General features: G+C 41.7%; 9 protein-coding genes and 2 long non-coding RNA genes across 20 annotated transcripts; 4 read left to right on the top strand and 7 right to left on the bottom strand.

Annotated features, from left to right (window-relative positions):
- The first annotated feature begins 781 nt into the window (after positions 1–781).
- LOC115248044 (uncharacterized) lies at positions 782–1,413 on the top strand. Its single transcript, XR_003887077.1, has 3 exons — positions 782–1,020; positions 1,111–1,248; positions 1,322–1,413. It is a non-coding gene; the product is annotated as an uncharacterized lncRNA (long non-coding RNA).
- Positions 1,414–8,155: 6,742 nt separating this feature from the next.
- On the top strand, positions 8,156–10,642 carry LOC115248001 (uncharacterized). Of its 2 annotated transcripts, none has more exons than XM_029831260.1 (4): positions 8,156–8,527; positions 8,654–8,732; positions 8,832–9,076; positions 9,552–10,642. In XM_029831260.1, exons 1-4 carry the CDS (start codon positions 8,519–8,521, stop codon positions 9,990–9,992), a joined length of 774 nt encoding a protein of 257 aa, XP_029687120.1. In that variant the 5' UTR covers positions 8,156–8,518; the 3' UTR covers positions 9,993–10,642. The 2 variants fall into 2 exon arrangements, with proteins under 2 accessions (XP_029687120.1, XP_029687119.1); XM_029831259.1 differs by having other exon boundaries at positions 8,156–8,554.
- An 18,815-nt stretch (positions 10,643–29,457) lies between these two features.
- Positions 29,458–33,764, bottom strand: LOC115248066 (uncharacterized). The gene is made up of 2 exons (XM_029831725.1): positions 32,444–33,764; positions 29,458–29,629 (listed from the first exon to the last, which is right to left on the bottom strand). Exons 1-2 carry the CDS (start codon positions 33,735–33,737, stop codon positions 29,589–29,591), a joined length of 1,335 nt encoding a protein of 444 aa, XP_029687585.1. The 5' UTR covers positions 33,738–33,764; the 3' UTR covers positions 29,458–29,588.
- A 6,902-nt stretch (positions 33,765–40,666) lies between these two features.
- On the top strand, positions 40,667–65,592 carry agla (amylo-alpha-1, 6-glucosidase, 4-alpha-glucanotransferase a). 2 transcript variants are annotated; one of them, XM_003975529.3, is made up of 35 exons: positions 40,667–40,811; positions 42,089–42,216; positions 42,976–43,186; positions 43,284–43,453; positions 43,534–43,737; positions 44,543–44,724; positions 44,890–45,001; positions 45,464–45,590; positions 45,902–46,004; positions 47,006–47,103; positions 47,469–47,608; positions 47,693–47,880; positions 48,707–48,830; positions 49,170–49,333; positions 49,597–49,698; positions 50,299–50,454; positions 50,746–50,896; positions 51,016–51,140; positions 51,237–51,349; positions 51,483–51,617; positions 52,285–52,415; positions 52,753–52,889; positions 53,233–53,366; positions 53,453–53,628; positions 53,780–53,882; positions 53,960–54,083; positions 54,496–54,597; positions 54,684–54,795; positions 54,963–55,098; positions 57,360–57,472; positions 59,467–59,678; positions 59,816–59,913; positions 59,986–60,073; positions 63,848–63,981; positions 64,115–65,592. In XM_003975529.3, the coding sequence occupies exons 2-35, from the start codon at positions 42,129–42,131 to the stop codon at positions 64,230–64,232; spliced, it is 4,611 nt and encodes a 1,536-aa protein (XP_003975578.1). In that variant the 5' UTR covers positions 40,667–40,811; positions 42,089–42,128; the 3' UTR covers positions 64,233–65,592. The 2 variants fall into 2 exon arrangements, with proteins under 2 accessions (XP_003975578.1, XP_011614665.1); XM_011616363.2 differs by lacking the exon at positions 48,707–48,830 and adding an exon at positions 48,400–48,523.
- Positions 51,236–64,199, bottom strand: LOC115247893 (uncharacterized). Its single transcript, XR_003886955.1, has 3 exons — positions 64,087–64,199; positions 60,483–60,570; positions 51,236–51,369 (listed from the first exon to the last, which is right to left on the bottom strand). It is a non-coding gene; the product is annotated as an uncharacterized lncRNA (long non-coding RNA).
- A 141-nt stretch (positions 65,593–65,733) lies between the features above and the next one.
- Positions 65,734–70,521, bottom strand: LOC115247892 (putative ferric-chelate reductase 1). The gene is made up of 7 exons (XM_029830814.1): positions 70,343–70,521; positions 69,569–69,773; positions 69,422–69,499; positions 69,186–69,262; positions 68,926–69,023; positions 68,703–68,793; positions 65,734–66,164 (listed from the first exon to the last, which is right to left on the bottom strand). The coding sequence occupies exons 2-7, from the start codon at positions 69,771–69,773 to the stop codon at positions 66,105–66,107; spliced, it is 609 nt and encodes a 202-aa protein (XP_029686674.1). The 5' UTR covers positions 70,343–70,521; the 3' UTR covers positions 65,734–66,104.
- Positions 70,522–74,281: 3,760 nt separating this feature from the next.
- LOC101071394 (ADAMTS-like protein 2) lies at positions 74,282–89,249 on the bottom strand. Of its 3 annotated transcripts, none has more exons than XM_029831524.1 (20): positions 89,092–89,249; positions 87,726–87,815; positions 86,913–87,016; positions 84,838–84,913; positions 84,666–84,768; positions 84,431–84,576; positions 84,177–84,300; positions 82,573–82,653; positions 82,113–82,288; positions 81,625–81,988; positions 81,417–81,485; positions 80,660–80,987; positions 80,339–80,439; positions 79,958–80,084; positions 79,526–79,739; positions 78,202–78,357; positions 77,946–78,116; positions 76,742–76,918; positions 76,158–76,311; positions 74,282–76,022 (listed from the first exon to the last, which is right to left on the bottom strand). In XM_029831524.1, exons 1-20 carry the CDS (start codon positions 89,182–89,184, stop codon positions 75,874–75,876), a joined length of 3,003 nt encoding a protein of 1,000 aa, XP_029687384.1. In that variant the 5' UTR covers positions 89,185–89,249; the 3' UTR covers positions 74,282–75,873. The 3 variants fall into 3 exon arrangements, with proteins under 3 accessions (XP_029687384.1, XP_029687385.1, XP_029687386.1); XM_029831525.1 differs by having other exon boundaries at positions 74,282–76,019; XM_029831526.1 differs by lacking the exon at positions 87,726–87,815.
- Positions 89,250–90,001: 752 nt separating this feature from the next.
- rnf2 (ring finger protein 2) lies at positions 90,002–96,325 on the top strand. Its single transcript, XM_003975494.3, has 9 exons — positions 90,002–90,139; positions 91,890–91,986; positions 92,075–92,235; positions 92,588–92,670; positions 92,749–92,881; positions 92,957–93,056; positions 93,496–93,668; positions 93,799–93,988; positions 94,065–96,325. Exons 2-9 carry the CDS (start codon positions 91,900–91,902, stop codon positions 94,164–94,166), a joined length of 1,029 nt encoding a protein of 342 aa, XP_003975543.1. The 5' UTR covers positions 90,002–90,139; positions 91,890–91,899; the 3' UTR covers positions 94,167–96,325.
- LOC101062581 (actin-related protein 2/3 complex subunit 5-like) lies at positions 93,148–99,624 on the bottom strand. Of its 2 annotated transcripts, none has more exons than XM_011616361.2 (5): positions 99,354–99,623; positions 98,444–98,516; positions 97,577–97,753; positions 97,218–97,310; positions 93,148–93,583 (listed from the first exon to the last, which is right to left on the bottom strand). In XM_011616361.2, the coding sequence occupies exons 1-4, from the start codon at positions 99,491–99,493 to the stop codon at positions 97,248–97,250; spliced, it is 453 nt and encodes a 150-aa protein (XP_011614663.1). In that variant the 5' UTR covers positions 99,494–99,623; the 3' UTR covers positions 93,148–93,583; positions 97,218–97,247. The 2 variants fall into 2 exon arrangements, with proteins under 2 accessions (XP_011614663.1, XP_011614664.1); XM_011616362.2 differs by lacking the exon at positions 93,148–93,583 and adding an exon at positions 96,591–97,094 and having other exon boundaries at positions 99,354–99,624.
- Positions 99,625–100,019: 395 nt separating this feature from the next.
- Positions 100,020–104,037, bottom strand: LOC101071165 (uncharacterized). Its single transcript, XM_011616354.2, has 7 exons — positions 103,838–104,037; positions 102,189–102,333; positions 102,019–102,114; positions 101,477–101,621; positions 101,214–101,359; positions 100,990–101,129; positions 100,020–100,911 (listed from the first exon to the last, which is right to left on the bottom strand). The coding sequence occupies exons 1-7, from the start codon at positions 103,935–103,937 to the stop codon at positions 100,763–100,765; spliced, it is 921 nt and encodes a 306-aa protein (XP_011614656.1). The 5' UTR covers positions 103,938–104,037; the 3' UTR covers positions 100,020–100,762.
- Positions 104,038–104,154: 117 nt separating this feature from the next.
- On the bottom strand, positions 104,155–111,196 carry c22h5orf22 (chromosome 22 C5orf22 homolog). Of its 5 annotated transcripts, none has more exons than XM_011616358.2 (11): positions 110,970–111,196; positions 110,035–110,211; positions 109,494–109,567; positions 108,535–108,684; positions 107,774–107,907; positions 107,275–107,450; positions 106,844–106,906; positions 106,413–106,534; positions 106,177–106,243; positions 105,370–105,509; positions 104,155–104,734 (listed from the first exon to the last, which is right to left on the bottom strand). In XM_011616358.2, exons 1-11 carry the CDS (start codon positions 111,036–111,038, stop codon positions 104,533–104,535), a joined length of 1,374 nt encoding a protein of 457 aa, XP_011614660.1. In that variant the 5' UTR covers positions 111,039–111,196; the 3' UTR covers positions 104,155–104,532. The 5 variants fall into 5 exon arrangements, with proteins under 5 accessions (XP_011614660.1, XP_011614657.1, XP_011614659.1 ...); XM_011616355.2 differs by having other exon boundaries at positions 104,157–104,734; positions 107,275–107,558; XM_011616357.2 differs by lacking the exon at positions 109,494–109,567 and having other exon boundaries at positions 104,159–104,734; positions 107,275–107,558; positions 110,066–110,211.
- Positions 111,197–123,960: the final 12,764 nt, after the last annotated feature.

The raw sequence follows: 123,960 nt of genomic DNA, 5'->3' as shown, positions 1-123,960 counted from the left end.
TCTCCTTTGATGTGCAAGATGCCCCTCCTGTGCTCCAAATAAAGTTGATTGACCTGCAGTGCAACTCTGAACTCAAAGTCAAGTTCAGGGAGGTAAGTGGAACGCAGACAAGCTTGGGCAATTTTTGAGAGAATTGACCCTCAGCTTCCCTGAGCTGTCCCGAATGTTCAAGCGAACCATGTGCCTTTTTGGGTGCACATACTTGTGTAAAAAGCTCTTCTCCACCTTGAACTTCAATAAGTCCAAATACAGGTCCAGACTTACTGATGAGCATCTTCAAACCCTACTGAGGGTTTCAACTGCTTCCTCCCTCAAGCCAAATGTGGCTCAGCTATGCGAGAGGAAACGCTGCCAGGTCTCTAGCAGCAAGAAGTAGGCAAGAGTAGCCATGTTCAGAACCGTTCATGTTCAATGTTCCATCCATGTTCAGAAAGTTAAAGGTTAAAGAACTGTTAATACAGACATTTGAAACTAAATAATAATAATTAGATTTCTCTAGTCAGCAACTATGTGTGGTTTCTTTAGTCTTCTATATCTGCTGTATTATTATTATTATTATTATTATTATTATTATTATTATTATGTTATTTCATGTATGGCTGAGTGTTTCTATGCATTAGTATATTTCATATTTATGCCTAAACTGCTCAAGACGTTTTTTTCTTGCAATGTTTGTGGCTTCCTAAAATCTATCATTTTTATCATTGTGCAGGTTCACGCATGTACAAAAAAGATGCAGAAAACAAGTTTAATGAGCTAAGGACACAATTCCCCAAAGACACTCACGTGATGCAGGAGCAGCTGGGAAGATACAAAAAGCAGCTGTGAGCGGCTGAGAAGATGATCAAAGACAAGAACCTGACGATTCTGAAGGAACATATTAAAGTGAAAAAGCATGAGCAGACCATCACACACATGAAACAGCTGCTGGCTAAGAAAGACCTCGACACCCGAGATGATCTGCTAAAAGAAATAGAAAAGGAGAAGAAAGTGGCCCAGGAGGTGGAGGACAGGGCTGCGGTATGGTTATTTGTAAAGTCATGCTCATGCTAATTTACTGAATTTTTAAATCTTCCATTACCTGAAAAGCTTATTTTCTGTGTTTAATAGAGGGTAGAACGAAAAGCTGAACTGGCCAATAATTTACATTGTAAATTACTGCTTGCAGAGAAGAGGAAATCAGCAGCTGCAGCTGAGGAAATTTCCTTTCTCATGCAAAAGCTGCATGATCTCAACTACAGTCTCGCAGTCAGTCCGCACAAACAATGGCAACATATTGTGATGCTTTTGTTCAAACACTGATTTGAGAAATTTTCTTCAGGTTGAGGTAAAATCACAAAGAAGCACAATTGTTACTGCTGATTTTGTGAAGAAGGAAATAACAAGAAAGATAAAGGAGGAATACACAAAGGAAAAAGGTGTGTTTTTTAAAAGTCACTTCATGTCTTCAATACTCACCGGCTCAAAATACCAAATTGGAGATTAATCTGTACATTTCTGTTTATCAGACTTCAGTGGGGAGGCCACAAAGAGAGAGGAGAACAAAAAATTGACCCTCATTTCCAAACTTCGGCCCACTAACAAAGCTGGCACTAAGACAAGTGAAAAGACAGAAGAGATGCCAAAAATGACCTCGGGTCATCCCAAATCTCTTCCTGCTGTCAAAACTGACACTGAAATCAAAGGAAAAACAGAAAAGGCTGAAGAAAGGACCATGGATTCTTCCAAACTTCTGTCACCTCTTAAGAGAAAGAAAGTGTGGAGGACCATAATTACCTTCTAGACAAACCAGTGGGTCCAAGAAAAGGACCAGCTGGTGATACAGTGAATCCGCTTGATGACGTACCAATAACAGGTCTAAGATCAGACACAAAAAACTAGATCAGCTTCACTGTTACACTACAGAGCCCTTCAACCTGAAGCGCCTCCTCCAGACTTTCTGACCAATGTAGACGTACACTTACAGCAAAATAATTAGCATGTTCCAGGTTAGAGCCCACCTTGTGTAAATGGTTGCATAAATGGTTCTAAAAATTATAATTATACATACTATTAAGGATTCTTGAGTGATTTTTGTGAGAAAACTACACATTGGAAAACAGTTGAACCGGGAATGAGTTTGGTAAACTTGAAACTGGCTGGCTAGAGACCTCTGCTGGAGGAGAGCTGCTTCTAACCCTCGAAAAAATTACATTGGGAAAAAAGAAAACATTATTTTATCGTTCACAAGTGGCATCATTTTGTCAGTCTTAAAAAAAATGGAGAGGAAAAATTAGACATTGAAGGGGTCGCTATGCAGCAAGGAAGTCCAGATGATTGATAAACATTTAAGCCATAAGTGGCAGGTTCAGGATTCAGAATAGGACTCAGACCCACAGACTGATGGTAGATGCCAATTTTATTGAACAGAACCTTGACAAAGTCTCTTGACAAAGCAAGAACAGGTAGCACAACTTTACAACAAAAATCACTCCTGATGGATGGAAAAGAACATGCCTTAAAAGTTGCTGCTGGAGTTCGCTGATGCCGTAATTGTCTGGTTGGCAAGTACAGTAAGGGAGTCTGGCTCTGGTGGCAAATCAAACAGGACCAGAATGTCATGGATGGGGGCCACCACATGAGCCACTTGAGCAACACATCTAAGGCTGTGATGTTCCACCCACTCTCCACAATACAGCGATGGAGGTTCCTCCTGATGGGAGATATGGACTTAGTGAGTTCATTCTGACCAGAGTTCACTGTCAAGCCAGAACATGGAACAGGACTCAGGTGCAGAGATAGATTTATGGCACATCCAAAATATTCCCGAGTGGGGGAACAATGTCAATACGAATATTGACCCAAATTAAATGCACTCCTTCAAATGGAGGCTCTAGAATACAGAGAACTGTCACAAAATAAATAATCTCCAAAAGTTGGACCTTGTTGCACAAGCTTTCCCATGAAATACAACCCTAATGGGTCCTGTGTAGAGGAACTCCTCTGTTCACTCCAAGGTCTTATCATGTAAACATCATGACTGAGGTCTAAATTCTTAACCTCTTTCTATCTTAGAAATAGAAATAGACATAACATTTAGCTTGACACAAACGTTCCCCATTCAATGACTTGCTCTGAAAGGACACCACACAAGCAAAGACTATGCAATACTTGGCTATACTTTTTGATGAAGAGGGTACCACAAATTTTCAGTCTTTTAAACCTTTTTACAGTCTCAATTTCAAGCTGATCTTTCTTTGCTGTTGCCATTGAGTGCAGCTGCCTCTATTTCAGGGTTACTGTTCGTACAAGGAGGCATGTTCTGCTGGGTTTCACCTGACAAATCGATGAGCTGAATGATCTTTAGGAACCTGTTGATCTGATTGGTCTCAAGAAATGGCCATTAGGTTTAGCAACATCAGGCACACTATCATCTGGACTGGCATCTTCTTGGTATTGATGCCTTGTTGCAAATATCCATTCCTCAGAATCTGTCAAGGTTCTAAGTCATCCAGGTCATGGTAATTCTGGTGCACCCAACAACCAGGTGACTTAAGCTCCAAAAGTGTTAATAGCTCCTGAAGAGTATAATTATCTGGAACCTCCATTCACTTAGAACTGATGAAGCCTCTTGGATGAGAAGGGAAACGTCTTCAAGAAAATCAAACAGTCCAGTTGCTACAATTCAACTACCAGAATACCTTCCTCAGCTTCTTCAGGGCAATTACTTGACAGAGCAATGACAGTGATATACGAATGTCACTGCTTCACCATCAGATCTTCCAGGATTAAAGGAGCAAAACCAGCAAATGGAGGTTCCTGGTTGATCCCATCTTCCTGTACATTTGCAGATACCTACATGAACATACAGCATAACTGTGTAATCAAAGCTTAGATGTTATTCAAATAGTGCTTTGAAACCATATAAAATAATAAACATAAAAGGCACTCAAAAAGTTAAATTATTAACTTAGTAAAGATAATAGTTTACAAAGTAGTGTACTTCTGGGTGTGTTTCACGGGTACTGGTACAGCATATTAAACTCGAGCTTTCTCTCCCTTACAGGCTGTATTGAGTTAGGGGCTCTGCCTCACAGACCACTTATACCAAAGTGCCTGAAGCCTTGTGCTGGTCTCACAACAGCAGAGAGGATGAACCAGAAAGCTAAAGGTAATTTTAACTATCAAAACAAAAAACAGATTTTTCCATTTCATTTGCTGGTAGGTACAAAACATTTTGAACCTTTTTGAACAAAGAATCATCAATTGTAAACAGTCTTTTTTTTAATCATCACTAATATAATTTTGAATTTGTCAGTCTTTATCCTCAACAGTCATATTTACCAAGACTAATGTAAATGTCCACTTGCGACACTGTTATTTTTATATTTTTAGTATGGTAAACTCAAATCTTCTCTATCCTGTAGACTGTGTTGGGCTTGTGCCTCTCAATCACCTGCCATATCCACCAGAGCACCAGAAGTCTCTTACTGCTGTCACAACAGCCAAAAGGAGCATAATTCCTAAGAATGAAAATCCAATAATAAAGGCGCTGCTTGCAAGTCAACAAGTGCAAATTAAGCGTTTGAGGAATGTGATCATTGAGCTTCAAAATGAGATTGAGAATGTCAAGATAGAGAATCGAACACTGAAACAGGTGAGTCCATCCATCATTGCTTTTGTCTTTAAGATGTAAGTTTCTTCCTCTACATCTGTTTTTCATGTTCTTTCATCAGTATGTCCAGTGGCAGCTGGTCAATAGAGGGTGGCAGCTTGGGCCCTCCTAGTGTTTTAGATTTAAAACAAATTCAACAATTAACAGTAATGGGGTTATTTTAAGTAAGCATGTGCATAACATCCCAATATGTAAAATAAATAAGAATGCAAAATAAGTTTTGAGAAGAAAGTAGTCACTGTTGATTCGATCGACAAGGAAATTTGTCCAGTCAGCAGCCCGTCAATAGGCGCTTTTCCACTACACAGCATTGATGATACGATTCGGTTCAACACAGTACGGTGTGGTATGGCTAGTTTTCCATTACACCACCTCTACGATGTGGGTGGGGTTTTTAAATGAGGCGGTCCAAAATCTCCATTGACTGGTTTGTACTGTTGGCTTTTTTTTGTCAGCCTGAAGACAGAAATCATGATGCAATAATTGATTACAATCAGAGGTAAAATTCAGAGGCTTTACAAGGAGGAAAATTCAAAATGTAGGAAGACCAAAACCCCCTCACATGCAGCTTAAGTAGGAAACTGTGAAATGCAACATGATCTTTTTAAACAATGCTAACGTTACGTTAGTTTATTGAATGTTGTCGATTGGCTGAAGTTATGTTTTCCTAGGTAATGAAGAACTTGCAAAATAGAAACCAGCCAGCTCCTTCGTCAGAATACTTTCTAAATACACTTGTTTGTTCAAAGTGAGCTCAGTACCAATGAACTGTAAAAAATGCGAAAAGTCACGACACACTCTGACCCTCTATCTAGTTTTAAACAACTCCGTTTGATTATACCACTTCCAATCCGTTGTATAAAAAACTTCTAACCCACATAGAATACTTTTCACCAGCCACCACTGAGTATATTGGAGAATATTATATGCGTAAGTGGTTTGATTGTATTTCTTTTGTTTTTGAAACCTTCATCAGTTCCTAAAATCCATATTTGCCATTATGCTGTCACACTCTGCTCCATCCCATGGACTCAGTACTTTTCCACTGCCCTGCTCACACCACACCCTCTGATCACCACACCCACTCTCAATCACTGATCACACACCTGCTCTCACTCATCAATCAGCTCACCTACCAGTAAATATTCTCCAGCCTCACACTCACTCGGTGCCAGATTGTTCTCTATAATGCAAGACTTTCCAGCGTTTACCTGCCTGTCTTCCCGGTATCGACCCTGCCTGTGTACGACCTGCCTGTTCTGCCTGACCCCCGGTAAATTACCTCTGTCTTTTGTTTTGACCACGAGCTCAGCCAGTCTCCCTCTGGACTGTTTGCCTGATTTTACCTGCCTCCCGGTTACTGAACTTTTGCCTGTCTCGACCAAGTCCACTGCCCGCCCTCGAACTGTTTTGTGTGCCAGATTGCAGTTAATAAACCTATTAACTGATCATCTGTTCATTGCCTGCTTTGTAATGCACTTGGGTCCATACCATACCCGTCACATATGCAGGTTCAAGCACGTTTGCAGAACAAAGTAGTTTCAGAAAACAGGGCTGCCACCTTATCGTGGTGGAGGGGTTTGCGTGTCCCAATGATCCTAGGAGCTCCGTTGTCTGGGGCTATATGCCCCTGGTAGGGCCACCCATGGCAAACAGGTCCTAGGTGAGGGACCAGACAAAGCGTAGCCCAGGACCCCCTAATGATGCTGAACAACATTGGTGCCAAGTTTCCCTTGCGGGTGACGTAGAAGCCAATTTAAAGCTCCTGGCAAGAAGTAAACGTAAATTTGGTAAAGTTATTATTCATGACGGAGCAAACGCCACCCGGTTTCGTCAGTCGGAGGTCACCAAAATTAACATAAAGTCGGTGTGCCACTACGCAAAAACGATGTCAGACTCTGTAGCATTCTCTGGTCCCCTCCCCAATCTGGCCACTGATGAAATGTTTAGCCGCATGTCGTCTCTTCGTTGCTGGTTGTCACGATGGTGCCCCAAAAACCAGGTGACCTTTGTAGACAATTGGAGCACTTTTTGGGGAAAACCTGCTCTGATTAGGAGAGACGGTGTCCATCCCACACGGGATGGTGCCTCTCTCATTTCTATTAATTTGGCTAATTTTATTAGACTCAAAGTGACCTGACAATCCAGGGTCCAGACCAGGATGCAGAGTTGTAGTCTTACACACCTCTCTGCTGCTTCCATAGAACCCTCATCCACCAACAATAATATATTTAACACTATAGAGGTAGAGATGGGCTCTCGTATCTCCGGGGCTGAAGTTGCCGAGGTAGTTAAAAAACTCCTCGGTGGCAAGGCCCCGGGGGTGGATGAGATCCGCCCAGAGTCCCTAAAGGCTCTGGATGTTGTAGGGCTGTCGTGGTTGACTCGACTCTGCAACATCGCGTGGACATCGGGGGCAGTGCCGCTGGATTGGCAGACCGGGGTGGTAGTCCCTCTTTTTAAGAAGGGGGACCGGAGGGTGTGTTCCAACTATAGGGGGATCACACTCCTCAGCCTCCCTGGTAAGGTCTATTCAGGGGTACTGGAGAGGAGGGTCCGCCGGATAGTCGAACCTCGGATTCAGGAGGAGCAATGTGGTTTTCGTCCTGGGCGTGGAACAGTGGACCAGCTCTACACCCTCCGCTGGGTCTTTGAGGGTGCATGGGAGTTTGCCCAACCAGTCCACATGTGTTTTGTGGACTTGGAGAAGGCATTCGACCGTGTCCCTCGGGGGGTCTTGTGGGGGGTCCTCCGAGAGTATGGGGTGTCGGGCCCGCTGATACGGGCTGTCCGCTCCCTGTACGACCGGTGCCAGAGTTTGGTCCGAATTGCTGGCAGTAAGTCGAACTCGTTTCCGGTGAGGGTTGGCCTCCGCCAGGGCTGCCCTTTGTCACCGATTCTGTTCATAATTTTTATGGACAGAATTTCTAGGTGCAGTCATGGTGTTGAGGGGATCCGGTTTGGTGACCTCAGGATCGCGTCTCTGCTTTTTGCGGATGATGTGGTCCTGTTGGCTTCATCGGCCCGTGACCTCCAACTATCACTGGATCGGTTCGCCGCCGCATGTGAAGCGGCTGGGATGAGAATCAGCACCTCCAAATCCGAGGCCATGGTTCTCGACCGGCAAAAGGTGGAGTGCCTTCTCCGGGTAAAGGAGGAGATCCTGCCCCAAGTGGACGAGTTTAAGTACCTCGGGGTCTTGTTCACGAGTGAGGGAAGAATGGAGCGGGAGATCGACAGGCGGATCGGTGCGGCGTCCACAGTAATGCGGACTCTGCACCGGTCCGTTGTGGTGAAGAGATGAGCTGAGCCGAAAGGCGAAGCTCTCGATTTACCGGTCGATCTTCGTTCCTACCCTCACCTATGGTCATGAGCTTTGGGTAATGACCGAAAGAACAAGATCACGGGTACAAGCGGCTGAAATGAGCTTCCTCCGTAGGGTGGCTGGGCTCTCCCTTAGAGATAGGGTGAGAAGCTCTGCCATCCGGGAGGAGAGTCGCTGCTCCTCCGCGTTGAGAGGAGCCAGATGGGGTGGCTTGGGCATCTAGTCAGGATGCCCCCTGGACGCCTCCCTGGTGAGGTGTAAACAGCATGCAACAGCTGCTGGCCAAGAAAGACCTGGAGACCAGAGATAAGCTGCAAGGAGAATTAGAAAAAGAGAGAAATTGGCCCAGGAGGGGAAGGAGAGGGCTGGGGTATGCTCACTTGGTAATTATTTGCAAGTTTTCAGAAACTGAACATATTATTTTATGTGTTTAATAGACGATAGAACGAAAAGCTGAATTGGCCAACAATTTACATCGAAAATTACTACTTGCGGAGAAGAAAAAATCAGCAGCTGCAGTTGAGGAAATTTCCGTCCTCATGGAAAAGGTGCAGGATCTCACCCACATGCTCAATGTCAGTCTGCACAAAAATCTGCTTCTGGTGTAGCATAGTGTGTCTTTGTTTAAATAGTGATGTGTGGATTTTTCTATCTAATCTTTGACCGCAATCTAGGTCAGAAACACAAAGACCCCTGCTGATTCTGCAATGAAAGAAGTAAGAAAAATAAAGCAGGATAACACAAAGGAGAAAGGTACATTGTTCTTTTCTTTTAAGACAACTTCATACATGTACCATGTGGTTTGAAAAACCAAAACGGAGATTAATTTTTTGTATAATTTGTGTTGGACAGACTTCGGCAGGGAGGTCGAAAAAGCAAAGACCGACAAGGGGACTCAAAGTTGTTTGAAACCTGTGGCCACTTTCAAAACTGACACTGACACCTATAAAAAGACAGATGAGGGCAAAATTATTACCCTGAGTTCTTCCAAACCTTGGTCCACCATCAAAACTGGCACTAAGACCCAAGAAAAGCCAAAATACACCAGAAAAAGGACCCTTCCTGATGCCAAATCTGGTGAATCTCCATCAACACAGGTAAAAAATCACTTCACTTCCCTCATGTTGATATATTTCAGCTTTGGTAAATAAGATGTATTAGCTCAGACTGTTGGGAACTGGGCTGAGAACGGAGGCTTCTCGCTTTGAGTCCCAGTGTAGACAAAACATGGATGGTGTTCTGTAGTAGTAGTAGGTGCTAGAACACCTCCACAGCACTGGCAAGGTACTCTTGAGCAAGGTACCCACAAATGCTCAGAAAGCTGCCCTGCGGTGAATTGCCGACTCATCCAGGGAAGGGGGGACCTGACTTCACTTATGGTGTACCCCGAAAGGGATAAAGTGGTAAAGGAAGATGAGATTAGATCTTTGCACTAAAGGTGCTAAAACAGTGATTTTGCAGTCCAGGGCGACTCTGAAAGTAGTCTGAATAAGTAAATGTGTAACAAGTGAGTTGTATTTAGACCTGGATGTACAGATGGTAATTAATGTTCTTGATTTTTTTTTTATGCAGAACCAAAGAAAGACAGAGAACAAACAGCTAAACAGTAATGAAAAGCAGAAGCATGAGGTTGAAAAAGAGATGTGTGTAAAAGAGGATAAAAAGGGAAACCCTCCAGAAGCAGTGAAGTCAAAGTGCCTCACTGAAGATCAGCTGTTGGCAGAGATGAATGCAAATACCAATGAGAAGCAGATGGTCCAGAGTTCTGTGACTGGTGACTCAATACCTGCAGCAGGGGTTAAGGCACCCCAAAATCAAAGCTCTACTTCTTCAAAAGGTTACCTAAAGATGGAGGTGGAAACAAAGACAGTTAGAATGACGGAACATGAGAAGTCATACTCCTTCCTAGAAAAATTATTTGGCCCAAGACGAGTATCAGCTGGCGATAATAGAAACATACTTGATGATTTTGACACACCTTTAACAAGTTTAAGATCACGCAGAAACAGCTAGATCAGTTTCAGTATCACAAATCGCCGTCCTGTCAACCTGGAGAACCCCCTCCTCCAGCCCCAATGGCTAACATATTTTTAGACTTTTACATTTTCAACAAAATAATTGAGGGGATAAAAATAAGGGTGTAAATTACCATAAAACACCGTAAGAAAATAATTCAGGAAAAATTATCAGAAAATTCTGAAGACTAAGAAAATTTTATGTCCACGTCTAAAAAACAAAAGACAATGCTGAACCAAAAGCGATGTAGACAGGGAGTCCAGTGGAACCAGGGCCAGCTCTCAGCATATCCTGCCATCTTCTAGAGGGGGGTTCCGCCTCAAGCCATATCAAAACATCCATAAATAAATTCAAATTTAAAAGACAAGGGAGAGGTTTCTAGACAGGGGTCACTTGAGAATGCCTTTGCAGCTGGGAATTCCAGAGGTGTTCAGTTTTGAGTCTGGTTTTATGAATTTTATTTAAATATTTTACTCATTAGTCAATGTTATTTTAGTGTTATTTCTTTGTACCTGTGTTTAATAAAGATTTAAGTCATTCGAGCTATCAAGGAGCTGTTATTCATGGGATGGGGTGAAAACGATGATCTTGCCAAGGATACGATAAGCGTAAAGCTACGGATCACTGATTCAAAGCCTTCGATACAGATGGAACGGTGGACCACAGGCCGACACTTGAGCCTACTAAGCACCCCAAAAAGTGGAGAGAGATCATGGTGAGCAGCATCTATTCTATATATCGCCTAAAAACATGTAAGCTAAGGAAAGCCTATGGTATACTGTAATCACATTAAAAAAAAAATCACTATAACTTATCGGGCAATAAACGCTAGTATTGATCATTCAACACGTATTACTGCTTACCAATAACAGAAACTAGTTACATACTTGTTAATGTTCATCCGCACTACCTGCTGTGTCTGTGCTGCTCTTCGTCTGTCTACAAATATCACATTGCTTCTCATATCTTGAATGGTAGTAAACAAGACTCATGGTGCACTATTGATATTTACGTTGAGCTAAGCCATTGAGAGCAGCTGCCTACTGTGGCCACGTCATGGTATATTCAAGTTTCTTTATATTTTGAGTGTGTTGACACTCTGCTCTCAGAATGCTGGTTTATTTGTAGATTTAAAAATTCAGTAAATTAGCATGAGCATGACATTACAAATAACTATACCGCAGCCCTGTCCTCCACCTCCTGGGCCGCTTTCTTCTCCTTTTCTATTTCTTTTAGCAGATCATCTCGGGTGTCGAGGTCTTTCTTAGCCAGCAGCTGTTTCATGTGTGTGATGGTCTGCTCATGCTTTTTCACTTTAATTTGTTCCTTCAGAATCGGCAGGTTCTTGTCTTTGATCATCTTCTCAGCCACTTGCAGCTGCTTTTTGTATCTTCCCAGCTGCTCCTGCATCACGTGAGTGTCTTTGGTGAATTGTGTCCTTAGCTCATTAAACTTTTTTTCTGCATCTTTTTTGTACATTATTCAAATGCTTTATATGCAGTTCTTGATTGGCGTTGAGCCTAATTATTATTGGATGTCCATTTTTAGTTGTATTTTTCAACACGGTTTTGACAGCAGTGTAAGGATTCTGGAACTTTGGTGGATGTGGTTTGCGAGGCACAGCCCTGAATCCAAAACAGCCTGCAAGGTGGAGATTATTCCATAATGTTGGAATAATACCACAGTAATAACACAGTGAAATACTAACCATGGAATTGTGCTTACCTGTCTTATTAGAGGAAGGAGAAATCTTTATTTGCTGTGTTTCTCTTTTCGGAGAAAGTGATGGACTCCTGCATTTGGGCGACTGAGAACACACAGCTATTAACGCGCTCTCTATCTGATCTTTGAGCGCAATCTAGATCAGAACATTGTAATAAGCTATTTATACTGTGAAGTGAGTGATGACTGGTTGAAGATAATGCAAAGGAAGAGGATTCAATTCAATTCAATCTTTATTTATATGGCACTTTTCATACACTGGGAAGCACAAAGTGCCTCACAAAGGATAAAAAACAACAAAGAGAAACAAGAGAATCAAGAAAAAGCCACCGAGACCTGAGGCAAAGGAGACGCCACCTTTGGAGGCCCACAAGGCCGAGGGAGGTCACGGTCCGTGACCACAGGTGGTACCGCCACAAAGACCACCCTGACCCGGACAGACCGGAGGCTCCACACCAAGGCACAGAGCCCCTTAACCACCCAGGCCAGAGTCGACAACGGGACAGCACCCCCAGCGGTAGACCGGAAACATCTCCCAGCCTGGCAGGCCCCCATGAGGAAACACCATGAGGAAACACTGGAGCTAAAAACTGAAGGACTAAAACAGTACCGTAAATGGGATAAAAGGTGTAAAAGCTAAAAACTGAGAAACTAAGAACTGAAGGAGTAAAACAGTAAAAGTATCAAGTAAAATAAGACATAAAAAAGCATGAGAACATAAAAGAAATTAAAAATAATCAAAAGATCAATTAAAGGCCTGATTAAAAAGGTGTGTCTTGAGCCTCTTTTTAAAAATCTCAATAGTCTCTGCGACCCTGAGGTTCTCCGGCAGGCTGTTCCACAATCGGGGACTATAATAACTGAAGGCCGCTTCCCCGTGCGTTTTAGAGCTTACTTGTGGAATGGTTAAAAGGCCGGTGCCGGAGGACCTCAGAGTCCGCGAGGGTTGATAGAATAAAAGCAGGTCGGATAAATAAGTCGGGCCAAGACCATTAAGACATTTAAAAACTAATAAAAGAACCTTGAAATCGATCCTGAAACACACGGGTAGCCAATGCAGCGATTCTAAAACCGGTGTGATGTGCTCCCACCCTCTGAGGATGATGATGTTGATGCAGATTGTTTTGTGTTCTCTGAATGCAGTTTCTTAATTTTGGTATCAATATTATATGTTGTGTTTGTAAATATGGAAAATCTTGTGATATACCGTAACACTACAAATATATATAAAAAACCCAACTTGGCCATAAGTGAATGAATTATTAAATCATTTACAATATATCAAGCAAGTCTTTACTTCAAAGAGTCAAATGAAATAAGGGCCAAAATGTTTGATCACTTGAAAAAATAAAATTAAGTCCAAAACTATTATTTGAAACACAAACTTTAGGTTTTGATGTTGGAATACGAACAGGCGTTACAATTGTTTGGTTGTCATTTTCAAAATCTGTGTGTTTGCCTTGACTTTAATGTGCCGCTGGCTTATGCTTCCTGAAAGCAATGAAAGGGAACTCATGATGGATTTTGAACCTGAAAATCAAAAACTTGGTTGTATTTTGACATCAAAACTTAGTTCCATTTTCAAATTGTTAGGTTCAAACAACCTGAAACACGAGAAACACAAATGAGGCAAAGACAACAGTTTGAATTTTACTTGCAGGAAGGAGAACGGAGAGATGTGCTCAGTTACAGATCTACAACACATTCTGACGCACACCTCCCGCCATCCTTCTTTTATTGGAATTAGGAGGTCCCTAGTTACAGAAGTCCTTCACTGATTTGATTAGCTTATCTCGCAAACAGCACATTCTTCTATATCAGACAGATTAAGAGAACATCTCCTGGGTTCGGCCCCGCAGCTCTGTCTCCAGTCAATGCCACTTCTCAAACAGCCGCCGCATTTCTGTCGCCCTCAACCAGAGAAGTTCGAGGTGACATACCAAGCATCATGAACCTTAAGCATTAGCAAATAATAAGAAGCATTAAGTAATGAGAGACAATATAACAAGAATAAGGAATATAACAAGGTGAAAGCAAATAAGAGATAACTTTAATATAATGGATCTAACACAAATGTTCCTTTTTCTAAATGATCAAACCTTTTGGTCCTGTTTTAGCTTTATACTCTACAGGCAAAGCAGAAAAGCAAGGATAGTATGAAATAAATAATTATGCACACATGATTAAATATAGTGTACCCATATATGTGTGGATTTCTATTCCAAATGGTGTTGTTGAGTAGTTAGAAATGATGATTTCAGAATATGGTTTCAGTATTTTGAGAATGTGCACAACTTTATCAGTTGTTCTTTTTAAAGGCTAAAGTTGGATTAGCCACTAAAGAATGAGAATAAAAATAATATTATTGGCTAAAAATTACAGGGAAACACTGCATCTCTAAAGTCTTATGAGTCCTTGTTTATTAAAAGTATCACCAGTAATTTGACGGACTAGAGTGAATAAATGAATGTAATTCTCACACGAATATCTGCACCTTGGGTGATGTGTGTGTGTGTGATTTGCTTAATTATTCACAGTATTTTGGTCATGACCTAATTAATGGAGCCTCCAGCAGTCCTGCTTTTATCTCGTGACAAAAAGAAAAGCATTTTGTAACTGCAATAAATCACAGACTGCAGCCGCTCGCTGATGCGCCAACACAACGGCGTTGTCTCTCCGGTCACCGTGTTGGCAATGGAGGGCAGTAAAAACATGCTAGGTGTATGTTATAACATACATACATATTTAAAGTTGCTTCATGGTAAAAGAGATTAACAGTGAGTTGATTCATGTTGAGTGAAATGTATTTTATTTTGAGGCAAATTCCTGGACACCTAAAGTCACCTTAAGAGCAGCGTAAATCTAAACTTTATAAATGTATCTAGTTCACTTATGCTGGGCTTAGAGGACTCGTCGGATCAAAAGTCAGTCCTTGAGTCAGTCAACAGATCTCGTGGGGCAGTTTGGGCCTAAAATGCCAAGGCGGAGTTTTGGCCACAGTCCTCGTTCGCCGGTGGGAGTTACCTTCAGGTATAATCTACCACAAGAGACAGATTTTAGATCTCAGGAAGATCTTGTGCATCCCTCTGAAATAAATTTTCTTAAAAAACAGATTTTTAGCACCTTATAACTGTGAACGGGCCAAAGAGGAAATCTTCCTCAACCTCCAGAGAAAATGTTCCAATTTTGTTGTGTAGTGCTGGCAAAGATTTTAAGAGTGAAGTTTGGAGGTCGTTGAAGAGGACCTGGGTAAAAAGGCAGTTAGTCCCAGTGATACACATGTGGAGGCGTGGATGTCTGGCAGAGGTGGCTGTAGTGGCTGTTTAATGACTGCTCAAGGAATGGAGAGGTGTGCTTGATAGTTCTGAACAGAAGAGATGTGCAGAGTTGTGACAACCAGACATGTTTATGAGCCATAAAATAAGGTTATAGGAAAGAGGAGTGGAAGGTAGACAGAGGTGCGACCGCTGATGACAGAGGTGCTGAGGAAAACAGAAGAAACAGTGCTGAGTTCAAGGGGGTGAAAATGTTAAGGGTCTCTTTTGGACAGAGCCCAATGGAATGGATCAGGAGTGAGTCCGTCAGTGACAGTACACGGTAGTTCCCGATAGGACACTGAAAGTGGAATTACCAGGCAAGATACCCGGAAGACCAAGGAGGGGATTTATGGATGTAGTTGAAAGAGGACGTGATGTGAAGAGGACTGGTCCAAGAGAAGAGGCTGCAGAGTCTCAGGGAGATGGGACAATCGAAGCACTGAGAAGTATCAAAAAGTTGAGGAAATTGTGTTGCAACCCTACTATAACGTAGGGGTAAGTTAGTACGACAGGGGTAAGTTATTACGACAGTGAAAACCAAATCAAATACTGGATTCTCTCACCAAAGTCGACTCAATAACTTCAACACTCAAAGCTAACTCCTCTTGGACATCCTTCCCCACAGATGATGACATACAGCCATGGTATAACATGCATACAAATATATCTGTTACACATAGCCTCTTGTGTTAGGGATGTTCAGCTGGAGTCCATCCCAGCTGCCGTCATGGTGACAGGCATGGATGAATCTGACAGGCATGGATGAATCGCTCACTTGTTTCAAAGTAACATTTTCAGGACAAGCATTGGCTGTCCATGCACCTTGTGTGTCTGTGTGTGTCTAATTTGGTCGTTTTCTTTTGTTTTGTTTCTTTTATTGATTTTCTCTATATTTGGTCATTTAATTTTATTTCCTGAATATTGGTTTTTAAATCAAATATTCCTCTGTGAAGGAGGTTATGTGAAACATGTACCGTATTTTCTGGACTATAGGTCGCTCTGGAGTTTAAGTCGCACTAGCCAAAAAAATGCATAATAAAGAAGAAAAATAGATATATAAGTTGCACCGGACTATAAGTTGCATTTTGGGGGAAAATTTATTTGATAAAATCCGAGACCAAGAACATACATTTCATCTTGAAAGGCAATTTAAAATAATAATGGATGAGCAATAGCGTTACGGTATGCTAATGTAACAAAATCAGCTACATGACCCACAACGAACTGAGTACGTGTCTGCTTTGTTAACGTAACATATTAACAGTTAGTCTGATAACTATAGCACAAAGAATATCCGAGCAAGTTTACCAAACAATCAAGTCGAACTCCATAGAAGAAGCACCGCTTCTTCTTCTCTGTCCCTCAAAGAACTTGTTCCTCAGGTACACAAGCCTAGATCGCCCTCTTGTGGAAATAACGAACATGTGAAATTCTGTAATAATGTATTTATTTAACATATAAGTTGCTCCGGAGTACAAGTCGCACCCCCTGACAAAGTATGAAAAAAGGACGACTTATAGTCTGGAAAATACGGTAATCATTCTGATGACGAGGTTGTCTGTTGACTGTCGTCAGGATCATCAAGCAGGTTTTGTGTATCACCAGCTGGTCCTTGTCTTTGGCCCAGTAATTTGTCTTGGAAGGAATTATCATCCGGGCTTTCTATCATCTTCACTGTTTCGGTTTCCACCTCCTTGTACAGGGATCTTTGTGAAGTACAACTTTTGAAAGAAACCATAGTGATTCCCTCGGTAGAGCATTGACTTGTTGATGTAGGCATTGAGACACCAGCCGCAGCGCTCTGATCCATCTGCTCCTCTCTGGTGATTGCGGTCATCTCTGCCAACATCTGATCCTCACTGAGGCTCTTTGGCTTCTCCACTTCTGGGGAGTTTCGCTTTGTGTCCTGTTTTATGCGCCTCTTCTCTTTTTTGTCCTCATGCTCCTGCTGTTCACCATTGTTCAGCTGTCTGTTTTCTAGCTTTGTTGGTTTCTGCGTATAAAATCAAGAACATGAATTACCTTCTATACATCCAGGTCTAAATACGTTTTCAGCCTACTTTCGCAGGGGCCCTGGACCTCAAAAGCAGTTTTAGCAGCTTTAGTGAAAAGATGTCCTGAGAAATACTGACCAATATTTTGATGTGGAAATTTGGAAGTGAGTTGAAGTAAGTTTACCTGTGATGGTGGAGATTCATCAGGAGTCTTTTCAGTGGGCTCAGAGTCAGTTTTGTCAACAGTTTTGGACCCAACCAGGACAATTGCTTCAGTCTCATCTGGCTTTTCACTGGTTTTCATGTAAGTTTTAGCAGCATGCAGATGATTTGAAGAGCTTTTTTTGGTCTCCTCTTCCTTTACACTGGCTTTAGTGTAGGTTTTAACAGAGTGCATATGCTTAGACCAACCCTGTGTGGTTTTTTCAGTCTCCTGCCTCTTCATGGTCTCTCTCCTGGAGTCTGTCATACACAAATTATACCAGAGATTAATTCCAATTTAGTATTTCAAACCAGAGTCTTAAAGACATACGGATATCCCGAAAGGATAAATTAAAAAGCCCATACCTTTCTCCTTTATGTTGTTCTCCTTTATTTTCTTCGTTATTTCATTCATTACAAAGTGAGCTCCCGTGTTTGGGTTTTTTTGTGCTTTGCCCTCAATCTGAAGAAAAGTCGACAATTTGATGGTCAAACAGAGCCTCACACCGTTCTACAAGCCAAAAACATTTCGTGCAGACTGACCATCAGCTTGTTGTTGAGATCCTGCACCTTTTCCATGAGAAGGGAAATTTCCTCAGTCGCGGCTGCTGTTTTCTTCTTCTCTGCACGTAGTAGCTTTTGATGCAAACTGTTGGTCAAGTCAGCTTTGCGTTCTACCTGCTACAAATCACAGATATGTTCTAGTTCTGGAACATTTAAAAATGAATCCGTAAATAATTGGCATGAACATGGCATCGCAGATGAACACACCGCAGCTCTCTCCACCGCCTCCTGGGCCACTTTTTTCTGTTTGTCTAGTTCTCGTAGCATCTTATCTCTGGTCTCCATCTCTTTCTTAGCCAGCAGCTGTTTCATGTGTGTGATGGTCTGCTCATGCTTTTTCACTTTAATTTGTTCCTTCAGAAGCGTCAGGTTGTTGTCCTTTATTGTCTTCTCAGCTGCTCGCAGCTGCCTTTTGTATTTTCCGAGCTGCTCCTGCCACACGCAAGTGTCTTTGGTGTATTGTGCCTTTAGCTCCTCAAACTTGTTTTCTGTAATTTTTCTCTGCTGCAGACACCCTTGTGCCTGCACAATGATAAAAACCAGATTTTAGGACACCACAAAAAGAAAAAAAACAATAATATGACTACATTTATACAATCTAACAGGTTGCACATATGTATATCAAATATTCCGATAAAAGTGCATAAAAATTTATTTTAAATACAAAAGCAATAAAGGGTGGGCCCACCTGTTTTAGTGTTCGGTTCTCGAGCTTGACATTCTCAAGCTTAGTTTGAAGATCATCGATCACAGTCTTTAAACGCTTCATCTGCAGTTCTTGAGTTGCAAGAAGCTTCTTTGTCATTGTATATTCATTTTTAAGAGTTGCATTCTCAGTGTTGGTCTTGACAGCAGTAGGCCTCTGGCAGTTTGGTGGCTGTGGAACGTAAGGCACAGTCCCAAGCCTAAACCTGCCTGCAAAGTAGAGCACAGTTGAATTTGATTATTTAGCTATTGTGCTCATCCATGTTCTTAAGCTTTAAGCAAAATAAGTCAAAAGTGCAGCTTTTTTTTTTTTTGTTTCCCATTAACTTCAGTGAAATTGTCTTTACCTTTCTGGATGTTCTCCTTGGCTGTTTTGTCAACAGTATGGGAATTCAGGCCCTTTGGTGGATGTGGAACATGAAGTACAGCCCCAAACCCAACAAAGGCTGTAAGGGAGAGAAGATTAAAAGTCAATGTACAATAATACCAGTAATACCAGTGAAAAGGACTTTTTGTTTACCGTTCTTATTGTTGATAGAAGAAATCTTTAATTCATGTGCTTCTATTTTAGGAGGTGATGGGCTCCTACATGTGGGTGATATAGAACCCTCTGAGACGGATTCCCGACTCTTTGAATGTTCTCTATCAGATGTTTGACTGCGATCTAAATCAGGACTTGACCGTTTCATACTGTGACGTGACAGACGACCAGTGGAAGATGTGGCAGAGGAAGATGAGGAGGAAGGTGATACAGGTAGTTTTGGGCTTTCCAATTGCATATGCTTCGTTTTGATGTCTACAAATTATATATATACTGTATATATATGTATATCCCCTTGTATATAAATATGTTATTTCTGAAACTTGGACAACCTTGCACTATTATACATTTTTTCATTTTGGCTTTTTTGTTTATACTTTGATATAGTTGGATTCACCCTCATCAAAGCATTACATGTATATAACATGTAATGCTTTGATGACACATAGGTGCATGGGCACCTACTCCTTCCTGTACTTTCTGATTAAGCATTCCTGCCAGGGATGACTCCTCAGCGCAGACACCCACCCACACTCTGACTTTGTTATAGATCACACTTGAATGTGATCCATTTTGTGAGGTGCATTGGGGAAAATGTCATTGTGGTTATGTTTAAGCTCAATAAGTAATTTGGTTGACATCCTGGTTATTAATTTTGATGTAGGGTTATATGGGGGTGGGAATGTTGAGATTAGACCATTCTAACCGCCACGCCAGAAAATCCTCTTTTCCACTTCCCCATCTTGGAAGGTATGAAATAACTGAGTCTTTGATCACTATCAAAGACTCAGTTATTTTAACCATGCTTCTTAGAAAGACAGTCCATGGCAGTTCGCTTCTAGACAGAGATCTCAGGTGTTCCTTGGATCTGCTGGAGCCACTCTAAACTTGGGGGCCACAGCCCCAAGTGCTCCAACATGCACAGGGACCACTGATGTCTTCACTTCCCACATCCTCGCCAACTCTCTCAGACCCTGGTATTTCTCCAAATTTTCATTTTCCTTTCTCCCAATCTGGGGTTCTTGGAAACTGCCACCACAATTTCCAGCTAGTTTACCATCAGCTGTGTGTCAGTCTGTATCTGAAAGTCTCACAGAAACTTAGCACAGAGGTTTTCCACCACCTCCGAAAGGTTGTTTTGACCTCGGTATTTCCTTGTCTGCTTTACCTACTAATGTCTTACACCCCACTGCTATGGGTTGAATTGTGTCAGGGGCTCCTTTGCATAACCAACCTTGCATCATATCTGGTGTGGTAGATCCCAGGTTCTTGTCCTCGGAGCCTGCTCTTGTACTGCAATGAGTAGTTCCTCTTTGCTGTCCTTCTGTCTAGCATTTTCCAGCCACTGGTAGGATTTCATGTTATCAGCCACTTCCTCAATTTGGTGGTGGTCTATGCCATGCAGGGGCTTGTCCTTCCCTGTTCTTTCCCATTCGGGTTCTGCTGCCTGAGGTATTCAGGTAGCACCTTCTATTCCGGGGCCAGCTTTCTGATTTGCACACTGATCTCATTCAGTTCATTCTGGATAGGGGCTCTAGTGCTCACTGATCCTCAGTCTCCCACTTTATGCTTCATGTACAGTGTCAGGGTGCTGGACGTGTGAGGAGCATTCTATACCAGTGTATATCTGATGACTGGTAGGCCGTCGGTGTTCAATGCCACAAATTTGTTCCTTCCATTCAGCTGACTCCTCAGGATTAGCCTTTTTTTGTATTCTTTGGAGGTATTTGGCTGTGGCTGACTTCCTAGTAGCCTCTTTAAGCACCTTGTTATTAGTTTAGTTAAACAATTAATAGTTTTAATACTTTTAAAAGATTACTGTTTTTAATAAAATTTCAATTATAATTTTCACTAATGCAATTTATCTTTTCCCTTTAAATGATCAAAAACTCAGTGAATTCAGTTGTAGCAGCATGAAATGAGAGTATAAGCAACATCCAAATGGAATTTGTGGCTAAGTTGGTAACAGACGATGTTTGACTACCGTAATTTATCTAATTTATTGCGCCAGAGATTAGGCTACCAAGCGAAGGAGTAATTCTGGAACATTTTTTTGAAATCCGAGCCAATTGTTTGAAATGTTTTGCAAAAACTCTTATATATTCCACCACTAACTCCTTTAGTTGCTCGAATCAGGTTTCTGTATTATTTCATTTTGATAAAACATTACAGTTTGCAAAGAAAAAAAGGTGATTGTAATTAATGTGTGATGAAAATAATTAGCTGTAATTAGGGGCTTTAAATAAAATAACAGCATTAATTAAATATTGCGTTAACACGATAAACAAGTGCCAACGGTGAAAAGCTCACTTCATGGATCTTGAAGTTGGGTTTCATGGCTACTTTGAATCTGCTGTGCCTCAACATCTTAATCATATCCACACATATATATAATCATATACGCACTGATGATTCTGTCTAACCAACTTGAAAACAGATGATCATGTCTGTATTTCCTGGTTTCAACCAGGTTTGTCCAGTTGTTACATTTAAAAGCAAAAAAAATCAATCAATCAATCAATCAATCTTTATTTATATAGCGTCTGTTACAATCAAAATTGTTTGTAGGCGTCTTGCAGAATCTAGGGCCTGACCGACAAACAAGCAACAGAGCAGGAAAAACTCCCCTTTAACAAGAAGAAACCTTGAGCAGGACCAGGCTGATGTAGGAGGACCCTCCTCCAGATGGCCGGCTGGGTAGAGAGGAGAAGAGGGGAGGACAGGTACAGGATAGAATAGGTAGAGATCATTGTGATACATTAATAATATAAGCTGCTGGTATAAGAGTTGAGTGGGTCAGCAGGGTTGGAGGTCAGTGGGTCAGCATACAGCTTTAAAGGAGGCGATACCTGTAGATGAATACAGGGGGGGGGGCAGAGAAACTACAGAATAAATAACAATTTCACTGATCTACTCTGAGGAGAGGAGAGGAGAGGACAGTGACAGGAGGAGAGGAGAGGAGAGGAGAGGAGAGGAGAGGAGAGGAGAGGAGAGGAGAGGAGAGGAGAGGAGACCATGATCCAGTGACCCTGGTGATCAGGTGATCATGTTTCTGGACCCCAGCAGCCTCGGCCTATAGCAGCATAACTAAAATGTTAACCTGATAATTAGATGACCCTCTAGGTATGATAATTTGTCTATGATAGTAACTGGAACTACAGAATTAGTGATAATAAGCTTTTTCAAAGAGGTAGGTTTTAAGCCTAATCTTAAAAGTAGAGATAGAGTCAGCCTCCTGTACCTGGACAGGGAGCTGGTTCCACAGCAGGGGCGGCTGGTAGCAAAATGCTCGGCCCCCCATTCTACCCCTAGAGACACTGGGGACCACAAGTAAACCAGCGTTCTGAGAGCAGAGTGTCAACACACTCAAAATATAAAGAAACTTGAATATACCATGACATGGCCACAGTAGGCAGCTGCTCTCAATGACTTAGCTCAATGTAAATATGAATAGTGCACTATGAGTCTTGTTTACTACCATTCAAGATATAAGAAGCAATGTGATATTTGTAGACAGATGGAGAGCAGCACAGACACAGCAGGTAGTGCGGATGAACATTAACAAGTATGTAACTAGTTTCTGTTATTGGTAAGCAGTAATACGTGTTGAATGATCAATACTAGCGTTTATTGCCCGATAAGTTATCGCAATTTTTTTATGATTACAGTATGCCATAGGCTTTCTTTAGCTTATGTGTATGTAGGGGATATATAGAATAGATGCTGCTCTCCAGTGACAACACTGTTCAGTTTCTCTTCTCTGGCCATTCATTCTCACCATGAGCTCTCTCCACTCTTTGGGGTGCTTAGTAGGCTCAAATGTGGGCCTTTGGTCCACCTTTCCATCTGTATCGAAGGCTTCGAATCAGTGATCCGTAGCTTTACCCTTATCATAGCCTTGGCAAGATCAGCGTTTTCACCTCATCCCATGAATAACAGCTCCTTGATAGCTCAAACAACTTAAATCTTTATTAAACACATGTACAAAGAAATAACACTAAAATAACATTGACTAAGATGAGTAAAATATTTAAATAAAATTCATAAAACCAGACTCAGAACTGAACACCTCTGGAATTCCCAGCTGCAAAGGCATTCTCAAGTGACTCCTGTCTAGAAACCTCTCCCTTGTCTTTTAAATTTGAATTTATTTATGGATGTTTTGATATGGCTTGAGGCGGAACCCCCCTCTAGAAGATGGCAGAATATGCTGAGAGCTGGCCGTGGTTCCACTGGACTCCCTCTGCCTACATCGCTTTTGGTTCAGCATTGTCTTTTGTTTTTAGACGTGGACATAACATTTTCTTAGTCTTCAGAACTTTTTCAATATCAATATATCAATATCAATCTTTATTTATATGGCACTTTTCATACGCTAGGTAGCACAAAGTGCCTCACAAAGGATAAAAACAGCAAAGAGAACAAGAGAATCAAGAAAAGGACACACACACACACATGCATACAACACACTTACACACACATCCACACACACAAACAAGCTTAGACAAGTTGAGACATGGCTGGGCACCGAGACCTGAGGCGAAGGAGACGCCACCTTTGGAGGCCCACCAGGCTGAGGGAGGTCACGGTCCGTGACCACAGGCGGTACCGCCACAAAGACCAGCCCGACCGGAGGCTCCACACCAAAGCACAGAGCCCCCTAACCCCCCAGGCCAGAGCTGTCCAAGGGACAGCACCCCCAGTGGTAGACCGGAAACATCTCCCAGCCTGGCAGGCCCCCATGAGGAAACACCATGAGGAGACACTGGAGCTAAAAACTGAAGGCATGAAACAGTAAATGGGATAAAAGGTTTTGATAATTTTTCCTGAATTATTTTCTTACGGTGTTTTATGGTAATTTACACCCTTATTTTATCCCCTTAATTATTTTGTTGAAAATGTAAAAGTCTAAAAATATGTTGGCCATTGGGGCTGGAGGAGGGGGGTGCTTCAGGTTGACAGTACGGCGATTTGTGATACTGAAACTGATCTAGCTCTTTCTGCGTGATCTTAGACTTGTTGATGGTATGTCAAAATCATCAAGTATGTTTCTATTATCGCCAGCTGATCCTCGTCTTGGGCCAAATAATTTTTCTAGGAGGGAGTACGAGTTCTCCTCACGTTCCGTCATTCTAACTGTCTTTGTTTCCACCTCCTTCTTTAGGTAACCTTTTGAAAAAGTAGAGCTTTGATTTTGGGGTGCCTTAACCCCTGCTGCAGGTATTGAGTTACCAGTCACAGAACTCTGGACCATCTGCTTCTCATTGGTATTTGCATTCATCTCTGCCAACAGCTGATCTTCAGTGAGGCACTTTGACTTCACTGCTTCTGGAGGGTTTCCCTTTTTGTCCTCTTTTACACACATCTCTTTTTCAACCTCATGTTTCTGCTTTTCATTCCTGTTTAGCTGTTTGTTCTCTGTCTTTCTTTGGTTCTGCATAAAAAATCAAGAACATTAATTAGCATCTGTACATCCAGGTCTAAATACAACTCACTTGTTACACATTTACTTATTCAGACTACTTTCAGAGTCGCCCTGGACTGCAAAATCACTGTTTTAGCACCTGTAGTGCAAAGATCTCATCTCATCTTCCTTTACCACTTTATCCCTTTCGGTGTACACCATAGGTGAAGTCAGGTCCCCCCTTCCCTGAATGAGTCGGCAATTCACCGCAGGGCAGCTTTCTGAGCAATTGTGGGTACCTTGCTCAAGAGTACCTTGCCAGTGCTGTGGAGGTGTTCTAGCACCTACTACTACTACCAGAACACCATCCATGTTTTGTCTACACTGGGACTCAAAGTGAGAAGCCTCCGTTCTCAGCCCAGTTCCCAACAGTCTGAGCTAATACATCTTATTTACCAAAGCTGAAATATATCAACATGAGGGAAGTGAAGTGATTTTTACCTGTGTTGATGGAGATTCACCAGATTTGGCATCAGGAAGGGTCCTTTTTCTGGTGTCTTTTGGCTTTTCTTGGGTCTTAGTGCCAATTTTGATGGTGGACCAAGGTTTGGAAGAACTCAGGGTAATAATTTTGCCCTCATCTGTCTTTTTATAGGTGTCAGTGTCAGTTTTGAAAGTGGCCAGAGGTTTCAAACAACTTTGAGTCCCCTTGTCGGTCTCTGCTTTTTCGACCTCCCTGCCGAAGTCTGTCCAACACAAATTATACAAGAAATTAATCTCCGTTTTGGTTTTTCAAACCACATGATACATGTATGAAGTTGTCTTAAAAGAAAAGAACATTGTACCTTTCTCCTTTGTGTTATCCTGCTTTATTTTTCTTACTTCTTTCATCGCAGAATCAGCAGGGGTCTTTGTGTTTCTGACCTAGATTGCAGTCAAAGATTAGATAGATAGAAAAATCCACACATCACTATTTAAACAAAGAGACACACTATGCTACACCAGAAGCAGATTTTTGTGCAGACTGACATTGAGCATGTGGGTGAGATCCTGCACCTTTTCCATGAGGACGGAACTTTCCTCAACTGCAGCTGCTGATTTTTTCTTCTCTGCAAGTAGTAATTTTCGATGTAAATTGTTGGCCAATTCAGCTTTTCGTTCTATCGTCTATTAAATACATAAAATAATATGTTCAGTTTCTGAAAACTTGCAAATAATTACCAAATGAGCATACCCCAGCCCTCTCCTTCGCCTCCTGGGCCACTTTTCTCTCTTTTTCTAATTCTCCTTGCAGCTTATCTCTGGTCTCCAGGTCTTTCTTGGCCAGCAGCTGTTGCATGTGTGTGATGGTCTGCTCATTCTTTTTATCTTTCATCTGTGCTTTCAGAATCATCTGGTTGTTGTCTTTTATTGTCTGCTCAGCTGCTCGCAGCTGCTTTTTGTATCTTCTGACCTGCTCCTGCATCACGTGAGTGTCTTTGGCGTATTGTGCCCTTAGCTCCTCAAACTTGTTTTCTGTAACTACTTTGTTCTGCAAACTTGCTTGAACCTGCATAATGGCAAATATGGATTTTAGGAACTCATGAAGGTTTCAAAAACAAAAGAAATACAATCAAACCGCTTACGCATATAATATTCTCCAATATACTCAGTGGTGGCTGGTGAAAAGTATTCTATGTGGGGCTGTGTCCCATGATGCTACCGGTGAGCCATGAGAGTAAAAGTCAGCTACGATGTTAATTTCACAAAATAATTACTGACTACAAATAAGGTTATACCATGGTTAAACAATGAGGTACAGTTTTTGAACTGTGTGGCGGACGGAGGAAGATAGAGCTACATGGCGAGACCTGAAATGAGGTTTAGCTGGAAGTCACCGATGGAAGCTCAGAGGAAACAAACAGGATACCGATAAAAGCTAAAAACACCAAAGACGATTACCAGACAATCAAGGAACAAAGTGGGATAAAAAGGGAGGATTAGAAGTTTTTTATACAACGGATTGGAAGTGGTATAATCAAACGGAGTTGTTTAAAACTAGATAGAGGGTCAGAGTGTTTCGTGACTTTTCTATTTTGCAAGTTCTTCGTTACCTAGGAAAACATAACTTCAGCCAATCGACAACATTCAATAAACTAACGTAACGTTAGCATTGTTTAAAAAGATCATGTTGCATTTCACAGTTTCCTACTTAAGCTGCATGTGAGGGGGTTTTGGTCTTCCTACATTTTGAATTTTCCTCCTTGTAAAGCCTCTGAATTTTACCTCTGATTGTAATCAATTATTGCATCATGATTTCTGTCTTCGGGCTGACAAAAAAAAGCCAACAGTACAAACCAGTCAATGGAGATTTTGGACCGCCTCATTTAAAAACCCCACCCACATCGTAGAGGTGGTGTAATGGAAAACTAGCCATACCACACCGTACTGTGTTGAACTGAATCGTATCGTCAATGCTGTGTAGTGGAAAAGCGCCTATTGACGGGCTGCTGACTGGACAAATTTCCTTGTCGATCGAATCAACAGTGACTACTTTCTTCTCAAAAATTATTTTGCATTCTTATTTATTTTACATATTGGGATGTTATGCACATGCTTACTTAAAATAACCCCATTACTGTTAATTGTTGAATTTGTTTTAAATCTAAAACACTAGGAGGGCCCAACCTGCCACCCTCTATTGACCAGCTGCCACTGGACATACTGATGAAAGAACATGAAAAACAGATGTAGAGGAAGAAATTTACATCTTAAAGACAAAAGCAATGATGGATGGACTCACCTGTTTCAGTGTTCGATTCTCTATCTTGACATTCTCAATCTCATTTTGAAGCTCAATGATCACATTCCTCAAATGCTTAATTTGCACTTGTTGACTTGCAAGCAGCGCCTTTATTATTGGATTTTCATTCTTAGGAATTATGCTCCTTTTGGCTGTTGTGACAGCAGTAAGAGGCTTCTGGTGCTCTGGTGGATATGGCAGGTGATTGAGTGAGTGACCTCACTTTTTCTTGAGTTAAGGAGGAGGAAATTTGAAGACATCCAGGACTTTATGTCTTTAAGACAGGTCTGAAGCTTCACTAACTTCTCCGTGTCATCTGGTTTCATGGATAAATAAAGCTGGGTGTCATCAGCATAACAATGAAAATTTATCCCATGCTGCCGAATAATGTTCCCTAAGGGAAGCATGTACAAAGTGAAAAGGATTGTTCCAAGTACAGAACCTTGAGGAACTCCATGGCTAACCCTACTGTATGAGGAGGGAACACCATGGACATGAGCAAACTGGTATCTATCGGATAAATACGATCTAAACCAGTCTAGTGCTGTCCCTTTAATCCCAATCACATGTTCCAGTCTATGTAACAGGATGCTGTGATCAACTGTATCAAAAGCAACACTGAGGTCCAGCAGAACCAGCATAGAGACCAGTCCATGATTTGAAGCTATGAGAAGATCATTACTAACTTTAAGAAGTGCTGTTTCTGTACTGTGATTAGCTCTAAAGCCTGACTGAAACATCTCAAACAGGCTGTTTCTTTGCAGGTGCTCCAGTAACTGAGTCACCACCACCTTCTCAAGAATTTTAGAGATAAAAGGAAGGTTGGATATCGGCCTGTAATTTGCTATGACATCAGGATCCAGTGATGGTTTTTTAAGCAACGGCTTAATCACTGCCACCTTGTAGGACCGGGGTACATAACCTGTCACTAAAGAACAATTGATCTGGTCCAGGATAGAGCTGCCTATCAATGGTAAAACATCCTTCAATAACTTGAGATGGGATCTAAGAGACGTGGTGGACTTGGATTTCTGAATTAGCGATGACGCCTCAGAAAAATATATCAAATCAAATCAATCTTTATTTATATAGCGTCTTATACAATCAAAATTGTTTCAAGGCGCTTTCCAGAATCCCAGGGCCTAACCCCAGACAAGCAACAGTGGCAAGGAAAAACTTCCCTTTAACAGGAAGAAACCTTGAGCAGGACCAGGCTCATGTAGGGGGACCCTCCTGCTGATGGCCGGCTGGGTAAAGAGAGAGGAGAGGAGAGGAGAGGAGAGGAGAGGAGAGGAGAGGAGAGGAGAGGAGAGGAGAGGGGAGAAGGAGAGAGGTGCTCGGTTTAAGTGCTCGTTGAAGAACCTGTATGGTCCCACAGTCAGCACATCTGGTGATGGTCCAGTTGTTGGGATGGCCTGGTTAGCTTTTTCTCTGATAGCTAAAACTTTATCAGTGAAGAAGCTCATGAAGTCTTCACCACTAAGGGAAGAAGGGATACGTGGATCTAAAACACTGTAACTCTTGGTTAATTTGGCCACAGTGCTGAAAAGAAACCTGGGGTTGTTCTTATTTTCCTCAATTAGAGAAGAGAAATAAGCTGTTCTAGCCTTACGGAGGGCCTTTTTGTAAACTAATAGACAGTCTTTCCTGGCTACATGATAGCTGTCAATTTTACAAGAATGCCACTTCCTTTTTAGTCTGCGCGCTTTCTGCTTGAGGGTCCTGATATGTGAATTATACCAGGGGGCACACCTCCTCTGATTTACTATTTTCTTTTTCAGGGGGGGAATAGAATCAAGCGTGATTCTCAGTGAGGTTGCTGCACCTTCAGCAATAGAGTCAACCTCAGCAGGGCTAAGATTATAATGATTGATCCCTGGGGAAACACACAGTGGTTGTTAGGTTCAAATGACAAAGTGGTCCTGGGATTAGCACAGGGATCGCTTCCTTAAACTTAGCTACAGTGTTGTCTGAAAGACATCTGCTATGGTAAGACTGTGCTCTGAGGATAGAAGAATCCCTCATCATAAATGTAAAAGTGATCAAAGAATTGTTACGACTTGGCTCAAAGTTGCAACAAATAGAGGGAATCAGCACACAGAAAGATCAAATCATCTAAATATTTTATTGAGAAACCCAAACCAAACTGATGAGACGGCCATGAGGTATGGTGGCAGCAGCCCAGCCAGAGAGCGAGACAAAGGAGAACCGCCCCTTTTATGCCCTCTGGCTCCTCCCAGCTTGCAGGTGAAACCAGTCTCACCCAGTCTCTGGGTAAACAAAACAAAACACATGGGCGGGCCGTCACACCCCCCCATCCCCATAAGGGACAGGTCCAGACTGGCACCACTCCTGTGCTCGGCTTAACCCAGTTCCGCTCCTCCTGACTGAGCAACGTTGACCCCTTAAAGAAACAGAGCAAGAATGACAGGTAAAAACCAAGGGATTAAGGCAAACAGAACACAAAATTTTAACTAGGCAGTGCCCTAGACAGCGCATCTGCCAGGACATTCTCTGCCCCCTTTATATGGCGGATGTCTAAGTTGTACGGCTGCAGGAAAAGACACCATCTCATGAGTCGTTGATTTGGATTCTGCAAAGAATGGAGGAATGTGAGAGGGTTGTGATCAGTGTAAACTACCAGTGGCTCCACTCCCCCCCCCTACATAGACTTCAAAATCCTGCAAGGCCCATATTAATGCTAACGCTTCCTTCTCCACAATAGAGTAGTTCAACTGATAAGAATTGAACTTTCGGGAAAAGAAGCTGACTGGGTGGTCTATCTCATCCTCACCTACCTGCAACAGTACTGCACCAGCCCCCAACTTGCTGGCATCCACCTGCAGCTTAAAAGGCTCTCCCATTGTAGGAGCGGCCAAGACAGGGGCAGAGGAAATCACAAGCTTAACCTCTTCAAAAGCTTGCTGACACAGGGGTGACCACTCAAACTTTGCCTTTTCACTAAGGAGACTAGTAAGAGGGGCAACCACAGTAGAAAAGTTCCTACAAAATGCCCGATAATAGCCTACCATGCCCAAAAAGCGCATGAGTTCTTTTTTAGTTGTTGGTGGGGAAAATTGATCAATGGCCAACACTTTGGCTCTAACTGGACGAACGTGCCCCTGACCCACCACCTTTCCTAAGTAAGTTACAGTAGCCCTGGCAACCTCACACTTAGCTAGATTTATTGTCAGATTTGCCCACACAAGACGGTCAAACAAAGCTTTGATGTGCTGTAGATGGTTTTCCCATGTGTCACTATAGATGACAACATCATCCAAGTACACCGCACAGCCATCCAAGCCGGCCACTACTGTATTCATTAATCTCTGAAAGGTAGCTGGTGCATTTCGTAACCCAAATGGCATAAGTTTATATGAATAAAGCCCTGAAGAGGTTATGAATGAAGCAACGTCCTGAGCACGCTTTGACAAGGGCACTTGCCAATAACCCTTCAAAAGGTCAAATTTACTGACAAATTTTGCCGAACCAACCTGATCTACACAATCCTCCATCCGTGGTAATGGAAAAGAGTCAGGTTTAGTGATCTTGTTCACTTTGCGAAAATCAGTACATGGTCTAAAAGTATTATCTGGTTTAACCACCAGCAAACATGGTGAAGCCCAACTTGAACTAGAGGGCACTGCAATGTCATGCTCTAACATGTACCTTACCTCTGACTCAAGCTGTTCACGTTTCTTCGGTGAAACGCGATAAAAACGTTGCCGAATAGGTTGAGCATCTCCTACATCTATGTCATGCTCAACTAAGTGAGTACGAGAGGGAGTGTCCAAAAACAAAGAAGGGAAAGAATGTATCAGTTCAATTATCTGATTCCTCCGAGACTCAGGCAAATGATCCAACAACATGTCTAACTTACTAAGAGACTCGGAGTTCCTAAGACGGCCCTGCAACATGCTATCATCAGGAACATTCACATCCTCCTTTTCACCCCCTACCAATACAGACACAGGGTCAGAATTTCCCACTGAGGCTGCCACTGCCACTGGTCTTTCCCCCAGTGTACCACTAGGCACAGACGGAAGGGCGTAATAAGGTTTCAACAGGTTTACATGGCAAAGCTGTGACTTCTTCCTACGATCAGGCGTTGCAATGATGTAATTCTGATCAGAGATCTGCCTTAAAACAGCATAAGGGCCTGAAAATTTTCCCTGAAAAGGAGAACCCACCAGAGGAAGAAGTGCCAACACCTGGTCACCGGGGCTAAAGACCCGCTTTTCTACTCTACGGTCAAATAACCCTTTCATTTTCCTCTGGGACTTTTCCAAGTTTGCTTTTGCCAATTTTCCCACTTCATACAAACGTCTTCTAAATCCATTTACATAATCTGTCAAATTTGTGGGTGGAGAAGTTTTTTTCCAATCATCATGCAGGACAGCCAACGGGCCCCGCACTGCGTGTCCAAACACCAAATCATTTGGGCTGAACCCGGTACTTTCTTGAGTAACCTCTCTTGCAGCCATCATTAACCAGGGCAACCCCTCCTCCCAATCTCGGTCAAGCTCTGAACAATAAGAGCGTAACAGAGACTTCAGGGTCTGATGAAAACGCTCAATAGCTCCTTGGCTTTGAGGATGGTATAGAGAAGACAGAGCATGTTTGACATGTAACTGTTTTAAAATTTCAGCAAACATATGTGAAGTGAAATTTGTCCCTTGATCACTTTGAATGACTTTTGGAATGCCGAATACAGAAATGAACTGGGACAATGCTTTGACAACAGATTTTGTGGTAATGTTGCGCAAAGGGTAAGCGGCAGGATAGCGTGTACTTAAGCACATCACTGTTAGCAAATACATGCTACCTGCCTTAGACTTGGGCAAAGGGCCAACACAGTCAATCAGCAGACGTTCAAAAGGCTGACTGTCTGCCTGTACCGGACACAAAGGAGATGGCTTGATGGACTGGTTTGGCTTACCTGTGATCTGACATATATGACACGTTTTAATGTAAGCTGACACATCCCTTTTTAGTCTGGGCCAGTAGAAATAACGTAGCACTTTATCATATGTTTTCCTTACCCCTAAATGTCCAGCCCCTGCATTATGAGCTGTCTGCAAAACTGCATTTCTGAATTTAATTGGAACTACCACCTGAAAAATGGGTTCGCCAACAAAATTCTCCCCCTGGGGTACCCACTTTCGCAATAACAAACCTTCTTCTAAAAAATACCCTTGAACGGTATTCTCCAACTCACCCTCTGATCGGACCTGATGAAACACTTCTTGCAAGGAGGAGTCCTCTTCCTGCTCCTGTATTAACTCACTGCGAGTGACAGACAACAAAGAGTCAAGTAATGGAAAACGTGAAAAATTTCTCAGCTTGTCTTTCCCCTCTGTTTCAGAACCAGAACGGCTCTGAGCTCGAGTGACTACCCCCACTGGGTAAACTGCTGAGTCTGTATGCTCTCCACTACAGGGCTCCACAGTATCAGACCTAGTCACCACTTCAGGGATAAGCAGTGCACCACCCTGCACATGAGTCCTGGCCAAGTCATTTCCCAAGATCACATGTATTCCTGCTATAGGCAGCTCTGAACACACCCCAAGTGAAACCTCACCCTGCACTAGATTTGAAGATAGAGATAACTTATGTAAAGGAACAGTCAAAACATTTAGACCCATCCCCCTAACCTTAACACAACTGCCAGTGTCACTGTCTGAGGAAAATGGCAGCACTGACTCCAGAATAAACGAGTCCAAAGCACCCGAATCCCTTAAAATGTTAACAGGTACCCGTTTCCCACTTCCCACCAAGGACACAAAACCTTGGGAGACATAGGAACGATACCCTGGGTCGACTGACCTAAAGTCAGACTCGTCTAACCCTGAAACCACAGGTAGGTCAGGGGTAACCACCATGGAGTTAGTATGCCGTTGCACAGCAGCTATTGCCCCAGCCTTTCCAGCAGCACGAACTGACACAGCCAAAGCCACAGGTTTTGCAGGACGGATTCCCTGGTAGAACCTGCTGTTCGACTTCAACACTGGACATTCCCTCTTCCAATGACCTTGTCCCAAACAGTAATTACAAGTTTTACCCTGGTACTGCTTCTCATGACTACCCCCCCTCTTGGGCAAATCAACTTCTAATTCCAAACTCAAACCATCCATTTGCCGAGTACTGGAAGGCATGTCTCTACGACTCCAGTTTCCCCGGATCTTGTGAGTCAAGGCATACTCATCTGCTAAAACTGCAGCCTCCGATGCACTCTTTACTTTATGCTCCGCCAGAAATGTAGCTATACGCTCTGGAAGAGTAAATTTGAACTGTTCTAACAAAAGAAGCTCACACAATTGTGGAAAGGTCTCTACTCCAGATGCAATTCGCCAACGATTAAAGAGAGTAGTTAACTCCCTAACAAACTCCACATATGTTTTATCATCTTGTTTTCTAGAAGTTCTAAATTTCTGTCGATATGCTTCTGGCACCAACTCGTAAGCCTTTAAAACTGCAATCTTCACAGAGTTATAGTTTTCACTGTCAGCCATACTTAACGCAGAAAAGGCTTCTTGAGCTTTTCCAGTCAGAACACATTGCAACAGCAATGTCTGTTCAGAGTCAGACCACTTCCTTGCCTTGGCCAGCCTTTCAAACAACAAAAAAAAAGTATCAAGGTCTTCCTCAGAAAATTTTGGAACCAGTCTCAAGTTACTTGCGACATCAAAATAAGTACTCTGTGCCGACAAGCTACCTTCAGAGGGACCAGAAAGTTTACCATCTTTGATCAGGTCAAGACGGTAACGCTCTAAACTCGCTCTAAACTCTGTTGCTCCTGCTTCAATTCAGCCTCACGTAACTGAACCTTCCACTTTAGCTTCTCAAGTTCAAAAGAGTACGCACTCTTTAGCCCGTGCCTCCTTCTCCACTGCCTGCTGATGCTGTAATACTAGCAGTTCCTCCTGCTGCTCAAAAGTTAAAGCTCCAAACCCCTCAACCTGAGAAATGACCTGTTTATGAGGTTCCAGAGACCTACCCACTACTGGAGGCATGATGTCAGAGCTCAACTCCTCTACTTGAGGCAAAACCTTCTGCAGAACCAGGTTTGCCTTTAAAGTAGACAATATGGTGTCTTTACGTGATGGCCTAGGGCACTCCACATCAAAATGCTCTGTGACTTTTAACAGCTGTTCTTTCTTGAAAGTCTTTAATAACTCCCAATTTGGATTCTGCAAAAACTCATCTACTGAAGCCATGTCCACAACACTAATGCTAGTACCCTGAATTACTTAAACCGTACAAACTTACCAAACCCAAGTCTAGCACGCTAACCAACAACAGTTGTGCCCGGCGTAAAGGCAATTAAGCACCTTCACCACCAAGACAACAAGCTAGTCAACCTGGTGTGCACACAGCAGTCACATGTGGAGCAACTTTCCCCTAGCTACCTACCTAACCAGGGAGCTAATTAGCTAACTCAACCCCTAGACTTCATGCAAAAGTTGTGGTGGGAAGATTAAACACAAAGCCCAGTGACTCGGTTAAGCGACCGAGTCGACTATCCGGCGGACCCTCCTCTCCAGTACCCCTGAATAGAGCTTACCAGGGAGGCTGAGGAGTGTGATCCCCCTATAGTTGGAACACACCCTCCGGTCCCCCTTCTTAAAAAGAGGGACTACCACCCCGGTCTGCCAATCCAGCGGCACTGCCCCCGATGTCCACGCGATGTTGCAGAGTCGAGTCAACCACGACAGCCCTACAACATCCAGAGCCTTTAGGGACTCTGGGCGGATCTCATCCACCCCCGGGGCCTTGCCACCGAGGAGTTTTTTAACTACCTCGGCAACTTCAGCCCCGGAGATACGAGAGCCCATCTCTACCTCTATAGTGTTAAATATATTATTGTTGGTGGATGAGGGTTCTATGGAAGCAGCAGAGAGGTGTGTAAGACTACAACTCTGCATCCTGGTCTGGACCCTGGATTGTCAGGTCACTTTGAGTCTAATAAAATTAGCCAAATTAATAGAAATGAGAGAGGCACCATCCCGTGTGGGATGGACACCGTCTCTCCTAATCAGAGCAGGTTTTCCCCAAAAAGTGCTCCAATTGTCTACAAAGGTCACCTGGTTTTTGGGGCACCATCGTGACAACCAGCAACGAAGAGACGACATGCGGCTAAACATTTCATCAGTGGCCAGATTGGGGAGGGGACCAGAGAATGCTACAGAGTCTGACATCGTTTTTGCGTAGTGGCACACCGACTTTATGTTAATTTTGGTGACCTCCGACTGACGAAACCGGGTGGCGTTTGCTCCGTCATGAATAATAACTTTACCAAATTTACGTTTACTTCTTGCCAGGAGCTTTAAATTGGCTTCTACGTCACCCGCTTGGGCCCCCTCAATATGCTGTACCAGTACCAGTACCAGTGCCAGTACCAATAGCAGTACCAGTACCCGTGAAACACACCCAGAAGTACACTACTTTGTAAACTAATATCTTTACCTTTCTTATTGTCAGAGGTAGGAGAAATCTTGATTTCCGGTGCTTCTGTGTAAAGAGGAGACAAACTAATACATTTGGGTGACCTAGAACCCTCTGAAACGTCATGGCTATGAGTGTGCTCTGTATGTGATCTGTGACAGCAGCTTAAATCAGAACATTGTAATAACTGTTTTATACTGTGATGCGACAGATGACTAGTTGCAGATAATGCAGAGGAAGACGATGATGATGATGATGTGGGTGATGCAGATAGTTTAGGGTTTTCTAAATTTAAATCCTTCATTTTCATATCGATAAAATTAGATGTTGTATTTGTGAATTTGGACAAACTTGTACGAAGTTAATAATTTAACATTTGAGTGCTTTTTATGTTTATAATTTTATATGACTCCCCACTCCAGGACCTCCCCTGTCTCCCAGTTGAGGTGCGGGTTGTGGCGGCGGAGCCATGGGTAGCCCAGGACCAAGGGGAGGTGCGTCTCCTCCAGGATGTAGAAGCTGCCCCAGGTGATGCCCGTCCAACAGCTGGGATGGGACGGAAGACTCCAGTGGTTCGCGTTCAAGACCTAGCTGCCGGACTACCTCTTCGCTGATCAGGCAGTAGAGGCACCGGTTGGACCGGCAGCGGCGCCTGCGCTCCTCCCCTGTGAGCAAGGTGTGGCCCAGCTGCATGGGTTCCTCCTCTCCCGAAGGTGCTGCTGGCCGAGGAGCGGCCTCCGTTGGGAACTCGTCTGCCACCGCGAGGTGCCTCGTCTGGTGCTTCTCCGGCAGACGAGCCTGAACCCGCAGATCCACCCGGATCGCCAGGTCAATGGCCCTATTCATTTCATATCACACTGAACACCTCACCAGCATTTTTAGTTTCTATTAGAACACATTTAAAAACGTGTATGCGTATTTTTCCAACAACCCGAACCAAAGGCCTTCCATCATGCTGCAGACCCACTTGCCACAAATGAACTTCATGCGCAGCACCACCTTAATACCACAACTTATCCGCATTGATTAGAGGTAAAAGTATGGAGTTTTTGCAGATTTTGGTAATAGTATGTAGCAAGTACAAGAAAACACATCCTGTTAATTTCCAATAGAAAATCCTAGTTCAGCTACAGTATATCTGCTGTATTATTATTATTATTATTATTGTTGTTGTTGTTATTTTATTTATTTATTACTGATTGAGTGATTTATTTTCTTATTCATTCTTAATTTGTTAATTTATTTTTCATCTTATTTTGTGTTAAAAAATAAGAATAAAGATATTTGAGAACATTGGAATGTTTTTATCTAAGCTTTTCTTGTGGAAAACCTGATTCGGCCCAGCCTCACCCAGACTCTGCCTCCAGCGGCCCCCAGTTAAATTGAGTTTGAGACCACTGCTCTAAAGGTAGAATTGGGGCGTGTACATTTAGCCACCAGGACCCCTTGCTGTGGAAACAGGTCCCTGTCCAGGTACGGGAGGCTGACTCCATTTCTACTTTTAAGATTAGATTTAAAACCTACCTATTTGAAAAAGCTTATTATCACTACTTCTGTAGTTGCAGTAATTATCCTACCTATTATCCTACCAAATTATCATACCTTGGGGTCGTCTAATTAATAGGTTAACATCTTAGTTATGCTGCTATAGGCCGAGGCTGCCGCTGTCCAGAAACATGATCACCTGACAGGCCTCTGTCACCGCACTGGGTGATGCTCTCCTCTCCTCTCCTCTCCTCTCCTCTCCTCTCCTCTCCTCTCCTCTCCTCTCCTCTCCTCTCCGAGTAGATCATTGATGATGTTGTTCTTGTATAGTTTCTCTGCAGACGCTATATAAATAAAGATTGATTTGATTTGATTTAATTTGACAGAATCTGCCTCTGAAAAACTTCCTGAATTGTCAAAGCCTAAAGCACCTTAGAATGCTAATCTTGTTTTGAAAAAATATCTCTTCTATCCCCTCACCTCACCACTGGACTTAGTGTTTCATTTTCATGCATCAGGGATATGAGCTTCAAAAATGAGTCAAAAATAAAGTTCTTTGGAAAGCTTTTTATTTTGGAAAGGGGAAACAATGAGAGAGCAGAAGGGTCACAGTCTTCCGACAAAAAAATAAGTTGCTTGCCCCCAAGATTCCTACCAAAGTTATGGGTTCATCGTAGCAAGTGATTAACAAGCTCCAGACCCACTCTGAGTAATGAAACCCCTTATAACCTCTTCGCCACATTGAGAGAACACAAGGAATTTTGAAATTTTATTTGGTGAGGATGATGAGAAGAAGATAAATCTGGTGAACACTGTGTCCAAATGACATTATAATCTTAAAGTTATTGGATCTGTTTGGACTGATGATTTGACCAAAACACAATGCTGAAACGGTCATTTGTTTCAGTATTGAACCCTATTTGAAATCTGTTAATTTTGGTTTATCTGTGTGAGAAGTGGGATGCTTGTTTGCTATTGGGTGGCACAGCAAGGCAGGGTGCACTCAGGTGTGCTTACACCTGTCTCTCCCCCCCCCCCCCCCCCCCCCCCCTTATTTTTTTGTTAATCATTGCCCGTTTCTCTGTAGAGGTTGTCCTGGCTACATTGGTGACTGTTGACCATACAGTTTGGGGTCAGCTCCCGACCTTGGTGTTGATTTTTTCCCCCTTTTTAATCACTGTATTTTTAAATAAATAGTTCCTATTGGAGTACCGCATGAGCTGAAGCTGTCAATACGACTGAGTTCTCAGCTTCTAAAAATGACTTCTGCTGCACATATGAATAAATTGTTTTATTATGCTTTTGAATGTCATAGTGTGTTTTATTCTTTTAAGTTGCGTTTATGTATATTCATTTATATGATGTTAATTTTAATTTTCTTTGTGTACACTAACCTGAGTTGCCACTGTGAGAAGAATTATTGTTGTTATTACTATTATCGTTTCAATGCTATGGTGAGTAGATTTAGAGTGTTTAAGGAGTGTTTAAGAAAAGGAATGTGTGAATGTTTAAATTAAGTGCTGGAGCTTATATAACCAGCACTTGAAGGTACCCTGTTCGATAAGACGAGGAGGTCGTAAAGATGGGAAAAGTAGATAGGAAACAAGGAATCGTGAGGTCCTGATTGACATAAATCTTGTATGCACCAAATAAAAGAGGTGAACGAGCAGCAGAAGAGCGGAGTTGAGAGAGGAAGCTTGAACTGCTGCTCAGCTCTCCCTTGCAAGGACTGTCTGAGTCTTAACATAAGAGTAAAGAACAGCGCGGGTGACAAACTTCACCCTCACACCACTTTGAAAGGTCTGCCAAGTATTTATTTTAAAAGTTAGTTAGGTTTGTATGTAGGTAGGTGCTGCTCACTTACTTTATAAAGGTATTACTATAGCAACAGTGAGTCACACAAGCTGCTTTTCTACAGCATCTCAACATTTGTTGTCGTACTTAGTTGTTCAATAAAAACAAGTTATTATTAACTTAGTTGTTATTATGTATGTATTTTGGAAGTTTCTATTGCCAAATGGATGCTTTATTATTATTATATTTAACCTGCTTGTCTTCTAGACTTTTTATTTCCTTGGATGAAATTCGACAGGTGTTGCTGCAGAAGCCAAATGTTGAGATGCTGTAGAAAAGCAGCTTGTGTGACTGATTGTTGCTATAGTAATGCCTTTATAAAGTAAGTGAGCAGCACCTACCTAGGATGGTTTTGTTTACATTTGAATCCAGATTCAGGTCCAATACTGGGCTTGTAGAATGTTCATGTGAATATTACATCCCATAGGCTATCTGTATTGGATTTTGAGTATTTTTTTTTAAATACTGCAGTTTATTTTGATATGTTTTGTGGCTGTTCATTTTGTAGCTTATTTTGATACAATAATAAGTTTTACAAGCTTTCTTGTAATGAAATTCGTAAATTGTCCTCTAATTCCAAAAGAAGGTTGAGGTAAGTTGATTCAGTATGTAGTTATTTCTTTGTTACCTCCAGTCTTCTAAAGCTTAATTGGCTCATCTTTAGTTGTGAAGTTCTGTATAAAACTATGAGACTTAGACTCAAAATAATTACTTTTAATCCCTAATCCTACGTTTAAAAAAAAACGTGCATCAAAATTGGAATTTGCAGATGAATAAATAACAGAAAAATTAGGTAATTCTAATTTAATTTGTGTTCAATTGTATTAGTTACAGATTCACATGTAAGCAACTAGTGTTTTAAGGTTCAGTCAGTATGCACGTCATGCAATATTTTCATGATAAAATCTAACATAAGCCAGTGGAATGAAACATGTTGCTCTACCTTTGTGACAGTTTGAGCTTGCTTCCATCCCAATCATCAGCAGCAGTTTGAGCACAGTGAATTCATACTGGCATAGCTGGAAAATGTGCCAGAAGTTTGACCAATTTCTGTGCGATCATGAGTCACATGACCCATCAGCCAATTCCTAGGTTCATGCTTACTGCTCCCACCATGTGGTTCGAACATGGAAATGGCTTGAGTTTGTACAGTATCACGATCAACAGCAGCAATAACAACAATAACAACAATAGAAAATCAACTATGTTTAGGCAATAACTGGTGTATATTTTCTTTTTTTTTTAAAAAACAACTCTGATTTATTTTTTATTTTAGTTTGATACTTATGAGAAGTGAAGCTATACTCATGGAGATGTGGTGCTGCACTGCAGTGACACATTACGTAACTGTGTTGATGCGCATGTACGTGTGATGGGTGAACCGGTGGGCAAAGCAGTAAACCTTTGAAAATGGCGCAACTCAAATTGTGCAAGTCCCAGTATTGCGCCAGTTATTTTTGCAACAGATTAGATTGCGAATGTGTTTATGCCAATCGTTCACAGTCTATTAACTGAAACGGCAAAAAATCATTCGCGTTTATTTATCTAACCTTAATATTTAGCGCTCTATATCAAACTAAGGACGGTTTTGTCCATTCATATTTTCATTTTTGTCTTGCGCACTGAAGTTGTTTTGGTCGCTTTTGCTCGGGTTCTTACGGTAAGTCACGTGTGCCCCGCCCCCTGGTCCATGCAGGAAAACAGATATCTGTCTGTCCATCTGTCTGCCTGCCTGCCTCTCTGCCTGTCACATTGCTGACTGTTCTCCTGTTGCTGTGGCGGACTGAAAACACAATTAACAGGTGAGCCATACTGACCATAAAGATAAATTCTGACCTGTCGGCTCTTCTTGTTAGCCGCTAGCACAGTTTGCTGTCTCGCGTCAGTCACTCAGGTTATCTTGCGTAATGACTCCAGTACCTGTCTGCCTGCACTGTATCTAACTGTTACTGGAATTAACATGACACTATTAACATATTAGTGACATTGCATCAGTCTGACCTTCGCTATTTTAATTACTGTTCGGCTGCACTGCCAATGAATGAACTATGATTTAACTTTGTTAATTTCAGGAAATGGCGCTTTTCTGGCTGTCGTTGTGGATATTTGTCACTAAGAATTTAGCAGCGGTTGTTCAAATCGTTTTAAGAACATTACAGACTTTTAAGTCAATGATGAAAGCTTAAAGTTCCTCTATTTTGAAGGGAACTTGGAACCGTCAATTAGCTTTGACGGTTCTTGCGTCAGCGCTGGCAGATCATTGTCACCATCGCTGAATAGTCTTTGTCTGTCTGCTGCTTTGACATTCATTCAACTTGCTAAACGAGGGTTTTATAAATAGTGTGACATTAAAGGTCTGGATTCCTGACCTTGTTCAGGCTGGTCTGGGAGGGGGAATGCGCAGCCGCAGAGGGGGACCCTCCGGGGTTCACTCACCCTCTCCGGTTATTTAAGAACTGCGGTCACAGATCACCAGCTTTCATCCGAAAAGTGAACTGCTTTTCATTAGATGACGATTATTGTCAGAATATCGATTTGATTGTGCTTGCAAAGTTTTAACTTTACATAAGATTTACGTCTTCAGCCTGTAAAAAACAAATTCTGATGAATTTAGGCATTTGCTGCTGTTGACAGTATCTTCTGCAGACTACACCAACTGGATTGAGAGGCTTAAAAGATGTTAATGATGTTTTTTGATTTTGCAGGATTAATGTTGAGCTCAAGCACAGATAGACTGAGTTCTGTAAAACTCATGCAGGCACCTTTGATTTTTCTTTGTAACCCCAAGTGTATTAAATATTTAAGACAGTATTAAGACTTTCCAGGACCCACTGATAAATGCATCTGTTCTGTCCTAAGAGGAAAATGCTACAGGTTTACAAAATCCATTCAATCCATTCGATGACTCTTTTATCAGACAGAGATGGGAGGGCATCGCATTGTTCTTGGCATTTCTATAAATTAGCTATGTTTTTCATTAAGTTTGACTTGTTAGCACATTTGTCTGTGTAAAATGCAGCTGATTGCTATAAATGAGCAGCCATACCTACCTTGTATCCTTTATTTTCCTTTTCTTCAGGAGACCAGGGATCAGTTCAACTTGAAGTGATCTTCTTAATATGTTGCCTCAACATTTGAAGCAGATTCGAGTCCTAATGCTCAACGACAAGGAGAACTTACAGAGGACATTGTTCAGACTCGAACAGGGTAAAGTCATGTATGGACAGACGGACGGACTGTTAGACCGACAAATTTCTGTTTGTTCAAATCCTGACTTTTATATGTGTATAGTGCATATACCTAAACAAGCATGGATTTTACAGTATTTCGTTTTTTTTAGTACTGACTTTTTACCATAGTCTAGACTTACTGGATCTTATCTTATTTAAATATGCCTTTTAGTCACTCTTTTCAGTAACTCTGGGGTCAAATTTAAGGCTTGTTCATTCCAGTCAAACAGCAGCAGTGCTGGTGGGAGTGAGCTGGGCTGGATGAAAGGTTGTAGCATTTGATATTTAATCTGAACCTGATAGGGTTTGTAAAAGTTGGCTCTTTAACTGGACTATCTTTAGATGCACAGAATATGTTGTGTTCCAGAGTGCAGAAGTAATCTTGACATTGTGCTTTTACGCTAATTGGGTTTTCTTGTTTTCAGAGTCTCATAGCATTCTCTCAGAATGTGTTTGCATTTGCTGAAAAAGAGTAAAGGTCATGTATCAGGATAGGGATTGGCTAGCTTGATTGTAGTCCTGAAAGGGCTCATTTCACTGGTAATTGTCCTTGTTTTACACTCCTGTTTTCGAAACCACCACTCAGATGTGCATAATAAATATTGTAGCTCATAGTATAGTAATTCAGGAATCAGCCCATAAAATTCCATTCTATCTAAAATTATTTTAGCTAGATTGGAATAACTGTGATTCATTTATAGCCACCACTAATCAAATAAAGACATTTATTCCTCAGGGTTTGAGCTGCAGTTCCGCCTTGGTCCCAGCCTGCAGGGGAAGGATGTTTTGCTGTACACCAACTATCCCTTAGAGGGGCAGCCGTACAAACGTAACAAATTCCGCGTTTTGGAGTGGAACAACCCAACGGGGCGGGAGGATGACTCTGATAAGTTCTGTTCTTTGGACCTCAAGATAGCTGGATCCTATGAATACTACTTTGGACATGGGTAAATAGCCATCTGTGGAAAATGACAGAACTCCTTGGCTGCACATGAAACAAACAAAACAACTTAGTTTATATTTTTCTTGTGTTTTGTTCCCCAGAGACACTGAGCAGTCAGGAAGGGGATACATCGTCGTGGACCCAGTCCTCCGCGTTGGAGCAGACAATCATGTACTCCCGTTAGATTGCATCACCATCCAGACCTACTTGTCCAAATGTCTGGGTCACCTGGATGACTGGCCTGATAGACTGAGGGTAGCTAAGGAGGCAGGTGGGTGCATTAATCAGTTTTTGCCACAATGCCCTATGGTGCTCGGGATCAGGAAGTGTGCATGTGTGCTTTTCCATCAGGATACAATATGATTCACTTCACGCCACTACAGACTCTGGGAGAGTCCCGGTCCTGTTATTCTTTGGCAGACCAGCTGACCTTTAACCCTGAGTTCAGTCCACAGGGTCAGCGCTACACCTGGGCTGATGTGGGGGCACTGGTGGAAAAGTTGAAGACAGACTGGGGCATGCTATGTATTACAGATGTAGTGTACAATCATACTGGTGAGTGAACATTTACCGCTTTGTCTAAGCTGTAAACTGTGACTTTAGAGAGTTCACAGAAGAGATTTGAAAGGGAATATTTGACTTTGCCTGACTGACATCTTTTTACAGTCAGTTTTACAGTCAAGTTACCTGAATAACAAAAGCTTGGTGATGCTTGAGAGACAAGATGGGAGTTTAGCGCCATATGTAGGTTTGAAAAAGTACGGCAAAATGGGAAAAAAAAGGATTTTCAAACTTGTGCCTCATCGGTGAAGCTGGCATTAGTGCTGAGGCTGACCGTGGAGGACTAAAATAATGGAGAAATGAAACATTTACCGGGTCACTGGAATCCCCTCATTGATACATGACTAACTAAATATAATTTCAATGAAGGTTTGAGAAATACGGAAAGTTATATTTACAAAAATACCTAAATTTACATTCCGGTATATATTTGATTACTGTTATTGCTGTATTTTCTGGTGGGATAGAATCTCATGCAAACTTAAAGTGTGTTTGAGTCCGTATTATTGTCACTGCCCTCTTTCCCTCCTACACCCACCTGACATCAGTCCCTCATCGTTCCTCTAGCAGAAAAGGTCAGTAAAGGCCAGTAAAACGAGCCTCATTAAAACACTGAGTGACAGATCAGTTTACAGTACCACTCTATCTATAGAGTATAACAAGTTTATCACTTATTTGATGAATGATCTAAAGCTACAGACAACTGCTTAGAGATATTTCATAATCACGTGGTAGTTATGACATTTAATAAAGTTAGAGCATTGTTTCCCATGTCCTGTTTTTATTTCTTCTAACAAAGCTGCTAACAGTGTTTGGATCAAGGAACATCCTGAGTGTGGTTACAACCTGGTCAACTCCCCCCACTTGCGTCCAGCCTGGGTCTTAGATCGAGCTATCTGGCATTTAACGACAAGAGTAGCTGATGGACGCTACAAAGAGCAAGGACTTCCTGCAGACATCACCAATGAGAGTCACCTCAGTGTGAGTAAACACAGAGCTGCACCACCAGACTCTGCAATGGGATGTGTGTTACTGGAACAAGACATTATCTAGACAGTAAAGCTTCTTACCAAGTATATATTTATTTGCACTTGCGAAGTCCAATGATGTGTTTTGTCTGTGTGTGTGTATGTTGCCGTGTTTCAGGCCATTCGCAGTGTGTTGTGGAAAGACGTGTTTCCTCAGATCAAACTGTGGGAGTTCTTTCAGGTTAATGTGGCCACTGCTGTGGAGGACTTCAGAACTCTGCTCCAAAATGGTGCGAACCACACAAGCATGTTACATACGCAAAACATGATCCTTACATTATTATGCTCATTAAGCTGCTGTGACAGCACTTAAACAACAGCTTTAATGGCGCTGTTGCGCTGTGTGCATGTCATGTATCGACGTGATGTATCGAAGGAATATGACACAGAAGTTGTTCTAGTGTGAGTGCAGCTGTAACCTTTGCAGCAGAAACATAGGTGCAGAACTTTAAATGAAGGTGTTTATTACAGGTAAATAATTTCAAAATGCTCCACAATGGTTGAGGAGAAGAGTGATGTTTACCTAGTTTTAAATTCTACTTTTGTGCTCAGATGTTGGGTTCTTCAGCATTTGTATACAGTGTGATTCTGTATATGAAGATCAAATCTCTTCTGTTCAGGTTTTCTCTCTGGATCCTTTTGGATTCTACATGTGAGGCTTTTTTTTATCTGATTGTCTGTGCTTTGTTTAGGCTCGAAACCAGATCACAGTAAAACTGGAGGTAAGAAAGGCCTGAAGGTCATTCAGGATCCACGTTATCGTCGTTATAGCAACAACGTGGACATGGACTCAGCTCTGGAAACATTTATACCTGTCAGGTCAGAATTAGAACATTAAGCTACCAACTTAGTTTTTAGATGGTCTTCAAAGTATTTCATAGTTGTATTGTTCAGCTGCTTATGTGGCACAACCTTCCCCTCTGTTTTGATGCCCCTGACCTTCTTTAGCTGTTTTCTGTACTTTGCTTTTTAATTTGCTTTTTGATTGCACACTTTTTGATTTTGACTAGCTAAATTAACAAGTGTTTTTTTAATTTATATCCCAGTAGCCACTTAGTTTATTCACATCCTCTTTAATTAATTGATCATTCTTTTATTCATTTTATAGATTTACATCTCTGTTTATCCAGTTTTTCCCCACAGCACATAGAGGAGTGCTGTGGCTGGCTGAGGCAGAAGCTGGATGAGCTGAATAAAGAACAGTACCACATCGTGCACCAGCACCAAGAGCAGGTGAGTTAAGCTGTCCTGTATGTGTACACTATTTCTGCTGATGGCATGTGTACGAAGAATGACAAGAACTTATCTTCTTACCAAACCCGTGACCCCCACCAACACAGTATCTGCCCCTACCCACACTGATAGACAGTTCATGTTTTACTAACATCTGTGAATTTAACATATATCTGTGAATATACATATAAATATTAGTTAATATGTACATACTTGTTAACTAACATGTATATACATATTAATTTATGTCTATACAATAGACATATTATTATGCTTCTGGACTAGTGTAACTACACACACTCCAAAACTGTGAATAATTGTTCATATGGATTTGAAGTCTATGTTTGCATTACTGTCAACTATGGCCAATATGAACAACTTGCTGATTACTTTAGTCCATTTTCATTTATTTTATTTTGTGTGGGTTTGTCCTTAACTTTTATCTAATTTATGTGAAGCACCAAAACCCAAAGACATATACGTGTAATCTTACAGATTTACATTCTGATTTTGGATAAAGGCTCACATACTGGCTCACTCACATTTGACACTTGGTCATGCACCAAACATATTTAGTGTGTGAGAGGTCAGGAGTGCAAACAGGCCAGTTTACCACCTCACAGACTGTAGTCTTCCTATAAACAGAAATGCTGTCTGTAAACACAATACACTAATGAAGGACAGTGCGTAGTTCTATGGACCTTTCTTTTTATGGTATAGGTAAATAAAGCATTTGGACTGCGGATGTAGTTTACTGATCTCTCCTGAAATGTTGACCACTGAGATTCGAGGCTTGAGATTATGTGCTCAATTCACCTTCATGTTCATATAAGGTTTTTACAAAATTAAAAAAAAAAAAAAACTTTCAGGCTTTCCTGAGAAACTATATATAAAATTAGGGGATGCATATTAGGCAACGGAACCCATGATACCTGTGCAGAGCACCAGACATTTGTGCTACCAAATGGTGTTTATTATGTTGTTATTGTTGTTCCCTCAAGGCTGTCAACTGTATTGTGGGAAATGTTGTTTATGAGCGTCTGGCAGAACACGGCCCCAAACTTGGTCCCGTTAGCAGGAAGAACCCTATGGTAACCAGGTAAAGATAAGTAAAAAAAAAGATAAGTATCTGTTGTTGGTAGTAAAGTTGAGTCCAATACTGAAATTAATTTTATTGAATACAGGACATCACATGTTTTGATGTTCTTTATCGTTTACATATGTAAACATCATAACAATGAACTAGGTAATGGGATGACTTGACACACAAACACACACAACAGTGAAACACTGCTCTCCTTATCTCTCTTCTGATAAATACACTTAAATGTAATGAGTCGACACTGAGGAGACATCAGTTAAAGCTGTCTCTCATTTGTAAAACCACGCCTTTGTGATCATTTTGATGTGAATTGGAGCTAAAGTTTGCAGTAAAGGTGGATGGTGTTTGTTTGTCTGTCCCAGGTATTTTACTTTTCCGTATCCGGAAATGACTCTGGAGCAGGAGCTGCTGCTGCTGAACCAACCAAGCAAGACATGCCATTTCCTAGCTCACAATGGTTGGGTGATGGGTGATGACCCTCTGCGCAACTTTGCGGAACCTGGTAAGGCTGGTAAACTTAGTGGTTGTCCACAATGTCTGGACAGATAACAGCAGCCACAGACCTGACTGATGCTGATACTCACAGGCTCTAATGTGTACTTGCGTCGGGAGCTTATTTGCTGGGGGGACAGCGTGAAGCTCCGCTATGGGAAGGGCCCTGAAGACTGCCCCTACCTGTGGGCCCACATGCAGAAATACACTGAGATTACTGCCCAGTACTTCAATGGAGTCAGACTGGACAACTGTCACTCAACACCATTACATGTGGCTGAGGTATTGTCACACAACACAATGTTTTTGTAGATTTCCTTAAATATACAGTTTGAGCATGAACAACTAGATCTCTGGACATCCCTCATAAATATTTTAAAGCTACAATGAGTTATTAATATTAATTTTTAGAATGTCATTTCTTGTGGTGTTCAATTTTGGGTTTGTTTTTCCAAAAACAAACATACTGTCACATACATACTGATATCCAGATGATACATTATGAAAAAGGTTTGAATGTGAGAAAAAAAGGTGTGACACACATTTAGAAGAGGAATGTATGGTCCTTGTTTCAAACAGTGGGAGGAGCCACATCCTGAGCAGTGAAAACATGTAAATACAGCAAAACTCTGCTTAACAGAAACGCGGTAACCTACCAAACAACAATGAGACGCAATCTGATTTGTTGCACATTTTTAACCCTGTAAAAATCTTTCAGAATAAATTCAGAAAAATTTTGCAGATAGTGACAATTCATCAAATCGCTCCATGTCTCAAACACTCCTGTGTTGTCTTCTCTAGGCCATGCTAGACGCCGCCAGAGCGGTCAGACCCAATTTGTACGTGATAGCTGAGCTCTTTACCGGCAGTGAGCTCATTGACAATGTGTTTGTTAACCGACTGGGAATTAGCAGCCTTATACGAGGTACAACATGAACTAACTCTGTTTTTTCTTCTTGTTTTCTCTCTGCCTGTGGACTGAACTGCCTGATGTGATCCTTACTTGCCTGCTTCCCGCAATCCTTCTCTCTCTTTTTAATCTCCTCCCTTTCACTCCTCTTGCTCTGCCTGCACTCGTTTTGGTGTGTTGCCTGGCTGTGTTGACCAGTTCATGCTGGACATTGCCAGAAGAGTGTGTCCTAACCTGTATGTTGTGGCTGAGCTGTTCACCGGCAGCGAAGAGCTGGATAATGTCTTCGTAACCAAACTAGGCATCTCATCGCTGATACGAGGTACCGGGCCTGGCGGGTTTATTTCGTAAAAGTTTGGTGTAATTTATCTGCATTTGTACTGTTAAAAAAAATTGGCAGGTACAGTTTGGGATTCATCACCAAATCCCAAACTGTACCTGAGTTTGTCTGCCATATGTACCCATTGTAGTTCTGATAGAGTAATAAACACCATGTCTGAAGTTTAACTAAATGTAAAAATTTACCTCACTTTTTAAGGTGGGAGTGTTTTGAGAGCTGTTGAATTGTGCTGATTGCCAGCTTATTGTGTTTGTGGCTTCAAGCATGCACGATAAGAAATGGCGCCGCAGCCAGAATCACTTTGTTCTTACTTGCCCTCAGAGGCCATGTCAGCTGGTGACAGTCATGAAGAGGGCCGACTGGTGTACCGTTACGGAGGTGAGCCTGTGGGAGCGTTCTTCCAGCCCAGTCTTCGCCCACTAATGCCCTCTATTGCCCATGCGATGTTCTTGGATGTTACCCATGACAACGAGTGCCCCATACAGGTGAGTCTGTGTGAGACGGCTGGGATGTGTTGAGCCAGACTGAATTGTTTATGCCTGTAGGGCAGATTATTTGGCCGGGAGTGAAGGCAGCCAGCTGCGCATTTTTCTGTAATATTTTGTGTTTTTGTCTACATGGTGATTTAAAAAAAAAAAAAAAACTACATGCATGACTCAGGTTTGGAAGCATGTTGTGCTGCTGTCTACTTGTTACCACTTCATGCCGTAAAATGACTGTGGCTACTTTTGTTGTTCATGTTTGACAGCTGCGTTCAGCTCTGGACTCCCTCCCCAGTTCTGCGATGGTCTCTATGGCCTGCTGTGCTACTGGCTCCACCAGAGGATATGATGAATTAGTTCCCCATCAGGTCCTACACACCTTCTTCTCTAAACACAGGCTCTTACCGGATTCCTTAGTTTTTCACAATAACCGCATTTGGAGTGGGTCAAAGAATCTGGCTCATTGTTGGACATGTTTCAGACTCTTTGTATTATTAATTTTGCATCAAAATATAAAACAACTAAAATAACTTCATCCATCATGTATTGACAGGGGTCCTTAATCATGTTGATATTCTTTTAGTGCATCGTGTTTTGGTTTTTCACTTATTGTAAATAGTTCTATATTCAGAGATCATAGAGGATAGGTGTTTTTCTTTTGGAGTAGAAAGTTTACACATTTAAATTTGGTTTTGTGCTGAGCAATGATATGAAAACAATTGTTTCTAAATTGAAAATTGATATGACTAACTTTAATTTATTTAGATTGAAAAGACTGAATTATTAGCTAATTATCCTATTTCCTTTTTGCAGGGTCACTTTTTAAATACACATATTTTAGCGCTACATTTTTGTACTTGCAATGTCACTTTTCTCTGCTGCTGGAACATTATAGACTTCTCCACTGTGGGAAGGATGAGGATTATCTGAACAAACTTATTTGTCTTGCTTTTGGTGTGTGTTTGTAGATTTCTGTGGTGAAGGAGGAGCGTATTTACCCAAAGTGGAACCCCTCAGCAGCCCCTAGCTCCAGCAGTGAGGTCGGATTCCAGACTGGCATTATAGCAGGAAAGCTGGCTCTGAACAAGCTACACAAAGAGCTGGCTGCCCAGGGATTCATACAGGTGTGACCCATAATTAAAGCAGCTACTTCTATAGTCATCTGTAAATATGTGATTCGATCGGCAAATGCATTGTGAGGTTTTTAACTATAAAAAAAAAAAAAAAAGTCAGCAATGTTAAAAAAGAAAATTAGCTATAGCATGAAATTCTCACATTGTTACTGTTAATATTCTTTTGTCTGTATCTCACCATGCATTTTCAGATGATGTCACACATTTCAGCGTAATTTGCTCAATAAATGTTCGTCCCCTTGTGATCCTCATCATCACCATGCATGTTTTGTACCTCTCCAGGTATACGTTGACCAGGTTGATGCAGATATCGTAGCTGTCACTCGCCACTGTCCCAGCACGCATCAGTCTGTGGTATCAGTGTGTCGAACCGCCTTCTGGGACCCCAAAACCCATCAGTATGACACCAATGTCCCTCCCATGTTCATACCTGGTACGGCATGACATTTTCCCCAAAGGAACCAAAACCTTCAATTTTTAATCACACTTGTATCCGTGTTATTGTGCTGTTAGAATGTTTTATTCACTATACTCTCTCTGCTGTCTTTCAAGGTAAGATTGAGGAAGTGGTGCTGGAGGCAAGAACGGTGGAAAGGCATGCTGGGAGTTATAAGAGAGATGACAAGTACATCAATGGCATGCCTGAATACAGTGTGGAAATAAAGGAACATCTTCCTGTAAAAAGACTTTGAGTTTAAATAATTTCTGAAAATTAACATTTCAGCAGAATAATTGAATAACTGAAGTCTACTGAATGTTTTGTTTTTATGTAGCTAGAAGAAAGTACAGTGGTGAAGAAAGCTGGAGTCACATCTAGAGGTCCATCCGAGTTTGTTCAGGAAATCAACTTCCAGAAGCTGACACCAGGCAGCGTCATCGCCTTTAGGTAATCCAACCACAGAGCATCTATTGGAGCCACATCAACAGAAAGTTAATACAGTTTCAGGAGCATTAATTATTCCAGCTGTGCATCAAATGCAGCATTAACCACAGATAACTGTGCCACTTCTTCTTCTCAGGGTTAGCCTAGACCCTAAGGCCCAGAAGATGGTGGGGGCACTAAGATTCTATCTTTCCCAGTTCAGCCCAAAATACAGGAAGGGCAGCTTGACTGAGGAAAACCCACCTGAGGCTTTGCAGAAACCTCTGGCTCAGTGAGTACATATGCCCCCGTTGCACAGACAGAGCTCTTCAAATTAACAACACATTGTTTACACATCTTCACACATCAGGTTTTGTTTTAATATATGTAATATTCAAATGTAAAAGCAACAACTGGCTCAGACATCTGATTTTACCTTTCAACAATCAGGTCACATCATGATAAACTTGATGAGTGACATACCAAGTTAACAATTAATTTTTAAAGAAGAGCTAAGAAGCTTCTATTGTCATTATATGCAAGTTGTACAATGAAATATGGAGGGTCACTCTGGAGCTTCTGCCACTGTTCTGGACCCATCTGACCTGTATGATTTTAATGGTGGGAAAGATACAGTGGCTGAAAGAAACCCACATATGGAGAGAGCCCACTAACTCTATGCAGAAAAGGCCTGTTGTAGTTGGGATTCAAACTCGCAGCCTTCATGCTGTAATAGTGCTAACCCTAACGCCACCATTTTGCAAAAATAAGCACCATTGAACAGTATAATCAATTCATTCATTTTTATCAACTCATCTATGATCAAGTGACTTAGTTGCAGGGCAAACATCCAAAGATGCTGACTTTCAGATTTGAAGGGATTTGCAGTCCAGTGGCATCAGCTGTGTACATTAGGTCTTGAGATTCCAAAAAGACTAAGACTAATCTGGATTTCACAGGCTGATGTCTCAGCTGACCCTAGCGGACCTCAACATCCTGCTTTTTCGCTGTGAATCAGAGGAACAAGAAGATGGTGGTGGCTGTTACAGCATCCCAGGATGGGAGACCTTGAAATATGCAGGGCTGCAGGGTAAGTACATTTACACTTTGTTGGCTATTTACAGTGTCAGTAATGCAGCAGGCAGTAGATAAAATCTTGACATTGCACTATCCCAGTAGTGTATTAAGGAGGGATGACTCCAGGAAGGGCTTGAGTAACTAGAGATTGTTCTCCGCAAAAAGAAGCTCAATGGACAAGGTCACATGGAAATGTCTCCTCTCAACCTTTAAATTAGCTGCCTATCTCAATTTCAGCAGAGCTCACAGGAGACACCATGTCTGCACAATATCTAGACCATGTGTCTGCCAGAAGAGCTGCAGAACATCCAATTTCAACACAATGACACAGTGTTACCGTGTGTCCGCAGGTCTGATATCAGTGTTTGCTAACATTCGACCCAACAATGACCTGGGCCATCCTGTGTGTGCCAACCTGCGACAGGGAGACTGGCTCATTGACTATGTCTCAAACAGACTGTTGCACCGAGAGGGACCTCTGGCGCAGGTGAGGCCTGACAAAAGTCACTCTCCATTAAAAATCATCAACTGTGATTATTCTGTTACTTTAGATGACTAGATAAAGAACATTCACATTTACTAGAGAGGATCTGTAATTTTACTCATCATAAAAGCATGACTATTTTCATCAAAATGAAACTGATGAACAATTTTTGTGTTCACGGTAAAGTTGAAAATTCTTTGTGTTTAGAGAATACAGATAATGGCAGATCACAATTTTACAGTCAACACGTGCTATAATAGTATCCATCATGGAGGGGCAAAGACCTTCTGCTATCATCATGGATCGAATTTGTAAAGAGCTAATTAAACCATTTTATTTTATCTAGGTTGGCCAGTGGTTGGCAGCCATGTTTAGCTACCTAAAACACATCCCACGCTACCTCATTCCCTGTTACTTTGATGCCATCTTGGTTTCAACCTACACAACAGCTCTGGATGCGACCTATAAACTCATGTCAAGGTAAGTCTGACTCTGGATAGCAACAACTTTAGAATTAAACCTGACTGATTTTTACAAGCGACCCTTTAAACCATTTTTTATGACAGCTTTGTTCAGAATGGCTCCACCTTTGTCCGTCACTTGGCTCTTGGCTCGGTTCAGATGTGTGGTGTTGGGCGCTTCCCCGCCCTCCCTCCAATTTCTACCACAATTGTGGATGTTCCGTATCGCATCAGTCCAGTCACAGACCAGAAGGAGCAGTGCTGCGTCTCATTGGCTGCAGGTAGCTTAGCAACAGATGAATGGAGACGTGACAGTGTTCATTAGCTTAATGTTACAAAAAAATGGTATTGTTAATCAGATGCATTTTTTGAAGTGTAAGAGCTTAAAATGATATCATCTACTGTATTTGTTAAATGGATAATGTTGTTTAGGACTTCCTCATTTCTCTGCTGGGATTTTCCGTTGCTGGGGCAGAGACACTTTCATTGCTCTCAGAGGACTAATGCTACTCACTGGGAGACAAGTGGAGGCTCGGTAAGTACCAGCGTTTCTGCATGTTTAAGAAAGAAAGAGATTTTCTCCACAATTGCTGAATGACTTTGCATTTGCAGCAACATCATCCTGGCTTTTGCTGGAACGCTGCGACATGGTCTGATCCCCAACCTGCTGGGGGAGGGCCGCTGTGCTCGCTACAACTGCCGCGATGCCATTTGGTGGTGGCTGCAGTGCATCCAGGTACGTCTGCTTGGTACTGCTAATCTTTTACAAAAGCACTGAACAGCTTATTTAGGTTCAGATCAAGCCAGTTCTGTTGTCAGACAATGTGGTGATGGCTTACCAGTATATTTAACTTTTCTCTTCCATCATTCCAACACTCAATCTTCTTTGTTAAATCTCCTAATTGAATTCAGTTATAGAACATCCATTATGAAGTGTTTTTTCCCAAGGTTTTCAGACTGTCTAATCTGATCTTCCTGCTTTTGAATGTTTCCAGTGGGTCTTTATTAAAAGAGTCTTTATTTACATTCTTGAAATAGTCTCCTGATTGGAGACTTTTCTAAGACCTCTTCCTCTAGACTCGCGTCTTCAGTTGTCAAGTCTTTATCATCATGAACCTGTCTAAACCACATCTCCCTGTCTTGTCCAGGACTATGCCAACAATGTTTCTCAAGGTGAGGACATCCTCAGCTGCCCTGTTACACGCATGTATCCCAATGATGACTGTGAACCCTGCAGACCTGGAGAAGTGGTATGTTCCTGACACATGTGGAACAGAACAGTCACACATCATCTCCAGTGTGTAATGCATAACTTTGTCTCTGTGCCTGTCTGAAGGAACAGCCGCTGTATGACGTGATCCAAGAGGCTCTACAGCGCCACCTGCAGGGCATTTCCTTCAGAGAGCAAAACGCTGGACCCAAGATAGATATGAACATGAGAGATGAAGGTAGGAGTGTGTGTTTGTGAAGTTTTGGGAATTCTTTTTTAAGTTTTGGGACCTGTTTTGCTGGGTCCCACAGCTTCAAAGGACTGTTTGAGGGTTAAGACAGAGTTTTATGGCTGTGTTGAATTGAACCATCACAGGGATCTGAAGCTCTTCTCAATCTTCCTCAGGGTTCAACGTGAACATTAAGGTGGACGTGGCCACAGGTTTCGTGAGTGGAGGGAATCGCTTTAACTGCGGCACATGGATGGACAAAATGGGAGAGAGTGAGAGAGCGAGGAACAAAGGCATGCCAGCCACTCCAAGGTAACACACAAACACATGTTTGTCATAAAACAAATAAATATGAATCATTATTAGCTATGAATGCTAGAGTTTAAAGCAAGCTTTTCACAGGAAGTGGACATAATCCAAATGCATTGAATTTTCTGAGACATCAGTGTTGAACTAGCTTCTTTAGATGATTCCGGATGAGGTTCCTCTGCTGGACTCTGTTTCCGGCTTATTACGTTTTACTCACATTATGTGAATTTAAGTATCTGCAATCAGGGATGCTGATATATTTTCCCAACATTATATGTGAATGTCATACTCCAAACAAAATAATAATTACTGTTATGGAATTGAATTAATCATCTTAAAGTACAGGGAAAAAATAATATTTCAAGATTTTACTATCGAGGAAAAATTATTAAAAGGGTATCAAGATGATATTTGTCCACTATCAACACCTTATTCCAACACCGGCAACTGCTTTTTATAAAAAATAACTTATGAAACGGAGATAGAAAAATAAATGCATCTGAATGTTTGAACATGAGCTACAAGATTTTCCATCTTTGCTCTAAATGAAATCCTTTTTTTTTGCTTCCAAATTTTGACCGTTTTTCCTTATTACACTGCTAAAAAAAAAAATAGAGGAACACTTTTTATTCAGAGTATAACAACCAGTCAAACTTCTGGGATATTGATCTGGTCAGTTAAGTAGCAGAAGGGGTTGTTAATCAGTTTCTGCTGCTTTGTTGTTAACGACATCAACAACAGGAGCATCGGAGGGGCAACAATGAGACGGCCCCCAAAACAGGAATGGCTTTCCAGGTTGAGGCCACTGATACTTTTTTCCCTCCTCATCTCCTTTGGCTCATTTTTTACTGAGTGACTTTCTACTGCTGTAGTTATTCATTTGGCTTGGATCAACATCTCTGTTGATAGCATGGTGCGGTACCTGGATACTACAGAGGTTGCACAAGTAGTCCAACTCCTCCAGGATGGCACATCTATACGTGCCGTTGCAAGAAGGTTTGCTGTGTCTCCCAGCACAGTCTCAAGAGCATGGAGGAGATTCCTGGAGACAGGTAGTTACTCCAGGAGAGCTGGACTTGGCTGTAGAAGGTCCTTAAACCCCCAGCAGGTATCTGCTCCTTTGTGCAAGGAGGAACAGGATGAGCACTGCCAGAGCCCTACAAAATGACCTCCAGCAGGCCACTGGTGTGAATGTTTCTGACCAAACAATCAATAACAGGCTCCATGAGGGTGGCCTGAGGGCCCGACGTCCTGTAGTGGGCCTGTGCTCACTGCCCGGCACCGTAGAGCTCGATTGGCATTTGCCATAGACCACCAGAATTGGCAACCATGCCACTGGCGCCCTGTGCTCTTCACCGATGAGAGCAGGTTCAACCTGAGCACATACGACAGATGTGAAAGGGTCTGGAGATGCCGTGGAGAATGTTATGCTGCCTGCAACATCATTCAGCATGACCAGTTTGATGGTGGGTCAGTGATGGTCTGGGGAGGCATATCCCTGGAAGGACGCACAGACCTCTACAGGTTAGATAATGGCACCCTGACTGCTATTACCGGTAGGTATCGGGATGAAATCTTTGGACCCATTGTCAGAACCTACGCTGGTGCAGTGGGACCTGGGTTTGTCCTGGTTTACGACAATGCCGACCTCATGTGGCTAGAGTATGCAGGCAGTTCCTGGAGGATGAAGGAATTGATACCATTGACTGGCCCCCACGTTCACCTGACCTAAACCCAATAGAACACCTCTGGGACATTATGTTTAGGTCCATCTGGCACCGCCAGGTTTATTCTCAGACTGTCCAGGAGCTCAGTGATGCCCTGGTCCAGATCTGGGAGGAGATCCCCCAAGACACCATTCGTCGTCTCATTAGGAGCATGCCCCGATGTTGTCAGGCATGCGTACAAGCACGTGGGGGCCACACAAACTACTGAGAATCATTTTGAGTTGCATTATTTTTTCATTTTCATTTTTGGGGTGTCTTTGATTTCCCCCCTCTATAGGGTGATCATTTTCATTTCTATCAAATTATGTGGCATCATTTTGTTACTAATACATCACCTAGTTTTTAATCAGGAAAGATATTCAAGATCATCCACCCCCCCACTCCCGTTTAGATCTGATGTGTTTCCTCGAATTTTTTTGAGCAGTGTATTTTTGTGTTCTTTCACATTAACATTTTCTTTGGAGTTGTGACAAAAAGTATTCGTGTCATTGATTTAGTTCTCTGATTCAGTTCACTTTAATGTGACTATCTCTCCAGAGACGGTGCAGCAGTGGAGATCGTTGGCCTCAGTAAATCGGCTGTTCGCTGGCTCGTTGAGCTCCACGCCAAAGGACTGTTCCCTTACACTGGAACTAAAGTGCACCGAGATGGTAAGAGATGGAAGTAGTCTTTTAACCTTCTTTAGAGATCCAATTACAGGAGTGCATGATGACATTTCAACATGCAGACACATTTTTACATGGGATGAAGCGGCCACACCTTCACTGTATGAAACTCAATGAATACAATATGCTTTTTTTGCATTCAAATTTACATCACATACTGTATATGCCGTTTGTATGGCTAAAGTAGTATTTACAGTGGTATGAGAAAGTTTGGGCACCCCCTCTGAGGTTGTGTAATAATGGACTCTGACTTCACACAAAATTATCTTGGTGGCATGTCCTTCATTTGCCCATAAGATGATTTCCAAACACAGATTTTAAGTATTCATAGTATGCAATTGTATGAAATTAAATCAAATGTAAAAAATAGGCTGTGCAAAAATGTGGGAGCCCTTGTCATTTTGTTGCTTTGATGGCCTGTAACTAATCATTACAAGATAATTGGACGCACAAAGTTGGTTTGGTGAGCTCATTAAGCGTTGAACTTAATTGACTGGTGCATCCAATAATGACAAAAGGTATTTAAGGTGGCCAGATGCCAGTTCTCATTCTGTTTGACTCTCCTCTGAAGAGCTGCAACATGGGAGCCTCAAACAACTTTCTGATGATCTCAAAACCAAGAGTATCCAGCATTATGGTTTAGGGGAAGGTTACAAAAAGCTGTCCAAAAGATTTCACCTGTCAGTTTCCACTGTCAGGGACATTGTGAGGAAATGGAAGGCCACGGGCACAGTTCTTGTTAAGCCCAGAAGTGGTAGGTAAAGAAAAATTGCAGAGAGGCAAAGACGAAGGATGGTCAGAATGGTTAAAAACAACCCACAGACCACCTCCAAAGACTTGCAAGGATATCTTGCTGCAGACGGTGTCGCTGTGCATCGGTCAACGATACAGCACAATTTGCACAAGGAAAGGCTGTACGAAAGAGTGATGGGGAAGAAGCCTTTTCTTCACAGTCGTCACAAACTGAGTCGCCTGAAGTATGCGAAAGAACATTTGGACAAGCCAATATCATTTTGGAATGAAATACTGTCGACTGATGAAACAAAAATTGAATTGTTTGGTCACAACAAGAGGTGATATGCATGGTGGCAAAAGAACACAGAATTCGAAGAAAAACACCTGCTTCCCACAGTAAAATTTGGTGGAGGTTCTATCATGCTGTGGGGCTGTGTGGCCAGTGCTGGTACTGGGAATCTTGTTAAAATTGAGGGTCGCATGGATTCCACTCAGTATCAGCAGATTCTTGAGAATAATGTTCAAGAGTCTGTCACAAAGTTGAAGTTGTGCCAGGGATGGGTATTTCAACAAGACAATGACCCCAAACATTGCTCAAAATCTACCCGAGCATTCATGCAGAGGAACAAGTACAATGTTTTGGAATGGCCATCCCAGTCCCCAGATTTGAATATCATCGAGAATCTGTGGGATGACTTGAAGCAGGCTGTCCATGCTCGGAATCCTTCAAACATCACTGAATTGCAGAGGTTTTGCCAGGTGGAATGGGCCAAAATACTATCATCCAGGACACTCATACAGGCTGTTATTTGTGCAAAAGGAGGCTCTACTAAATACTAATATGATTTTTCTATTAAGGTGCCCAAATTTATGCACGACCTTTTTTTGTTTTGGGGCATATTGCACATTTTCTGTTAACCCAATAAACCTCATTTCACTGCTGAAATATGATTGTGTTCATCAGTTATTTGATATATCAAAATTAAGTTGTGAATTAAAACACCCAATGATTGGTGAATAAAAATAATGCCAATTGTCAAGGGTGCCCAAACTTTCTCATACCACTGTATTAGGCTGCTTCTGAAGCTGAGACGGTGGTATGGGTTGTTAAAGATGGGCCATATGCACATTCTTAAAAGAACAATGTGGTCACAAATGGTCAAGACCACCTCAGAGTGTTTTTGTCTTTGGAGATTAAGATTACTGAAGAAACAAAGAAAATCAGAGTTTTCAATTTGTTCCAGGTCAGGAGCTGTTTGTGTCATACTCCCAGTGGAATCAGCAGCTCCAGCAGGCCTTTGAAGCTGCTTTCTGGGTGTCAGAAGACCCACAGGACTCCAATGAGAAAAATCCTGAGCTGGTTCACAAAAAAGGCATCTACAAGGACAGTTATGGGGCCTCAAGCCCCTGGTGCGACTACCAGCTGAGACCTAATTTCACTATTGCCATGGTCGTGGTAAGTAGAGCAAGGGTCTTCAGTCTTCCCATTGAGAAAACCTGCATATATTTAACTTGGCTGTGTGTTTTAATGTTATTGAGCTGACGAAATGTTAATAAATTTGGGTTGTGTTTGACATGCTGCTGTGTTAACAGGCCCCAGAGCTGTTTACAGCAGAGAGGGCATGGACCGCTCTCTCAGTGGCTGAGAAGAAACTACTGGGACCACTGGGAATGAAGACTCTTGACCCAGAGTAAAGTTTATCTTCCCTCATCACACTGTGTAGGACATTCAGGCACCTTCTCATGTCAGATCTGTGTTTCAGTGACATGGTGTACTGTGGTGTTTATGACAACGCTCTAGACAATGACAACTATAACCTGGCCAGAGGCTTCAACTACCACCAAGGACCAGTGAGTGTGACAGAACCAACAACCACACTTATTCTACAACTAATGCAAATCAGGAGAAAAGATAATGTCTTCATGTGAACACATTTTGGCTTTTGATCTGAGGGTCAAAATGCAACAGTATATGTATTTTTTTATGGCTTTTAAGCATAAAAGTACAACAGTTGCAATAACCCAGAGCAAGGGAGGGTGTAGAGAACAAGCAGGTTGAAACACGTAGAGAAAAATGGCAGGTGTAATAAAATAATATTTACAAGAATGAAGGTAAAGGGGTAGAAGATAGAGGTTAGATCAGGAGAGCCAGAGAGGTCAGGCTGAAATGGATTGGACATGTCCAAAGGAGGGTCACAGAATATGTTGGGAGGACACAGAGGATCAAACTGCCAGACAGGAGGTCCAGATGTAGACGTACCCCGGTAATAAACCGGATTCACAACAGTTTCGCTGCATATCCACTCCGTCCTCTGCAGTGTGCTGCGTGGTGCCGCTCCGACAGGCAGCTGAAAAGAAATTTACATACAATCATGCAATATTAGCACTGTGTAGTGTATTTCGAATTGCTTGATTATTTATTGTGTATTGTTATTTTTATCATACAAATGTATTTTGAAAATGTAGGACACTTCTGCACAGTTGAAACTGTTCTGCTGTTAACACAGGATTTTTTATTTTGAAAATTTATAGGATGTTTTATTTTCTCTTTGCATTCAACTTCCTGTCCCACATGAGCTGCACTATGCCAGTTTCTATGATTTATATAAGGTACATATAGATTTTATTTCTTACTCTGTGCATCAAATCAAATCAAATTAAATCAATCTTTATTTATACAGCGTCTTTTACACTCAAAATTGTTTCAAGGCGCTTTACAGAATCCCAGGGCCTAACCCCAGACAAGCAACAGTGGCAAGGAAAAACTCCCCTTTAACAGGAAGAAACCTTGAGCAGGACCAGGCTCATGTAGGGGGACCCTCCTGCTGATGGCCGGCTGGGTAAAGAGAGAGGAGAGGGAGAGGAGAGGAGAGGAGAGGAGAGGGAGAGGGAACCATGACCCAGTGGGGTGACAGAGGCCTGTCAGGTGATCATGTTTCTGGACCCCAGCAGCCTTGGCCTATAACAGCATAGCTAAGATGTTAACCTATTAATTAGACGACCCCCTAAGTATGATAATTTGTCTGTCTAGGATAGTAACTGGAACTACAGAATTAGTAACAATATGCTTTTTCAAAGAGGTAGGTTTTAAGTCTGATCTTAAAAGTAGAGATGGAGTCAGCCTCCCGTACCTGAACAGGGAGCTGGTTCCATAGCAGGGGGGCCTGGTAGCTAAATGCCCGGCCCCCCATTCTACTCCTAGAGACGCTGGGAACCACAAGTAGATCAGCATTCTGAGAGCAGAGCGGTCTATTGGGCTGGTAAGGTCACTAGCTCCTCCAGGTAGGATGGAGCTTGGCCTCTGAGGACCTTGTAGGTCAAAAGTAGGGTTTTAAAAATTATTCTAAATTTAACGGGCAGCCAATGAAGAGACGCCATTACAGGAGTTATGTGATCTCTTTTGTCAATACCTGTCAGAACTCTAGCTGCAGCATTTTGGATCAGCTGGAGGTTTCTTAAAGAGTTGTTTGGACACCCTGATAATAAAGAATAACAATAGTCCAGCCTGGAAGTAACAAATGCATGGACTAACTTTTCAGCCGTGTCAGTAGTTTCCTGATCTTTGCGATGTTTCTCAGGTGAAAAAAGGCACTTCTAGAGACTAATTTAATGTGTGAGTTGAAGGAGAGATTTTGGTCAAAAGTTACTCCAAGATTCCTCACAGAGAGACTAGATGCTAATGAGATACCATCTAGAGTGATCATGTGATCTAATCTATCCCTGAGAGGTTCAGGACGAAACACCATGACCTCACTTTTTCCTGAGTTAAGGAGGAGGAAATTTGAAGACATCCAGGACTTTATGTCTTTAAGACAGGTCTGAAGCTTCACTAACTTCTCTGTCTCCTTGGATAAATAAAGCTGAGTGTCATCAGCATAACAGTGAAAATTTATCCCATGCTACTGAATAATGTTCCCTAAGGGAAGCATGTACAAAGTGAAGAGGATTGTTCCAAGTACAGAACCTTGAGGAACTCCATGGCTAACCCTACTGTATGAGGAGGGAACACCATGTACATGAGCAAACTGGTATCTATCAGATAAATATGATCTAAACCAGTCTAGTGCTGTCCCTTTAATCCCAATCACATGTTCCAGTCTATGTAACAGGATGCTGTGATCAACTGTATCAAAAGCAGCACTTAGGTCCAGCAGAACCAGCATAGAGACCAGTCCATGATCTGAAGCTATAAGATCATTAGTAACTTTAAGAAGTGCTGTTTCTGTACTGTGATGAGCTCTAAAGCCTGACTGAAACATCTCAAACAGGCTGATCCTCTGCAGGTGCTCCAGTAACTGAGTCACCACCACCTTCTCAAGAATTGTAGAGATAAAAGGAAGGTTGGATATCGGCCTGTAATTTGCTAAGACATCAGGATCCAGTGATGGTTTTTTAAGCAACGGCTTAATCACTGCCACCTTGTAGGACCGGGGTACATAACCTGTCACTAAAGAACAATTGATCTGGTCCAGGATAGAGCTGCCTATCAATAGTAAAACATCCTTCAATAGGTGTGTTGGGATGGAATCTTAGAGACGTGGTGGACTTGGATTTCTGAATTAGTGATGACGCCTCAGAAAAATATATAGGGCTGAAGGAGTTTAAGGGCTCGTTGGAGAACCTGTATGGTCCCACAGTCAGCACATCTGGTGATAGTCCAGTTGTTGGGATGGCCTGGTTAGCTTTTTCTCTGATAGCTAGAACTTTATCAGTGAAGAATCTCATGAAGTCTTCACCACTAAGGGAAGAAGGGATACGTGGATCTAAAACACTGTGACTCTTGGTTAATTTGGCCACAGTGCTGAAAAGAACCCTGGGGTTGTTCTTATTTTCCTCAAAGAAGAAAATTAAGCTGTTCTAGCCTTACGGAGGGCCTTTTTGTAAACTAATAGACTGTCTTTCCAGGCTACATGATAGCTATCTATTTTACAAGAATGCCACTTCCTTTCTAGTCTGCACTCTTTCTGCTTGAGGGTCCTGATATATGAATTATACCAGGGGGCACACCTCCTCTGATTTACTATTTTCTTTTTCAGGGGGGCAACAGAATCAAGCGTGATTCTCAGTGAGGTTGCTGCACCTTCAGCAATAGAGTCAACCTCAGCAGGACTAAGATTATAATGATTAACCCCTGGGGAAACACACGGTGGTCCTGGGATTAGCACAGGGATTGCTTCCTTAAATTTAGCTACAGCATTATCTGAACAGACAAAGACACCGGGTGAAACAGATGGTGAGGCTAACGCTGATAATCGGCGGAGCCCTGTATTTGTTTAATATGGGTTACTTCTCACTGTTATCAGGTGACTAGAATGTCCCAAGTGTTCAATTTTAATTAAATTGAATTTTAAGTAAATGGAAGGGTCTCCCAGAGCTGACCAATGAGAACGGCCAGTATTGTCCTTTAGTTGTGAGACCCAGGCCTGGTCCCTGGCCACACTGCTGGAGGTCCTCTATGAACTGTGAGCCACACATGGCTGGAGACTTCAGGTCCACCATAAACCAGGGAGTGTGTCACTGGTGACATCACACCTTGCACCTAGCAACCAACGAACGATTGAGAAGACAGGAAGTGACGCAATACGTTACAGGAAATGACTACTGTTTGCATGTGTGTGTGAGCAGGAGTGGCTCTGGCCAGTTGGATACTTCCTGCGTGCTAAACTCTATTTTGCCAAAAAGCTTGGAGAAGAAATCTACAGTGAAACTGTGACCCTGATCAAAAGTGTTCTGTCCCGACATTACACTCACTTGGAGCGGTGAGACTCTGTTTTTATCAATTTATTATAAGTTCTGCACAGCAATTATTGAATGTAATTGATAAATGATTATTATGTTGTGACGTAGATTCATGTGCAAATAACCTGCCCTTCTTCTTTGTTGGCTCCTCAGCTCTCCCTGGAAGGGTCTCCCAGAGCTGACCAATGAGAACGGCCAGTATTGTCCATTTAGTTGTGAGACCCAGGCCTGGTCCCTGGCCACACTACTGGAGGTCCTCTATGAACTGTGAGCCACACATGGCTGGAGACTTCAGGTCCACCATAAACCAGAGAGTGTGTCACTGGTGACATCACATTGACCTGCCTCCTCCTCCGCCTCCTCCTCCTCAATCATTTACTGCCTCATCCAAACCAACAAGGGCTCGCTGCTACTCAGCTGCTCCTGGAAATTTACAATTCTTCTGAGTTCAATAGAAACCTCAGACATCCTTCAGGTGAAGCAGTTAACTCATAGAAAAACAATAAGCATCAGAATTACTATGATCACTTACTATATTTCTAATTACCTTCAACAATCAGTGTTTTGTCACCAGTCTGCAGGGGCATAAAAGAATTAAAAGGAAATATATATTTGGACAGTTCAAAGTCAGAAAATCACAAGAAAAAACTTAGTATTTCTTTTGTCTTGTATGTTTTAGACTTTGTAGTGTCAGACAATACATAATCTAGGTTTGGAAGCCTCCTCAGTTTCAGTCACTTTACAGCTGTTGCGTTTAAACAGCGATGCCTCACTGTCCTCATCCTCACCTGAAGGTGTCTTATGAGCTGTAGCATTTCTTGTGAATCTGTAACTCCTGCTGCCTTTATATATCTGCTCTTCCAGCTTCCTGCTTAATTCACCAGTTTCCCCACAAGCCTTACGATGCAGGCAAACACTTGTGCGCATGAATGTTGTCTCTTCTAGTGAGTAGCCTGTGACTGTTGTCAGCTGTCCTCGTAAAACTTCTGTGACTTTGTCTACACACAAAGACCGATGCCTTTGGCGGCGGTGGTGTGGTCAGGAATGCGTAACCTTGTTAACAACTAATTCCTAATTTAGAAGGTAAAACATAAAAGAAATTGAATGAGGCGGATCCACCAGTCTAGTCCGAAACAATTATTTTTGTATGTTTTTTTCTGTGGTGTTTAAATTCCTCATGTATTGTCATTCATTTATTGATGTCAGGTGAGCATTGATAACAGCAGTCCTGTCTGATGTGATGAGAATCACAACATACATGTTGACTTGATTTAATCACAAGCAGAAGACCAAACAGTGTTGATCCAGGGTCGTGGTCAGTGTCCCCACACATTGTAGCTGTTCTGGAGGATGACTACAGAGAAGAACCCCACATGCACCTCCACGCTGAGGCTTTTTTCTTTTAAAACGAAGACAAACGGCATCAAATCAAATATTTCAGCACTGCCTGACGGTTATACTCCGTTCACTCTGAAACACTGGGAAAGGTCGATGACTCAAGTCTCTGACAAGCGGTGCAGTGCTGCAGGAGTGTAAACCTGCTGGAATGAGTCTGTAACACTGATGTGTCCTCTGCGCTGTGATATGTTGACATTACCATAGATGGAGAATAAACTGTCACATTAGCTTTGGTGCGGCTTCCTGTGTCTGTGTGCAACTGAGCTTTTCCTTTTAGGAACTCTGAGATGTAAATTTGAATCTGACAGCAGCTAAGATGAAGCAGCCAGTGAGGAATGTGATGAAAGAAAACAGGAAGGGATACACCAGCTGGACACCAGTAACTTTACTTTGACCCTTTAAATGGTGGCTTCACTCAGTTTTATCTCTTTAGTTTTCACTGTAAACTTTTGCATTTGAGACCAAAGCCTCAAATTTAAACATTTTATTGGTAATTTGCCAAAAGTAAAAATGAAATGCAAGCAGAAGACATGAGCAGAGAAGTTTTCATTGTTCTGAAATGTTCCCCTTAGAAGGTGTACGGTAATCTGGTAGTTTGTGAGTGGATCAGAGGCCCCAACAGACTAAATATTTATGTGATTTTTCTCAACCACAGGTGGAGCTCGGCTGTCCTTTCAGAGCCAAATATCCCATAATTAAAAATACACAAGAGGGTGAGAGAAGCGACTAATTATAGCAATTTTTTTTAACTTTGCCTCAAACCGATGACAAACAGACCGATGAGCAGAGGAGATGAGAAAAGGACCTGAAAAGAGAAAAAAAATCAACAATCAGACCTTCATTTTCACTATAGGAAGAGTGTGAACATGATTTCTTTTGAATAGCATATTTTCATTTGCTAGTAGATAGATGACAGTTTATTATCTAACTAGTTAGGCAACTACACTGCAACGAGTATAGGTGGTGGTAGCTCAGACTCTTGGGAACTGGGCTGAGAAGCAGAGGGTTCTTGGTTCAAGCCTCAGGGCAGACAAAACATGGAAGTTGTTCTGGTAGTAGGGTATGGTGCCAGAAGACCTTCAGAGAATTGCAGAAGTACCCTTGAGCAAGGTACCGAACCCACAAATGCTCAGGGCCCCGTGATCTGGTGACTCATCCAGGAGTGGACCCTGCCTTTGCCAATTGGCTACCCTCTCCGTGACCACGGAAGGGATAAAGCAGAAGAAAATGAGACACTAAAAGTACCAAAACTGACTCATTTTTACAGTGTTAACAAATGGGAAGAATTACTGTATGTTTAAACCTGTTTATTCCTCACACTCACAGGTTGCCATGTTTGGTGTCTGGGCTCTAATTTACACAGTAACTCTAACCGCAAAGGATCAAATTCAACGTATGTTTGGCTCTCAGCAAGTTAGATAAAACAAGCAAGTTCTGGTGCTGCTTTCTGGGCTTTACAGTATTCCTTGTTTTAATACACATATTAGGACCCTCAAGCAGAAAGTGCGAAGACTAGAAAGGAAGTGGTATTCTTGTAAAATAGATAGCTATCATGTAGCCTGGAAAGACTGTCTGGTAGTTTACAAAAAGGCTGTCCGTAAGGCTAGAACAGCTTATTTTTCTTCTTTAATTGAAGAAAACAAGAATATCCCCAGGTTTCTTTTCAGCACTGTGGCCAAATTAACCAAGAGTCACAGTGTTTTAGATCCATGTATCCCTTCTTCCCTTAGTGGTGAAGACTTCATGAGATTCTTCACTGATAAAGTTCTAGCTATCAGAGAAAAAGCTAACCAGGCCATCCCAACAACTGGACCATCACCAGATGTGCTGACTGTGGGAACATGCAGGGTCTCCAACGAGCCCTTAAACTCCTTCACTCCTATATATTTTTTCTGAGGCGTCATTGCTAATTCATAAATCCAAGTCCACCACGTGTCTTTTAGATCCTATCCCAACACACCTGATGAAGGATGTTTTACCAATGAGTGGCTGGAAGCTGGGTGAGGGAGGGGTGAGCACAGGGGAGCGAGGTGAGGAGGCAGTGAGCACAGGGGAGCGAGGTGAGGGGGCAGTGGGCACATGTGAGTGAGCAGTGAGCGCAGGTGAGGGCACTAGCGGGGCGTCCGAGTGGTGGCTTGTTCCCGCGAAGTGGCGGAACGATCGGAAAAGTGCTATGAAGGACAAGGGGGACAGTAAAACCGAAAGGCTGGAGGATGCAGCCGCAGGCACAGGCACAGACACCAGTGACTGAATGGTCCATGTCGGACTGCAGCGAATTGTCCGGCACAATCCCAGACGGGCAGGAAATTGACTTGTACCCTCCAAGCTTGTTTAAAAAGTTCCTTACACAGACCAAGGGCATGAAAGGCCTTGATCTGGGAACATATTTCCCTGACAGGAATGCGAGAGACTGCATTCCATGCATACAGTGAGTGTGAGAGGCTCACTGTGCTTTTTAATGTCATAAAAGGTGTTTTTAATGGTTTTAATGAAACCTTTTCTATTAGAACTTTTATTTTTGGTGCAGGGTACAACAAAGCTGCTCGCAACAAGTGGCAACTCCTAAATTGTATCTGTGGTGAGGCCAAAATGGCAATTTACATCTCTAGGAAAAACAAAATTTCAAAAACAGGAGATAGTGAGGCCGCCTCTGTGTGGCGCTGCAATGTCCGGTGTAGGCTGAGGTTGGAGTTTGGTTTTTATAAAATGATAAACGACCTCAGCCAATTCCGCGATAAATGGTGTCACAGAAATGTACTATGCAGTGTTACGGAGGATCATTTGCACTTTGCACACCCCCTTGTGGGATAAATTGTATTGTTGTTTTCTTAATATTTATTTATTTATTTATCTATCTATTTATTATTGTGGTTATTATTGTCTCCTCTCCTCTCCTCTCCTCTCCTCTCCTCTCCTCTCCTCTCCTCTCCTATCCTATCTTATCTACCTGTCCACCTGTCCTCCCCCCTTCTCCTCTCTCTCTACCCAGCTGGCCATCAGCAGGACGGTCCCCCTACATGAGCCTGGTCCTGCTCAAGGTTTCTTCCTGTTAAAGGGGAGTTTTTCCTTGCCACTGTTGCTTGTTTGGGGTTAGGCCCTGGGATTCTGGTAAGCACCTCGAAACAATTTTGATTGTAAAAGATGCTATTTAAAGAAAAATTGATTGATTGATTGATTTATGGTCAGGCACATCCACAGCCACAGGAGCAACAACTCCAACCCCGGAACTGGCTTACTTTATCCAACTCAACGGTAACCTAACAAACTGAGGATACTGGGATCCCCAGCAGGTGACCTCCAGTGTGTCCTTTTTGAGTTAACGGACCAGTCTATGAGCACTCACAGCAGCTGCAGAGCTTCCAGGGCTGACCTGTCTCAGAGTACTGCTGTTCATCTGAACCCAGAATGTGGTGTAGTCCTGAATGATGCTGGCGCTGTACACAGGAAGACAGATCCTGAGTAAATGAACATCAACAGCTACAACATTTGCTTGCTTTAATCCTGGATTCAGCACCAGACTGATGTATGAGCACAGGATGTCTCACTCATGTGATGTTAGTGCCTACCTGAAGTAGATATCTCCATAGTTACTGTTGTTAGGGGCCTCCCACGTCAGCTGGACTTTCTTCCTCTTTTCTCCTGATGCCTGTGCTATAGTCGAGTTCTGTATTCCCCAAAGACACAGACAGACACCATCATTAACCTTCAGGATGCACCACGTGCACTGTGTTCTTACTGACCTCATCACACATCACACAATAATGCTAAAGGGCAAAATAGTGAGAAGTAAAAAGCACATGGACGCAATGTCATAATTTACACTCACCTTCTTGTTTTTACAGTGCAGAGCTGTGAACATGCTGGTGTTAATGTTAGTGAACTTTCCAACAGGCCAAAGCACATCTGGAAGCAAAGATGCAAACACATGTGTAATATGTGTCAAGGAAAGACTCAGAAACCCAGCCAAAATGTGATTGATAATGAAATGGCTCTACTTTCTAGCAGTTTGGAAATTGGAAAACCTTTCATCTGAAATGATTAAAACTGCTGTCTAAAATGTACCATTGCCCTGTCTCCTGCGAGCCTGCACCAGGAAGCCCTGGAACTCTGTTGAGCTGTTCTGCACCACCTCCAGGGTCACTAAAAGTAGAGAGAATCATGCATAAATTACAGCAGGGCAGATCAGTCTTGGAAATCAAGTTCACTCACATGTGATGAGCCCACCAGGCCTGTAGGTGGCGCTGGAAGCAGACAGTATGACTGGCGGGGGGCTGGATGAGGGTTTAAAGGGTGGGTGTATGGGCATCATGTTGTCACAGGAGAATGCCACCGAGCCATTAGGGAAACACGCACACTCCTCTGCACACCAAACACACACTGCAGCAAGGAGCAACAAGGCGGCTTTTGGAGACATCTTAAATAAAGATTTCACACATGGAAGAATTCAGCTGGCAGCATCACACAAGTTTCTCTGAATAAAGAAAGCATTTCAACATGCACACCCACACCCACTGAGCAAACGAGCTTTGGCACAGGTACAGATGATTCTGGTTACTTTTTAAAATTTCCCTTTGCATCAGTCAAACTATCAGCCCGAGAAGCTGGAATTCAGAATAAAAGCAGAACAGATTCAATTTGGTTTGACAGCTATAGTCTTTCTTCTGGTTTGACTCAGAGGTGGTGCAAATCTGATGTGTTGGCTTAATCTAGCATTCATTTCAATGACCAAATAGGTGTGATTGTAGTCTAAACTGAATTTATTTTATGGTTTTGATTATATCCAAATTATAAGCAAATTCAAAACATTTGGATTCCAGTACCCATCAGCTGATGCTTCTGATGTCTCACTGCTGGTCTCCAGCTTCTTTAACACACAAATGGCATCAGCGCACCACAACTATTCCAATTTTGGTACTGAATCAATGCAATGAGTTTTAGCTTGTATCCGACCTGATTCTGGCGAGTATGTAAATGGTTGCTCACCTCTTCTCTGCACCAGTCTGTTGATCTTCAGATCTCTGTGAACTGCATTAACACCAACTCACAATCACACTCTCAGTTGTTGGTGTGCGTTCGCGTGTGTGATTCTTGTCCAGTGGGATGACTGAATTATGAAACGCTCAACTGAACCAGAACAAACGTTTCTAATGATGGTGTAATTCACACCCTGACCCCTGCTTCCCCCCACCCCCCCCCCCACACACACACATACACACAACCTTAGTAAATACATGGTGACGGTGGAATCTTGAAATCTGAATTTTTCTCTTTGGTTTTCAGATCTTTACCTGCTTATTGAAATGTTTTGGAAAAATCCCATCAATTTGAGAGCAGCGACACCAGAGTGTTTCCACACATTAAAGAGCTTATCATAACATCATATCAATCAATCAATCTTTATTTATACAGCGTCTTATACAATCAAAATTGTTTCAAGGCACTTTCCAGAATCCCAGGGCCTAACCCCAGACAAGCAACAGTGGCAAGGAAAAACTCCCCTTTAACAGGAAGAAATCTTGAGCAGGACCAGGCTCATCAAATCAAATCAAAGAGAGGAGAAGGGGGAGGACAGGTAGAGGAGAGGAGAGGAGAGGAGAGGAGAGGAGAGGAGAGGAGAGGAGAGGAGAGGAGAGGAGAGGAGAGGAGAGGAGACGTAGAGTGAAGGGGAGGTAGAGGAGAGGAGAGGAGAGGAGAGGAGAGGAGAGGAGAGGAGAGGAGAGGAGAGGAGAGGAGAGGAGAGGAGAGGAGAGGAGAGGAGAGGAGAAGGAGAAGGAGGAGGAGGGGAAAGAGGAGAGGAAGGGAGAGGAGAGGGGGAGGAAAAGGAGAAGGAGAGGGAGGGGGAGAGGAGAGGAGAGGAGAGGAGAGGAGAGGAGAGGAGAGGAGAGGAGAGGAGAGGAGAGGAGAGGAGAGGAGAGGAGAGGAGAGGTGAGGAGAGGAGAGGAGAGGAGAGGGGAGGGAGAGGCACAGAGCACAGAAACACACACAAAAATACGATATACAATCACTTCAGCGGGGCCGGAGGTCATTATGCAGCTCCGAAGGCGGCGATACCTGTAAATAAATAGAGAGGGGGGGGAGCAGAAAAACTACACAAGAATCAGCATAACTAGTCTGCTTGATGAGGAGGAGGAGAGGAGAGGAGAGGAGAGGAGAGGAGAGGAGAGGAGAGGAGAGGAGAGGAGAGGAGAGGAGAGGAGAGGAGAGGAGAGGAGAGGAGAGGAGAGGAAACCATGACCCAGTGGGGTGACAGAGGCCTGTCAGGTGATCATGTTTCCGGACCCCGGCAGCCTTGGCCTATAACAGCATAACTAAGATGTGACCTAACGATTAGACGACCCCCTAAGTATGATAATTTGTCTATCTATGATAGTAACTGGAACTACAGAATTAGCAACAATAAGCTTTTTCAAAGAGGTAGGTTTTCAGTCTGATCTTAAAAGTGGCGATGGAGTCAGCCTCCCGTACCTTGACAGGGAGCTGGTTCCATAGCAGGGGGGCCTGGTAGCTAAATGCTAGGCCCCCCATTCTACTCCTAGAAACTCTGGGAACCACAAGTAGATCAGCATTCTGAGAGCAGAGCGGTCTATTGGGCTGATAAGGTGTCACTAGCTCCTCCAGGTAGGATGGAGCTAGGCCTCTGAGAACCTTGTAGGTCAAAAGAAGGGTTTTAAAAATTATTCTAAATTTAACGGGCAGCCAATGAAGAGATGCCAGTACAGGAGTAATGTGATCTCTTTTGTCAATACCTGTCAGAACTCTAGCTGCAGCATTTTGTTTCAGCTGGAGGCTTCTTAAAGAGTTGTTTGGACACCCTGATAATAAAGAATTACAATAGTCCAGCTTGGAAGTAACAAAAGCATGAATTAACTTTTCAGCATCATGCTGCGTCAGTAGCTTCCTAATCTTTGTGATGTTCCTCAGGTGAAAAAAGGCACTTCTAGAGACTGTATTAATGTGTGAGTTGAAGTAGCGTTTTTGGTCAAAAGTTACTCCAAGATTCCTCACAGAGAGACTAGATGTTAATGAGATACCATCTAGAGTGATCATGTGATCTAATCTATCCCTGAGAGGTTCAGGACCAAACACCATGACCTCAGTTTTTCCTGAGTTAAGGAGGAGGAAATTTGAAGACATCCAGGACTTTATATCTTTAAGACAGGTCTGAAGCTTCACTAACTTCTCTGTCTCCTCTGGTTTCATGGATAAATAAAGCTGAGTGTCATCAGCATAACAATGAACATTTATCCCATGCTGCCGAATAATGTTCCCTAAGGGAAGCATGTACAAGGTGAAGAAGATTGGTCCAAGTACAGAACCTTGAGGAACTCCATGGCTAACCCTACTGTATGAGGAGGGAACACCATGGACATGGGCAAACTGGTATCTATCAGATAAATATGATCTAAACCAGTCTAGCGCTGTCCCTTTAATCCCAATCACATGTTCCAGTCTATGTAACAGGATGCTGTGATCAACTGTATCAAAAGCAGCACTGAGGTCCAGCAGAACCAGCATAGAGACCAGTCCATGATCTGAAGCTATAAGAAGATCATTAGTAACTTTAAGAAGTGCTGTTTCTGTGCTGTGGTGAGCTCTAAAGCCTGACTGAAACATCTCAAACAGGCTGTTCCTCTGCAGGTGCTCCAGTAACTGAGTCTCCACCACCTTCTCAAGAATTCTAGAGATAAAAGGAAGGTTGGATATCGGCCTGTAATTTGCTAAGTCATCAGGATCCAGTGATGGTTTTTTAAGCAACGGCTTAATCACTGCCACCTTGTAGGACCGGAGTACATAACCTGTCACTAAAGAACAATTGATCTGGTCCAGGATAGAACTGCCTATCAATGGTAAAACATCCTTCAACAGGTGTGTTGGGATGGGATCTAAAAGACACATGGTGGTCTTGGATTTCTGAATTAGCGATGGTGCCTCAGAAAAATATATAGGGCTTAAGGAGTTTAAGGGCTCGTTGGAGAACCTGTATGTTCCCACAGTCAGCACATCTGGTGATGGTCCAGTTGTTGGGATGGCCTGGTTAGCTTTTTCTCTGATGGCTAGAACTTTATCAGTGAAGATGCTCATGAAGTCTTCACCAATTTGGCCACAGTGCTGAAAAGAAACCTGTGGTTGTTCTTATTCTCCTCAATTAAAGAAGAAAAATAAGATGTTCTAGCCTTGCGAAAGGCCTTTTTGTAAACTAATAAATGTAAAAGTGATCAAAGAATGGTCTGACAGGAGTGGGTTCTGAGGGAACACTGACACATGTTCTACCTCAACACCACCAAGTCAGAACTAGATCTAAGGTGTGGTTGAAGTTATGAGTTGGTTGGTTTATCTGCTGGAGGAAACCAACTGACTCAAGTAATGAAATGAAGCCATTTCTAAAGCTGTCATTTACAATGTCTGCATGGATATTAAAGTCTCCAATGATAATGACTTTGTCTGTTCTAAGGACCAAGTCAGATACGAAATCAGAGAACTCAGACAGGAACTCTGAATGTGGCCCAGCAGGGGCCGATATACAACTACAAACAGAAGTGGCTTTTCTGCCTTCCAGTTCAGATGTGTGATGCCAAGATCTGTCCTGACATTTATTGTGCTGATCTGAAGAAGAGAAACTCACATGCACATCACATCCAACAGTAGAAAAAAGAAGACAAATAGAGAAAGTGAATAATAAACCTATCATAATGGAGGGAGTTTAACATTGGTGCCATTGAACCAACATCTGAGGAGGACCTCTGACCGGAGTTTTGAGTACCCTGGATGGGCTGTAGACAGCTGGTGTCAGTCCTCAGCCATGCGTGTGGTTTCTTTTGGGTCATGTTGTGTCTCAAATGGAACAAACCTCACATGGACACACAGCAGATTTAGCTTTCAAAGCCTGATGTTCATGCAGACAGAAGAGTCCGACACAGAAACGGCACGTATACAGCCGATCTTTATTTGTTATGTGTGATACAGTCAGAAAACAACAGCAGCTCATCAACAGTCAACCCTGCCGGGTCAGACTTCTGTACCAAACACACTACAGATCCACACACAGCTATCATATCTGGAATAAGAAAACAGAATAAATGTCACTTTTCAAACAACTCTCACTGCCTTCTTTATGTATTCTGACAAACCAGATTCCTCAGAGATAAAGAATGTTTAGTTAAGCACCATTTCAGAGGAGTATTCCAACAGTTTAGAAATGTGAGGAGAGGAATGCTGGATTTAAATGTCCAAATGAAACGCTTTTAGGCTGATTCACCATGTTGCTGCTCACCTCTGCGCAGCTCTCCTTATCTTGATTTATAATCTAAGGTCACAACACAGAAGCAAGAATTTATACTCAACTAATTATTAAAAACATATATAACATCAGGTAAGATGGATGGGGGATGTCCAATAAAGAAAAAATGTGGGGGAAAATACATTTTGTTGAGGAACATAATAAAAGATTAACATTTTTGCTCATAATACTCTGTAACTAAAACATTTTCCACGCATCAGGGTAAATACAGTATGCGGGTTTTCAGTCTTGCAAAGTGGCCGTATCACATCCGAGATAATAAGATGTTTTTAAACATAGTATTGACTTGAGCCTTGAATTTCCTCACAGTATTTGCAGCCCCGGACAGCTGATATCAGCTCTAACACACTGGGTAACCTCAAAGTGGTTAAAACACATATCGAAACACTTTCTGTTCAGAAGAACTTGAAAAGAACACACTTCTGATTGCCAAACTATTACATGTACTGAATTATTGATTTGTTCATTAAATTAATAACGAACATGAATATTAACTTTAGGCCTTGTTGAAGGATTTTATTTACTGTGGGCAGAGCTTGGGGGAGTTAGCAAATCCCAGCTGTCAACAGCTATATCTTCTTTTAGTCAGGTAAAAAGGCGATTGGATTTCAAACCAAAATAACTACTTCTTTGAGATGATATCTGAGATGTGACCTGCTGCTTTGAGTCGGTTGTATGTGCAATCCTGGATGTCGGTTTTGTTTTCCTTCCAGTTAGCATCATGATGACGGTGGTGGCATAAAGGTTGGTCTATTCTGAATTGAACTGTTACAGTCAAAATGGTGAGTATCAAGAAAAAAAAAGAAAAGCAAAGGAAATTAAGTGTTGCACATCACATCCTGAAGCTAGTCCGTGTTCACATTAGCAGGGAAGAGGAGGTTTGTAGTAAAAACCATCTGTACCAGTCTGATTGCTTCAAAAACAGTTCCATTTGTGAGATTAAAGCTATAGATGTGCTCTCTACTGTGGTTCTCCTGCTGATGGAAGCAGTCGGAATGACTTTGCCTTTAGTAATTACAATACAACATTGATAGACAGAAACAGATAAAGTAGGCAGAAGGATAGAAGATGAACAAATAACAATGACATCAGTGATTGCAGGGGTGAACAGTTAAGGTTGTAAGGCCTTACATTGCTAGCAGCAGGTTTGTTGGTAGTACCAGTATGAATGTAATGTGACCTTTGGTACCAGTGGTTGGAGGATACAGTACAGTCATCAGGGTCTTGCTGCCTTGCAGGACTGGCAGCAGGCCTTTCTGTAGTACCAGTGAGAACACAGTTTCACTTTCAGCACCAGGGCACAGTTTGCAGTCGGTTTATCTCGACAGGAGTCATCTATTGGAGCAGAGGCTACTGAAGATACTGCTGGTAAATACAGAAAAAAGGGATTCCATGGTTTAGAAGCAAGAGCTGATCCAGTGGGACTCTGCTGTGATGCATTTTGGATCAGGTGCTGAACTATTGCATCAGCTGCATGAAACATTCTGTTTGTTAGCGTACCTGTTGGCTCTGGTTGACAGTTGTGGGTCTCACAGCTCTGTCTGGCTTCTGGCTTCAGGGCAGAGTCACAGCTGTGGCCTCTGGTTACCAGATCCTCCCCCTGGTAACATTTGACTTCTCGAACCTGAACACCGCGCCCACACGTCTTCGTGCACTGTGGGGGCAAGAGGAACAGATCAGCCTGCACTGTACTATGGAGGAAATCTGATACAATCCAATATCATGTAGTTTACCAGACACAGAAAATAATCATGGAATTTTTTTTTTTTATTTTTTTTATAAAACCTTTATAAAGGAAAATTGTGTTAATTTTATTTCAGGATTTATAGTCCATTGGACACATGTTCAGCTTTTTTCAGAGGCTGTAAAGTCATTTTCACATCAGCCATTTTGCCAATCACAGGTGCTTTCAATGATGCTCTGCTCCATATGGAACAGACATTTGTTCATTATTCTTATGTTTACATATAATTTAATGTGATTATGACTGCAGACACAAAGGTCTGCAGGACAAATGAGTGACAGCAACTGAAGTTTAGTTCTTTAACATAAACTAAACATGGAACTCTCAGTATAAAGTTTACCTGTGACCAGGATGTGGTGAACCATTTAGAGCATGGTCTCTGGAAACAGGATGAGGTGCTCTCTGGTTTGTTGCTTTTGTCACAGCTGCTCTCTGGAAACTCTTTAAATACACCAGCTTCCAGTCCAGCACACACCACCTGACGCTGACGCACACCACGGCCACATGTGGCATTACACTGACAAAAACAACATTTATAATGAGGTTGGAAAACAGTGGCTGAAAATGGACCACATTTTTAACAGGCAGCAGGGTTATGTCGCCCTCTTCTGGCAGAGAGTACAATAACACCAATACTGCTGAGGAAGGCAAAGGTTGCCCTTCAGATACAAACAATGCCAAAAAAGTCGTCTATATTTTGAATTATTAGACGAAAAGAAAAAACACAAAACAATGCCAAATAAAAGCACAACCCTAACCCAAACAACATGGCATATATTATTCTTTGATTTGTTGCTAGAAACATAAAACACCAGACAAGTTAAATATATTTGGCTTTTTGTGGAATTTCATATTGTGAGTATATGAAGTCAAATTCCATCAAAAGTTTAAATGCTGGTAATTCTAGGGTTAAGCTGCTTGAAGGCAATAAATCACTAATGGTTTTAGTATTTTCTTTTAATGTTCTACATCTTTCTGTAAAATATTTTAAAGATATTGAAACTGTATAACCATTTTTATATATCTAGTCATCTTATATTAGGAATTTGTTCAAAAAGTATCTGTTCTCTTTATTTCAAGATTTCTTTCATTTCATCTTTTTCTAGCATCTGTTACAATCAAAATTGTCCTTTGCTGCTTTACAGAAACCAAGGGCCTGACCCCCAACAATCCACAGTGGAAAGAAAAAAAACTCCCTTTTAGCAGGAAGAAACCTCAATGGGGGGGGACTCGGTTTGAGCTGTTTTGCCACAGTGCTGGTGTCTGCCAGTGGGAATCTGATTCATACATATGCACATGTAAGAGCATCAGAAGGAATAACTGCTCAGGTCAATACTCATCAGGTCATTGCATCAGAAGCACTGCGCAGCTGGATCATGCCAAGTGTGAGGATGAGATTTGCTTTAGACAAGAAATCCAAGCCAAAAATACATTAAATAATTAAGTAAAATTCAAACACAACTCAGGACTAAGATTGTTATAAAAGTCACTGTGTGTACAAAGACAGGAGACATCCTGGTGGTCAAAGACCTGTTGCTGTTTACCTGTTGCCATTCCTGTTCCACCCAGTGGGGCGCACAATCTCGGTCACCACATGGATAGATGGCCAGTGGGCGCAGTGTCTGGTCACACTGCTCCTCTGACATCACAACCCCACCTGAGGATTTACAGCTGACTGCACGCATCATCCTTCCTTCTCCACACACACCTGAGCACTGACATAAACACAAGGTACCACTGAATTGGTAAAGCGTTCTTCACTAGGGTCTGTGTGTGTGTGTGTGTGTGTGTTAAACTCACTGGTCCCCAGTCAGATACAGTCCATCTCCTGTCACAGGGTGGGCCTTCACATTCCTGACTTTCTATTGGCTGGGAGGACCTGTTGCATGATCTCATGTCAGTGGAGCAGCGAACTTCTCGAGTACGGACACCTCGGGAGCCACAGCGTGCTGAGCACTGACACACAAACATACACAGCATCACGTAAAACACATAAAACAAAACACAGAAATAAGAAAGAAGCAATACTAAAAACTCTCCAACCTGTAATAAAAGTAACTGATATAAACCCCTCAAACAGGTGTCTGGATTATTTATACAGATCAAACACAAACACACACACACAACAAAATGCTAATGATTGGTACTTTTCTGAACAGCATTTACAGATTATGGCTGACTGTCTTGTGGGAAGTGAGAATTTTCATAGTTTGAAGGATCATTTTGATTCCCATACAGCCAAAAAACTCATTTTGAAATGAAAGGTTCTGTGCCCTTGATCAACTCATCTTCTTGTTTGATTTGTTTTTTCCCCCCAACATTTCAGCTCCTTTTGTTCAAGTCTTTGAAGCCTTTGTTCTAACCTCACCAACCCCAAGAGGGAATTAAGAGAAACCAGCTGAGGCACCGAGACACAGCCCCTCTTTGTGGATATCCCACGGGAATCCAACTGGCTGGAGTCTCTGGGGACCAGCTAGCACATGGTGAAGGAATTAAACATCTCAGTTGGCCTGAGAAGACATCAATCAGCCAGAAGGAGCAGAAACATTTTTAAAACATTCCAGCTGTTTGGCTTTCACACTTAAAATGAAAGATTTTTAACCCCGATTACGTTGAATCCATTTATTATTACAAATAACAACACAAGTGAATGAATGTGAATGTGAATACTGAATTAAAATCCTGTTTAAAGTTTGAAATGTCATCAGAAAAATAAATGGGTGTGGTGGTAGCTCAGTGTGTAGGGGTTCAGCAGGTAGCATGGAGAAGGTGCCAGTACACCTTCAGAGTAACACCAAGGTAGCCTTGAACATACATATGGCCCTGCAATGTGCTGGTAACTCCTTCAGGAGGTACCATATGTATCTGGAATAGGTCCCAGAACCCTCCTAGTGACCTGGAGAGGGATTTACCAGTCAAGAAAAAGAAAAAAAAGATATAATCGATCTTTGTTGTGTATGGGATCCAAATCTAGATCAGCTTCTCCACAAAAATTATTTATGAATTTCACTGGAATTTAAAAAAAGAATCAGTTGTGTTTGCGATAACACATACTTGAGGTGTATTATGTCAGAGTTTACCCCAGTCCATCATATTCAGCATGACTTTTGCCTGAGCTGCTTACCTCTGACCAGTCAGACACCTCCCACTGGGGTCCACAGCTCTGGCCAAGGCACACCTTCCTGCTTGCTGGCTTGTGGAGGTCATGTGACAGACACAGCGAATCATAGACAGAGGAGTCCAGTCCAGGCGAAAGCATCTTCCAGCAGCGCACAGTGCGATACTGGAAGCCCTCAGCGCAGGTCCGAGAGCACTCACTCCAACCACTGGTCTCCCACCTGCAGATATAGTGATGGAGCCTCAGCTAAGAATCCATTTAACAAAACTTTGGGGTCACATGATTTATCTGTATTACAATATAACATTTGCCAAAACATGAAGCTCATCTCATCTCTATATATTGTTGCTGTTTCATCTCACAGACGATTAAAACTTTTGACTAATTAAAATTAGTCCAAGGCAAACATAACCAGTGAAAAAGTAAATTCAGTGATACCTTGGAGGACATTCCTTCCCAGTGCAGAACTCATGCGTGGGCTCTGGTCTGGTCACAGAATCACAGAAACGGTCATCCACTTCAGTGCCATCATACCGTATGCAAAGAGCGTAACTGGTGACTATACCTGGTAATACACAAAAACACAGTGGTCAATAACCAGGAACTCTTTATGGTACCCTGAATATGAATCCAGAGCAGTACTAGGTAATATCAGGAGGTTTCTGGAAGGCTTTGACAGAACAGTGGGTTGGGTTGAGTTGGCTTGGTAGAATCAGCTGCAAGTCAAGGATTTCTTTTACAGTCAACAAAAAAATAAAAATAAAAAGACTCTTTAAAGAGCGTGTGTTAAAACAACACCGAGTATGTTTTCTGGTTCACCTGTGGTGCAGGTTGAGCTGCAGGGAGCGTAAGCAGAAACCTTCCAGCGGTACATATCTGCCAGACTGACATCTGTTTCCAGGCCCAGGTCAAAGTTATTGCTGTGGAAAAACAAATGGACATTTTGGATTCAGACTTTTGACACAATCTAAGTGCACAAAAACATTTTATATAAGATGAAAAAGGACTGTGGTAAAGCATGTATGGGGAATTTATTGAAGCCAAGATTTTCCACTTAACATCAGACAATAGAAAAAATATGAGTACTAAAATACAAACAACATTCACATAATATCTTTACACAAAAAAAACTTCTCTCACCTCTCAGTGTTAACTCTGTGGACCGCAGAAACCTGTAGGAGCCGCACCAGTTTGGTGGCATTTGTGTCAGAGTGTGAGTCTGACTGTAGGTGGGTGACGGTGATTGTGGGTAAATCAGAGCCGGTTTCCAAAGTTCTTTCAGACTCAGAGCGAGTTGCAGATTCAGACTTATTTTCTACATCAACTGTTGTTGGAGTCTGTTCAGCAGACTGAATGTCAGAGTGTTTATCTGACTGTGTCTGGTTGTTTTGTAAATCCTCTTGCAGCAGATAGGGGGCATCCTCTGGTCTGACCGCAGTAGCTGGATGAAAACCTCCTGGATGACCTCCTGTGTGCACAAAATAAACTTATCAGTATTGTGAAATATCTACTGCTGATTTTACTGATAAGCAGAGTGTCCTTCAAGACACCTTTCTTTCTGTCCAATCCCTGAGTGAGTTCCCAGTTCCTCTATATGTATAAAAATAAAGTTAACATTTTGATAATATCTTCTTGATATTCCAGGAGAAGTTCCAGGAATTTTAAAGAAGCTCATCTTTAATGTTTAACTTGGCTTTATGACCTGACAGAAACATTATGCAAAATAATTGGAAATGAAAACAGAAAATAAAAAATGTTTGAGCTTCGGTGTGTTTCGCTTCACCAGGCTAGAAATTTGTCTGTAGGGCAAAAATGATCCAAATGTGGAAAAGGTAACCACAGACAGCATAGATGAGTTATTTCTGTCAGACCTGCTACATGAAAATCTGATCACTACCTGGAAAAGAGAGCAGCACAGGCTCTTCATCAGCAGTCGAAGGCTCATCAACCGAATTGGTGGAACTTCCTAATTCAACAGAATAACATGTCAAATACAAATAAATATAAGTTTGGTAACATTTTATGAATATAAAGGGGATGTTTATTTGACAAAAGTGCAAGTACACCCTCAGAATCTCAGAATGAGTTTTTCAACATGGACTTACGGTAGCCAGACGGAACTGGAGGCTGCTCAACATCATTATGACTGTAGATATCCGCTGGCTTATACAAGAGAATGGCAGCAGAGGGGGGTGGGCTGGGGGTCTTAATTTCCCACACTACTTCCTCCACGTCTTCCTCTTCGTGTGATTGGCTGTTGTAGGGATGGACGGTTGTGCTGCCTCTGCTGTGGTTTGTTGCTAGAGGTTGATCCTCTCGGATGTGCTCGTTCACCTCATTAAAGGTTAGGTTGCCATAAGAGTTTACAGGGTCAGGTTCAACACCTCCTGTTGATGTGGCATCAAGAGATGGAAGGGGCACGGTGTACTCGTAGGTGATGTGTGGTAACTTCCCATTCAAGTTGTAGTACTCCATGTGAAGATCAAAATCACATTTGATATTTAATTACTTAATATATAAGTTTGAAATTTAACAATGTAACTCCTACTTATCTAAGAATAATAATACTAGATCTGTGTGTGTGTGTCCTTACCAGGACATTCAGGCCTTGAAGTGTTGGTCCTTGGGCCATAACATACTCAAGTCCATCTGAAAAGACGTTGCTTGGCCGTCGATATTTAAACACTGTTCCCGCCACGTGGAAGTTTTGTGGGTTGTCAAACAGACTGTTTCCATTGAAAAAGAAATGACCAGCTTCATCTGATAAGGCTAGAATTAGGAGGGGCAAAAAAATCACAGGATCAAACCCCCAAATTTGACTAAGTACATTAATTTTTTCAAGGGTTGGTGTTACAAGAATATTTACTTACTGGTTCTGAACAGACCAAATTACATATTATCCGTTTTGGATAGAAAATCTAAATATTGTACGAGAGTTGTAAATCTAAAACTCATACCTTAAAATGTAATTATTTCACCATCCTATTTTACTATTGTATGCTATAACTACTGATTTTGCGATCAGTTTAATGACCTTATAGGTAGGTTCTCACCCAGGACATTTTCAGTCTTGCGTTTCTCTATGATCTGAATGTCTGAAGCTCCAGCTGGAATGTTAGTGATGAACACGTAGCCTGTTGGCAAAAATAAGAACATTGTATATGTTTATGGTTGTCTGTCATCCAGAGGGATGGAAAAAACCTTTATTCTATATAGTAGCCAGTTTTAGACACCGAAGACATAAAATGCATAAAAAACAAATATTTTAAAATACCATGAAAAACCTGATGGCACTAACTCCATTTTGCACTTTTGTAGTATACAAATATATATAGTTTGGGGTTCTTACTGTCCCAACTGTTTGAAACAATACTGGGATTAAATTTCCTTCATCCATCTTCTACTGCTTATGTGAAGCTGGGTCATGGGGAGAACCAGCCTAAGCACTGAGGCCCAGACTTCACTCTCCCCAGCCACTTTGTCCAGCTCGTCCAGGGAATCCTGAGGCACCACCATGCCAGTTGGAAGATACAGTCCCTCCAGCATGTCCCTGGTCTTTCCTGAGGCCTCCTTCCAATGGAACATGCCTAGAAATCCTCACCAGGAGGTGTCAGGACACATCCCAATCAAATCTCTGACCCACTTCATCTGGCTCCTCTGGGTATAGAGGTGCTGCTGCTCTACTCTGAGGTCCTCCAAGATGACCAAGCTTCTCACCCCGATTCTACGAGAGAGCCCAGTCATCCCACAGAGGAAGCTCACTTCGCGTTCCGTTTTTTGGCCACTACCCACAGCTGGGGACTATAGGTGAGGGTCGGAACATAGATCGACTGACAAATCTATGTTAGAGATAGATAACAAAGTTATCTATTTACAGGACCGACACCGGTAAATATAACATTTTAATTACCTTTTGACTCACAAAAACTCAATAGGTGAGCATGTTCAAGCAGAAAATCACGTGAAAGTTAACAGCCGGATTACAACCAAGGAGATGTCACATATGCAATCCAAACAAAACATGTTCAACATCAGATATATGCTGTATGTATGAGGCAAATACTCTTGAAAATAATGCACAGTGGTTAAAACATCGCCTTGCTCTATGTAGAAAACTGCTGTGGAATTAGTCCAAAACACTGACACTTGATCACTTGATCACACTTGAAGGTACCATTTAGCTCCAAATACATTTTACTTATTTATGAAGTATGAATTTAAGGAAGTGATATTATTGTGTGGAATACATATGTTAATCTTAATGATTAGAGAACGATTAGAAAGTTAGATCAACCCTGGTTTTCTAAGTTCGTCACTGTAATCATTTGAGTATGTTCCTCCAACCAGTAAAGTGAGAGCAGGAACCTTCTGCAAAGCTGCACTCTGTAGCTGTCCTGGAATTCTATGTCACGCTCTGGCAACCTTTCATCGACAGCTCTTTTAGCATAAAATTTATGGGGGGGGATCTTAACTGAAAGCAGTTTCCTGCAGTAGAAATGTTCCTACTGACTCTTTGCTGAGATCAGGCCAACTTGTCTGAAGACAAAAATAGTCAAAACAGAGTGTTTCAAATACAGTCTTTTAGAATGATTATGGAAACTGTGAACAGAAACTGTGAGGTTTTACTACATGAACGTGTGTGTTGTGTGTGTGTTACCTAACTGTGTGAGTGCCTTCCTGTAGGATCCAGAGATGCGTTGGCATGACGTCCCATTGCCTCCACAAATGCCACATCGGTCTACAGCCATGCTGCTATACAGTTTGCCATCACAGCCCACTGGCTGACAACAACACACAGTAAAACACTTCAGAGGAGTACCGGTAGCTTGTTCATCCACTCTAGCTGCATACATGAAGCGTAAATTATGCACAATAATTGACTGACACAAAAACAATGATAATTGGTGTTACCTGACATGTCCCTTCGATACAAACTCCGTGGTATTTGGTATCACGGCAGAAGGTACCATCTTGAGCTGGAACAAGCAGCTGACGCTCACCATTGATGGTTGTACACTGCAGGTCACAAGACTTGCTGGAGATGCTAATGTAATCAGCTACAAAATATATATACATATATTTACATGAAAAAAGAGATGACAGCTAATGTAGAATTAAAACTAAAATGAGAGATGGACAAATATACCTGGATAAAGTGGTATCCACTGGTAATATCTTCTGCCAAATGCTTTTGAATTGAACTGGGAACACTGGTGCTGTTTGAAGCTAACACTGGGGCTGGAACAAGCCTGAAGAAAAGTTTTATTACAGGTGCAGTAGACGATTTACTTTCAGTATGCTTTACTGTAATGGCTTACCTTGCTTGGACAGAGTTGGTATTGTTTAGATGAACCAGCACAAATTGAGCCATTGGGATTTTGTGAGCTGGACAGTCTGATAAAACACATGAGAGGAAACAGGGCCAATATAGGACAGAACAACAGAACAGAAAAAAGGTTAAATAATTCCTGTATCAGAATGAGACCGCAGATGTAACTGTGCTTTAAATTAGCTACTGCAGTGTCACTTTTAATTATGTTTTAAGACTAACATGGTAGTTTACAAACTAAAATTATGTCATACAATTGAGATAACACAATTGTATGCTTACATTAGAATACCGGTAAATGGACTGGTTATAGTGGGACGGGGTGGGGGGTGGAGGGGGGTAAATCGACTGCCAAACTATGAGCCAAACTATAACTGAACTGTTATAGTGGGACAGAGAGAATAAAATAACTGTCTACAGTGGGACAGAGAGAATAAAAGGACTGGTTATAGTGGGGCAGAGAGAGAAATTAAACTGGTTTTAGTGAGACAGAGAGAGAAAATGGACTGGTTTTAGTGAGAGATGGAGAGAAAATGGACTGGTTATAGCGAGACAGAAAGAGAAAATGGACCTGTTATAGTTGGACATTTTCTGAATGTGCAGTTTAGGCTGGTAAGCTGGTTTGGCTGTACCAAACACAAACAGGTTTGTAATACTGTTTATACACGGAGAAGAATGTACAGAACTGCAGTTAATGCATCTGTCTTTTATTAACATGATAATGGCACCACCCCAACACACACGCGCACACACACACAGACACACACAGACACACACAGACACACACAGACACACACACACGCTCTTTACATGTCTCCTCCTTCAGCCCATCCTCCTCTGCCTCAACTGTTGAGGAAAGACAGCAGGAGGTGAGCAGGAGGTCACTAATGCTGCTTTTCCACTGCTCTACATCTACCCTCACCTCGACAGCTCAGACTTACGGGGTAATTGTTGGATGTGGCACACATACACAAATGATTCTAATTGCACTCAAACTGGGTTGTCCGTTGCGCCTTCTAGGTCTTTGTAATATCATCCCTGTGGTATATACTACACTCAGACTTGAACAATGAAATTGCTGTATTTATAGTTCTCAGAGTGGTTCAAAGACATGCTGAAGGCACAAAACACCAGTCTGTTGCAAAGGAGAAAATAGGAAGCTTTTAGTGTTTATGTGGAATAGGATCAGAACAGCAACACATATATTAAAATTAGACTTAAAATATGATAAAAATCACAAAAAGCTGCCAGGAGGTAAACATTATCTAGTACCTCTGAATCCTACGGGGGGGTCCTATTTTTAAATGCCTAGGATCAGGTAGTAAATTTAAACCGAGGACTAGAATGTCATGTGTAAAAAAAAAGTGATGAGAGGATGGCAGCTGTGCAGAGGCAAACAAGAAAAAAAATGTAAGGGGTGGAAGGGATGGAGGGTGTATAAACAAGAGAAACTGAGAGTGGGGAAAAGACCTGCAGGAAAGAATGGGACAGGGCAGGGACAAAGACGGGGGGAACAGAGGGAACGAATAGGGAGATGAAAGGCAAACAGTAAGAGCAGAGGAGTGTTAATCTTGGTTGACAGAAACTTCCGCAAGTCTGACACGGGGAGGTCAAAGGTAACAAGATGGCTACAAACACACATTCTGTCAGCACCCTATCTCCACTCTGTCAGCACCCTATCTCCACTCACCCCCACACTCAAAAATCACTTCACTAAAGCATTGGATTTAGCTTTGCTGTCTGTGGTTCAAACTAATTCAGATTTGTAACTTTTGAAAATATTATAAAATGAAAAGAAAAACCTTAACTTTCATATTTCAAAAATATACATCAGATATTTTTAGTTCCAAACCTTATTATGAACCTGAGACACATTGGAAAATAACAAAGTACACAAGCATCTGGAGAGAGCCGCCTGTCAGGGTGAAGAGTCTGGACTGTGTTTCAGCTGCTTACAACTACTAACTTAAAGAAGAAAACTAAAATGTAGGTTATCATCTATTTTGTTTGGAACATTTTTTTTATGTAATGCAGCTCTTTATTTTAGATTATTAACCACACTACCTTTGTATAAGACAATGTCTTCCCTGACTCCTTACTCCTCCACCACAACTCCTGGAACAAGAGGACCAGCTGGACCATTCTCCCCACCACTGGAACACCTCCTCCTTCAAGAAAATGCACAGCAATAAGCAGCAATAAGACAATCAACCAAGTTCCAAAAGTAAGAAATGTAATATCAACTTGTACACAGTCACTTTGCATCATTCGTTACTTAACATCAGCCTATAATGAGTTATTCAAATTTCTGTTCTGTAAACTGCTCAGGCTGCCATCTCTATCACATGCTCCTCCTTTATCTGGTTGTGGAGTATGAGCGAAATCAAATCAAATCAATCTTTATTTATATAGCGTCTTATATAATCAAAATGTTTCAAGGCGCTTTCCAGAATCCCAGGGCCTAACCCCAGACAAGCAACAGTGGCAAGGAAAAACTCCCCTTTAACAGGAAGAAACCTTGAGCAGGACAAGGCTCATGTAGGGGGACCCTCCTGCTGATGGCCGGCTGGGTAAAGAGAGGAGAGAGGAGAGGAGAGGAGAGGAGAGGAGAGGAGAGGAGAGGAGAGGAGAGGAGAGGAGAGGAGAGGAGAGGAGAGGGAGAGGGAGAGGGAGAGGGAGAGGGAGAGGGATAGGAAGCTATTGATAGAAAATCTCAGAAAGAACTAATCTTACGGACGGACGGACGGACGGACAGACAGACAGACAGACAGACAGACAGACAGACAGACAGACAGACAGACAGACAGACAGACAGACAGACAGACAGACAGACAGACAGACAGACAGACAGACACAGATAGATAGTGTGTAATGTACCTTTTTCTCTATCTGTTTTTCATCCTGACCTCTAAATCTGGAGGGCTGCAAATGGTTGCTCCACTGCTCCAACCTCCCTTCACTTCTGTCCTAGCACACATACGCGCACAATCACACATACACACATTTTCAATATGAGGACCCACTATGTGGGATTATCTCAAAATGAAACTTTTATGTCTTTGTAAGTGTCAACATTTGTTCATGACAAGATTCAATAAAACCCAATTAGATTATTGTTTTTAAAGTTACAGATCATAAAGATTTTAATGACTTCCATGAGGATCTGAAGATTGTGTCTTGTGTGGCTTGTTAATTCTTAACAATAAAAAGTAGTCTCAGCATGTAGCATCAAATTCTAACTATGCTCAACTGTGAGAATAATAACAAACACGACTGTGGGATTGTGTAAAAGGCTGCCAGTGCAGCATCAGGTTGCTGATGTAACTGTCAAGTGCTGCACATGGACAAAAACAAAAATCATTAGCAAACTTCCTCATCTACAAAACTAGAATGGTAGTTACTAGAAGGTGCCACTCCACTCTGCCTTCTACCTGCCAACCATTATGGAGGATCAGGCAAGAAACTACTTTCTATGACTTTCTAAGTCTACATGTCGAACTCCTTCATATTGAGAGAAAAAATTCCAAGACCAAAATCCTTTCTCAAATGAGAAGTCCACAATGTATGGAACTAGACACCACAGGTCTGTGGATGGCAACCATACAGTGTTGCATAAAATAATAAGAGTAAATAGAAAGGAAAACGTAAGGAATATTATTAACACCAAGGTTTCGTTATAGGACAAACCATAACATAATAGCAAACACTATAACAGCTCGTTTAATGCAAATTTGTGGGGAAAGTGTCACAAATTGCATTCAATAATTACACCAGTATCGTCATCTTAATAAACTCCTTTCATTTTTTATTTTTTAAATCGTCGACAGCCCTTCAATTTACAGAGCTGCATCCCACTGGGCTCCATTCAGCCAACAATCAACTGCTCTCGGAGCTTCGCTGAAGGAAACAGTGACATTCCCGCATTTGGTAACAGTTAGCCTACCTTCACAAACACAATTAGTTACACTCCGGTTTAATGGTTCTGAAACACCGACCCGTCGCGCCAAACCAGGAGTTCACTTCACACATCAACACTCCTACAGAAAATGTCTCAGTTCAGTGGAATATAGCTCATCTAGACATGAATAACGTGAAAACAGAACATTGCCTGGACGATATGAAGCAGGCAGAATCAAAGTGACAGACTTCAAGGCAAACTACCCAGACACAACCCCCCACTTCCATATACCCAGCCTGAAAATGGCTCTCAGATAAACGACAAGCTCTTCTGGCAGCTATCTACCTTAAGAGGCCAGTTGTTGGTCAGCGGAAGAGCCGGGAGTTGTAACAAGAGGAAGGAGCAAACCGGGAGAGCAAAGCCTCCGTTCCCGAACATGGTTCATTCATGTCAGGGACCGAGAACGCTTCCCCTCCCATCACCTTCTCTCCCCTCCTCGCGGCTCTCCTTGTGCCCTCCTTACCCCTCCCACTTCCCAGCCCTCAAGTTTTAACCGCGCCCATGTGCCAGTTCGCGCGTATTGTAGCCGCGCCTCCGGGTCCCACTCGCTCAGACGCGCGCGACGTCGAAGACGTTTTTATAGATAAAATCGTATTCGTATCATACGAATTTACTCATGAAAACGTTTGATTTAATTCGACTGTTTCAGTATCTGTCTTTCTCACAGACATTGATCCGTTACTTGCGCCTGTCTCTTTTTACCTGTAATTTGCACAGTTTTCAAAAGTAAAAAAGTGAAATAATTATTTTGTTTATTTACCTGCTTGAGCAAATAAACACACTTATTAAAATCAACATGATTTTTAATCATCATGGGATGGGGGGGTCGGGTAAACAAAAACATGCTTTATGTAAATAGTTTCTACACTTATAATCTAGTACAATAACATTACAAACTACACATAATGTATTTATTACTTATTAATATATCTGCAGTTGCTGCTTCTTTTGCACTTATGGTTAGATGCTAAACTGCATTTTGTTGCTCTGTACCTGTACATGTGCAATAACAATAAAGTTGAATCTAATCTAATCTATTTTTGCAAATGAATTACATATCCATGGTTCATTGGCAAATGGTTTTTCTTATTCCTATTTTAAATGTTTTTATTACAATTTTTACAGACACCACAAACACCATAAAGCTGTGTTGGTTTCTTATGTTATGAGCAGTAAAGGCTCGTGGCCGTCAGGACAGGAACTGAACAGTCTGCGCACCACGGCCTCGATCAAAGCGCCTCAATTTCCCAGACTACATTGCTCTTTCAGTGTCCGCCATATTGCCTTCACCTTAACGCACAGGCTGCATCGGCTCTTATACACAACTGAAAATGTAAGTCCAAAAACAAAAAGATTTTACGGAAGCTATAGATATGTAGCACCGCCGTTATATTTTCGTGCTATCATAGATCTTAAGCAAGTTTGGAACGTTTAAATACTTAAAGGAACGTACGGAATGTTCGCTTCTGTGGACTGGTCCGTCGGGTCTTTTTCTGTTGTTTTCCCTCTGTCACAGCTACAAATTACATCTACGACTCCCTCATAATGTTTAATATTTTCCTTCCTAATCATCAGCTACAATCTTTTTATTATATCTACTGAAGCGTTTGCTGTCATCCACCAATATAATGGCTAAAACATTCAGCTGCTTGTTGTGTCTAACGTTGGCGTATGAAGAAAGGATAGCTTCTGTTTTAGCAATTAGCATTAGCAATGTTTTCAGATTTTTGGGAAATCTGCGTCGTCGGCGTTATAATTTGTCTTCACTATTAATTAAATATCTGTTTCTTGAAGCGTCTATCCAAATCAATCACGTTATAACCGGGAATATCTATATTATCTGCCTTAAATTCGTTAATTAGAAAACAATGCTGTTGAGTTAATATGGTTTTGTCAATTGTATGACAGTGTTTACCGTAGCTGTGTAAAGTATCCTGTATATTCTCTGTTTTCTTGTTATTTTTAAGATTTGTCCGATAAAATACCCCCACTTTATTGTCACATGTATACAGCATGGTCACATAATCGATTGAATTTCCATTCCCCATCCTCCCACACTGAAATCGGTTCAGGGCCCTTTTAAAAGCTGTTCTAACATATCCGCTTACAGGTGTGATCTCCATTGCTGTAGAGAGAGGTACCCCGCACAACCTCTACATTGTAGACCATTTTGTAATCTTTACCTTGGTGGCAAAAGGTTTTGGAAAGATTTTATGGGATGACGTTATGTGAGAGTTCCGTCGTCATCTGTGGTGAACTCAATGAAATATCCTCAATATACTTTGAACCTATTGTTGGATCGTGCCAATGCTTTTTTGAAATATGCATTGAAATGGCACTGCCTTTGGGGCTTTTTCATATGTCTAAAATTAGGGTGACAATTGACAAATATTGTATTGTCTTTTATACATTTTTCCAACCCACGCCCTCTTGACTCTACAGCCTCATAATATTCTCCGCACAAATTTCTGTTTAGATTGTTTCACATTTAGTTATTTTTCTGACTTTATCTCTTCTTTATCTTATGTATAAACGCTCAGTCTCGATATCATATATCCATTCCACTTCTATATTATTTGTCCCTTTTCGGGTATTTTCACAAGATTAAATTACACACTCAGCAGCCCCTGTCATTGTAGTATTAATAGTATTAGTAGTAGTATTAAAAAAGACATGCAGAACATGTTGTGAAGCTGTACATGTGCATCTTGTACCACAGTGACTGCACTGAAATTTCAGTAATTGCACAGTATTATCAGGAGATCAGTGATATTACTCAGAAACACTTGGTGGTGGGAGATTCCAGAGCACCGCAGGAAACCCACACAGAATGATGTAGAGCTGTTATTTTCTGTTTAAAGTTGTATCTTCAAGTATTGAGATAAACAAATTTGTACGTTTTTAATAGATTTCAGTTTTTGTTTGTCTTAAATCTAAAATATTCAAACTTTAATTACTGATTTTCAATTTTTTTTCCCCTCAGATTTTCCTGATGTGTATATGTTAATAGATTCAAAGTCATCACTATTTTTAAAATTGCTAATTTTAGAATGACTCCGAATGTTTCCTTTTTGGCGTTTCAGTGCTGCAGTGATGACTCAGACGGTGCAGACCAACGGGGTTCAACCTCTCAGTAAGACCTGGGAGTTGAGCCTGTATGAGCTACAGAGAACGCCACAGGTAACAATTCGTGCTTAGGATCATTTGTGGAATTTCAGGTGTGTATTTTGTGTGCTACTCAATCTTGGTTTGCTGTTCAATACAACAGGAGGCTATAACAGATGGACTGGAGATAGCTGTGTCACCCAGGTCCTTGCACAGTGAACTTATGTGCCCCATCTGCCTGGACATGCTGAAGAACACAATGACAACCAAAGAATGTCTGCATCGCTTCTGTGCTGATTGTATCATCACAGCTTTGAGATCTGGGTGAGTGTAGTTCCAGTGTCGTCTGAAAGACTGGTTGAGGTTCTGAAGAACTCAGCGAAGGGTAGTCGGGTCACAGAATTAAATTTGTACTGAACCATACACACTAAATTGGCTACTTAAATAATCCAAGACAGTTTTCCTTTTTTAAAATGTGATATATTAAATATTAAATGTGATATATCTAAAGAAAACTGAAACAACGTTTATAATGACCAAGGCTTTTTTCCATAACATTCATGTATTTCATTGTAGGAGAACGCTTGTGTTTCACCCCCAGAAATTTTGTCTGTTTGCTGTAAAATGCACTCAATCTTGTTATTTTAGTTATTTATGTTGAAAATATCTTTTACAGTAATAAAGAATGTCCCACCTGTCGTAAGAAGCTGGTGTCGAAGAGGTCGCTGCGTCCTGACCCTAATTTTGACGCCCTGATAAGTAAGTAATCAAGCTTATACAATGCAATATTGAATTTGATGTAAAGAATCAAATTAAAAATATTTTATCCCTTTTTAGGCAAAATTTATCCCAGCCGTGATGAGTATGAAGCCCACCAGGAGAGAGTGTTGGCCCGTATTAGTAAACACAACAACCAGCAGGCCCTGTCCCACAGCATAGAGGAGGGCCTGAAGATCCAGGCCATGACCAGGTAAGCCCAGCACAAATCCATTATCATATGTCTGCCACTATTTCCTGCTATAAACTGTTTGATTGTATGTGTCAGACTGCAGCGGGGAAAGAGACACACTGTGGAGAATGGCAGCGGAGCTGAAGATAATGGAGACTCCTCCCACTGTAGCAACGCCTCTGTCCACAGCAACCAGGCATGTAGCCCCCTCTCTGTCCATCAGTCTAATTCTGCACTCAGTTTACCATCTGTGACATTCATTTATATTCGTTCTTAGGGGAGAACAGTTTAACAGGTAAAAGTGCATTTAATCCTACACAGAATTGTTACAGGGAATAAGCAGTAAAATCAGTTGTCACAATTTACTTTTTGACATTGATACAACAAACCAATTGCTTAATATCTAATGGTAGAATATGGTGTTCCATTACAGGAAGAAATCGAGGATTTAATTGTATATGTTTATATACATTAAAAAATATGTTTGATGTTGAAATATATAAACGTGATTTTTTTTTAAATTTTATTTGGAGTTGAAAACAATATGACTTCATTTCAAGGTATTGTTGAAATTGACTAACATGAAATATTAATTACGTTGGCTGGGATCTGAATCGCTCTGCTCCTCTGTCCAGGAGGCAGGGCCCAGCATTAAACGCACCAAGACCAGTGATGACAGCGGCCTCGACATGGACAATGCAGCAGAGAATGGCGGCGGGGACTCTGTGAATGACAGTGGGACCAGTGAGATAGAGCTGGTGTTCAGACCTCACCCCACCTTGATGGAGAAAGATGACGGTCACAACAGGTAGCCTACAAGCATTGGCTTAAATGTGTTGTTGATTTGTTATTTACCAGTGTAGACATGAGTTGACAGCATATAACATTATAATCATTCCAGTTATGGATCCTTTTAGAGCTTCTGAATGTGTTTGCAGTGTGGAGTTTGTTCCTCGTTACATTAAGACATCTGGTAACGCCACAGTGGATCACCTATCGAAATACCTGGCGGTCAGACTGGCTCTGGAGGAGCTGAGGAGAAACTCAGACGCCAGTCCAGTCAATGTGGAAGCAGCTTCAGAAAAACAGTACACCATCTACATACCTACAGCTGGAAACCAGTTCACTGTGAGTACACATACATACATGCATACGTTGGGAGTGAAAATCAGTATTAACCCTACATGGATATCTGTGTTGACAGGTCCTGAATGGCTCCTTTTCCTTGGAGCTGGTCAGCGAAAAGTACTGGAAAGTCAACAAACCCATGGAGCTCTACTTTGCTCCCACTAAAGAGCACAAGTAGTCACACTCAGTATTTCACATATACACATTCAGCAGTAGGAAGTAAAGACACACATGGACTTGGCTACATCTGCACACGGCAGAAAGATGTGTGCATGCACGCACGTGTGTGTCTGTGTGAAGATGGTGAGGTGGGTTTGTCAAACCCAGAAAGGACTTGTAAAAAGCCCCTTGTTTTATATTCAGTTTGTGTCAGTGTTTCATTCTCTCCTCGTGTGTGTAGAAGGGAGCAGATTGGGCCAGGTTACAGCTGCTGCTTACACAAATACAACATACAGACATGTCGCCTGTAGATAGGCTGTACGGGATTCATCAGTCACTCAAGTATAGAATCACCATAGCAACTGCAGTGTCACAATATTCATGCATACTTCTTTTGGAACATTTATAATATTTCACTTTGCCAGGCTTCTCTCTGCATTGTGTGGTTAAATTTTGCTGTTATGATAAATTAATGATTCAGGACAAATGATCCTTGTTAGTCTAAAGATCCACTTGCTGGGTGAGGAAAAACTCATTTGTTAAGGGCCCTTGTTTTTCTTTTTTTTTTTGAGAATTTTAAAAAAATTGAATTTAAACCCTGGAGTTTATTGGTCTTTTTATTTTGTGAAACTAAAACTTTTTTAAAGGAAATTCAGAGTGTGCTCTTCAAAAAGATTTCAGTTTATTGTTAATTTGAGTAATCCATGAATAACATGTAACAGTTCCATAACAGCATTTGTTCTTACCAATAGTCCTCCTCACAGATGGAAACGGGGCCAGAGTCAAAGTTCAGGGTGCACAATTATAAGCAGTGTGGCCTAGGTGTGTCTGTACTGCAAAGAATTGCTAAAAGTCCTAAATTAATGAGAACATTTGATTATTTTTTTTTTAAGATCGGAAGAGGAACGACACCTCCACATATTGCTTTGGTAAATTAAAGGTACACGTTCTGTGATGTAAGTTTAATTTAAAAGGAAGTAAAATACCGATATACTTTTTGAATACTATATTTTTCTTGCTAGTTTTGTGTGAGCTATGCATAATATACGCAGACAGCATACACGTATATAACCCCATTTTTCTACTGAAATGGCTATGATACATCTTCATAATGTGCTGTAAACTACTTTGATCTGGAGTCTTTCAGAATAAAGGATGGCAAAAATTGATAAAACTGGGAACAAAGCACCTAGAAAGTGGAGCTCTGGTCCCTGCTGGTCTACCACAGTGCCAGTTAACACATGCTAACAGTCTAGCAGCAGGTTTAGCTGAAGTATGTATAGGTGTATGGCTGAGAACCTGTAGACACAAACTATCCTAATGTTCTTTTATAAATGTCTTTTGTAAAAGTGTGAGTGAGAGAGATGCAACCTTGTACAAAGTGCTCTCCGTCTTTCAAACCCTTTAGTCAGCACTGGCTCACTAGTGGGAGGTCAGTCAATGGGATATTTGGATGTAAATAATAACCTGCCTTCGTGTTGCCAGATTTCACATCACAGATTATGGTTTTATTTCCTTCTGAAGATGTGTGTGTTTCAGTCTCAAGTGTTACAAAAGAAGAGAGTGACTTGGCATATGGCGCCAGAATTGTTTTTCCTTTCATCCTTCACACTAGTTTGGAAGCAATGAACCAAATGTGAAGAACTGTTCAATTTAAATGAAGCTTTGTTAACTCCACATTGCAATGCTAATACTATACTGGAGGAGTTAGACCCAAGGAGCTTGATGAAGGAGAAGAGTCAACTGCTTTTATATTATTCTGCTTCTTAAAAACTCAAAACTTAAATCATATCACATCCTATTTCTGTAGCATTGTAACACCTGTAGGAATCGGTGAGCAGCTTTTCCCAATGAGGCTTTTGATTTTGGAATATAAAATTTCATATGCTGTTAAATGCGATGTCCCATATTAAAGATCGGTAATTGCTGATCCTTATGACTGAAGCAATTTTTGGTAATTTGATAATAGGTACATGAAGTAGTTACCCATTTGTCAACTGCTGCTCTTTCTTGGATTAGATTGTGCGTGCTGCAGTGGTTTATTTAGCAGAATAACTTCATCTTTTCTCTTGAAAGCTTTTAGAAACTGTTCTTCACTCCAGAATCATTTGACATGTGTGCATGGAAGGCGTTCTGCATCTTTGAACTCAGACAATAAACCTGCATTTTTGTGTTTAACTGCCCTATTTTGGCTGAATCACCAAGAGGTCAAAGTTCCTTGCCTAGCATATTTCCATTTGTGTCCACTTTGATAAAAAAAACACACAATAAAACTGTACTTCTGGTGTCAAAGAAAACTAGAATGCTCGTCACAAGGAGTAACCAATAATCAGATGTATGCACTTAGGATGCATCCTGAGGAGAGAATATTTCACTCATGGACACTTGCATGTGGAGCCTGATCCATTGATTCACACCACTGTCGAAGAGATAATTCAGAACATATCTCATTCCTCTGCACATTTTATTTCCTCCTCTTCTACAGTTTTAAACATTGAGACTTGAAAAAAAAATCAATAATTCTGAGAAATTAAGGTTGCACAAATACAAAATCATGTTTAAGCTTGGCTTTTTGAGAAATACTTAATGTTCTTGCTTATATTGGTTTAAGATGTAAAAAAAAAAAAAGTTTGACCTGAGACAGGTTCAGATAACAGCGTGATGGAAAAATCAAAATAATCAAGAAAGAGATATGGAAAAAGAACTCCACCCAGTATAAACAGGACAAAGAAAGGAGAGCAGGTAACAGTCAATTTCTCCACCTGAATCCGAGGCTTTAGAGGAAGAGGAAGGAGGAGTCAATAGAGGCAACATGGCAGCTGTGAAGCAGTCAGAGAAGCTAATGTAGACGGAGAAGCTTGAGAAATGTGTCTGCAGAGCTGGCACACGTGTAGGGTGAGGTGCCAGCACCACCCTGCATGACCGCCAGCATGCCAAAAGTCCATAGCTTCAAGGGAAAGTTCAGAAAAAAAAAAGAAAAGTACTGAGCCTCAGTAGAAAATGAATCCATGTCCAAAACCAGAAGAGGTTTGTCGCTGCTCGCAGCTGTGCTGCTTGGACAAATATTTACCAGAGAACAAACGGATTAGCCCTGGAATCATCACACAGTCTTCCTGGCAGTCATCACCCGAATGATGGAGCCCACTCCCCCGACCGCCAGGGCCTGAGGATGCAGAGAAACAAAATATCTTCACCATCCTGCTCAGGTGAGTACGTTCTTATCTTCGGTGAAGACTTCATAAACATGCATGATGATGCACACTCATGTTTTCACATTAAGAATGGAACATTTGGTCCATTCCAAAGGAAAATTTATGGGAATGATGTGCAAAAATGGAAAACACATAAATATGAAAAGGATTTTGAATATTTGACATGAATGACCCAGCAGTGTAACACCAGAGATTTAAAAATGGACACGGTTCACACCTTCTCGTGCCACTGCAGGAGGACAGCACTGCTGTTGTCTGAGGGTCTCTCAAAGCCCCTGTAGATATACTTCATTAGCAGGTCCACCCCGGCTCGATCCAGTGAAGCCACAGCCTTCTCGATGTCACTGCTCTTAAAACTGCTCAGCACCCGGACCACCAACAGCTCGGTTCGCTCCTACACACAAACACAGAGCTGATGGACTATAATAAAAGATAAAGCCTTTTATTCAGTGCAGTTATATTTGGATAAAGGAGGGGAGAATGGAGAGGGTAGTATGATTGGGATGCTCAGGTGCTAACAGCTTCTCCAGCTATGATGGAACATGGCCTCTAAAGATTTTATAGACCAGGAAAAGGAATCTGTTCTGGATTTTATTGGCAGCCAGTGAATAGAAATATGAACATTATTAGTAATTTATGTCAGCACTAGAGTTACCGAAATTTGCATCACTTGGAAGCCTTTCAAATTCATAATCAGAGGACAGAAAACAGTCCAGAGACCTGTCCCATATGTGAGCTAAAGAACAGATCCTGATCAAAAATGACTCCTCACACTCAACTGGAGAACTAAGACATACCACTTTAATGATACTGTAATTTAGTCTGCTCAATTTATATGGTTTACACATGAATTCACCTGCTAGCGCATCCGTGACGATGGTAACATAGTTGCCTTTCAATTATATACAGATATCTATCTTTATATTTACAGAGCGGATGCAGAAGACTATTATTGGGGACAAATAACATATGGAGCATGGTTGTGATTTAATTTGATCTTTGAATGAAGGAATGTAAAGATGATAAAAATTGATGTGTGGCAACAATCTGAACATCATTGCCAGGGTGACACAACAAAAAACACCTTGGTGTTCTGGTTCTTGGTATTGATTGGGGGATTCTTGAGCACAGCATGGAGAGCAGCATTCATGTTCCCTGTAACAGCAAACAGTTAAGGACTGCAACTTTCTAAATGACTCTAGCTTTTTCAGTCAAATATTTCTTCCCATTCTGATATTTTGACTATTTTGCAAAGCTTGAAGCAGAAACAGGTTTAAATAACAGAGGATGTTGACTGTCCCCAGGCAAAAGCAGTGCAGAGGCAGGCTTAGGCCTTATACAACCCGTTTTCTGAATTAAACATGGCCTTAGGGAGCTAAAGTATGAAATAGAGTTCCATTTTATCTGTTTAGGGATTAAGTTAGGGATTTTAAACAACCAACTTTAGTCCAAAACTTAGCTCGGAAAAGGCTAATAATTGATTAGAACCAGATCTTATATCTACCTGTGTACAAAATATCCTTCCTTAAAAGTTTGGTGCGCTCATAGAAAGGTAAAGATAAGACAAGAGCAGTCTTGATGTCCAACGACCCAAAAAAAAGATTTAAAAAAAAAAAAAGTAAAATAAAAATCAGCTGCTCCCCCAAAACTATACCAATACATATTGTATCCAAATTGACAGAGCCACACCCGTGTCTGAAGTTACACCCGGAAGTGTTCACTTAACAACACTTCCTGTCTAATATATAGATTACCACGGATAAGACCATATATCATCGCACAAGAATCAAGTTTTTTTGGTTTTTTTTGGGAGAAGGCCACGTACTTACAAGCACAATAAAAGCGCAAATTAGATACTAAAAAGTACATGTGTCTACACCCTGTCTATAAGCGCGCAGTTAGGACAATCGGTCCTAAAATAATCTGTTTTTTAAAATAATTTTCTGCTTCCTTATGTTTGAGCATTTAAAATAACGGAACGGGTTAAAGGATATTGTCTGAGCAAAGCGTCCACTTCTGCTTCGTCGGGACCACACTGGTTCTCTCCTCCGTCGTCTTCGTCCACAAACTTGTTCTCGTCGTATTCATCAACGTCTACTTTTCGAAATTTATCAGAAATTGTACTTTTAGACATGATGGGGTCGTGAATACTGCTCCTTGGCAGAACTGAAGAATCAAATAGAGGATGTCGGTGTACAGCTTTAACACTTCCTTGTTTCCTCACTACTTCCTCTCTTGCTAGTAGCTTGTGAGGCAGCGCTTGTGCATAGTGACGGCACCTAACGGCCTGGTGCGGGAAGTTCAACTTTGTTCCATGTTTTGTTATTATAATGGTAGGCTTATTTCCATTAACATATTATATACAGCAATATATAATGAGTGATACTTTAATTTTTTATACAAATTATAAAGAGAAACAAATAAAACCCAAGTAACATTACTAAGAACACAAAACAGAAAACATAAGAAGTGCATTACAAGGCTATCTCTTCTGTATAAAATGTAATATAGAAAATCTTAAGGGCAAATTCTGACCTTAAACACTTAAAAAAAAAAACTTTCAAGAGCAAAATAAGTAAGTCATTGCTCACCTTCCACTATACATACAGGGACTTTTCCCATTTGCATTTTATAAATTTTGCAAAAAAGTATCCTTACTGTTTGATGATTACATAATCTGTTTATTGCCATTTTATAGATTTTGGCTTGGGCTAAAATGTCAGAAAAAGGTAAGAACTGAATCCTGCATTTTATTGATTTATTAATAAACTGATAACCAAATATACCTCTTTCAAAATAAAAAGTAAGTTTATATCAATATTACATCAAATTTTCCTTAAATGCACAAAATTATCTCAAATACTTTCAATCTAAAAGGTTTGCAAAATGACATTTGTAAATTTCCTTCATCTTGTAACATTTCACTGCAGGACATATGTTTACACCAACCGTGTGGTAGATGTATGTCAGTTAAACACAACCAGTCGCGAATGTAAACTGTTATGGTTTTTGCTGTTGGCAGTGCTGTGGTTAAAGATGCTCTGTCCTTAACAAGGCAATTATATAGTGGCTGTGTGGTCTCTTCAGTAACACTAAAGTAGTTAGTTTCACCTCAGACCCCTGCCATTGTGAGCAAAGTGCAACTCCCAAACCCTGAAGACCACTCGAAATGCTGACATCAAGCTACAGAAGTGCTATACAAATACTGTCCTCTTACTTTACATAGAGAGAGTTCCTTCTACTCCTACACGGACCTAAAACTGACTTGAATCTGAATATTTGATTAATTAAAGCAGAGCTTTAATGTTCCTCTCTGAGTGCAGGAGAGACCATTAATGATCTTAGTGTATATTTCAGAGTTTAAACAGTGAGTGTGGCTGCAGCTGTCGTCCTTTCCTGCTATTTAGGTAAAGATCCTTGAATGTCTGGTGTCAAGAGGCGAAATCATGAGCTGAGCCGAGCCGGGGGAGTGAAGAGGTCGCCTGGAGTTCCTCCAGATCACAGTACAAACTCTGGACAAAAGCAGGATACAGGCCAACACCAGCAGCACCACTGAGAGGACAACAACCAATGAGCATTTCAACACCTTTAAAACTAATATCACTTTTAGGTAGTAAAATAAAAACTCACCCATGAACACAGAGTTTGCAGAGGGATCAGCTGGTATGTAGTGTTTCCAGATGTTTCCAACCAGTGCCACGATCACCACAGGGTAGACAGTAAGGATGTTTCGAACCCAACGATCCAGAACCCAGTTCTCCAGGATAAACCTACATGCAAAAATACACAGTGCTGAACAAATCTATGAGAGCACCTGTCATAAAACAGGATAACAAATATTTTTGAAATCTTACCATATAGCCACCTCTCCAAAGAGGATGCATAGAGACGCTGTGGCTGCGGTGCTGCGGTCCACTCCCCACAAGTGGAGAACCAATGTAAAATTGATGAGTGAGGCGATGGCAGTCCATGTAGCGTACAGGGCCAAACCATTGTGGACCTAACATGTCAACACACCAGTCATCAACAGAGTGATGACTAGTGTGACATATCCAACTTATGTAGTCAACAGATGGTTAATGAGTCACATGGAAAGGTAACTGGACATGAGTCGCACCAAGATACGAAGACAGGCCAGGTCTTTGCTGTGGTACATCTTCAACCACAGTCCATATCGATAGGTAGCAGAACAGCAGAAGAACAAAGCACCAAAGTTGGAAATGGCTATCATTATTAACACCACCAGTGCAGCCAACATCAACCTGCAATTCAGAGAAGTAGAAACCATAACAAAAAAAAAACAACCAAGAATGCCAGTATTCTGTATCGTGTACTGTAACGCAGTCATGGCAACCACAATGACACAACATCAAAAGTAAACTCGGGCATCCTTTACTGTCTAAAGTTTCTGTTCCAATCTGTGATGCATCAATAGTGAATCAGAACCGTCATTAGTAACATCTATTATCACACGTCCTAGTCTGTTCAGGATGCAGTGAGCACTAAAAGATTTCTAATAGCTTTGATACTCGTGTACTTCAGCCTCAACCCGAATATTAACAGGGACATGACAGGTCTCCACCCCCAGCCATCTCTGGTCCCAATCATCAAACCAAATATTTGTGTGGTTGAAGAGATAAGCAGACACAGAAGACATACTCTCTGTCCCACAGCAACAGCCATGTTATGTTCATCATCATGTTGATCACCCAGCAAACATAGAAGGCATAAGGCAGCAGACACTGGGCCCAGGACCTGGTTAGAGAAATAGACACTAAAATCATTAAAGTCATTAAAGTAAGAGTAGCATAACGTTGTTGATACAGTACCCTCTGAACACATATGAGGTGATGTATATGACCATAAGGGTGAGCCAGGTGTAGATAACGCCCCATATGGAGAAGGTCCAGCTAGCAGGGGTGATGTCTGTCTCATAGCGGGCTGACACATTGCCCGTAGAAGAGTGGAAAGGACCTGCAAGACAATTAAATATCTGCATGTTATTCTGGAAAATACCCATTAACATCTCAGTCCCCTCATTACATCAGTAGGTCTAACATAGATGAGGTTTTACAAAGGCTCACAGGCTGTAACATGAAACACATGAGTACCGGTATTAAAGTACAAGAGAGACCATTTCTGTCAAAGATGTGATCAGGGTTCACCAAAACCTTAAAATCTTTTTAATACTTAATACAAGGTACTTAACTTTTACCAAAATCTACACAGCAGTCATAATTTGAGTTTTAAGTTAATCATTTTTATTTCCTGTCCACTACATGCACAAGGCAAATGCACTTTATCTGATAAGTTCAACATTAACATATTTTATGGCTTACTAACAATAACAGTACTTAGTTTTCAAATTCAATACTGTCCCAAAATTGTATCTACAGTACTTCTAACTGTAACCAGCACATTAATCCTCTCTCCCATTATAACAGTCCATTTATCCTCCCTGTACCAATATAACCAGTCCATTTGTCCTCTGTCCCACTTTAACCAGTATAGTTTCATCCCTCCCACAATAATCATTTATCTTCTCTGTCCTACTATAACCAGTCCATTTATCCTCTCTGTCCCACTACAACCAGTCCATTTATCCTCTGTGCCCCACAGTAACCAGTCTATTTAACTTGGCATAAGAGAATACAACTGGTTAGTTAGTGATTTCAAAGACATTTCACCTCTTATCCAAGAGGCTTCTTCAGTTTTAAATTAGCTGGTGAGGACCCCAGTTATATACTGTGAAGATTTCTATGAACAGTCAATTTATCCTCTGTCCCACTATAACCTGTCCATTTTCATCAGTCCCAGTACAGCCCAGCCAAGGTGATCCCAGCACAAAATGCTATTAAATGCTTAAATGCTAGTGATGAACACACAAGGATTGTCGCTGCAGTAATTTAACTATATCATTTTAAAATTTACACCGAAGAGAAAACGCTTTTGTACAACTTGCTTCAAATAAGTAACCAGTTCAGATCAGTAAGAGACTTAACTTAAACAATAAGCAGACGCAGTGGGAAGAGGAAGTGATGGAGGGAAGACGCTGAAGTGATTTCAATGCCACACCCTGGCCCAGCCCGGATACGAACCAGAGGAAAACACTCTCAACTGACATCCCGAAGACTTATAAGAACATAGAAACCAACTTTACACTCATTCGTTTAAAGTTCACTTAGAGTAAATATAAAGTCCGTTGTCACAAGTCGGTGGAAAAGTAAAGTCCAATAAACTTGTCCGCTTCCACGGGACCAGCAACCGACAAAGAGTCACTAACTGGGTGGGAGTCTCCCAATGCTGTAACCAGTTAACCGAAATACACGGCTGTCGCGTCGTTTACCCCACTGACAGTACATCAACGTTTACGAACAGAACTTTTCCTTTTTGAAACGAACTTTTAACAAATTTGAACACACTTTAGCTCAGCCACAGATAAACAGAGACTCGATAAATAAAGCTATTTATAGCTCACCTCTTCCCGCACCAGCCAAAGCGTTCACCACCAAAACAGCCACAAAAAGCGCTGCACAGACGATAATCACAATGATCCGAGGTAGGCTATTCTCCTTCATGGTGTTTAAAATCGCTGTTCGGTCTGCAAGATCCCCACCTTCTCCGCCGTCCTCAGCTTCAGCCGCGATTCAGTCTCTGGACCCCAAGTGGGAAAGAGTTTATATAATGTTGTGTTCACGTGCTCAGCGTGAAAGCCCCGCCCCCTCCAGTCAACCAGTTATCTAACAATCTTCCACTGTCGGGCAATAAACAGGTTTATGATACATTACAAACCACTCAAAATTGCTTCTCTTTTATTTCACATTGGAGTTTATAAAACGTGCAAACATTTGAGATCTTTTACCACTACAAAAGTCATTTCTCAAAAATAAAGAAAACAAGTGGATTTACAATTTAAATCCTGAAGTCACATATTTTAGCAAATTCTGAAGATATTCTGTAAATTCTTAAAAAATTACTAGCAGGTTAATCTGATAAAATATAACAAAAAGTGGTTAAATTACCATACATTCTTACAGAACTATTCTTCTTACCACATTTGAAGAACAAAAAAAGCTTTCCTGATAGTCTAATATACACCCAGTCTAGTATTATCCTACCATTAACACATTACAGACAACAATGGGCTGTTGCTCATAACCCTCAATCAGAATTCTACCTGTACCCAACACACCCAGTGGAAGTTCCTGCTTCTGGGTGTGTGGAGGTCTGAGGCTGGCAGTCCTCACTCTCCGAGCAGCAGTGCTCATAGTCTTTGTGCAGGTTTAGTGATCCATACAGGCTTTCCAGTAAAACCAGTACTCTACTCTGGATGGAATCCACCTGCTCTACAGGACAATACTCATCGAGACTGGATCTAAGACAAAAACACATTAATCAGCCCAAATCATTTTTCATTGTGAAATAAAATATTCCAAAAGATTCTTGTATAGGTCTGCCTCACAATGATTTATAATCAGTAAATATTCAAAGTGTTAATGCTGGTTTGATAGCACATAACTATGAGTGTTAGCATTAGCAAAGCTATATCATCATTTTCAGAGTGTAGACAGACTCAAAACGGACACAAGACAGACTGAGACCATTTAAAGGCTCATGAAATCTTTACAGGTGTTTCAAGCACATTAGCTAATCACTGCAACACCACAAGTCTCCAATATTGAACTTCCACAGTACTCTGATTTTCTGAGACATTGGATTTTGGTTTTCCATTAGCTGAAAGCCCAAATCATCTAAATTTCAAACTTAAACCCTTAAATTATATAAGTCTGTATATACAGTATATGTGTGGAATGTTTTACTGTTGTAAATAATTTACTAAAATTAATCAAGTTTGTCCCTTCATATAAAAGTCAAAATGTCACCAGTCTCTGGACATCAAACTATGGAAATGTCTGGAACTTGGGACTAATAATATATAAAGGAACCTCCTAAATCCAGTGCAAAGCTCTATTTTATATGGTGGTTTATGGTAAGAGTGACTGTGTTTACCTGGACAAGGTAACCACGGTAGGTTTGGGCAAAGCTTTAAGGAACAGTCGTACAGCTTCAATTAATCTGTCGATCTCATCTTCTGTGCTGATGTGGTGAGGCAGCTCGACGGAGTCACAGGTTAAACCTGCCTGATGGACCTGAGAAAGAATACACTCAGAGGTTGAGAGCCTGGGAGAAGTGGAAAAACAAACATCTGAGGAAAAAATGATGGTGAAGCAAATGTTTCTAGAAAACAGCTCCGTGTCCAATCACCGAGGTCCATGTGCATTTTCATAAGTAGAATACAGCCATAACTGATGTTTAGTAGTTCTAGTTGTCTAATCTTAACTTAAATTGAACCAATTTTCAAAAGTATCTTATCTGATTTTCATGAAACTGTTTTTTCAATGAAGGATATCTAATGTTTAATTTGATTCAGTAGTGTAATAATTAAGAAATAAATTAAATCAACTAGCAGGTATGTCAAACCCAAAGGGCCTCTCTTTTTAAAAAATGCAGAGGTGCACGTAAAATTACACAACAAACTACAGTACATTAAATAATAATGGAAGATAAAACATGGCAGGAAACTCTTTACTGTGCAGACAAATAATTAAACTAGACAACAGGTGGATGAGTCAAAATGCAGGGCAAAGAAAGAAGCACTCGACATTGATAATGATTGAGTATTGAAAATGATTCATTATAATTAATTAATTATAAGCCTTTGCTAAAGACTTGATTAAGGTGTTTCAAATAAAAAACACAATTTTGAAATTACAAAAACAGTCACTGTTTAAAAACTGAAAGATTCCACACTCTTACCATTTCATAGTCAGGACACTGATCTCTCAACTTCAGACTGGAAACCAGTGAAGCTAAAGAAGCCATTCTACACAAAACACATAAACACCATAAATCCGTTGTCTACAAATTCAGCATGAAATGTAAGCAAATATGAGGAAGGTGTGTCCAGCCTCACTTTGAAAATTAAATCAGTGGAATTATTTTTAAAGCTGTGATGCTGGGTGTGTGGTGATATTTATATAAAATAGATTTACCCTGGGACACTGGCCCAGTGTGTAACTGTTTCTTCACTATCATCTTCCAACAGATCAGCAAAGGCTGCCTCCAGGTCTTCTAACTGATGAATACGATGATCCACACAGTCATCAAGCTGCTCCTGGATAAACAAACACACGCCTTGATTTAAAAACTCACTAGTGAAAACTGATATGTCTCCATAGCAGGTGGAGATATCAGGCAGAAATACACCATTTACACAAAAAACAGAGCACTGAAAACTGCTTGGCCAGTATTTATCAATACATGAACACTTTTCTAGAAATGACTGTGGCAACAATCTCTCATCTGCTGGAACACATGTGAGACTAAAAAGAGCTCTGCTCATCTTAGCATCATGTTTCTTAGCATTCAATCACCATACATGTTGTGCTTTGACAGAAACATGAGCATAAATACAGGATCTGACCTCATCAGCATCAGGGCCGGGTCCTCTGAAGCTGTAAAGCTCCTTCAGAATGGCATATTGCTCCTTAACAGACACAAAAGAGCAGAGGTTGGATTAAAATGGTCTGTTTTTAAAAGCCATTTCCCAGGGCAGGTGGGATGTGATCAAATGTAACATGAAAAAGAAGATAAAGATAAACATTTAAAGTCTATTTTTAGCTGGTGTAGTAACATTGTAGGTAACATTTCAAATGATGACTGTACCTATTGTATTTTCAATTTAACATTTAAATCAATCCAGTTCAAATAGTTATTTGACTGTTTCATATTGAGTAACCATCTATTTCTAAACCATAGACATAAACTGTAGAATTCAAAGAGGGCAATCTTTGTTTTTCTGATAAAAACTAGCTACTACCTCAAAGAGACATGATGTGTATCGGTCGCAGATACCTGTGTGTACAGCTCCTTGAACGGGTTCTTACATGAGAAGAAATCCAAATCGATGTCAAGGATGTACGGATCTGTTTCATGTAAGAGTGAGGATATTCTCTGCACAATGTAACTGGTAGAGCCTTCAGCATCGCCAGCTTCATCCCATAAATTTGTCCCATTGCAGCCACCTGTTGCTGGAGAGGCAAGACTACATCTAAACTGAGAGCAGCTCGCTTCACCAGGAATGTTCTCATCTATACGAGGCTTCTTGAGGAAAAGTCTGTCTGTGTCTTCACACAGAACTGCATGACAATGATTAAAAAAAAACAAAAAAAAAACATGTCAGCTAGTTGACAATTTATTAAATATTTGTTACTACTACAACAACTACTACTACTTTATTATTAGCTAAAATAAGACCATATTGACAAATGGCAGCATCTCATAAATATTTTAGATTTAATGTGAAAGTATGTAAGACTATTTTTCACATGCCTTCTGTAAACAATGTGCACACCTGATGTTGGCTTGTGACTTGCTTTGATAGGATTGACCTTGACTACATTCAGTCGGAGTGGTTTAGGGTTCTCCAAGTGTTCCTTTGAAACATACAGCCCATCACTCAAGAAGTAGTTTTCTGTACTTGTCAGCCTGTAAACACACAAGAACTGATGGTGTACTAACATGTGTCAAAGGCTAAGGTTGACCTGACTGTCCATTAGGTGAAATTTGGCAGCATGCTTTCAAATCCAATTACAACTGCAAAACCACACATCTTGTAAACAACACGTTAAGCACACATCTACCATCACCATGAAATGATGTGTTACACTAAGCCGACTGATTTTGTCATTTTATGTGCAACCGAAAAATAAATACAATTAATTCCAAGCAGTCCAAGTCCAACCAATAGCTTGAAATAGTACAAAGTTAAGTGTTGAACTACCAGATATTTAAAAAAAAAAAGTGAGACTACCTAAAACTGAGCAATGATGTACAATTTGGGGTTATACAAAAAGGTCCTGTTTAGAGGACAGTAAAATGGGTTAAAAACTTAAATCTGTTTCACAGCCATGGAGCTTGATAAAGTGGTGCTTGAACTTTATGGTACCATACACTCTTGAGCATTATTTGAACAATCTTGTCCAGCAAAACCATTGTCTTGCTTTTAAAATGCAGAGAAAAAGACAATTAACAATAGGAAAGACGCCTCTGCCACAACAGTCTGATGATAAGTGGCTTCAAGCAGTTGTAGTCAGCAAGTGTCAATTATCATACCTGATGGTGGTAGTGGAGGAGTCTCTTCCTATAATCATCTGGTGGTCTCCCTCTGTAATCTGCTGGGCCCAGTATGGATGCAACCATGCTACACTGGACACATGACCAGCATAAACCATGGGCATAATCCAGTTTTCTATACTCAGCTCACTGACAGGAGAAGAAGAGACAAAAAAATATATCTATACACTCAAAATTATATGGAATGAACCAAAACCAAATTTCTGTTATTATTACCCTTTAATCGAGTGGAAGATGAAATAATCTCTAAGTAAATATAAGCATGAAACACCCTTTTCAATGTTTTAGAAATATCAGTACATTACGATTTTTTTCTAACAATTTTAGAATGGAAAAAAAACACACGGCACACTGGAAAAGAATTGGAACCCAGAAGAACTGAGCTGTCAGATAACTTTGACCAAGGTATGAGAGCTTCATTAGCCTGATTTTTTACACTCGACTTTAAGAAGTGATGAAGATTTTACAGCTTTATCAATACCCAGACTAATCTGTCCAATCAGCACTCATGAAAATGATTAATGCCCACAGAACAGGAGGTTATAATATTTTAAGTTTTCCATTTCCTCAGTTCACAATAAAATTAAGAAGAAGCAGTTAACAGTGAAGGTCAAGACAAGATCTGAAAGATCAAAGAAAAATATCAGTGACACCTAAACAAAAATGCCCTGCATGGAAGAGTCAGAAGAAAACCTCATCTGTGTTCTGATTTTTTGAAAAATCAGCAAAGGAACATCTAGACAAGTCTGATCCATTTTAGAAACAGGTCCTGTGGAAGGATGAATTTCTCTTGAGGAACAAAGGACACAGAGTGTGGTGAAAAGAGCAACTGTACAACTGTTAATAATGCAGCTTGATCCATCAAGCACAAGTTGAAAAATAGCACCTGAGAAAAAGGAGAAAAGAGGATGGCAAATGGACAATGTTCCTAAACACACCATAAAAATCCACCATGGATCATCTCGTGAGGTACCAGTTGAAGCTTCTCACGTGGTCCCCACCGTCTCCTGAGCTAAACATATTGAAAATATGTGGATCAAAGAGCAGTGGTGGCCCAGAAATCTGACAAAACCTTTGTCAGAAAGAATGGAGGAAAATTCCTTAAACAGGATTCTTGGCTGCTGTAGAAGTCTTTACATATTTTGATATTGGCCAAAAGGGGCACTATTAGGTAGTTATGATGCATGGAGCCGAAACATGTGCCATGAGGCCTTTTCTATTTCTACAATTTTAAAAATGCAAAAGATAAAAATAAAAGATTTTGTTTGACACAAAGAGAATATGTCTATTTTTAGGTCTTTTAGAGCTCATTTCTTTTTTCACTTGTTAAACTGGTCACATTATCAGACTTAAATTTGCATGCCACTCTATATTCAAGAAAATGAACTTCAGTGAACTGTTGGGGAAAGTTTATTGGTTCTAATCTTGTTTTAACTGTTTATATGTGGCAGAACTAATTTCGATAACAGATATACTGACCATTTGAGCGAAGGAATGAAACAAATCACACCTGAAGAGCTTTTCCTTATCAAAGACCGTGTCAGCAGACATTTTGACTGGAATGAGCAGGTCTGGATGAGAATCTAAATGAACCAACTTGATATTGTTCTGTGGCAGGTGTCTTGATGCAATCGCACGATAAATGTGACCCACAACCTGGCAAATATACGGAAAAAAAGACATTAGATTAGACATAATCTGTAAAATGTCTAAGCATTATCTTAGAACTATTGAGATACGGTGAACAGAACTCATACTCACATCACTAATACAGTGATATAACTTTTATTAATACCTCTTTTAGCGCTGCTGAATATCAAGAAAACATGAAATATGTGTTCTTACCGTTGATAGCTCATTGACAGCTCATTGACACATAACGCCGTCAATTCAATATTCCTGTCAAATGTTCCCCATGCACCCACCAGCACAAAGCCTTAAGAATCTCATGCTGCATCTTGCAGATGTCCAGTAGCAATTTTCGGTATCAGGAAAATATTTGGGAAACTCAGGTGATAATCTGGAAAAACTGCTGTGAGGCGTCACAGTGGCTGCACCAAATGCCATAAACTGCTTGTTTATAAAGGAAATCAGTTGTCTATTAACATTTGTTTATGTGCTAGTTGTGATGAGACTGTGACTATGATATAAGGGATAAAAAATATTACTATATGGCCGAGTATACTTGGTGTTGAATCTCACAGAAATGAACAAATACGATGTCTTCATCATGACGTTGTTGTAGCTCAAGCACATATTCCCAGACGCAAAGCGGTGTGTAAACATATAAACGTCCACATTTTACGTTTGTGTGCTTCAAGAGAATACATTAGCAAGTTTTGTCTTAAGTGAAGCGTCGTTAGACCATATATTTGACAATATCGCGTAAAAGATTGTCAGTGTGGCAGGCTTACATCATGGTGGTCCTCCACTATCCATACTGGCAGCTCCTTATATAGTCTCTTAAGTGGCACACCACTCATAATGACAGATAATGACAAATAATTTAGCTTTCCTAAACAGTTTTTTTTAATATATCCGATGTCTTCAAAAATCGTTTACCCTGTGTGAGCAAGTGATTACTTAAAGCAACACGACTATTGTTTTTCCATACCGGTTAAGACTATACCACGCCCACTTCCGGAGTACGGAAGCTGCGAAAAGCGGTTGCTTTTACGGAAAAGGATGCAGTTTTGCTTCATTTGTTACGCAGACAGATGCACATAGTATATGCACAAAATCAGATTTCAGGTGTGAAAAAGACTGTTGAAAAACTCCTGCCATGTACATTTCCTTTCAGATAGGGCTGGTTCGCATCTAACCTAAATGTGCTAAGGTCTGGTCACTGAGTGAGGGGTTAAGACAAACAGTGGACCTCATGGTAAAAATCACACAATTTTTGTGCATCATTAAAAGAACAAAAAAAAAAAATCAACTCTACATCATCATCTCATTTTTCAGGTTAATGTGATTTTCTCCAAGATGGGAAATACTCAGTGTTATAAATACTCTGAAAATCTGTAAAATGTTCTTTATGTGGCAAGTGACTCTGACCTTGTTAATGTGCGAAAATTGTTGGCATTTTATCCATTTAAGTGACTAATTGTATTTATAACACCAGAAGTGACTTGTGTAAAATATGATATTCTAACTATAACCCTAATTCCAAAGAAGGTAGGGTTAGGGTCAGGGTTGTAACTTTAAGGGTGGTTTAGAGTTAAGGTTGAGGGTTTAGGGTTTCATTTAGGGTAAGGGTATGAAATATAGGGTTAGGGATTGAACATTATGGTCAAGTTTGTGTTTAGGGTTAGGGTGAGAGGTAGACATTAGGGTTAGGGTTTGAATTAGGGTTAGGGTTCGACATTAGGGTTCAGGTTTAACATTAAGGTTGTGTTTAGGGTTAGGGTTCGTCGTTAGGGTTCAGCATTAGGGTAAGGGTTAGAGTTAGACATTAGGGTTAACGCTAGACATTAGGGTTTTAGGTTTGACCAGGGGTCGGCAACCCGGGCTCTGGAGCCGCATGCGGCTCTTTAGCGCCGCCCTAGTGGCTCCCTGGAGCTTTTTCAAAAAGATGAAAAAGGAAATTGTTTTAATATAATTTCTGTTGGAGGAAAAACGTGACAAACATTCTTGAAGTTTTCCAATGCTGTATAAATGTGTATAATAAATATTTAATTTCAACATCTCATTATAATAGAACTTAAACTTAAAGCGCCATCGTACAGCAGAGTGGTCATGTGGTGCATCATTCTCTCCAGGATGAATTTTTGTTGTAGAGTGTTTGAATAATGGTTTTGAGTTTGTGTTGTGCTTGTGACTGAATTGTGTCTGGTAGTGGTTTATAGTGGGAGCTGTTGTCCAGTTGTCTTTTAGCTTCAACAAGGTTTTGGTGATCGCTAATTACTATTTTTGATCCTTTATCTGCAGGTTTGATGACAATGTTAGGGTTATGGGTGAGTTGTAAGAGGGCCCTGCGTTCTGAGACGGAGAGACTGTCTTGTGTGTCGGTGGTAAATTTACTGTCCTGGAGGGCCCGTGTGTTAGTTTGAATGAATGTTTTGCTTAGGTAACAGTTACTGCTGTACCTACTGGCGAGGTACAGTGGTTGCTTCTGGCTCCCAGTGAGATGGGTAGTAAATTTAATCTAGTTATGTTTGGGATGGATGTGAAAGTGGTCTATGAATTTGATTTTTCTGTGGAAGTTGTGAAGGTCCCTTTGAGGTTCCTCCCAGTTGAAGTTGGTAGGAAAAGGGACAAATAATAGGCCTTTTCCCAATAATTTACATTGTTAAATCAAATGAAAATCAAATCAATCTTTATTTATATAGCGTCTTTTACAATCAAAATTGTTTCAAGGCGCTTTCAAGAATCCTAGGGCCTAACCCCCAACAAACAACAGTGGCAAGGAAAAACTCCCCTTTAACAGGAAGAAACTTTGAGCAGGACCATGCTCAAGTAGGGGAACCCTCCTGCTGATGGCCGGCTGGGTAGAGAGAGAGGAGGGGGGGAGGACAGGTAGATGATAGAATGGAGAGGAGAGGAGAGGAGAGGAGAGGAGAGGAGAGGAGAGGAGAGGAAACCATGACCCAGTGGGGTGCCTGTCAGGTGATCATGTTTCTGGACCCCAGCAGCCTTGGCCTATAACAGCATAGCTAAGATGTTAACCTAATAATTAGACGACCCCCTAAGTATGATAGTTTGTCTGTCTATGATAGTAACTGGAACTGCAAAATTAGTAACAATAAGCTTTTTCAAAGAGGTAGGTTTTAAGTCTGATCTTAGAGAGATGGAGTCAGCCTCCCGTACCTGGACAGGGAGCTGGTTCCATAGCAGGGGGGCCTGGTAGCTAAATGCTCTGCCCCCCATTCTACTCCTAGAGACTCTGAAAACCACAAAGCGACCAGCATTCTGAGAGCGGAGCGGTCTATTGGGCTGGTAAGGTGTCACTAGCTCCTCCAGGTAGGATGGAGCTAGGCCTCTGAGGACCTTGTAGGTCAAAAGAAGGGTTTTTAAAATTATTCTAAATTTAACGGGCAGCCAATGAAGAGATGCCAGTACAGGAGTTATGTGATCTCTTTTGTCAATACCTGTCAGAACTCAGGCTGCAGCATTTTGGATCAACTGGAGGCAGATGGCATGAATAGAGTTGAGAGGTTCATGACATTGGAGGAGGTGTCCCAGCCCAGACCTCCTCTTTGTACTGGGTTTGTCTTAGACTGGGTTTGTCTTAGATTATGGTTAGGGTGGATGTTAGGGGTGACATTGGGGTTAAGGTTAGTGTGAGGGTTGACGTTAGCATTCGGGGTTGACGTTAGGGTTACGATTGACGTGAGGGTTGATGTCAGGGTTGGTGTTAGGGTTGATGTTACAGTCAGGGTTGACGTTAGGGTTAGCGTTAGGGTTAGGGTTGACGTCAGTGTTAGGGTTGACCTCAGAGTTGGTGTTAGGGTTAGGGTAAGGTTAGGTTTGATGTCAGGGTTTGGGTTAGGTTTAACGTTAGGTTAGGGTTAGGTTAGGTTAGGGTTAGAGTTAGTGTTAAATAAAATTGGATTAAGAAGGGCTTTTACCAATTTTGAACTCCACCCCATGTTTTTTTCATGCTCCCTTATTATGGACTGGGGGACAGTCCTCACATTTTATTTGAGGTTTTGAATTCCTGTTTGTTGTCTTGCATTCTGGTTTTACAGCACTTTTTGATAGCACAGGTTGCAAGTCATGAGAACTAACCTACAGCTCCAGCATGTGTGGGTGAGTGGCAAGAATGCTGTCTTTCTCTCAGGGGTTCCAAGTTCCAGTTCCCAGTTTCCAAGTTAAACTTAAAGCACCATTGTATGGCAGAGTAGTCACATGGTGCATCATTCTCTCCAGGATGCGCTGCAGAGAAAATAAACATTTATTCATGAATGCTCATTATGTATTTGTAGCCTCCTACTTATCATTTTGAAAGTAGGCTAATACAGCTAATATAGACACTTACAGCATGTGTTGCCTTCATAATAAGGCTTATATAAGGCTTTTAATTTTTTGCGGCTCCATACATATTTGTTTTTTGGGTCCAATATGGCTCATTCAACATTTTTGGTTGCCGAACCCTGGTGTAGATCATATTTTTCAGGTAGGTAACAGTTTGCTCATATCCACGGCATTCCCTCTTCATACAGTAGTGTTAGCCATGGAGTTCCACAAGGTTCAGTACTTGGACCAATCCTTTTCAATCTGTACATTCTTCCCAAAAGAAACATTATTGGAATTGAATAAATTTCCATTGCTATGCTAATGACACTCTGCTAATGACGAGTCTTGGATGTCCTCAAATTTCCTTCTCCTTAATTGAGGCAATACGGAGGTCATGGTGTTTGGTTCTGAACCTCTCAGGGATATATTGGATCACATTATCACTCTAGATAGTATCTCCTTAGCATCCAGTCTCTCTGTGAGGAATCTTGGAGTAACTTTTGACCAAAATCTGTCCTTTAACACACATTAAAACAGTCTCTAGAAGTGCCTTTTTTCACTTGAGAAACATTGCAAAGATAAGGAAATTATTAACAAAGCATGATGCTGAAAAGTTAGTCCATGCATTTTTTTTTTTAACTTCCAGCCTGGACGACTGTAAATCATTATTATCAAGATCTCCAAACAATTCTTTGAGAAGTCTCCAGCTAATCCAAAATGCTGCAGATAGAGTTCTGACAGGTATTGACAAAAGAGATCAAATAACTCCTGTACTGGCTTCTCTTCATTGGCTGCCCATTAAACTTAGAATAATTTTTAAAATTCTTCTTCTGACCGATAAGGTCCTAAGAGGCCTAGCTCCATCCTAACTGGAGGAGCTAGTGACACAGATCCAATTCAAATAGGGTTAAGGTTAGGGGTAAGGGATTAATATGGGAGGGGATATGATGTGTGTGTATCATGAAAAGATCAAAATAAACACAACTACATTTTTCAGGTTAATGTGTTGTCATTTTCTCTAAGACGGGAAATATTCATGAAAATCTATAACATTTTCTGTATGTGCGGGTTGACTCTGACCTTGTTAATGTGTCGAAAATTCGAGAAATGTTATCCATTTAAGCGAATAGATGCATTTATAACACCAGAGGTCACTGTTATGCAAAATATGGTATCCTAAACCTAACCCTAAAAAGATTTAAGGTTAGGCTTAGGGTTATGGTTAGGAAATAATAGTGCACGGTTATTAAAAAAACCCAAAAAAAACTGTGTGTGCATCATTAAAAGAACAAAATAAAAATGAAATGACATTTTTTTTCCCCAGGTCAATGTGTTGTTATTTTCTCTAAGATGAGCATTACTCATAAAAATCTATAAAGTTGCCAAATTGCATGTGCCAAACGACTCTGATCTTGCTAATGTATTGAAATGTAATTTAAACACCAGAGGTCACTGTTACGCAAAATATTATGTCCTTACCGAACGGTTTAGGGTTAGGTTTAGGGTCAGGTTGTGTTAGGATTCATGTTAGGGGTTCGGGAATAACAGTTATGTACATTGTTTTCGGTACTTGGACCATATACTGTTAATAACTGTTATCAATAAAAATCATATGTGTGTGCATCATTAAAAGAACAAAATAAAAATAAACACCACTACATTATCATCTCATCTTTTAGGGTGATACATTGTCATTTTCTCTAAGATGACTAATACTCATGTAATTCTGTAAAATGTTCATTATGTACCAGATGACTCTGAACTTGTTAATGTGTCAAATTGTCATGGCATTTAATACATTTATTCGAGTAGTTACAATTATAGGATTAGATTCAGATTAGATTTAACTTTATTGGTATTGCACATGTACAGGTACAGAGCAACATAAGGCAGCAAAAGAAGCAGCAAGCTTAGATATAATAATGAGTAATAAATACATTATGTGTAATTTGTAATGTTACAGTACTTTACAATGAGTTGCAGGTTGTTGTATGAACATATTTTACAGATGGATATGTACATTAAATGCCTTAGACTATAAGTGCAGAGACAGTTGATCACAGCATCCTGTTACATAGACTGGAACATGTGATTGGGATTAAAGGGACAGCACTAGACTGGTTTAGTTTACTGGTTTATTTATCTGATAGATACCAGTTTGCTCAAGTCCATGGTGTTCCCTCTTAATACAGTAGGGTTAGCCATGAAGTTCCACAAAGTTCTGTACTTGGACCAATCCTTTTCACCTTGTACATGCTTCCCTTAGGGAACATTATTCGGCAGCATGGGATACATTTTCATTGTTATGCTGATGACACCCAGCTTTATTTATCCACGAAACCAGAGGAGACAGAGAAGTTAGTGAAGCTTCAGACCTGTTTTAAAGACATAAAGTCCTGGATGTCTTCAAATATGCTGTTATGCCAGGATCCAGAAACATGATCACCTGACAGGCCTCTGTCACCCCACTGGGTCATGGTTTCCTTTCCTTTCCTTTCCTTTCCTTTCCTTTCCTTTCCTTTCCTTTCCTTTCCTTTCCTCTCCTCTCCTCTCCTCTCCTCTCCTCTCCTCGCCTCCTCTTCATCAAGTAGACTAGTTATGCTGATTCTTGTGTAGTTTTTCTGCTTCCCCCCCTTCTGTATTCATTTACAGGTATCGTCGCCTTCGGAGCTGCATGATGACCTCCGCCCCGATGACCCACTCGGCCGGTGGCTTGCATAAATAGTGTATTTTTGTATGTGTTTCTGTGCTCTGTGACCCTCCTCTCCTCTCCTCTCCTCTCCTCTCCTCTCCTCTCCTCTCCTCTCCTCTCCTCTCCTCTCCTCTCTACTCTCCTCTCCTCTCCCCGCCATTCTATCCTCTACCTGTACTCCCCCCTCTCCTCTCTCTCTACCCAGCCGACCATCAGCAGGAGGGTCCCCCTACATGAGCCTGGTCCTGCTCAAGGTTTCTTCCTGTTAAAGGGGAGTTTCTCCTCTGGGTTTTCCAGGGGGTCTCCTACCGAAGGGACATGCCCTGAACACCTCACCAGGGAGGCGTCCAGGGGGCATCCTAACTAGATGCCCAAGCCACCTCATCTGGCTCCTCTCAACGCGGAGGAGCAGCGGCTCTACTCCGAGCTCCTCCCAGATGGCAGAGCTTCTCACCCTATCTCTAAGGGAGAGCCCAGCCACCCTAAGGAGGAAGCTCATTTCGGCCGCTTGTACCCGTGATCTTGTTCTTTCGGTCATTACCTAAAGCTCATGACCATAGGTGAGGGTAGGAACGAAGATCGACCAGTAAATCGAGAGCTGGATGGTTGGATTCTCATACTATATAATCATATATAATAAACAGTTGATATTTTATAACCTTTGGTTTTATGGTATGTGCAAAAGATTATTCTTAAATTGTTAGGATAATTTATGTTGGAAATAAATTATCAGGATGAAAACTGTACAAATATTCTTAAAACATGTTCTAGGGCTACCACCTTATCGTGGTGGAGGGGTTTGCGTGTCCCAATGATCCTAGGAGCTCCGTTGTCTGGGGCTTTATGCCCCTGGTAGGGCCACCAATGGCAAACAGGTCCTAGGTAAGGGATCAGACAAAGCGTAGCCCATGACCCCTAATGATGATAAACAACATTGATGCCAAGTTTCCCTTGCCCGGATGCGGGTCACTGGGGCCCCCTCCTAGAGCCAGGCCTGGGAGTGGGGCACGTTGGCGAGCACCTTGGGGCTGGACCTCTGCCCATGGAGTCTGGCCGGGCACAGCCCGAAGAGGCAACATGGGACCCCCTTCCCGTGGGCTCACCACCTGCAGGAGGGGCCAAGGGGGTCAGGTGTATTGTGTGTTGAGTCGCGGCCGAAGGCAGGAACCTTGGTGGTCTGATCCCTGGCTGCATAAACTGGCTCTAGGCACATGGAATGTCACCTCTCTGGTGGGAAAGGAGCCTGAGTTGGTGCGCGAGGTTGAGAAGTTCCGACTAAACATAGTTGGCCTCAACTCGACGCAAGGGCTCTGGAACCAGTCTTCTCGAGAGGGGTTGGACTCTCTACCACTCTGGAGTTGCCGATGGTGAGAAGCGACAGGCAGGAGTGGCAATTCTTGTTGCTCCCCAGCTTAGTTCCTCTATATTGGAGTTTACCCCGGAGGATGAGAGGGTAGCCTCCCTTCGCCTTCGGGTGGGGGGACGGATCCTGACTGTTGTTTGTGCCTATGGTCCAAACAGCAGTTCAGCGTATCCACCCTTTTTGGAGTCCTTAGAGGGAGTGCTGGAAAGTGCTACTTCTGGGGACTCCCTCGTCCTCCTGGGTGACTTCAATGCTCACGTTGGCAACGACAGTGTGACCTGGAGAGGTGTGATTGGGAAGAACGGCCCCCCTGATCTGAACCCGAATGGTGTTTTGTTATTGGACTTCTGTGCTCGTCTCAGATTGTCCATAACAAACACCTTGTTCAGGCATAAAGACATCCACATGTGCACTTGGCAACAGGATGCCATAGGCCACAGATTGATGATCGACTTTGTGGTCGTATCATCGGATCTACGGCCGCATGTTCTAGACCAGGGGCCGGCAACCCACGTCTCAGGAGCCGCATGTGGCTCTTTAGCGCCGCCCTAGTGGCTCCTTGGAGCTTTTTCAAAAATCCAAAAATGGAAAAAGATGATGTGAATATAAAGTACCTTTTGTTTTATTATAATTTCCATGGGAGAAAAAACATGACGAACATGTCTTAAAGATTTCCGATGCGGTAAAAATGTGAATAATAAATATTTAATTTCAACATCTCATTGTAATGGAAGTCAAGCTTAAAGCACCATCGAGTGGTCATGTGGTGCGTCATTCTGTCCAGGATGTGCTGCAGGGAAAATAAACATTTAATCATGAATGCTCATTATGCATTTGGAGCCAACTTGTCATTTTGAAAGTAGGCTAATATAGACACTTACAGGATGTGTTGCCTTCATAATAAGGCTTACTGTGTATAAGGCTTCAATTTGTGCGGCTCCAGACAGAGTGGTTTTTTGTTCTTTGGTCCAATATGGCTCTTTCAACATTTTGGGTTGCCGACTCCTGTTCTAGACACTCAGGTGAAGAGAAGGGCGGAGCTGTCAACTGATCACCACCTGGTGGTGAGTTGGCTCCGATGGTGGGGAAGGATGCCGGACAGACCCGGCAGACCCAAACGTATTGTGAGGATGTGCTAGGAACGCCTGGCAGAGTCTCCCGTCAGAAGGAGCTTCAACTCACATCTCCGGGAGAGCTTTGACCATGTCCCGGGGGAGGCAGGGGACATTGAGTCCGAGTAGACCATGTTCCGTGCCTCCATTGTTGAGGCAGCTGACCGGTGCTGTGGCCACAAGGTGGTTGGTGCCTGTCGTGGCGGCAATGCCCGAACCCGCTGGTGGACACCAGCGGTGAGGGATGCCGTCAGGCTGAAGAAGGAGTCGTATCGGGCCTTACTGGCCTGTGGGACTCCTGAGGCAGCAGATAGGTACCGGCAGGCCAAGCAGAATGCAGCTATGGCTGTTGCCGAGGCAAAGACCCGGGCATGGGAAGAGTTCGGTGAGGCCATTGAGAGCGACTTTCGGACGGCCTCGAAAAGGTTCTGGACCACCATCCGGCATCTGAGGAGGGGGAAGCAGTGCATTGTCAACACTGTGTATAGTGGTGATGGTGTGCTGCTGACCTCAACTCGGGATGTTGTGGATCGGTGGAAGGAATACTTCGAGGACCTCCTCAATCCCACCAACGTGCCTGCCAATGAGGAAGCAGGGCCTGGGGACCTGGGGATAGGCTCTCATATCTCCGGGGCTGAAGTTGCCAAGGTAGTCAAAAAACTCCTCGGTGGCAAGGCCCCGGGGGTGGATGAGATCCCCCCGGAGTTCCTTAAGGCTCTGGATGTTGTAAGGCTGTCGTGGTTGACTCGACTCTGCAACATTGCGTGGACATCGGGGGTGGTGCCACTGGATTGGCAGACCGGGGTGGTAGTCCCTCTTTTTAAGAAGGGAGACCGGAGGGTGTGTTCCAACTATAGGGGGATCACACTCCTCAGCCTCCCTGGTAAGGTCTATTCAGGGGTACTGGAGAGGAGGGTCCGCCAGATAGTCGAACCTCGGATTTAGGAGGAGCAATGTGGTTTTCGTCCTGGGCGTGGAACAGTGGACCAGCTCTACACCCTCAGCAGGGTCTTCGAGGGTGCATTCGGAGTTTTCCCAACCAGTCCACATGTGTTTTGTGGACTTGGAGAAGGCATTCGACTGTGTCCCTCGGGGGGTACTGTGGGGGTTCTCCGAGAGTATGGGTGCCGGGCCCCCTGATCCGGGCTGTCCGCTCCCTGTATGATCGGTGTCAGAGTTTGGTCCGCATTGCTGGCAGTAAGTCGAACTCGTTTCCGGTGAGGGTTGGTCTCCGCCAGGGCTGCCCTTCATCACCGATACTGTTCGTGACTTTTATGGACAGAATTTCTAGGTGCAGTCATGGTGTTGAGGGGGTCCGGTTTGGTGACCTCAGGATCGGATCTCTGCTTTTTGCAGATGATGTGGTCCTGTTGGCGTCATCAGCCCGTGACCTCCAATGATCACTGGATCGGTATGCCGCCGCATGTGAAGCGGCTGGGATGAAAATCAGCACCTCCAAATCCGAGGCCATGGTTCTCAACCGGAAAAAGGTGGAGTGCCTTATCTGGGTCAAGGAGGAGATCCTGCCCCAAGTGGAGGAGTTCAAGTATCTCAGGGCCTTGTTCATGAGTGAGGGAAGAATGGAGCAGGAAATCGACAGGCGGATTGGTGCGGCATCCGCAGTAATGCGGACTCTGCACTGGTCTGTAGTGGTGAAGAGAGACGGTGAAGAGATAGCTGAGCCAAAATGCGAAGCTCTCGATTTACTGGTCGATCTTCGTTCCTACCCTCACCTATGGCTTTGGGTCATGACCGAAAGAACAAGATCACGGGTACAAGCGGCCGAAATGAGCTTCCTCCGTAGGGTGGCTGGGCTCTCCCTTAGAGATAGGGTGAGAAGCTCTGCCATCCGGGAGGAGCTTGGAGTACAGCCACTGCTCCTTCGCATTGAGAGGAGCCAGATGAGGTGGCTTGGGTACCTACTTAGGATGCCCCCTGGGCGCCTCCCTGGTGAGGTGTTCAGGCATGAGGTGTTCAGGCATGAACACCTCATGTCCCTGCGGTAGGCATGTCAGGCATGTCCCTCCGGTAGGAGACCCCCGGAAAGACCCAGGACACGTTGGAAAGATTATGTCTCTCGACTCGCCTGGGAACGCCTGGGGATCCCCCCGGATGAGCTGGAAGAAGTAGCTGGGGAGAGGGAAGTCTGGGCTTCTCTTCTTAGGCTGCTGCCCCCACGACCCGACCCCGGATAAGCGGTAGAGGATGGATGGATGGATGGATGTTCTAATACTGTGATGAATAACAAGACTTTTTCATCAAAATCAAAATGTTGAGATGTAAACAATTTAAGAACTTAAGTATTTCAAACAAAAATGAACCAGTTTGTATCAATATAAAGTACTCACTTTGATCAAGGATTACTTCTTGACACACCTGAGGTCACTGTTATAAACACAGACGTTGAATATGAATATGAACATAAACGCGAGGAGACACCAGGTTGATTTGAATAGAATGGTTAGTGAACCCAAACACATCTGGGGGAGAGGTTGTTGAACGAGTGGAGTGGATGTTTAATCTACATTTGGAGCTGACAAGACCAAAAAACATGCCTAAAAGGATTAAAGAACAAAGACATCTTAATTTCACACAAAATCAGCAGAAATAGAAAAGATTGCAGCATTACAGAATTGGTAAGCATTGACGTGACTTACTTTGATGATAGAAACAAACACAGGAGTACGCAATTGGACTGCTTTACTTGGCAAGTCCATAGATTAATTCTTCATTTTTCTCCATGGCTGGTCTCCATCTGAATGGTAGGTGCCAGTTAGTTCCCGTGTACATCAGTCTATATGTTACTAAGGTCTCTCATCCTGAAGACGTCCCTTGGGCCAATATCCAAATTAAGAGACATCGTTTGTATGAAAACTTCAATAAAACAATTTTCTTTTTAAAAATCAGCACCATATTGTATTATTTGAATATATCACTTAATTATGTTCCAGTACTGACTGCCCACCATCTAATTTACGTGCCAACAGTTGAATAAGGGAATTAGTGGCACTTATTTTTTCCACTTAATGCACTGGTCTGCATTAGGTGTCCATCATGGATTTCTCATTTTTCAGTTTGCTTTATTGCCTCTTAAGAATTTTGACATCTGCTGGTTTGTCACCTCTCAGCATCTATTGCCAGAAATAATTTTTACCAGCATAAAACAGAGGGTAGTTTTGTCTGTTGCTGTCTATTAGTGGAGCCGAGTTTCCTTGAGACATTTGTGTGTGTGTGTGTGTGTGTGTGTGTGTGTGTGTGTGTGTGTGTGTGCATGCGTGTGTGCATGTATGTGTGTGGGTGGAGGGGGGTACACTTTTATGATTGATTACTTTGATGAAACATGCTAAGTTCTTTTCATCTATTCACTTATACACTCTGCCATTTCCCATTTCCATCTCATGCCCTTTCTTCTGACTCTCCTTTTCATTTCACAGCACCTCTAAAATGAAAAGGTGTAAATTGTTTTCCTTCTGATCAAAAGGATGAAAGGGATAGTCTTGGTTTTTCTGATTGCTCTAGATTGAAAGTGAACAGTGTGGCACAGATTTGGAAATTCCTGAATCATATTTTTGCACAAATAACACCAGGCACCAAAGTTCAAAGGGGCCAATTTGAAATGAGTCCTCGACTGATTTACTTTTTGTGTGAGTCCAGTGTTTGCGCTGTCCCCTCTGGTTATGGAGGCAATATACGGTATTGTCTATCAGTTAAAAATAAACCCACAAATCATCTCACCTTTAAAATATGAAAAACCTGATTAAATATTTCATACAATTTAAACCAATACAGAAGCCTGAAATCTAAACAGATAAGTTTTAGTTCTGTTCCAAACATCAATTTATTTGATGAATGTATAAATAAGACTCAGTGTGATTTACATTTTATTTATTCACAAAAAATAATCTCACAGCACTTAATGTGTATAGCCATTCTATACTAGATTCTTCACTCTTTTGGTTGAAAGAGGTTGTAATGTTGTAAATAACATTAATCTTCTTCCCCTGCAGATATCTGTGTGCATCCCGACTGCATTTAAACAGACTCACCTGGTACAAAGGTACCAGCAGGGTAGATCACAGATCTCTGTCAACCACTACTTTGCAAAACTTTTGGGGGGTTTACATGTTAAAATGGTCATTATCCATAATACTCCCACTAAGTACATGCATGTACTATAAAATTATTCTTAAAAGTAATCTGTAGTCAATTTTTGGTTCATACTCAAAGTGACACTTTTTTGTTGCATCCTAGATGTTTTTAGTGTAATCTTTATTTTTAAGCCT

Source organism: Takifugu rubripes, chromosome 22 (genome assembly GCF_901000725.2).
Source record: "Takifugu rubripes chromosome 22, fTakRub1.2, whole genome shotgun sequence".
Taxonomy (NCBI): domain Eukaryota; kingdom Metazoa; phylum Chordata; class Actinopteri; order Tetraodontiformes; family Tetraodontidae; genus Takifugu; species Takifugu rubripes.
Note: the sequence above shows the minus strand (reverse complement) of the source record. Positions and strands in the feature narration are given on the sequence as shown.

Bases quoted from the DNA above. Each gene is read 5' to 3' on its own strand.
- LOC115248001 (XM_029831259.1), top strand. From the start codon at position 8,519: ATGGAAAAGGTGCAGGATCTCACCCACATGCTCAAT. The intron at 8,733-8,831 runs GTACATTGTTCT...TGTGTTGGACAG, and splicing joins GGATAACACAAAGGAGAAAG to ACTTCGGCAGGGAGGTCGAA. The intron at 9,077-9,551 runs GTAAAAAATCAC...TTTTTTATGCAG, and splicing joins GTGAATCTCCATCAACACAG to AACCAAAGAAAGACAGAGAA.
- LOC115248066 (XM_029831725.1), bottom strand. From the start codon at position 33,737: ATGGCTGACAGTGAAAACTATAACTCTGTGAAGATTGCAGTTTTAAAG. The intron at 29,630-32,443 runs GTGAGTTGGAGA...TGTTTCTTTAAG, and splicing joins TCATCAGGTCCGATCAGAGG to GGGTCAACGTTGCTCAGTCA.
- agla (XM_003975529.3), top strand. From the start codon at position 42,129: ATGTTGCCTCAACATTTGAAGCAGATTCGAGTCCTAATGCTCAACGAC. The intron at 51,618-52,284 runs GTGAGTACATAT...TGGATTTCACAG, and splicing joins TTGCAGAAACCTCTGGCTCA to GCTGATGTCTCAGCTGACCC. The intron at 54,598-54,683 runs GTATGTTCCTGA...GCCTGTCTGAAG, and splicing joins CCTGCAGACCTGGAGAAGTG to GAACAGCCGCTGTATGACGT.
- LOC115247892 (XM_029830814.1), bottom strand. From the start codon at position 69,773: ATGTCTCCAAAAGCCGCCTTGTTGCTCCTTGCTGCAGTGTGTGTTTGG. The intron at 69,500-69,568 runs GTGAGTGAACTT...CTCTACTTTTAG, and splicing joins GCCTGGTGGGCTCATCACAT to TGACCCTGGAGGTGGTGCAG. The intron at 66,165-68,702 runs GTGAGTGCTCAT...TTCTCTTTTCAG, and splicing joins CTGGAAGCTCTGCAGCTGCT to GTCCTTTTCTCATCTCCTCT.
- LOC101071394 (XM_029831524.1), bottom strand. From the start codon at position 89,184: ATGTTCGGGAACGGAGGCTTTGCTCTCCCGGTTTGCTCCTTCCTCTTG. The intron at 87,017-87,725 runs GTACATTACACA...ATTTTCTTGAAG, and splicing joins AAAAACAGATAGAGAAAAAG to GAGGAGGTGTTCCAGTGGTG. The intron at 82,654-84,176 runs GTAACACACACA...TTTTGCCAACAG, and splicing joins GAAGGCACTCACACAGTTAG to GCTACGTGTTCATCACTAAC.
- rnf2 (XM_003975494.3), top strand. From the start codon at position 91,900: ATGACTCAGACGGTGCAGACCAACGGGGTTCAACCTCTCAGTAAGACC. The intron at 92,671-92,748 runs GTAAGTAATCAA...ATCCCTTTTTAG, and splicing joins TAATTTTGACGCCCTGATAA to GCAAAATTTATCCCAGCCGT. The intron at 93,669-93,798 runs GTAGCCTACAAG...ATGTGTTTGCAG, and splicing joins AAAGATGACGGTCACAACAG to TGTGGAGTTTGTTCCTCGTT.
- LOC101062581 (XM_011616362.2), bottom strand. From the start codon at position 99,493: ATGTCTAAAAGTACAATTTCTGATAAATTTCGAAAAGTAGACGTTGAT. The intron at 98,517-99,353 runs ATATCCTTTAAC...GTTTGCTGTTAC, and splicing joins GTGGACGCTTTGCTCAGACA to AGGGAACATGAATGCTGCTC. The intron at 97,311-97,576 runs GTGTGAACCGTG...CTGCATCCTCAG, and splicing joins TCCTGCAGTGGCACGAGAAG to GCCCTGGCGGTCGGGGGAGT.
- LOC101071165 (XM_011616354.2), bottom strand. From the start codon at position 103,937: ATGAAGGAGAATAGCCTACCTCGGATCATTGTGATTATCGTCTGTGCA. The intron at 102,115-102,188 runs GTACTGTATCAA...TTCTCTAACCAG, and splicing joins ACCTCATATGTGTTCAGAGG to GTCCTGGGCCCAGTGTCTGC. The intron at 101,130-101,213 runs GTAAGATTTCAA...TTTTGCATGTAG, and splicing joins TTTGGAGAGGTGGCTATATG to GTTTATCCTGGAGAACTGGG.
- c22h5orf22 (XM_011616355.2), bottom strand. From the start codon at position 111,038: ATGAGTGGTGTGCCACTTAAGAGACTATATAAGGAGCTGCCAGTATGG. The intron at 108,685-109,493 runs GTGTGTTTAGGA...TTCTCCTGTCAG, and splicing joins ATCCATGGTGGATTTTTATG to TGAGCTGAGTATAGAAAACT. The intron at 107,559-107,773 runs GTGTGCACATTG...ATTGTCATGCAG, and splicing joins AAGTCACAAGCCAACATCAG to TTCTGTGTGAAGACACAGAC.